At 38.2% G+C, this 111510-nt stretch overlaps 2 protein-coding genes and 1 pseudogene across 2 annotated transcripts; 2 read left to right on the top strand and 1 right to left on the bottom strand.

The window, feature by feature from the left end:
- The first annotated feature begins 31890 nt into the window (after positions 1 to 31890).
- LOC116898441 lies at positions 31891 to 36276 on the top strand (annotated as a pseudogene).
- A 13689-nt stretch (positions 36277 to 49965) lies between these two features.
- Positions 49966 to 74346, bottom strand: Crisp2 (cysteine rich secretory protein 2). The gene is made up of 10 exons (XM_032899476.1): positions 74257 to 74346; positions 73523 to 73605; positions 72316 to 72347; positions 70816 to 70893; positions 66671 to 66787; positions 65495 to 65582; positions 63356 to 63498; positions 62820 to 62917; positions 52405 to 52493; positions 49966 to 50562 (listed from the first exon to the last, which is right to left on the bottom strand). Exons 4-10 carry the CDS (start codon positions 70882 to 70884, stop codon positions 50435 to 50437), a joined length of 732 nt encoding a protein of 243 aa, XP_032755367.1. The 5' UTR covers positions 70885 to 70893; positions 72316 to 72347; positions 73523 to 73605; positions 74257 to 74346; the 3' UTR covers positions 49966 to 50434.
- Positions 74347 to 84500: 10154 nt separating this feature from the next.
- Positions 84501 to 110323, top strand: Rhag (Rh associated glycoprotein). The gene is made up of 10 exons (XM_032899475.1): positions 84501 to 84741; positions 98669 to 98852; positions 99057 to 99207; positions 101614 to 101761; positions 101998 to 102164; positions 103727 to 103864; positions 104731 to 104852; positions 106147 to 106220; positions 106531 to 106604; positions 109492 to 110323. Exons 1-10 carry the CDS (start codon positions 84522 to 84524, stop codon positions 109564 to 109566), a joined length of 1353 nt encoding a protein of 450 aa, XP_032755366.1. The 5' UTR covers positions 84501 to 84521; the 3' UTR covers positions 109567 to 110323.
- Positions 110324 to 111510: the final 1187 nt, after the last annotated feature.

The raw sequence follows: 111510 nt of genomic DNA, 5'->3' as shown, positions 1-111510 counted from the left end.
CTTTGGTGGTAAGACAGACCGCAGACATCAATATGGTGCTTGTTCATATCAGGACCACTAAGTCAATCTTGGCACACAGAGGCTGCACAGCCCAACAGACTCAACAGGGTCTCAGGTGGTTACATGTGCCACTAAATCAGCACAGCTCCACAAGACGGGAAAGCCTGAGACATCATTGCCATATCAGGCAGCTGGACAGACGGCAGACATCCTTATGAATCTCAGGACTCACTGAGGTCTAGGGAAGAAGCACGGGCCACTGACAAAAATGTGGACTCGAGGGATCTTGTCACACAGTGGTCCTTTGAGGTGGTGCAAACCAGAAAGAGAACTTTTCCTCTTTGTCCAGATCCAAGGGGAAACCCAAAGCTGAGTAGCAGGTTCAGGGACTGAGTTGTTGTCTACATGAGATCCACACTGCTCTACACCATCCTCCAGACCCGTTCCATGGACCGGTCCTTCTGACCCACCTAAGCAATGACAGGATGTAGATCTCAGTTTCTCTGTCACCTGTCACCAGATCACATGTTCAGGTCAAGCTCTCTCCCTAGCTCACTCTCTGCTCTGTCTTTCTATCTTTCCCACTTCTCCATCACAAGCTAGACCTTGGTGGCCTTCCAGTCAGCCCTCAACGGGAACTCTTAAGATATTATATATAAATAATTATCCATACTTTTTAAAATTTCTGCCCTCCTCATAAATGTTCCTTCCATTGAAACCCAATCAAAACCACATCTTTTTGTAATTTTTGTATACAAAGCAGGATACTATATAAGTTTGAAAATTAATACTACCTTCTCTTAGATACTTTTGAACTTTGAAAAAATTATCTTTCTCTTTAGAGTTTAACTATATACACAGAATTCTATGTATATGGCAACCTTGGCTTAAATAAGTTGCCTACCATGTGTATTCTTCCTAACATGAATTTGTAAGTTTCATGGTCTGTTTGTTCCCTATTACTAGAACATAAAACAAAAGACAAGCATACCCATGAAATAGTCAATTGTAATACATTATTTTGGGTTCTATGAGCACAAAATTAAAAATAAATAAATCATTGGATATTTCTATTTTTCTATTGGATACTTTTTATTTACGTTTAAAATGTAATTCCCTTTCCTGGTTTCAAATCCATAAGGCCCCTATACCATCCCCCTCCCCTTCATTTATAAGGGTGTTCACCTCACCAACCACCCCATTCCCAACCCCCACACCGACATTCCCCTATGCTGGGGGTGTCCAGTCTTGGCAGGATCAAGGGCTTCTCCTTCCATTGGTGCCCAACAAGGCCATCCTCTGCTACATATGCAGTTGGAGCCATGGGTCAGTCTATCTCAGGTTAGTTGACATTGTTCTTATGGGGTTGCAAGCTCCTTGAGCTCTGTCAATCCTTTCTCTAATTCCTCCAACAGGAATTCTATTCTCAGTTCAATGGTTTGCTGCTAGCATTCACCTATGAATTTGACAAGCTCTGGCTGTGCCCCTCAGGAGACAATTATATCTGGGTCCTGTCAGCATGCACTTCTTAGCTTCATCAATCTTATCTAATTTTGATGGATGGATATATATATATATATATATATATATATATATCCTGTATACCTTAGTGGGGCAGGCTCTGAATGGCCATTCCTTAAGTCTCTGCTCCAAACTTTTCCTCTACATCCCCTCCTATGAATATTTTTGCCCCCCTATTTAAGAAGTAAAGCATCCACACTTTGGGTCATTTTTCTTGAGCGTCATTTGGTCTGTGGATTGTATCTTGAGTAATTCAAGCTTTTGGGCTAATATCCACTTCTCAGTGAGTGCACACCATGTGTGTTTTTCTGGGATTGGGTTACGTCACTCAGGATGATATGTTCTGTTTCAATCCATTTGCCTATGAATTTCATAAAGTTTTTGTTTTTCATAGCTTAGTATAATCCATTGTGTAAATGTACCATATTTTCTGTATCCATTCCTCTGTTGAAGGGCAACTCAGTTCTTTCCACATTCTGGCTATTATAAATAAGACTGCTAAGAACATAGTGGAAGATTTGTCTTTGTTTTATGTTGGAGCATATTTGGTTATATGCCCAGGAGAGATATAGCTGGGTTGTCAGATAGTGCAACGTCAAATTTTCTGAGGAAACTCCAGACTGATTTCCAGAGCGGTTGTACCAGTTTGCAATCCCAGCAACAATGGAAGAGGGTTCTTGTTTCTCCACATCCTCACCAACATCTATTGTCACCTGAGTTTTTTATCTTAGCCATTCTGACTGGTGTGAGGTGGAATCTCACGTTGTTTTGATTTACATTTCCCTGATGGCTAAGGTTGTTGAACATTTCTTTAGGTACTTCTCAGCCATTCGATATTCCTCAGCTGAGAATTCTTTGTTTAGCTCTGTGCCCCATTTTAATAAAGTTATTTGGCTCTCTGGAGTCTAACTTCTTGAGTTCTTTGTATATTTTGGATATTAGCCCTCTATCAGATGTAGGATTCATAAAGATGTTTTCCCAATCTGTTGGTTGTCATTTTGTCCTAATGACAGTGTCCTTTTCCTTGGAAAAGCTTTGCAGCTTTATTAGGTGCCATTAGTCCATTAATGATCTTAGAGCATAAGCTATTGGTGTTTGGTTAAGGAAATTTTCCCCAGTGCTAATGTGTTCAAGATTCTTCCCCACTTTTTCTTCTATTAGTTTGAGTGTATCTGGTTTGGTGTGGAAATCCTGATCCACTTGGACTTAAGCTTTGTACAGGGTGATAAGCATGGATCGATCTGCATTCTTCTACATGCTGACTTCCAGTTGAACCAGCACCATTTGCTGAAAATGCTATCTTTTTTCCAGTGGATGGATTTGTCTCCTTTGTCAAAAATCAAGTGACTATAAGTGTGTGGGTTCATATCTGAGTCTGCACTTCTACTCCACTGATCTACCTGCCTGTCTCTGTACCAATACCATACAGTTTTTATCACTATTACTTTGTAATACTGCTTGAGGTCAGGGATGGTGATTCCCCCAGAAGTTTTTTTATTGTTGAGTATAGTTTTCGTTCTTCTGGTTTTTACTGTTTTATTCCAAATGAATTTCCAAATTGTTCTTTCTAACTCTATGAAGAATTGAGTTGGAATCCTGATGGGGATTGCATTGAATCTGTAGATCACTTTTGACAAAATGGCTATTTTTACTATATTAATCCTGCCAATTCATGAGCAGGTCTTTCCATCTTCTGAGATCTTCTTCAATTTCTTTCTTCAGAGACTTGAAATCCTTGTCATACGGATCTTTCACTTGCTTGTTTGGAGTCACACCAAGGTATTTTATGTTACTTGGTACTATTGTGAAAGGTGTCATTTCCCTAATTTCTTTCTCACCCTGTTTATCCTTTGAGAAAGCTACTGGTTTGTTTGAGTTAATTTTATACCCAGCTACTTTACTGAAGTTGTTTATCAGGGTTAGTAGTTCTCCAGTGGATCTTTTGGAGTCACTTAAGTATACTATCTTATCACCTCCAAATAGTGATATTTTGACTTCTTCCTTTCCAATTTGTATCCCTTTGACCTCCTTTTGTTGTCTGATTTCTCTGGCTAGGACTTCAAGTACTATATTGAATAAGTAGGGAGAGAGTGGGCAGCCTGTCTAGTCCCTGCTTTTATTCGGATTGCTTCAAGATTTTCTCCATTAATTGAATGTTGGCTACTGGTTTGCTGTTTATTGCTTTTACTATGTTTAGGTATGGGCCTTGAATTCCTGATCTTTCAAGGACTTTTATCATGAAGGGGTATTGAATTTTGTCAAATGCTTTCTCGGCAGCTCATGAAATGATCATGTTTATTTTTTCTCTGAGTTTGTTTATATAATGGATTATGTTGATGGATTTCCGTATATTAAGCCATCCCTCTATCCCTGAGATGAACTTAATCATCCCTACTTGATCTTGATGGATGATTGTTTTGATGTGTTCTTGGATTCAGTTTGTGAGAATTTTATTGAATATTTTTGTGTCAGTATTCATAAGGGAAATTGGTCTAAAGTTGTCTTTCTTTGTTTGTTTTAGGTATAAGCATAATTGTGGCTCCAGAGAAGGAATTGGGTAGTGCTCTGTCTGTTTCTATTTTGTGGAATAGTTTGGACAATATTGGTATGAGGTCTTCTAAGAAGGTCTGATAGAATTCTACACTAAACCCGTCTAGTCCTGAGCAATTTTTGGTTGAGAGACTTTTAAGATCTGCTTTTATTTGTTTAGGAGTTATGTGATTCTTTAGATGGTTTAACCTCCCTGATTTAACTTTGGCACCTGATATTTATCTAGAAAACTGTCCATTTAATCCAGATTTTCCAGTTTTGTTGAATATAGCCTTTTGCAGTAGGATCTGATGATTTTTTGAATTTCCTCAGGTTCTGCTGTTATGTCTCCCTTTTCATTTCTGATTTTATTAACTTGGATACTCTTTCTGTGCCCTCTGGTTAGGCTGGATATGAATGCTGCTGTAAAATTAAAAGAAATGCTGTCTTTTACCCCTCACTAGATCCAACACTGCAGTGCCCCAAAATACCTGCTAGATATCTTCATCTCAATCAGCAAAGCCTCTCATCTGCTTTGCTCTATCTCATATCACAGTGCTGATGGCTTCTCTCTGAGCTCTTGGCAACAATCTCTCTACCTATCTAGGTCCCAAGGCAGGATGTCACTATGCAGACATACACATGTTTCTAGCTACTACATACTCTCTTGAATTCAATTAATTCCCTACATGAAAGAATGCACAACACAATAACCTCTGATCCTATTTATAAGGTATAATTGTTCACCTAGACATACAAAGCCCTGTGCACATTCATTCCTTAAGAATATTCATAACAACCTGTAACTGTGCAAAAAGGAATCTTAACATCGACCTCCATGTTTTCTGCTGCTTCTCCCTCTAGTCTCTTCCTTTGCTCCACTTTCCTCCTTTTCTCTAAAACTTTTCTCCTGCCCATCCTTCCTTCTTGTCAGATGACCTGCCTCGTTTTATCCTAAACCTGCCTTCACCTGTATAAGGCATCATCTTATATAAGGCTTTATCAATCTCGTTGATTTTTTCAAAGAACCAGCTCCTGGTTTTGTTGATTCATTCTATAGTCCTTTTTGTTTCTATTTCATTGATTTCAGCCCTGAGTTTGATTATTTCCTGCCTTCTACTCCTCTTGGGTGTATTTACTTCTTTTTGTTCTAGAGCTTTCAGATATGCTGTCAAGCTGCTAATGTATGCTCTCTCCTGTTCCTTTTGGAGGCACTCAGAGTCTCTAGTTGGTTGATTTCAGCTCTGAGTTTGATTATTTCCTGTCTTCTACTCCTCCTGGGTCTATGCTTCTTTTTGTTCTAGGGCTTTTAGGTGTGCTGTCAAGCTGCTGACATATGCTCTTTCCTGTTTCTTTCTGCAGGTACTCAGTCAGAGCTATGAGTTTTCCTCTTAGCACAGCTTTCATTGTGTCCCATAAGTTTGGGTATGTTGTACCTTCATTTTCATTCTAAGAAGTCTTTAATTTCTTTCTTTATTTCTTTCTTGACCAGGTTATCATTGAGTAGGGCATTGTTCAACTTCCATGTATATGTGGGTGTTCTTCCCTTATTCTTATTGAAGACCAGCTTTAGGCCGTGGTGGTCTGATAGGACACATAGGATTATTTCTATCTTTCTGTATCTATTGAGGCCTGTTTTATGACCAATTATATGGTCAATTTTGGAGAACCATGAGGTGGTGAGAAGAAGGTATATCCTTTTGTTTTAGGATACAATGTTCTATAACTTTCTGTTAAGTCCATTTGGTTCATGACTTCTCTTAGTCTGTCTATGTCTCTGTTTAATTTCTGTTTCCATGATTTGTCCATTGATGAGAGTAGGGTGTTGAAATCTCCTACTATTATTGTGTGAGGTGCAATGTGTGCTTTGAGCTTTAGTAATGTTTCTTTTATTTATATAGGTGCCCTTGTATTTGGAGCATAGATGTTTAGGATTGAGAGTTCATCTTGGAGGATTTTTCCTTTGATGAATATGAAGTGTCCCTCCTAAACTTTTTTGATGACTTTTAGTTGAAAATTGATTTTATTTGATATTAGAATGGCTACTTCAGTGTGCTTCTTCAGACCATTTGCTTTGAAAGTTGCTTTCCAGCCTTTTACTCTGAGGTAGTGTCCGTCTTGGTCTCTGAGGTGTGTTTCATTTAGGCAGCAAAACACTGGGTCCTTATTGCGTATCCAGTTGGTTAATCTGTGTCTTTTTATTGGGGAATTAAGTCCATTGACGGTGAGAGATATTAAGGAAAAGTGATTGTTTCTTCCTGTTATCGTCGTATTTGGAGGTGAGATTATGTTTGTGAGCTTTTCTTCTCTTTGTTTTGTTGCAAAACGATTAGTTTCTTGCTTTTTCTAGGGTGTAGCTTACCTCCTTGTGTTGGACTTTACCATTTATTATCCTTTCTAGGGCTGGATTTGTAGAAAGATATTTTATAAATTTGGTTTTGTCATGGAATATCTTGGTTTCACCATCTATATTAATTGTGAGTTTTGCAGGATACAGTAACCTGGGATGGCATTTGTGTTCTCTTAGGGTCTGTATGACATCTGTCCAGGATCTTCTGGCTTTCATTGTCTCTGGTGAGAAGTCTGATGTAATTCTGATAGGTCTGATAGCCTTTATAGGTTACTTAACCTTTTCCCCTTACTGCTTTTAATATTCTTTCTTTGTTTTGTGCATTTGGTGTTTTGACTATTATGTGATGGGAAGAGTTTCTTTTCTGGTCCAATCTATTTGGAGTTCTGTAGGCTTCTTGTATGTTTATAGGCATCTCTTTCTTTAGGTTAGGGAAGTTTTCTTCTATGATTTTGTTGAAGTTATTTACTGGTCCTTCGAGTTGGGAGTCTTCACTCTTCTTCTATACCTATTATCCTTAGGTTTGATCTCCTCATTTTGTCCTGGATTTCCTGTATGTTTTGGACCAGTAGCTTTTTCCGTTTTATATTATCTTTGAGACTTGTGTTGATGATTTCTATATAATCTTCTCCTCCTGAGATTCTCTTTTCTATCCCTTGTATTCTGTTGGTGATGCTTGTATCTACAGCTCCTTGTCTCTTCCTTTGGTTTTCTATATCCAGGGTTGTCTCCCTTTGTGCTTTCTTTATTGTTTCTATTTCCATTTTCAATCCCTTCTCCAGTTTGATTGTCTTTTCCTGGAATGCTTTCAGAGATTTTTGTGTTTCCTCTCTAAGGGCTTCTGCTTGTTTATTTGTGCTTTCCTGCATTTCTCTAAGGGAGTTCTTTATGTTTTTTTTAAAATCCAACATCATCATGATCAAATGTAGTTTTGAATCTAGATCTTGCTTTCCTGGTGTGTTTGGATATTCAGCAATCGCTTTGGTGGAGAATTGGGCTCCGATGATGCCATGTAGTCGTGGTTTCTGTTGCTTGGGTTCCTGTGCTTGCCTCTCACCGTCAGGTCGTCTCTGGTGTTACATTGTTGTGCTATTTCTGACAGTGGCTTGACTATCCTATAGGCCTGTGTATCAGGAGTGCTAAAGACCTCTTTTCCTGTTTTCTTTCAGTCAGTTATGGGAACAGAGTGTTCTGCTTTCAGGCGTGTAGTCATTCCTATCTATTGTCTTTCAGATTTTCCTGTGGACATGTGTTCTGAGTCCACCAGGCAGGTCACTTAGAGCAGAAAAGTTGGTCTTACCTCTGGTCTCAGGCCTGAAGTCGCTCCTTGAGGGTGGATTCCAGCTCTCTGTGAGGGCAGTAACCAGAAGGGCCTGCCCCTCCTTCCCCGGAGTCCCTGTGCACAGGGGGCCAAGATGGCACTAGCTGTTTTCCTCTAGAGTCAGAAATGTGGGCAGAGAGTAGTCTCCTCTGGCTTCCCAAGCATGTCTGCCCCTTTGAAGGTCTAGCTCTCCCTCCCATGGGATTTGGGTGCAGGGAGCTGTTTGACGGGTCCCTTCAGATCCGGGTGCAGTCTGGACCGCAGGTCTCCTGTAGCTTGAGTGCCCCTATCTTCCTGTTCCTAGCGGCCCTATACAGTTTCCTCTTGGACCAGGGATATGGGCAAAGGTGGACAGTACTGGCAGTCTCTCCTGCCCTGCAGTCTCAAGAGTGCCCACAGGTCTGGGAAATCAGCTCTCTCTTCTGTGGTGTTTGGGAGCAGGGAGCTCACTATTTGTATTTCTAATAATTATACCATTTTCTTTCATAATTTACTTTTTAACTGTGCTTATTTGCTATTGATGTTTTGTTTCTTGAAGTCTTCCAATATTCTAGACACTAATCCTGTTAGTCAAAAAGCTAGAAAAGATTTTTGTCCTCATATCCCTGTGCTATTCATGTCTTATTCCAAGAGATCATACCTTTCTCAGTTGAAGAAAGCACTCTACTTCTTGTTTATAGCAATTTAAGGATATCAGATCTCAGTGGAAGTCAAATGATCAAAATAATTTGGGGTTGAGTTTTATACAAAGTGAATGATAAACACTTAGTTTCAGCCATTTGTAGTTGACGTCAATGAGAAATTTTTGCATCTTCTTATGCTTTATTCAAATTCCATTTTCAGTGAATACAAGGCGGAAAGAATTGCTATGTGATTTGTAGTGTCTTGTCCAGAAGCTAGGTTAGTAATTAACCTTAGAATAAAAAACTTCTGTTTCCCAGTGGCTGCATGTGCTGGCTACCCTTATGTCATCTTGCCACACAAACCAGAGTTATCGGAAAAGAGGGAACCCCAAAACTGTCTGGAGCACAACATCATTTGTTAAAAATGCTGTGTTCATTTGAATGCATACTTTTGATTATTGTGTTAAAACTCAGGTACCTGTAGTTGTGTGGAATTATATCCCAATACACAATTTAATTTTATTGATATATAAGTGTATTTTTGCAGCAGTACCATGCTATGGTTCTGTGGTATGCCTTACAATGTGGTATGGAGAGTTATACCTCCTGTTATGTGGATATTATTCATGGTTACTTTGGTTGTCCTTGGTCTTTTATGATTCCAGATAAATTCTGAGGCAGTTTTTTTTTTTTTTTTTTGGTCAGGTGAAGATTAGCTGGTATTTTGATTTCATTTGTAATGAATTTGTGTATTCCATTGGCTACAAAAAATAATTTTTCCATTCCTTAAGAATGAAAAATGAAAAGAAGATGTTCTTGTGCTTTCTTCAAATTCCATTTGAACTGTCTATAGGTTTTCCTATATTATATATATATACAGTAGTTGACTTTCATTTTCTTGGTTAGGTTTATTTCCTATTGTTTTGTGGATAGATGGAATGGGAATGTTTTCTTGATTATTTGCCTAAGTATATGGGATAGCTTCTTATTAGAGGTAGGGGGGTGGGGGGTGAGTGTTGTAGTCTACCAACTTGGTGAATATATTTCTCTGCTTTGAGAATCCCATGTAGAGTCTTTATGGTCTCTTTTCTAGAGAATCATATCTACAAATAAATATTTTATGATTTCTTCTCGTCTTATTTATATGCCCTTTATTTTTTTTTGCATTACACTTCTATGACTTCAATACCTATAAGGAACAGTAGAGAAGAAAGTGGATACCCTTGTCTTCTTTCTGACCTCATTAAAAATTCTTCAGTTTATCACGAGTTTAAATACAAAGAAAAAATTAAAATGAATACTGCCCTATACATGAACACAACAAATGCAAATGTTTTATATATAGCATAAAATAGATATATCGATATAGATTGATAGTATATGAAACTATTGAGTGAAACTAAGACTGAGAAATTATTATTGCACCAGACCAACCAGAGCAAGCACTGTTTAAAACCTTTCCTGTATCCTTTAAGGAAAGAACATGTTACACTCAAGTCCTTGGCCCCATCAATCTTGCTTCTTAATATCTAGTATATTCAAGATCACACCAACAGATAGAGAGCTTCCAGATATGCAAGGGAGTGCACTCTGTGTTTTGATACTCACTAGTGTTAATTCTGATTGTTTTGTTATTTTCCCAAGTACTTCCCTTTCTGCACAAATCCCAAGTCTCCTTACCACTGCTGCTAAGTCTTAGGCCTTGTCCCTGAAGCTGATGCAATCCTGAGGCCAGATTCAAGCTTTGTCCTTGTGACTTGGCTGTTCACTGGAACAGCTAAATTAAATAATACCTAATCTAAATATCACGGTGACACTATTTGTTACCTATGTTAAATGTCAGACATAGCTAGAGGCAACAGCTTCTTTGAACTTCTTATATCTTTAACCTTTTCGTAGCCATTGTCTAACCTACATATACAGTATTAATACAAGACAGAAAGAATTGCTGTGTGATTTTTAATATCTTGTCCAGAAGCTAAGTGATTAATTAAACTTTGAATAAAAGACTTCTGTTTGCCAGTGGATAGCTGTGCTGGCTAGAGTTATGTCAACTTGCCACACAAACCACTTATCTGAAAAGTGGGAACCGCAAAACTCTCAGGAGCCTTAGTGAGAAGCGAATACTCTGTAGGTGATCTTCCTGAGATGGGTCTGCTTTGGATTACAAATTTACAACAGAGCTTCATAGGTAGGCCCAGGAAAAATTGATGTTACGAAAGATTCCTTCTATTAATATGCTTCTCCTGTTATGATTAAACATATATAATGACACGAGATATTAGCCCCACCTTTTTAGCAGATCTCTGAAAAACTATGAAAATTTACTGTCTTATACTGGTACTATATAGACAAGTAGATGATTTCTTAATCCTTAATGATGATGCTATAAGAATTTCTGAATTTATATTAATTACTAAGCTCTTTTAACAACAATGGTATTAAATCCTATCTGATAGTCAAAACTGCAATGACATCTCTGCCAGTTTTTAGTGTCAGGACATAAGTGCTTCTGACATAGTAAGCAGGCATTCTATTACTCAAAGCAGATAGCCAAAGGTTGTAAAACTATTATCCAAAGGCCATAAAATGGAATGAATGACTTATTATAAGTGCTAGGACAGAAGATAAAATATTGACTGGGTTTATCTATAGAAAACTTCACTAATAACTTAGTTTTGTTTTTTAATGCTCCCTGACAGATGATATTTGGGCAGATAAATGCTCCTAAAAGGGTATGTATGTAGTCATTCTCTGTTTTAAATTTCTGATTCGATTTATGATTGGAATGTATGTGTAAAATTGTGATCAAGTTTTTGTCATGTGATCATGTATTTTGAAAGATATATGATTGTTGAGGACAAGGATAGGAGAGGATTCTTTTCCTCATCTCCCTCTTCCAAGGCACTTCTTATCCTCATTTTCTTAGATTTCATATATGCCCTTTTTTCTTGAACCCCATATCCGTTCTTTTTGAGAAGACTCTTTCCCCTTTTTCTTAGAGATCTTTCTATAGGAAAGGTTTTACAATTTAGAAACAAACACTAAAATCAGTTTTCAAAGTATTCATTTTTTGTTCCTGTGACTTCAACTAGCAGGCTAAAAGTTAAATCCCCAAGATTCCTGTGGAGAAAGAACAAAGGCTACATTACTTAATCCCCCACTGGTAAACTTCAGGTATAAATCTCCTAAGCCAGCAACCTTTAACCCTGAGAATTAGCAAGAAAGTATTTAAGACCTTTTAGTAGCTATCAACAAACATTTAATATAGATATACAGCTAAAACATGCAGAGATCATCAGCCCTTAAAGCTACAGGCGAGTCTGACTCTGTGTCTTCTTTACATTTGCTCCAGGTCTGGAGGGTCCTGGCACAAAATGCCTCCAAAAGATTCATCCCTAAATAGTGTTTGTCACTATTGTTTGATGAGAGAGGCCTCAGCCCAGATGGCTGGTTCTGTCCATTGTATGGTGAGCCTCAGTTCTATAAGAAAACAGCCTAAGCATACCAAGTTAAGGAAGCCAGTCAACACCATCCACGCACTGCCTCTGTATCAGGTCTTGCCACCAAGTTCCTACTTAGTTTGAGTTTCTGTCATGACTTCCTTCATTGATGCACAACAATATGAAAGTATAAGAAAAGAAACCCTTTCCAACCCAACTTACTTTTTGGTTCATTTTGTTTCGTTGAAGCAATAGAAAATCTAAGATACCACCTATGATTCCAATAGAAACTGCTTGGCATTGCGTGCCTTAGTAATTTGTTGATAAATAATATATTCTGATATTGTAGAAAGAGAAAAATGGATTTGGGGAGCATAATAAACCAATCAAAGTAAATGTTTCTTTCTCACGTAGAGACTAGAAGCAAATTATTCCTTAGTACTCACACACAAAGTATGCTTTACAAGGCCATTGGCTGACTTCATTAAGGAGTCATTAGCCCAATTGAGATTATTTATCACAAAATGTATTTATCAAAATCCATAATACATCCTTAATGCTTTAGTAGAAGGAAGAAAAGTAACAAAACACAAGACATGCTCATTCAAATAATTTCATAGTGGAAGCAAATAAACACAACATTTATTAGACATGCAAAGCATTTTACAATTATGAGATCATTATTCTTAATTGACTCTTAACAGTGTGTCTGAATAGAAACTAAAATTTGGAAGTGAGATTAGCATGCTAAGATAATAGCATGTATCTTATTGTAACCCCTAAACCAGCACAGAGTTCATACAGAATGTCCTTTCAAGAATGAGAACTTGGAAATTTGAGTGAGGAGTTATTTAACTGACCAATATGGAAATGTTTGAAACCATTCTGAAGAAACCATGCACTTGACTCATTTTCTACAAATTAAATTTTAAACCAAACGTCTTCCTTTACCTCAAACCTTATAGTAAAATTAAGATTCATAGGACATGGCACATTGTAGGTCACCATGCAGAGATATTTTACATATTACTTTATGGTAAACTCTCTGACTCAAAAGTAATAGGGATGAGTGGTAATTTGGTATACCCAATCATGCAGAAAGAAATCAAATTCACAAGTCTCAAACTGTGTATTAATGGCCGTCATCATCTTCTTCCTTGTTTATACAGCTGCACTGTTGTTTATAACAAGTCAAATGGAATAATTTCCCTCCTAAAGCTTGAAACCATTTGTGAATTGAATTACCTATGTCCTAGAATGGTTTCAAACCTTTCCATATTGGTCAGTTAAATAACTCCTCACTCAAATTTCCAAGTTCTCATTCTTGAAAGGACATTCTGTATGAACTCCGTGCTGGTTTAGGGGTTACAATAAGATACATGCTATTATCTTAGCATGCTAATCACACTAGTCCTGGAAAGTTGTCTAAGACATGATTTCCCACCTGTTAGGAGAGCCTTAAGTCCTAATAGACAGCTATTGGTCACCACCAACATTTGAGTGCCTGCCATTGAACCTTTTTGGACATTTTGTCCTGCTGATAATCGGTTGCAGCAATGGAGCACTACTGATTGCTTGATCCCTGTCAGAAGCTTGTATACTGTTTTCTGGTACCATGGAAGCAACACTGTTGGAAGGCTTTCAGGTTTGACACAACTCAAATTATCTGAACTCTGTGTCGTAAGTGTGGAGATGTCTTTAACAATATTGTCCCACATTCAACCTCAGAGAGACAACTGAGGTACACACCAACAGAGTATATTTCCTTATTTGGTATATTGAGAGTCATCTGGGATTACCAGATGGATACTGAAACTCTTGAGAATAAAAAAATCCGAGAAACATTCGCGGGAAACCAGAGACTAAGATGAGATACTAGATCTCATTGCAGAAGATAAAAAAAATGGCATGTGGAAAAAAATGAAGAAATAAAAATTAAATATAAAATACTTTGTATGCTGATGCTGGATTCTTATTCTTTACACATATGCCAAATTAAAGGTAATCATATAACTGAATAAGCTGAAAGAGTACTTGCTATAGTGACGTAAAATATTGGCTATTTCTCTGTAAACCTAAGAATTATGTAGAATGAAAATATGTTGAAATAAAAAATAATTTTTCTCAAACATTTCATTTTTTTAAAAAATATCTTGATATGGTGCAATGCTTTAAATGAATTATTGTTTTATTCTGTTATAATGATTATTATTTTATTTGGTTATATTTTGTTTTATTTTTCACGGACCTTTCATATTATGATAATAAACTGTGTGACATGTGGAACATGTGTATCAAGTATCAAGATTCTCCAATAATACCAAGAATATACAATTTCTCTTCAAAACATATTTGTTGCTGTGGAAAAACAGAGTTCATCCAGGAAATACTTTACTAAATGTTCACAAATCTGGAAAAAAATACAAAACAAAATATAAAATCCATCTTATCAAAAATGTGAGAAAAAAAGAAAAGCAAGGTAACATTGAAGTCAATAAGGAAGGCTGTGTAAAGCCAAATATTAGACTGAGCCCGGGGACTCCAATGGAAGTGTTAAGGGAAAGACTGAAGGAGCTGAAGGTGTTGATAACCAAATAGGAAGAACACTATCAATACAAAAAAAAAAAAAAAAAGAAAAAAAGAAAAAAAAAAAAAAAAAAAAAAACCAACAAAGCTCCCAGGGACTAAACCACTAACCAAAGAATGTACATAGATGAGTCCATGGCTTCCACTTTATATGTAGCAGAGGACTAACTTATCAGGCATCAATGGGTGCTTGGTCCTATAGAGGCTTGCTTCCCCAGCTAAGGGGGATGTTGGAGGGGTGAGCCAGGACTATTTGAGTGGGAAGGAAACACTCCCCTAGAGGCAAAGTTGAGGGAGTATTGGATGGGGGATTGTGGATGGGATACCAAGAAAGGGGATAACATATGAAATGCAAATAAGCAAAATAGTATAAAAATAAAGGATGTATAAAATACAGATATATTGATTAATACAGTAATAGTGAAAGCAACAAACCATGCCTCAAAGTATTAGACAAAAAGAGAGGGAAGGGGCATGAGTCTTCCCTCCCCATCTCTTGACTAGAAACCAAAGCAAAGGAAAATCCTTAGGTCCAAAGACAAACTAGTTGATTATTACTATTCCAAAAAGTATGCATGGACAGAACCATGACTCCAGCTGCATATGTAGCAGCGGATGGCCTTGTTGGGAACCAGTGGGAAGGGAAGTCCTTGGTCCTGCCAAGTCTGGACCCCAACAGTGTAGGGGAATGTCAGGGTGAGGCAGGAAAAGGTGGGTGGTTGAGTGGGGGAACACCCTCATAGAAGAAGGGGGGATGGGATAGGGAGTTTATGGATTGGGAAAGGGGATAACATTTGAAATGTAAATAAAAATGTCCAATAAGAACAAATAAAAAATAGTTGATTATTGACCCACCAAGCAGATGCTAGAAAATTACTTAGGGCTGCTGTCCCATGTCATTTTGTTAACTAATCTGATGATCAAGAATCAGAACTTAAGAGACACTGTGCAACCAATCCACTCTTCTAGGAACAGCAGCCAAAAAAGCACAAACACCTCTAGCTTCAAACACTAAAGATCCGCCCTCTCCCCAGTTAAAGGAGGAGTCACTGAGAACCAGAGAAGTACAGGATCCCGCAGCATAAGCTGACCTGAACGGAATATATGGAATAAGCAATTTCTACTAAGACTGAGGAGTGTGAAAGCAAGTTCCGTGGTAAGACAACAGTATTTACAAGGTTAGGAGGCTAGTGACATGTTAGAGACTCAGTCTTTCAAATATACAACTGGGAAATTTAAGGACTACTCAATTTTGAAAAAATGAAGAAAAGGTTCAGATGAGATGTAATGTACAACAACTTACCACTCTGAATTCGAAAAACTCAAATTGAATGCACTACCTCATCTGCCCATGAGTACAAGTGAGTCCAAATTTGGCCTAAAATTAAGCCACTAAACTCAGTGTCATGGGGGAAGAAAAAATACTTGTTATTTACTCTTCAATGAATAAAAATAATGGCCATTACTCTAGAATACATGGGCACTGAGTGTGAAAATCCATGGTGACCAGGAATGTTTTCTAGATCCTGGGCAATGAGGGAAGACAGAAAAAAATTTACAAATCTATGATAGATCATTTTGACTCAAATTTTAGATTTAAATTACAATGAAAATCAGGCAGTGCATTTGACAGAACTTTACAGAGTATGTGGCAGTACCTGAAGGGAAAAAATCAAGAGAAATGGCATTTGCTAAAACATGAATTAGATCTTTGCTGATCTTGACTCTACTGTCATCTGGACAGTTAAAAATTTTAAGCAATAATATGCTTATAAAAAAGGTTTTGAGGACTCTAAATGTTCACATGACATAGAAAATGAGACATACTACTCCTTGAGTTTGCAGCGTAATCATTTTATATGAGTTCCAGAAAGAAAGTAGTACATACCACACTAGGTGGCCATTATTAGCACCTAAAGAATTAGGACTTCATAACTCCTGAGGCAGGAAATTAATTGCATGCTATGAGCATGGGTTGATTAAAATTTAAAGAAAATATGAAATAGCCCATCTAACAAAAGATGGTTCCCGTGAGCTTAAATATGCTAGCTATGAAAATCATAATTGTATTTGTATTTATTGAAGAAAAAAGGAAATGATTTGATATAACTTGCAATTGCACTCCACAACATGCCACTTCTAAGGTGTTTGTACAATTATACCTGTATAATGACAACCCTGGCAGCTTAAAACATATCCAGTGTTCATTAAAGCTATAAACATGGAATAGCAAAATAATATATGGTACACACTAAAAAAGTAATAGTCACAACATTGAAACTGGTTCTGTATTTTTCCACATTTGTCCTTGAGGACAGAGGAATAAACCTGCATAAAAAGAAGGTAGGAATAATCTTATCTTTGCAGGTACATCAGTCAGCACTTTGGGTTACATATACTGCCAATTACAAGCATGGCTGGCACAATAAAACTACAGGAACTCCCACACTGCCACTTCTCCTTGTTTTTTTTAATGAACTTGTCAGCCAGAGTTGCTTTGGCTTATCTACTATCAATGTGTTACTTACCTCTGTGTCCTTTGTCCTGCTTAATTCAATCAAGGGTTTTTCTCTGTTTAATTTCAGTCATGATTTCTTTACCAGTGTTGTTATTTGTCATAATTCTTCTACTGGCATCCACGCTTATGGAAGGAATGGTGAGTGCTACTTAGCTACTTATCTAAGATATAATCGATTACTCTTTAAAGTGGTATAATAAATATAAATACAGAAACCCTAGTGATATGGTGAATATCAGCAGTCTCATTAGTTTCTCAGAGAACTTAACAGGGATAGGAAGATAGAGACTAAGGTTGAACTCTCCACTTCTGGCACCTATAGAACCCACTAGTGCAAGGTAGGAATGAGACACTTGAACAGGCAGATGTTCTACAAATATTTGACACTTAGCAGATGTCAAAGATGCACATTAAGGGGATTGAGATACCTGTCAGTAAAGAAAAGTAGTTGAGTTCAGATGTAAAGAATGCAGATTATACCACTGTGAAATATGAAATGGGGACAGAAGAACCGAGCAATGAACAAAGGACCTTGTCTCAAATATAATTGAATACATGGACCAACAGCCAAGGTCATCTGTTAGCCTGTTTAGAATGTGAAGTTGGTCTCAACCAAAACAGATTGAGATTACTCTGCAGCATGCACGTTGTTTCCAATCAAGATTGATGACATATTATTCATTTATAATGAACTATATTTTATGATCCTTTAATATTTTACTGATTGATTGATTGATCATCAATCATTTGGAAATCTCATATCATACAACCTTATCACGCTCAACTACCAGTCTGCCTACATATGAAACTCTTTTCTTGTGATCTATATACACACAAAAAAGAAAAAAAGAAAAGAAATATGAATATATATTCATTCACTGGAACAAGGTCAAAACCCCAGTGGCCACCCCACACTGAAAGATGAGTTTTTCTCTGGCTGTATCCCAGCAAAAGCCAACAATTAAGGAGAACTGTGAAGTGAGCAGAGTAGAGCCAGCCCTACCTCACCTGTGTCCCTGCCTGTACCTCAGTGCTCTGGGCTGATAATTGGTGCACCAACTCCCTCACAGACATTAAGTTACCTTCAGGCAGCAGCCCTGACCATAGGAATTTACATGGGCTTTGGTGGTAAGACAGACTGTAGACATTAATATGGTCCTTGGTGATTTCAGGACTACTGACCCAAACATGGCATCCAGCAGCTACGAAGACCACCATTATTAACTGAGTCTGGGCCACTAAATAACTTTGAAGGCAGCAAAGACTGAGACATCACTGACATATCAGGCAGCTGGACAAACAGCAACCATCCATATAAATCCCAGGCTTCAGTGAGGTCTAACGAAGAAGCACAGAACACTAATAACAATATGGACTCTCGTAGCATCTTTTGGTCCAAACCAAAAATCAGACCTTTCCTCTTTGCCTAGATCCAGGGGAAATTTCAAAACTGTACATCAGGCTCTGAGGCTGAGTGTGTGTCTACATAAACTCTAAGCTGTTTTATACCATTCTGCTGACCCATCATGATGTCTCTACTGAGCAATGACACCATGTAGACCTCAGTCTCTCCATCACCTGGATCCATACCCAGTTCCCCCTCTCTCTGTAGCTCACTCCTTGCTCTTTTTTTTTCTTTCTTTTACCTCTCCATCATATGTTTGTTTCTTGTATTGGCCCTTGGGGGGCTTCCAAACTGCCCTCAAAAAGAACACTATTATCAAAAGTATTGATAATAGTTTGATTTTATTAAGTTGTTACATGTTATAAATAATTATAAATATTTCTGAAAATTTCTATCCTTCTAATAAATACTCCACTGAAGTCAATCAAAAACACGTCTTTTAAGGAGAATTATTATATACAAAACAAGATGGTATATAAATAAAAATTACTATTATCTTCTTTCAGAAAGCTCATTTTTGGAGCTTCAAAATAACCTATATATTTTGTTTGAGTTTAACTGCATAGAAGGGATTGTAATTGTAAGTGTATGACCACCTTTGCTTAAATAAAATGTCTACCATGTGCATCCTTCCTACCATGAATTTATAATTTTCATTTGTTTGTTCAAACATGCAATAATGATTTTTATACCGGAACAAAAAAGAGAAGAAATGGAGTAAAAAAAAATTGATTTGCATTATTGTGAGGATCTATGAGTACAGAAGTCAAAAATAAAATGAAATAAGAATAATCCCTGAATAGGTTTTATATTTCTTGCTATAAACCTATTATTAACTACTATCTCTGCCTCAGGTTCTGACAAAAACTCAAAAACAACCCACCATATCTGCTGATCACAAGGCTGTCTTGGATGAGATTGACTCTCAAGAAGAACCAAACATCCAAGAGGCCTTTGAGATGATCAACTGTGCCTTTGATCAAGACCAAACCTTGCTTGAAGATCAGGCCAATTCTAATCAACACAACTTAAACCTGACTAAATTATTGACTGCCCTGAGCAAATGTGTTGCTCAGAAACATCAAGTGGACACAATAAGTTTCCAAAGCATGTCCCATAAGCTACCATGGACCACAGTTAGGCACCAACAAGGTAATTATTTAAGGCAAGTCTTCTACTTTGTGATAGAAACCTTGACCATATTGAAAAATAAGTAAATATTCTAATATAGTATCATACCTACTACGCTTCTTGCTAGGCTCTCTTTCAAGTCCTATTTCCTATTCATTTAACCTCTCAATACAAGGAGAATGTCTTAGGGATTTACTGCTGTGAACAGGCACTATGACTAAGACAATTCTTATAAGGACAACATTCAGTTGGGGCTGGATTACAGGTTCAGAGGTTAAGTCCTTTATCATCAAGGGGGGAACATGGCAGCATCTGGGTAGCATAGTGCAGGCAGAGATGAGAGTTCTACATCTTCATCTGAAGGCAGCTAGTGGAAGACTGACTTCCACGAAGCTAGAGTGAGGGTCTTAAGCCCAAACCCACAGTGACACACCTACTCCAACAAGGCTGCACCTCCTAATAGTGTTACTTGTCAGGAGTCATAATGGGACAAGCTAACAACTAGCAGGTGATCATCCTGAGATGGCCCGCCTCAGATTATTATATAATCTTCGACTATTTCACCCTTATTAAGCAAGGCTGTAAGGGCTTCATTTTAGGAAAGATTCCTGCTATTGAAATGCTTTTCCTGTTGTTATTATTAAACATATAAAACAATCATTAAGTAATAGCACACCCCTTTGGAACAGATCTCTGCAGATCCATGAAGATGAAGATGTAGTGATGCTATATAGACAGATAGATGACTTCTTAAGTCTTAATATGATCCTATAAGAATTCCTAAAATTATATCAGTGATTATTAAGCTCTTTTATAGTGGGACTGCTATTAAGTCTTTTTCTGATAGTCAAAACTGCAATGAGAACCCCACCAGTCTCCCAAATGTCACCAGTTAATTGTTCTTAGATACTAACCAGACTTTCTCCTACTCAGAGCACATTCCAAGAGGTTGTAAAACAACTAACCAAAGGCCATAAAAAGAGAACTAATGATTTCTTATAGGGGCTAAGACAGAAGATAAGATATTGACTTGGTTTATCTATACAAAACTTCACTAATAACTTAGTTATGATTTTAAACCTTTAGTGAACCGGTAGAGCTGAGACAGGTGATGGATGTTTAGGCAGATAATTACTCCTAATGGATATGCATGTAAACATTCTCTGTTGTAAACTTCTATTTCAATTTATGATTTGACTTTTTATGTGAACTTGTGGTGAACTTTGTATCGTGTGATCATGTATTCTGAATGATGTTTAAGTGCTGAGGGCAAAGAGAAGAGTCAGAAATGTGCTTAGAATTGAGCAGAAAAGAGCTAAGGAGAACTGAGCTGAGACGATCTGGACTGAGAAGAACTGAGCTGAGAGAGGGACTGAGCTGAGGAGAAGTTTTTAGACAGAACAACTTTTAGACAGAAATGAACTCAAGAAGAACTTAGAAGTATAGGCATAGCACTGGGAGAAAAGGCATTGAGAATAAGAGCATTATTGGGATATCAGAGCAAGAAGAGAGAGCAAGATCAGAAGGAGACTGTCGAGTGGAATAACTTAGAGACTATAGATAACTTAAAATACTAAAAGAGCAAAGTACAGAATGCAAAGGGAAAGAGGAAAAAAGAAGAAGCTGCAGAGAACAGAAGGACCAGGCAGGCTTCTCCTTATCATGGGACAGAACCAGTCCTTTCTTAATAATGAGACAGGCTTACCCTTATTAGAAGGAACAAGCTTTTTTTCTTACAAACTTGGGTTTAATTCATTTAGCACTAAAAGGGTAGAAGCTTTTTCTTTTCTCTATGCAATAAAGATTGAAGTTCATTTTTCACCCAGAATGAGTGAGGTCTTCCTGCACCAGTGCTTGGTCTTTTGCTCCATATGCATATGTAAGTATGAATGTGTATGTAAGTATATAATTGTAAGAATGTATGCATGTGTATGTATAAGAATGTAATTGTGGGACTGCATGGAAGCAGAGCCCAACTGGCATGAGTAGAAATGTATAAATACATATTCATGAATCTGTACATGAACTTATATAAGTTTATGCATATTTGCCTATGTGAAAATTTTTCCTTCTGCAAGCCCTATTCACTTCTATTGGTTCAATAGAAGTCTATTGCTCCAATAGTCTACTTCTCCCTAGCCTGACAAGCAAGAGGCATAGGGACAAAAGGAAAAGGCTCTAGAAAATAATCCTTTACTTTATTTCCTGCTGTTTTAGAATGAGGTGCTAAGTGCCAGAGACTGCAGTTTCTGGCCTCAGAGGAACACAAAAGGCAGGTCAGCTACAGGAATAGAGCATAGTGACTTAGACATAGATAAGTAAATCAGCTACAGTAACACAGTAACTTAGACTTAGATAAGTAAACTTATCATTACACAGCAACCCAAAATATCTCGTAAGACAATGTCTTACCCTCTGCTGACTGCTCTTCCCCCTGCCTCAAGAAGAAACCAACGAGAAAGAAGACTAATGCTAGGGCTGGCCCCTGACAGTCACTCTGTGAGCCAAGCGTATACAAACCATAACAAAGAATGTACTCTATAAATAAACACAATGAACTGATCTCTCTTCCTGCCAGTAAAATACTAAAAATGACCATAGGCAGCAAAGTAAACATTCTGAACCAGCTGTGAAAGTGGCGGGCAGCTAGGAATTTGCAATACCTCAGAACTAATGGCAAACTTTCCTTTCTTAAATGGATATAATTTCATGATAATATTCTCAGTAAATTCATTATGGGCACCTCACTCTTACTATAATCTGATCAAATGTGAATGGGAATATTTTATGCATCAAACTATGAAGTTTTATAGTCATAAAATATTTAGTACCAGTTTTTTCTCTTTATCTTCTTTTGGATAATTTCATACAAGAACATGATACATGTTAATCACATTCTCATCTCACACTCTTATTTTCCTCTATCTTCCATTAATTATAAACTCTTCCCAATAAGATACTCTCCTGCTACATGTATTCCATTGTTGTTGGTTTTTAAAGCTCACAGAGCATAACCTGGGATACATACATGGTTATATGTATGAAGTAATCTCTGGAGCCAAGTTAAATAATCAACAGCAAAGCCACTGAATGCAATGATTTCCTGCACCCCAGCTGGCCCCTGCCAATGCCTCCCTAGAGAAAGCCTCTGTCTTAGAACACCTATGGTCACTTGATTTTGATAAAGTACCTAAAACTATCCAGTGGGAAAAGACAGCATTTTCAACAAATGCCCAAAATATGATGATGAGCAATCATAACAAGGCATCAAGGGCAGGATGGCAGCACATTCCCTATCAACAGACGATAAATATTAGTTCCCATAGCTACATACGAAAGTAGTTTTCACTCTCTATTTTGGACACTTCTCTTTGCAAAGTCCACTTCAGAAAATCACAACCAATCAAATTGTACCATGGTGGAGCCCAGTCCCACCCTAAATCACAGAGAATATTATTCAGAGCAAAATGCCATGGGCAGTTGAAAATTAAAAGAATGTAATGAAATGGAATACACACATCAATGCAGAAACTCCAATTACTGCCCCACTAAATGCAGTGAATAACATACTACAACAGGAAAACTAATTCATTTAAGATGATATTGCAAAACATAACGCTATATAGAGATTCATTCAAGCAATTTCTAATAAAATTTCTAATTAAACTCGACAATGTCCAGTGAACATGAACAAGCAACTAGAGCTAAGACTGTGGAGCATGAAAGCAGGTTCCATGGTACAATGGCAGTATTTACAGTGATAAGATTACAGTGGCTAGCCGCACATCCAAGCCTTAGTCTTGGAAAAATATGGGGAATTTAGGAATTGCCAGCAATGCTGAAAAATAAAATTGGTCAGTTGAAAATATAGAACATCTCACCTTGCTACTGACTAAAAAACTCAAATGAAATGCATTTCCTCATCTGTCCATGATTAGGAAGAGTGAGGCTGCATATTGCCTAAACTTTAGGTCTAAAGCAAATGTAAAGGGAGGAGTAACATTACTTGCAAACTCACACTTTACTGGCCACCAAGCACAAGAATAAAGGTTGTCACCCTGGAAGGTACAGCCACTGAGAGAAGATGGAGGGTAATCTTAAATATTTTCTAAATCCTAGGTAGTGATGGATGTCTATGTGCAAAGAAGAAGGAAAAGACATTACAGATCTCTTGGGGGACATATGGACTCAAATATCAGTCATAAATTACAAGGACATAAACAGGCAGTAAGTTTGAAAGAGAATATTATAGCATACATGAAAGCACTAAAGAGAGGAAATGGGAAGGAAACACATATTTTAAAAAGTGTAAATTGTCCCTTCCAATCTTTGCTGATAATGGCTCTTCATTGTCATTATGCTAGGTAAAAACTTTAAGCAAAATTTATGTTTAAAAATGATTTTGAGAACTTTGAATATACATACAGTATACAAAATGCCACAGCATCAATAAAGAAGATAAACCATTCATAGGAGCAGGGCAGTTTATGCAGCCCATACTAACTGGTCTTTAGCAATATCTAAAGGATATAGGACTTGTCACCTTTGGGGATTTTTTTTTTAAAAAAAATATTTACATCTTCATAATCCTGACCCTGGAACCCTGATTCATGTTCGATATAGATGAAAGCTAAAAATAGGAAATAGCAAATAGGAGTTATTACACAGTAATTAAGAACCTTTCATAAAAATGAAACTACATATCTCTCTCTCTCTCTCACACACACACACACACACACACACACACACACACACACACACACACACATTTTCCTTTTCAAGTCAGAGGAGTAGACCCATGGAGAAATAAGCTTTCTAGCCTTTGGAGGTATACATCAGGAACACAAGTCAAGTATTTTAGTTTATATATCATCTGTACTACAGGCATGTTGGGCACAATGACAATGGAACTATGTTGACTCCACATGGCATCTCTTCCCTTATAGTGTTAAAGAATTTGTCATACAAAGTTGCTTCAACTCTCAATGTGTTTGACAGCTCTCAGGCCCAAGAACTGCCAACTACAACCAGATTTTTTTCTTTGATTATGTAACCCATGACATCTTTCTCTCTGCAGCTGTCATCTATGCTTAATAAAGAGTAAGTTTAAAAATGACTAATCATCTCATTTCTAAATGACAACTTTGTGAAACAGTAAAATAAATAAGAGTAGGGGAATCTAAAGGATGTGATCAGTAATAGCATTCTCATGAGGGATTAGAGCACTTAAGAGCCTACTCTGTTATTAGAGTAAGGTTGTACTCTCCACCACTGTCAGCTATGATAAATAGAATTAACAACTTATGCCCAGACATATGGAAAAGGACATCCACAGCAAAGATAGACACATGTCAGTCAGTAAAGATTAAAAGTTAAATTTAGATAGAAAGGTTCTCTTCAATGCAATGAATGCTCTGACTGTGAAAGGTGAGGCAGGGGCAGAAGAAACCTATAGCCATTAAGCAGCTGTTGCAACTTGATCAGAGAAAGAACCGACACGGCACTTCTAGGAAATCTGCAAACCCCTACTACCAGAGAAACAGGTAGGCTAACTGCAGAACCTCAGGTCTCCTTCTGCTCCTCCACATCCAATGCCCCAGTCTCAGTCCCAGCTCTGCAGAATACCTACTGCTCTCTTTTTCCCACCTTTTCAAAGTACCAAGGAATTTCCACTTCCACCCCTAACTTCTTGTTTTTACTAGCCCTCACCTCCAGCTTGCTCTCATTAAAAGCCCATAGACTCATGTGGCCAAGGAAAGAAGTAGGCTAACTCTATATCTTCAGCTTGCCCTCTGCTTCTCCAAATTTAGTCCCCATGTCTCACCCTTGCTCTGAAACAGAACACCTGCTGTAGCCTCCCTTCTTCCTTGCCCCCAGGCTCCAGTGGATCATAAAGATCTTCCCCTCTAAACTTCCTTCCACAACTAACTTCTTTGTCTTGAACCCCACACCCTCTTGAACCAAAGGTCAGTCTTTCCAGGAAAAGAAGAGGTTTAACTTCTAATATCCCTATACCCTCTATCCATCCAGGACTTCCCATCCCTGAGTCTCATTCCCATTTCTAGGTTGGACTTTCTCTTGTGTTCTTTTCTCCCTCTCACTCCCATTTCAAAAGAGCTAATTAAGAAGTTCTTAGTGGAGTATCATGTTTTCTTCCTGTTTTCTTGTGAACCCCATGAACACATTCCAGCCCATGTCCATTCCTAGGTATCAACTGGTAATACCTAGAAACATTATAACTTGAAACCCAGTGGTTATGTGTATCAGAATCCCAGAAGTATCTTCCTTTCACTGCACTGCCCTACTCTACCCTACTCTACTAAAAACCAGAGAGGAAGCAAAACCACCAACAAAATACCAACTCAAAAAGACAAGACTTAAGAGCAGAATGATTTACAATCTTCCCACACCCAGTTGCCTAGATGTCAATGTAAAAATAGAGTAAGAGCCAGGGCAATATGACTCTACTAGAGATCAGAAATCCTAGCACAGCAGGTCCTGATTAATTCGACATAGCTGAACAATAGGCAAACACACACACTCACACACAGAGAGAGAGAGAGAGAGAGAGAGAGAGAGAGAGAGAGAGAGAGAGACAGAGAGAGACAGAGACAGAGACAGAGAGAGAGACAGAGAGAGACAGAGAGAGACAGAGAGAGACAGAGACAGAGAGAGAGACAGAGACAGAGACAGAGACAGAGACAGAGACAGAGACAGAGACAGAGACAGAGACAGAGACAGAGACAGAGACAGAGAAAGGTCTTTTTAAACAACAGTTATCAATATGGTAGAGGTACTTAAGGAAGGTTTGAATAAATCCCTTTTTAAAATGGATCAAAATATAGTGTAAGAAAATTGTGGTAGTTTCAGTAGGAATGTTCCCCATACACTAGTATATTTAGTGACTTGGTAAATGGGGCATGGTGTTGCCCTGCAGGACTTAGAGGGTGTAGCCTTTTAGGAGACATTGTGTCACTCAGGTGGGCTTTGGACTTTCAAATGCTAAAGCCAGACCCAATGTCTCCTATCTCTTTCTCCTAAGAAGCTTGTAAATTATTATAAGCTCCAATCTAGTGTTGAGGACTTGTCTTTTAGTCTTCATCCTAATGCTCAGTTCTGGCCTCCAAGATTGGAGTCTGCTGGAATGCTGAAGGACCCTACCCTCAGTTAATTCAGATTGGTAAATAAAGTGCTATAGACAATAACTGGTGAGAAGAGACATAGGCAAGAATTAGGTTTCATGGATTTGGGAAAACAAGTAGGAAGTAAGAGGAGTAAAGGGGCCACCATTGGATAGTAAGAATGTGCAGAAGATAAGCAAAGAGAGCCTCCATGGGCTAGGGTAAAAGAAATAGCAGCCCAGAGGCCTGCCTAATTGGAGCTAAGAGCATCCAGATGACACATAGTAATAGCATGGGTTATGTAAAGGAAGTAGATTGGAACAGCATAGAGGTTATACAGCTGTCCAGCTATTATGCTGCATAAGGCACATTAAGATATACAGGCTGTGTGACTGTCTTTTATCCAGAAATATACATAGTCAAAGATGCAAAGAAACACCCATGCAGGAACTTTTGTAATAATCTTTTACAAGTTAGTGGTGAATCTTCACCATTAATAATTTCCTGGCCCATAATGGAATTTTGACTGGCTTAATCTTGTGCGGGTCTATAGAGTTTCACTAGCATTTCCCTGACAGGTGGAGAGGATGAATAATATTTGTATTTCTAATAATTATATCACTGTTTCATAACTTACTTTGTAATTGGACTGATTTGTTATTGATGGTTTGTTTCTAGAGGTCTTTGTATATTCTAGACACTAATCCTTTTAGAAAAATAGCTAGAAAAGATTTTTGGACTCATATCCTGTGTTCTTAGTGCTTTATTCCAAAAGATTTATTCCATTTTTCTAGGTCAAAGGAAACACTTTACTTATTTATAGCAATTTATAGATACCAGATGTCATGTTGAAGTCTTTGATCATTTGGTGCTGAGTTTTGTGCAGAGGGAATGATGAACACTCAGTTTCAATTGTTTGTAGTTGACATCCATTATGTCCAGCACCATTTGTTAAAGAAGCTGTCTTTTCTCTAATGCATACTTTTACTTTTAGTAATCGTGTCAAAACACAGGTACCTACAGTTGTGTGAAATTGTATCCCAGTACTCTTTATTTCATTGATTCATAAGTCTATTTGTAGCAGTACAATGCCGTAGTCCTATGGCATGCCTTGCAATGTAGTATAGAGAGTTATACCTCCTGTAATATGGATATTGTTCATGGGTGCTTTGGTTGTCCTTGGACTTTTTATGATTCCATGTAATTTTAAAGACTGTTTTTGTCACCTTGGGAAGATTCCCTATGGTGTTTTGATTTCATTTATATTGAAACTGTGTTAGGCACTTGATAAAATTATTATCTGCATAAAAATAATTTTTCCATTCCTCTATAATGAGGAATATTTGCATTTTCTAATGCTTTCTTCAAATGCCATTTTCTCTGACTGTAGATTTTCCCTGTAGTTGACTTTCATTTACTCCTCTCTGACTCAAAAGTAATAGGAGCTAGGTGGTAGTTTGGTGTTTCCAAACAAGCAGAAGAAATCAAATTCACAAGTCTCAAACTGTGTATTAATGGCAGTCATCATCTTCTTCCTTGTTTATACAGCTGCACTGTTGTGTTTAACAATCCAAATGGAATAATTTTCCTCCTAAAGACTAAAGCCATTTGTAAATTGAATTAACTATGTCCCAGTATGGTTTCAAACCTTTCTGTATTGGTCAGTTAAATAACTCCTCACTCCAAGTTCCATGTTCTCATTCTTGAAAACCATTCTGTATGAACTTTTCCCTGGTTCCTGGGGTTACAATAAGATACATGCTATCATCCTAGCATATCACTCACACTAGTCCTGGAAAGTTGTCTAAGTTGTTAGTACCAGGCATGATTTCTGTCCTGTTAAGAGAGTCTTAAATCCAAATAGGTAACTGTTGGTCACCACCAATATGTGACTGCCCACCATTGCTGGGTCCTTATTCTTTTTTTTTCTTTTCTTTTTTGTGACTGGATATTTTCTTTATCTACATTTCAAGTATTATCCCCCTTCTCAGTTTCCTCTTCAAAACCCCTCTATCCCATCCCCCGACCCCTGCCTCCATGAGAATGCTCACCTACCCAACCACCCACTCCCTCCTGCCTTCCTGCCCTGGCATTCCCCTACACTGGAGCATGGAACCTTCATAGGACCACGGTCCTCTTTTCACATTGATGCCTGACGAGGCCATCCTCTGCTACAACCATGAGCTAGAGCCATAGGTTGCTCGATGTATACTCTTTGGTTGGTGGTTTAGTCCCTGGGAGCTCTGGGGGGGTCTGGTTGGTTTATACTGCTATTCTTCCTATGGTGTTGCAAACCCCCTCATCTACCTCAGTTCTTTCTCTAACTCCTTTGGAGGCCCCGTTCTCATTTCAATGGTTGGCTGCGATCACCTGCCTCTATATTTTTCAGGCTCTGGCAGAGCCTCTCAGGAGATAGCTATATCAGGCTATTGTCAGCATGCACTTCTTGGCATCCCCAATTGTGACTGGGCTTGGTAACATCATGTGGGATGGATCCCCATGTGTGGCAGTCTCTGGATGGCCTTTCCTTCAGTCTCTACTCCACCTTTCCTTCCATATTTCCTCCTCTGAGTATTTTGTTCCCCCTTCTAAGAAGTACTGAAGCATCCACACTTTGGTCTTTTTTCTTCTTGTGGTCTGTAAATTGTATCTTGGGTATTCTGAGCTATCGTATAGTGGTATGTCCACTTATCAGTGAGAGCATATGTGATCACATAACCAAATAAGCTGACAGAGCATAACGTAATATGTTGGCAAATTCCCTATAAACCTCAGAATTGTGTAGAATAGAAATGGTATGTTGAAATAAATTTAAAAAAATCCTAATTTTCTCAAACATTTCATTTCTGTACAAAATATCATATGCTGCAAAGCTTCAACTGACTTATTGTTTTACTCTGTAATATCAATTATTATTTTATTTTGTTATATTTTCATTGTCGTGAAAATATAACAATATTATGATCATACACTGTCACCTGTGAAACATGTGCATAAAGTATCAAGATAACTCAGTAATGTCAAGGATAAACAATTTTTCTTCAAAAAATATTTGTAGGTGTGCAAAAACTGTGCTCAGCCAGTCAATACTCTACTATATACTCACAAATATAGAGAACACACAAACCAAAACATAAAATCCATGTCATCAAAAGTGTGAAAAACAAAGAAAAGCAAGGTAGCATTGAAGTTAATAAGAAAGGCTGTATAAAGTCAAACATTGGACTGAGTCCTGGGACCCCAGTAGAAGAGTTAGGAGAAGGACTGAAAGCGCTGAAAGGGATTGCTTATCCATAGGAAGAACAATATCAACTAACAAGTCCCCACAGACTTTCCAGGGACTAAAACACCATCCAATGGGTGGACCTATGGGTATCACTACATATGTAGCAGAGGACAGCCTAAACTGGTATCAATGAGAGGGAGGTACTTGGTCCTGTGGAAACTTGTTGCTGCAGCAACAAGTCAAGAGTAGGTGAGAGAGAAACACCCTCTTAGAGGCAAAGGTGAGGTGGTGTGGAAAGGGAGGTTTGTGGAGGAGAGATCAGGAAGGGGAACATTTGAAATGTAAATAAGCAAAGTAATTAATATAAAAAATAATGCATAAAATACAGAAATATTAATTAATACAGTAATAATGGAAACAACAAACCATGACACAAAGAGTTAGACAAAAAGAGAAGCAAGGGGCATGAGTCTCCCCTCCACATCTCTTGCCTGGAACAGCAGCCAATAAAGCAGAAACACCTCAGGCCTCAAAACACTAAAGACCCACACTCTACCCAATTAAAGGAGGAGTCACTGAGAACCACAGAATCACAGGAGCCTGCAGCAGAAGCTGACTCAAACTGAAAATATGGAACAAGCAATTCCAGCTAGACTGAGGAGTTTGAAAGCAAGTTCCATGGTAAGATTACAGTATTTACAAGGTTAAGACTACAGAGCCTAGTGACAAATTAAAGACTCAGTCTTTAAACTTCGAAGTTTAAGCCAGGGAAATTGAAGGACTTCTCAATCTCTAAAATGAAATGAGTCAGATGAGATATAATACAGAGTAACTCACCACTCAGAACACAAGAAAACTCAAATTGAATGCATTTCCTCATCTGCCAATGAGTCCGATTTTGTCTTATCTTAGGCCCAAAGTGTCATAGAGAAAGAAAAATTGTTTGTAATTTACTCTTTACTGAATAAGAATAACAGCTGTTAGTCTGAAAGGTATGGGCACTGAGTGTGAAAATCCCTGGTGACCAGGAGAGTTTTCTAGATCCTGAACAATGAAATTGTCCATGAGGGAAGACATGAAAAAAATTACAGATCTATTTGGGAACATTTCAACTCAAATTTAGTTTAAAATTGCAATGAAAACCAGGCAGTGAATTTTACAGAAACACTAAAGAATATATGGCAGTACTTGAAGAAAGAAAATGAAGGGGAAATGGTATCGAATATGTAAAATGTACTAGATCTTTGCTGACCATGAGTCTCCATTGTCATCCAACCAGTTAAAATTTGAAGCAATTATATGCTTATAAAAATAAAAGAATTTGAGGATTCTAAATGCTCACATGGTATAGAAAATGACGTCACAACTTTGCAATGTAATCCTTTTATATGAGTTCTAGAATGAAAGTGAGTGCTTACCACATTAGGTTGCCATTAGCAGCATCTAAAAAACATAGGATTTCATGACTCCTGAGACAGGAAATTTTATGCAATGAGCAGAGGTTGATTAAAACTTAAAGAAAATAAAAACAGCCCATTTAACTAAGATGGCTTGAGTGAGCTTAAATAGACTACATATCCAATTCATTGTGTTTGTATTTCTTATTGGAGAAAAAAAGAAATTGACTTGATATATCTTGCAATTGCTCTTGACAACATGCCACTTCTAAGGTGTTTGTACAAGTATAAGTGTGTAATGACAACCCTGGCAGCCTAATACATGTCCAGTATGTATCAATGCTATGAACAGGGAATAGCAAAATAAGAGATAGTACACACCAAAAATAATACTAATCAAAACATTGAAACTGGTTCTGAATTTTCCCCCACTTTCCTTTGAGGACAGAGAAATAGACCTGTGTAGAAAGTAGCTAGGAATTGTCAAACCTTTGCAGGTACACATTTAAGAACATCAGTCAGGTTACATATCCTGCCAATTACAAGCATGATTGGCACAATAAAACTACAGGAACTCCCACACTGCCTCTCCTCCTTATTTTGATAATGAATTTTTCAGCCAGAGTTGCTTTGGCTTATCTTCTTTCAATGTGTTGCTTACCTCTGTGTCCCCAGTATGGCTTAATTCAACCAAGGGTTTTTTCTGTTTAGTTTCAGTCATGCCTTCTTTACCAGTGATGTTATTTCTCATAATTCTGCTGCTGCCATCCATGCTCATGGAAGAAAGTGACTGTTACATGGATAAATACCTCAGATATAGCTGATTGTTCTTTAAAGTGGTATAAGAAATATGAATACAGAAACCCTAATGATATGGTGGGTGACAGAATTCCCATTGGATTCTAAGAGAACTTCGCAGATATATGAAGATAGATACTAAGTTTGTCCTCTCTACCTCTCACAGCTATAGTACCCACTACTGACATGTGGGAACTGGACACTTGAACAAGAAAATGTGCTACAAATATATGACACTAGATGTCAAAGAATCACTGAGCTACCTGTCAGTGAGTAAATCATTAAAAATTGTGTTACAATATAAAACTTGAAAATTATACCACTGTAAAATATGACAAGAGGGCAGAAGAATCCACCTTATCTAAAATAAAGTTAAATATATGGACCAACAGCCAAAGTTATCTGCTAGCCTCTATAGCATGGAAAGTTGGCCTCAATTTCAAGAGATAGTTCCTCTTTCCTTTGTAGCATGCACATGGTTCCCAATCAAGTTTTATGAAATATTGTTCAGTCTTTGATGTGTTTATAAAAAGATAAAAAAAAAGTGGAATACGTTTTGTGGACATCTAGTCAGGTATAGGGGAAGGAGTACCTTGGTGGGCCCATGCTGAGGTATCCCATCCCCCTGAGGGACCAGCCACATGGTGTTATAGCTTGGAATAGTTTATTCAAGGCATGCTGAGGGAACTGGAGAGGGCAGGAGAGGAAGAGAAAGGCAGGGAGAGAGTGATAGAAAAAGACAATAAAGAACTAGAGGCTGGCCATGAACATGGAGAAAGAGGGGAAGACAATGGGAAAGAGAGGGTAAGAGGCAAAGGGACAGATTTGGAGCGAAGGCAAGAGCAAGATAGTGATTTTATCATGAGTCAAGCATACCTGGCTGTTGCCAGGTAACTGTGGGACTGAGCTTAGACAAAATGCTAACATTCATAATGAACTATATTTTATGATCTTTTCAAGATTTAATGATTGATTATTAATCATTTGGGATGCTCACATCAGACATCCCATCAAACTTAACTACCAGTCTGCTGACCTATGAGACTCTTTTCTCATGATATATACCCACAAAAAAGAAAAAGAAAAAAATGTCCATTTGCTGTTGTATATACAATCAATGGAGAATGATCAAAATTGTAGTGGCAAGCACTCCCACTGGAGGATGAGTCTCACTCTGCCTGTATCCCAGCAAAAGCCATCAACTAAGGATAATTGTGAAGTGGCCTGAGGAGAGTGGGGCCATCTCTAGCTAACCTGCTTCCCTGCCTGTACTTCAGTACTCTTGGCTGTTATATAGTTGGCTGACTCTCTCACAAACATTAAGATGCCTTCAGACAGCAGCCCTGACCATGGGAATCCACATGGACTTTGATGGTAAGACAGGCTGCAGACATCAATATGGCCCTTGGCCATATCAGGACCACTGACCCAAACATGATACCCAGCGGCCACACAGAACACCAACCTCAACAGGTTTTGAAGTGTTTACATGTGCCAGTAAATCACCAGGGCTCTGCTAGGCAGCAAAGACTAAGAGATCACTGACATATCAGGCAGCTACACAGACAGCCAACATCCATATGAATCTCAGGCTTCATTGAGATCTAGGGAAGAAGCATGGAACAATGACAATGATGTGGACTCCAGTGACATCTCAACCAAGGTCCAATCCAAAAAGTGAACCTTTCCTCTTTGCCCAGATCCAGGGGGAATTCCAAAGCTGGGTGTCAGGTTCTGGGCCTGAGTATGTGTCTGCATAAGCTCCAAGATGCTTTATACCATCATGCAGACCCATCCTGCTGACCCATAGTTGATGTCCCTACTGAACAATGACAGCATGTAGACCTCAATCTTTCTGTCATGTCTCCACATCTCCAGTTCCTCTTCTCTGCTTAGCTCACTCTCTGTTCTGATTTTCTCTTTTTTACCTCTCTATCACATGTTTGTTCCTTGTAGTAGCCCTTGGGAGACTTTCAGCCTGCCCTCAAAAGGAACAATATTATCAAAAATACTGATAATAACTTATACTCATGGCAACTTAACAAGAACTTAACAACTTTCTTTAGTTGCTATGTACTATGTACTATTGTTGCCTGTAGTTTTAAAAAGAACCCAAGCTAAATCCAGCTATAGGCAGGCACTGATTGTTTTGCCCAACCCACTGGTTCCCTTAACTACCTTGCTGAGCTTTCCAAACCAGTTTGACCTGAAATTCATAGAGCATTTGCTCCAGATTCTCAGGTCATCCAGCTCCTGGGGCTGTCCAGCAGAACACCAACTACTGCTCACTCAGCTCTCCTTAGCCCCGTGAAATGAAAACACTAGAGACTTATACCAGCCAGATTTATAATAATAAATCTCCAACCCCAGAGTGCCCATGCAAAGAACATACAACTCAATACCATAATTATAAGCTGCACGCTTAGATTGGACAAATATACCACTACAGTACTCTCTTGCCCATCTATGAAATCCCTAGGTACTTGCAGCTCCTCCAGGCCATATGGGACTGCTCCATCTTTGACCTCTTTTTCCTCCATCTTCTTCTCACTCTGTCCTCCATCTCTCCCTTCTTCCTTTTAAAAACTTTCAGCTCTGCCTTTTCCCTCCACTGCCCAATCACAGGCTGTAGCCTGACATGACCAATTCAGATTTCACCTAATCTTACCTGAGTATATGATCTATTTCTTGTCAGGGCACCCCTGTTGAGGGAGCAGAAAATACAAAGAGCAATCCACAAAATATTTCAAATTTCAACCCTTCTAAAAGTGCTCCACTGAAACTCAGTTGACGGGGTGGGGAAAAGAACTCAAACCCTGACAGCCAGCAGAATGAATGGAAACAGGCAGCCTTGGGAGGGAAGAGGTTGGGAGTATCTTCCAGAATGTACCAGAGACCAGGGAGGTGAGAGGATATCAGGACTCAAAATGAGGGACCCTAGATGAAATGCACTACAGTGGGGAGCGGGAATTCATGGAGCCCACCTCCAACAGAAAGACGGGACATCAAGTGAGTGATGGGGCTATCCCACAGTCAAAACTCTGACCTATAATTATTCCTGTCTGAAAGAAATGCAGGGATGGAAATGGAGAGGAGCCTGAGGAGAATGATGTCCAGCAACAGGCCCAAAGTAGGATCCAGTTCAAGGGGAGGCCCCATGGCCTGTCACTATTACTGAGGCTATGGAGTGCTCACAAAAAGAAACCTATCTATCATGACTGCCCTCTGAAAGATCTAACAAGCATCTGAGTCACATGGAGATATGTGTACCCAACCAATGAACAACCCCTTTGGTTGAATTAGGGAAAAGCTGAAAGAAACAGTCTCAATTAACCTGGACCCCTGAGATCTCTCAGACAGTGGATTACCAACCAGGCAGCATGTACCAGCTGATCTGAGGCCCCCAACACATATATAGCAGAGGACTGCCAGATCTGGGTTCATTCACAGAAGGTATACCTAACACTGAAGAGACCAGAGGGAGTTTAGAGGACTGATGGGGTGGGTGGGGTGGGGACATCCTCGTGGAGATGGCAGTCAGAGGTGGGGGGTAGGTATGGGATGTGGACTGGGAGGGTAATAAAATCTGGAGTGTAAAAAAGAAGAAAAAAGAAAAAGAAACTCTAATGAAAACTCATGTTTTCAGAAGAATTTTTATATACAAGATAGTATATAAGTAAAAATTACTGTTGTCTTCTCTCAGAAAACTCATTTTTGAGCTTTGAAAAAATTATCTATTTGGTATAAGTTTAACTGCATAGAGGGAATTGTAAGTGTATGATAACCTTAGACAAAATGTCAACCATGTGCATTCTTCCTACCAGGAATTTGTAAGTTTCTTAGGTCTGTGTATTCAAACATACAATAATGGTTCTTATTTCTGGAATATAAAACAGAAGATAGGTATGGATATAGACTAGAGAATTTAAATACATTATTGTGGAGACTATGGGCACAGAACTAAAATTAAAATAAAATAAAAACAATCCTAAAATTGGTCTTTTATTTCTTACTATATACCTATTATAAACAGTTGCCCCTACCTCAGGTTCTGACAAAAAAAAAAAAAAACAAAAACACCATATCAACTGATCACAAGACAAACAACAAGGGTGACTTGGACATGATAGTCTCCCTATCATGGAGAACCAAACCCAAACATCCATGAGGATTTTGAGAAGATGATCATCTCTGCCTTTGATCAAGGACAAACGTTGCTTGTGGATTAGGCCAATTGTTATCAACACAACTTAAACCTCTCTAAATTATTGACTGCCCTGAGCAAATGTGGTGCTTAGAAACACTAAGTAGACACAGGAAATTTTCAAAGAATGCACCACAGACTTCAATGGATCAGAGCAGAGCTAGGTACAAACAAGGCAAGTATTTAAGAAAAAGCAACTATTCTGTGGAAGAAACCTTGAGCATGTTAACAAATGAATGGATTTACTGATACAGTTAACTAGGAGGCCCCTGGTGTTACACCTGATATGCCTCTTACTGGGCTCTCTTTCGAGTCCTATATCCTATTCATTTAACCACCCAAATACAAGCTAAATGCAGTCTGTAAATAAACACAATAAACTAATCTCTCCTTCCTCCAGTGAAATACTAAAACTGTTCAGAGGCAACAAAGTAAAGGTTCTAAACCAGCTATGAAAGGAGCAGGCACCTAGAAATTTGCAATGCTTCAGAACTAATGGCCTAACGTTTCTTTCGTTAAACAGACATGATTTCATGGCAATATTCCCAGTAAATTCATTATGGGCTCCTCACTCTTCCTCACTGTAGTCTAATTAAATGTGAATGGAAATGTTTTATACTTCAAACAATGAAGTTTTGTAGTTATAAAATATTTAGTATCATGTTTTTTCTCTTTATCTTCTTTTGGATAATTTCATACAAGTATATGATACATTTAAATTACACTCCCATTTCAGACTCTCTCTCTCTCTCTCTCTCTCTCTCTCTCTCTCTCTCTCTCTCTCTCTCTCTCCTCTATAAATTATAAACTCTCTTCCCAAAAAGACACTCTCCTGATTCATGTCTTTTGGTTTTATTTTTGGAAGCTCACTAAGTTTAACCAGGAATACCCACATGGTCATATGCATGATGCAATTTCTGAAGCCAAGAAAAATCACCAATGGCAAAGCCACTGAAGATAACTAATGACTCCCCCTGACCCAGCATCTGGCCCTTGCAGATGCCTCCCTAGAGAAAATTTCTGCCTTGGATGATCCTCCAACATCTGTGACTGAATGTTGATATGCCCAGTCTTGTGCAGGCTGTGTTCATGCAAACCTAGGTCCAGTACTGCACATAGAAAATAAGAATAAGGCTGAGTTGGGTGTTCACATTCATTCACGTCAGCTAAGCTCTTAGAAAACTCAGATAAAGGCTGCTGAAAGCTTGTTCATGAAGACAGGGCTTTGTATAGAACTGCCTCCATATTTAGATTTCAAATGCCTCTTCCTCTAACAACAACCATTCCTCCTGGAGGCCTTGTAGGATAATACTACACATAAGTCTTCAATGTGCATACTTGATAGAGGCCTTTAAAGAAGAAATAAATATATTTCTTGAGGAAACACAAGAAGATACATTAAAATAGGTAGAATACTTTAAATGGGAAACAAATAAATGCAAAAAAAACAAGAATATTCAGTCAAACAAGTGAAGGATATGAATAAAACTGTCCAGGAATTGAAAGTGGAAATAAAAGCAGTAAAGACAATATAAACTGAAGCAATCCTGGAGAAGGAAAAATGTAGGAAAAAGAACAGGAACTACAGACACAAGCATCACCAACAGAATACAAGAAATAGAAGAGATAATCTCAGACCTAGAAGATACAATAGAAGAATATGATACATCCATCAAAGAAAATACAAAATCTAAAAATTTTGTTGCACAAAACATCCAGGAAATCTGGATCACTACAAGAAGAACAAACCTAAGGAGAAGATTATTCCTAGCTCAAAGGCCCAGAAAATATGTTCAACAAAATCATAGAGAAAAACTTTCCTAACCTAAACAGATAGTATAAATATACAAAAAGCTTACAGAACACCAAATAGAGTGGACTAAAAGAAAGATGCTCCCACCACAAAATAATCAAAACATTAAATATACAGGAGAAAGAATATTAAAAGCTGCAAGTAAAAAGGGCCAAATCACATGTAAAGTCAGATCTATCAGATTTACACATGACATCTCAACAGAACTGTAGGGATCCATCCCCTACACAGACACCAAACCCAGACACTATTGCACATGCAAAGAAGTTTTTGCTGACAGGAACCTGTTATAGCTGTCTCCTGAGAGGCTCTGCCACAGCCTGACAAATACAAAGGCAGATACTCATAGCCAACTATTGGACTGAGCACGGGACCCCAGTGGAGGAGGTAGAGAAAAGACTGAAGAAACTGAAGGGATTTGCAATCCATAGGAAGACCAACAGTATCAACCAACCAGAACCCCCAGAGCTCCCAGGAACTAAACTAACAAACAAAGAAACCTATGGCTTCAGCTGCATATGTAACAAAGGATGGCATTGTCTGGCATCAATAGAAGAAGAGGCCCTTGGTCCTGTGAATTCTCATTTCCCCAGTGTAGGGGAATGCCAGGGAGGTGTGGTGGGAGGGGGTAGGAGGGGGAGCATCCTCATAGAAGCAAGGGGATGGCAAATGGGATAGGGGGATTCCAGAAGGGAACCCAAGGAAGGGGGTAATATTTGAAATGTAAATACATAAAATATCCAATAAAAAATAGTAACATAACATCATGAATTTTGCAGGCAAATGGATAGAACTAAAAAACAGAAAAAGAAACTACCAAAGTCTGGGCAGAAGTCTTGCAGACCCTAAGAAACCACAGATGTCATCCCAGAGTACTGTACATAGCAAAATTTCAATCACCATAAAGGAAGAAACCAAGATGCTAAATAACAAACCAAATGTAAACAATAACTTTCAACCAACCCAGCACTACAGAGAAAACAAGATAGAAAATTCTAACCCAATGAGGCAAACTATATTCAAGAAAACACATGAAATAGTTTCATATTATATAATAATACACTAAATCTCATAGAAGAGGAAATCAGAAATACCCTTGAATGCATTGGTACAGGAGACAATTTCCAGAATAGAACACCAATGGCTTCGGCTCTAAGTTCATCAACTGATAAAGTGGACGTCATGAAAACTACAAAGTTTCTGTAAAGCAAAGGACACTATCATTAGGACAAAACGGCCACCTACAGGTTAGGAAATGATCTTCACCAATTCTACATCTGACACACTTTATAAAGAACTGAAGAAGGTAGACACCAACAGCACAAATAACCCAAATAAAAAAATGGGGTGCAGAGCTAACACAGAATTCTCATCAGTAGAATTTCAAATGGCCAGGAAACACTTAAAGAAATCTTCAACGTCATTAGTCATCAGGGAAATGAAAATCAAAACAACTCTGTGGTTCTATCTTACACCCATTGTAAGGGTCCATGATTTGTGAATAATGATAGCCCATCCTCAAATAGTATGCAACAGCAAAGAGTGTCCACTCTGCAGAGAGCCTACCTGTAGGGCTCAACTATACTTCCGGATGGAAAACAGAGGTGTTGACTTTGCAGGATCAAATTGAAACCTGTTAGGATGGAAGTAGATGGCTTTTACTTTTCTATCTCTTGATTGATTGGCTCTATTTCCAGGGGTATAGGTACCTTTGGGAATGGTTTAAGTCTCTGGGAAGTTGGGAATGAATTTTGCTGATTAACTATATTTGGCTCAAGCTAGGTGGTCGGGCAACTTCTACAGCTTCTGATTGGCTGCTTGTGAGGTTGGATCAGGCTAGATGGTGGGGCACATTCCCAGCTGACTGCCTGTGAAGGGTGGTTTTTCCTGGAATTGACTTGTTTGGGACTTTTCTAGTTATGGGAAATAGAAACTTAAGGTTAGTCTCCCAAACTACCAGTTTGCAGCCTGTCATGGAGTCAGTCTGGTTTTCACTATGTCCTCTTACCATCAGAATGCCTAATATCAAATACTCAAGAGATAGTACATGCTGATGAGGATGTGGAGAAAGGGGAACACTGCTCCATTGATAGTGAGGGTGCAAACTTGTGCAACTACTTTGGAAATCAACTTGGCAGTTTCTCAGGAAACTGGGAATAGTTCTACCTTAAGACCCAGGGCAAAATCCAAAAGATGCTCCAACATCCCACAAAGGCATTTGCTCAACTAAGTTAATAGCAGTTTTATTTGTAAGTTCATAGTCAGAAACTGGAAACAACCTTGATTTCCCTCACCTGAAGGAATGGATAAACAAACTGTGGAACATCTACACAATGCAATATTATTCAGCTATGACAAAGGCATCATCAATGGATGAATCTTAAGAATATCATTCTGAATGAGGTAACCTGGTCCCAAAAGGATGTGCACGGCATGTACCTATTTATAGGTGATCATTGGCCATAGAGAAAACCTATGCTCCACTCCACAGATCCAAAGAAGCTAAACAAGAAGGAAGGCACAAGAGAGGATTTTGAATCTTAGAAGGCAGAGTAAAATAGTTATAATAGTTATACCATGCCACCTTGCTCTAGCCAAGTATAGTTAATCAGCAAAAGTCCCCCCCCCCACAATCATCCAGAGACATAACCATTCACAAAGGCACCTATACCCCTGGAGATAGAGCCAAGCTATCAAGGGAAAGAAAGGTAAAAGTCATCTACTCCTATCCTAACAGGTAGAGGAAGGGTAGGAGAGATGGTAGGGAGGGCACTGGAGGGAATTCAAGATTAGATGTGGGAAGGGACATGAGGAATAGTCAGATCTCCATGAAAAGGAATGGAAATCTGCAACTGATTGGTGTGGGGAGGTAGGGGGCATCTCCAGGAAGAAAGAGATAAGGGAGGTGCCCAAGAATCAACAGGGGTATCCTTGGCTGTGACTCACAGCAGTGGGGATATGAAACAGGAGGCCACTTCTATAGCAAGGCAGGAACCCAAATGAAGTGATATGGGCACCAACCCACCCAAAAAACATTTGACCTGAAATGTATTCTATCTACAAGAAATAAAGGCATAGAGGATAGAGTAGAGACTGAGGGAATGACCAAACAATAACAGGCCCGACTTGAGACCCATTCCATAGGCAAGCACCAATCCCTGACATTATTAATGATATTGTTATACTTGCAGGCAGGAGTCTGGCATGGCTGTCCTCTGAGAGGCCTCACTCATCAGCTGACTCAGACAGATACAGACACCCACTGTCAAAGAGTGGATGAGCTTGGGAACTCTTATGGAAGAATAGTAAGTAGTATTGTGGCCCTAGGGTTTGGGGAGGATAACAGCTCCACGGGAAAACCAACAGAGTCAACTAACCTGGACCCTTGAGGCTCTCAGAGACCGAACCACCAACCAAACAACATACACAGGCTGGAACTAGGCCTTCCTGCAGACATGAATCAGAGGTGTACCTAGGTATTCATGTGGGTTCTAAACAACAGAAGCAGGGATTGGGGTAGGGGGAGTTAATCCCAAAAGTTGTTGCCTGTCTATAGGATATGTTCTTCTAGCTGGCCTGCTTTGTCTGGCTTCAATGGGAAAGGATTTTTCTAGTCTTTCAGAGACTTGATGTGACAGGGTGGAAAGATACTCAGGGAGGCCCCTCCCACTTACAAGAGAAGGGGGGGCAGGAGGAGGGAGAACTGTGAAAGAGAGTTATAGGGAGAGGGCAGTGAGTGGGATGTAAAGTGAATAAGTAAAGAAAAGTCACAGAATAACATAAGTAACCTGGCGAACAAAGAGAAACTGCTTATTTTTAAAAAGAGCAATTATATTTGAGCCAGTAAAATGGTTCATGTAGTAAAGATGCTTTCAGACAAGTCTGGTGACCTTAGTTCAAACCTTAGGATCTACATGTGGAAGAAGACGTGTCTTAATTGGTATTTCTATTACTGTGAATAGATACCATGACCATGGCAATTCTAATAAGGAAACAATTAATTGGAAGTGGCTCACAGTTCAAAGGTTTAGTCCATTATTGTCATGGCCAGAAGCATGGCAGCATAGAGGCATATATGGTGTTAGAGATGTGTTGAGATTTCTATATCCTGATTGGTAGGTAGCAGGGAAAGAGTGAGACACTAGGTCTGACTTGAGCATCTGAAACTTCAAAGTCCATACCCCAGTGACATACTGCTTCCAGAAAGGTTACACCACCAAATCATGCTACTCCCTATGGGCCTATGGGGGTCTTTCTCATCCAAATTATCCACTATGGATAACCAGATTGTCCTTAGACATCTACATGTATAGTATGGAACACAGTAATCATACAAACACACATATCAATCAATAAATAATAAATATTGAAATAAAATTGGAAGATTAAATTGCACCACAGAAATTATTGTGTAAAATATACTGCAAAAGAGAAATTATATTCATCACATAATAAAATACATTAAGATTATTTAGAAATCCCAAGGTGTTCCTAAATGTCTTTGAAAAGAACTTTTTATCTAATTATATTTACACATACGTATGTATTCATACTAAGAGACCAGGTAGGAGATTTGTCTTAGGATAGCTCCTGGGGGCTAGGAGATAGGAAAGAGTTATGGTTGAAGGCATTTTGAAAGCGGAGAAAGTATCTTGGGTATATCACAAATTAAGGGTTTTTAATGCAATGTGGAGGTTAAGACCCCGTGACATGTGTTGTGTATTGAACTCTGATCCTTTGGAATCGCAGTAGATGCTCTCTTAACTGCTGAGCCTACTGTTGTGATGCCTAGATGTCATTTAAATAATGAAGCTGCATCTTTTTCTATATTACCAAAACAGATCACAATCCTAAGAAAATCGAATGGACATTCACAGAACTACATTTTAGGTGTGTTGAATATTGGCCTGAAAATTTTAAAAATCCTATCATTTTGGCCAACATTGTAATACCCATTTTAACTTTTCCTGTTTTAATTTTCATAACCACTGTACTCGCTCATTTAACTTTATAGTTATATTTGCATCTTATATAATCCAGTCTCTTTTATTTAAAAATCTTTTCTTTCCCTTTAACCATTTTAGCAAAGCTGTATCTTTATAGTTGCATCACTTTAACCATTCTCTCTGCCCAGCCTTCTGATCCCTTTTCCTTTTGCATTTCTTAATATGATGCCCTTTAATAGCATAAACATAGACCTTTATAAGCACACTAAAAGAGAAAAATATAACCCTACAGTTCTTTATCCATTAACCATACAATAAGAGTTTTACCTAGAAAGGAATCTGCTCTGCTAACACATTTAGAGATAGCAGAGTGACTTTCTCATATCATCATAGCAGAAGTAGACTGATTTACTAGAACATGTCTCATGGAACTGATACTTAGATAGGAGGCTATGTCTCCTTTTCTCACTATCAGAATTGTGAAATAAATTAGAAAACAATAGCCATAAACTGTAATCCAGAAAGACAAAGCCAAACAGGTGGGGGGGGTGTCTTGTATCTGAGGCCACTTGAGGAACAAGACAAGAGAAGCAGCCAGAACAGCTAAATGTATTAGACCAGAAACTGTAACTATGTTCTTGTGCGTTGTGTAAAGAATATCCTTGTGTTATTCATATGCTGATTTTCTGCCCTTATATCTTGCTTCAATCCAAACACAGCATTGTAAGACTTAGGTCAAGGATCTCCTGTCTCAAGTTCATGTAAACAATTCATATCCTTTATTCTCTGCCTTGTCAATAAATGCAGATCACCCAATGACTGGGCAGAAGAGAGAATAAGGGAGAGCTCTGCCAGGTAGGGAAAAAAAAGAGAGAGGGAGTTTTCAGATCAGCATGAGGTAGAGAGAGTCCAAGGAAACATCATGAGAAAAACATCTGAAGCCTATAGAGCCAGATTAATAATATCCAAGAATCATGTTGGGACTGGGAGGTAAACAGATACTATACAAGGTTATTATAGATCATTTAATTGTCCAGCATGGAGGTGCACCTTGAAATAAATCTTGGTTTCGTTGTGTTGTTATGGAGGATTAGCAAAGGTAAAGAAATACAGCCACTGGATTAATTCACTGGCTAACTTATACTTAAAATAATTAATTTTACAAGAAACCACAGGGCCCTCAACCCGAGAGGACAAATCAGAGCAGATCAGTACACTAGACTGCAGCTCAGATGGCCCGTCACCTAATTAATAAAGAACAGAGTAAAAAGTAATAAAGAACAGGAAAGATATAGTTTTAAACACAGGGTTGAGCAGAGGGACTCAATTTGTTGTGAGAAATGTACAGAAAGTGCTGAAACTGGGAAGGGGAAGGTCCCCAAATAAAATGATAAGGCACCACCTTGTTATATTTCTTGCTCTGGATCACAGGGTATTCCAGTCTTGTGAAGCCTTCATAATAAGGTATGCATGTGTATACATGTGATGAAATAATGCAGAGTATGAAGTGACCCCAGGAAAGCATGTAGAGAGAATATGAGAGGTCAGGGGCTTCAAGAGATTCCCAAACAACTGATAGTGATTGATACTTCCTGCTTAACACAGACCTAACATACATTTGGCAACATGTTTATCTGTACTTGTTATATTGAAAGTCTTCACCAAATTAAAAGACAAAGCATGCTATCTACATGACTCCCTCAGGCTCAAGGAAGAAGCATGGGGACATTTCTAAATATGATATGTGACAGCTAATCTAGGCTGTCAACGTGACTACATATGGAATCAACTAAACAGCTGAGCACATCTATGAAGGATCTTCTTAATCATTTGAGGTGAGAAGACTCCCCCTAAATCTGGATCATTTGAGTTCAGAAGAGCCACCACCCTAAAGCTGGGCTGCACCTTCTGGTGACAGCCTCCATGAAAGTATAGGAAAAAGGAATCCTTTGCTTTTGTCTGCTTGCCTTCATTCTCTTCCTGGTAAGTTCATCTAGGAATGATGCTGAGGGATTCCTTCAGTGATACTAGAATCTACTTAGATTTATACTCATGGATTGGCAGGATTAATATTGTAAAAATGGCCATCTTGCCAAAAGTAATCTACAGATTCAATGCAATCCCCATCAAAATTTCAACTCAATTTTTCATAGAATTAGAAAAAGCAATTTGCAAATTCATTTGGAATAACAAAAAGCCCTGGATAGTGAAAACTATTCTCAACAATAAAAACTTTTGCAGGAATCACCATCGCTGAACTCAAGCTGTGTTACAGAGAAATCATGATAAAAATTGCATAGTATTGATACAGAGACAGGAAGGTAGATCAATGGAATAGAATTGAAAACCCAGAAATGAACCCACACACCTATGGTTACTTGATCTTTGACAAAGGAGTGAAAACCATCCAATGGGGGGGAAAAAGCATTTTTAACAAATAGTGCTGATTTAACTCGTAGTCAGCAGGTAGAAGAAGGCAAATTGATCCATTCTTATCTCCTTGTACAAAGCTCAAATCCAAGTGAATCAAGGACCTCCACAAAAAACCAGATACACTCAAACTAATAGAAGACAATGTAGGTAAGAGCCTTGAACACATGGGCACAGGGGGAAATTTCCTGAATTGAACACCAATGGCTTACGCTCAAAGATCAAGACTTACAAAACTTCTGTAAGGCAAAGGACACTGTTGATAAGACAAAATGGCAACCAACAGATTGGGAAAATGTCTTTACCAATCCTACGTCTGATAGAGAGCTAATACCCAATATATACAAATAACTCAAGAAGTTAGACACAAGAGAGCCAAATAATCCTATTAAAAAATGGGGTACAGAGCTAAACAAAGAATGTTCAACTGAGGAATATCAAATTGCCTAGAAGAACCTAAAGAAAATATTCAACATCCTTAGTCGTCAGGGTAATGCAAATCAAAACAACCCTGAGATTCCACCTCACACCACTCAGAATGGCTAAGATCAAAAGCTCAGGTGACTTCAGATGTTGACAATGATATGGAGAAAGAGGAACACTCCTTCATTGTTGGTGGAATTGAAAGCTGGCACAACCACTCTGGAAATCATATTGGCTATTCCTCAAAAAATTGGGGGCTGGGGAGATGGCTCAGTGGTTAAGAGCACCAGACTACTCTTCCAGAGCTCCGGAGTTCAATTCCCAGCAACCATATGGTGGCTCACAGCCATCTGTAAAGAGATCCGATGCCCTCTTCTGGTGTATCTGAAGATAGCTACAGTGTACTTATATATAATAAGTGAATAAATAAATCTTTAAAAAAATTTGGACATAGTAATACTTGAAGACGCAGCTATATATTCCTGGGCATATACCCAACAGATGCTCCAAAATATAACAAGGACACATGCTCCACTCTGTTCATAGCAGCCTTATTTATAATAGCCAGAAGCTGGAGAGAACTCAGTTTTCCTTCAAAAAAAGAAGGGATACAGAAAATTTGATATTTACACAATGGATTACTACTCAGCTATTAAAAACAATGCCTTCATGAAATTCTTAGGCAAATAGATGGAACTAGAAGATACTACCCTGAATGAGGTAACCAAGTCATAGAAGAACATACATAGTATGTATTCACTGATAAGTGGATATTAACACAAAAGCTTGGAATATCCAAGATAAAATTCATTGAGCATATGAAACTCAAGAAGAAGGAATACCAAAATGTGGGTGCTTCATCCTTCTTAGAATGGGGAACAAAATATTCATGGGAGGTAGAGGGTGGGAGGGACTTGGGAAGAAGTGATGAGAGGAAGAGGAAAAGGGGGTACAGGATCAGGTATGAGAAAAGATGGAGATGATAATCAGAGGGTCAGAAATTTGAACAGAGGTGTGTAGCAATGGGAGATGGAGAACTGGAGGTAGCCACCACCAAGTCCTGGCTTCCAGGACTCAACAGAGATTAGACGAAATGCCCAACAAAGAGAGGGAGAACCTAGAGACCATAGCCAGAGGTTAGGCAAGGCACCTGGTAGGATGATGGGGCCACCCACCCTTCTCAAAATTTTAACCCAAAATTGCTCCTGTCTAAAGGAAATACAGGGACAAACTATGGAGCACAGACTGAAGGAAAGGCCATCCAGAGACTGCCCCACCTGGGGATCCATCCCATGTGCAGCCACCAAACCCAGTCACTATTGTGGATACCAAGAAGTGCTTGCTGGCAGGAGCCTGATAGGGATGTCTCCTAAGAGGCTGTGCCGGACCCTTACTGATACAGATGAGGATGCTTGCAACTGGCCATCAGACTGAGCACAGGGACCCCAATGGAGGAATTAGAGAAAGGACTGAAGGAGCTGAAGGGGTTTGCAACCCCATAGGAAAAAACAATATCAACCAACCAGACCCCTCAGAGCTCCCAGGACTAAACCACCTAACAAAGAGTATACATGGAAGTACCCATGGTTCCAGCTGCATTTGTAGCAGAGAATGGCATTGTCTGGTAACAATAGGAGGAGAAGCCCATATTCCGGTGAAGGCTGAATCTTCAGTTTAGGGGAATGCCAGGGAGGTGAGGTGGAAGTTGGTGGGTCAGAGGAGGATCATCTTCATAGGAGGAGGATTGGAAAGGTGGGGAACTGGGAAAGGGATAACATTTGAAATGTAAATACATATAGTATCCAATAAAAAGGAAAAAAGAAAGAAAATTAAAGCCTGGGGGGATGGGGAGTAATCCACGATTTAAAGGAGAAAAAAAGAGATTCCAATGCAGACTGAAGATTAGCTGAGAAACCCAGACTTGTGGACTGTACACTTACTAGATTATTGACCTTCCTTTCAGGAGACAGCCATTGCGGGATTAACTAGACTCAGTCTAGCTAATAATACTCATGTAATATATTTAATAATATATGTCCATTCTATCAGTTCCTCTAGAGAAATTTAACACATGACTTTTCATGAAGTAAAATTAAAACTATTCCTTTTTTAAGTACACTTGACACTGAATAAAATTATAAAAGGGATTGACAAAAACAGCTCATGGGACAATTGATGTCTCAAAGCTACAATGAAGAAACTTCCTTTCTTTAGAAGAAATCCATAGGCGGTCATGGGATCTCTGACAGGAGTGAGTGTGCTGGACAACAGCAATGAATGCTCTCCATATACAACATAAGTCCATTTATAACTTGTTCCAAATTCTAGGCAATGTTTACTTTACTTTTGCTACTGGGCATTTGCTAAGTGTTTTTCTACAATTTTTCCATATGTAGGATAAGTTATACATCTATTTTTTTCACCTTAAGTTTACTTCAGTATTAGGATGACAATCTCAAAGAATGAACTGGCAAGTATTTCCTTCACTTTGTTTTCTAGAACAGGTCATGCACAGCTATTCTAAATATTGTTCTATGTATTTGACAGAATTCTGTGGTAAAATTAGGTAGACCAAGAAATTTTAAGTTTTAGAATTATGAATACATTTTCCTGAGTGGTGCAGAAAAGTTCAGATATCTCATGTCATGGACATTGGGAACTCATGACAGGTAATGATTTATATGAACAGATCTATTTTTTTTTAACATTTCTGGTAAGCTTTTCAAAGTTTGAGAGGTTTAGCAAGCCTAGTCTTATGAACAAACAAGCTTATTTATATGTCATTGACAATGTTAAATGAAATGAACAGAATTATGAATGTTAGCTTCTCTAGGACATTTATTCATCATAACCATATTGTACCAACTTCTCACTAAAGCAGAAATGGCATAAATGTCTATAATAGCAAATTACCAGTATAGCAGGAATATGAGGTGTCTCATTACCAAGAGCTAAAACTATCACCCAATCATGGCTAAGTTTTGTGCTAGCATGATGTTAGATGATTGCAAATAAGTCTATTGGAAATGTCTGTTTTGGTTTCATTTTGAAGTGATTTGGGGTGTCGGTGGAATTCACCATGAAGCAAGCAATTAACTGAGCACTTTAACAGGTAATCTGGCGAGGTCAAGTCACTACTCAGTTCGGCAAGTGGTGGATATTTTACAGAATTAGGAGTCAAATGAGGAAGAGGGAGTGTAAGGATCACCTTTCTCTTTCTGATTCAAATGATGATTACATTGAGGATGCAGTGAGTGAAAGTGAAAGTGGTGATTCTGAAAATAAAAACAGTGTGGATTTTAAGGAGGTGTGTCCATGCCCCTCAACCAAGTGATATGGAAATGCTGGTGTGACCCTTAAGGGTCACACCACATAGGAACTTTATGGTGCCAGATGTCATTCTAAGTTTCAGTGAGGATGAAGAAGGGCCAATGAACATTCCAGGTCATATCACGCAAGTAAGCATGAGCCTAGATTTTCTCTGCTTGTTTATCAGGGAAAATTTCTGACATATTAGGGTAGAATATGACAGAAAAGACACATTTACATGCCAATCCAATGCATGCAGAAAAGCCAAACTACTATTATCCCAAGAACATCAAGGATGCTTCTCTTGATGGAATGAAAGCTTTTATTGGACTCAGGATATATATGGAGTACTTGTGTATAAAAACAAGCTATTGGGATTACTGGTCAAATGAAGGACCTGACTTTTTTGCATGTGATTGGCAAGCAGGAAGCAAACATTGACAAAATGGACACAAAAGCTGAATATTGGCATTAGAAGCAAGGAAGGCTTATTTTCTGGAATCTCTCCAAGTTTCATCTAAAAACTGTTATGCATGTTATTAACAGTTTTCTAAAATATGTACACTTTTTTTTCACAATTTTGCTCAGGAGGCCAGTCAGGAGCTTAATTATGCTCAGCAGTTCAGTTCTGTAGGGCTAATTGTTTTATCAAATGACTAGGCTTATATTATCTTGAGGTACATCCTCTATATGGTGATTTTTAGATATTCATAAAATAAAATCAAGATATAATTGACATATTTTGTTTCAATTCAACTTAAGGTATCCATTTCACAGGCTGTAATCTGTATAATTACTTGTCTGGGTTTAGTTCTTAGCAGTTGAAACAACATACCATTAAAAATTATTACATGAAAATCACATCTATGTGGTAGCTTGAATTCTTTATTGGAAAAGATGATCATTTGTGTTAAAGTAAGAAGACATAAGACAAATCTAGATGGTCAAGATTCATCCTGGTAGGCACTATGAAGTAGGTTGATGGTGATATAACTACAGCCCGTTCTTCCATTGCAGGTTGGTTTAGGACACAAACAGTTCTCTCCTTTTCAAAGTTCTAGAGGTGAATGACCAGTTATGGTACAACGTTCAAAATTCTCCACTTGATTCGATTCATTACATTTGAAGCAGCAAAGTTGGTCAAAATCCAGAGTTGTTATCCTAAATGACACCTTTTTTAATGGCTGTATGAAAGACATTTCTATATAAATCCAGGAAGGAAAGAAGCCTTGTCATTTGGGATGCACTGTTTCACTACTCTCCTATAGGTTTTCCCTGTCATGTCTCAACTAAGTCTGTACCCCTTCTCATGTAGTCTGTCATGTTGCACACTGGGCATGTTAATGAATTTTGTCTTCACACAGGCAAGTAGCCTCACACTTTGCCTTGAGCAATTCATGCGTACAGCCTGCCGAACTCTTCAAGGATTCACAGTTGCTAAGTAAATCTTCAAAATCACAGCTATTGGCTGAAATGAGAGCAGACACAGTTATCTTATTGCCTTTGTCTAAAGTAGCAGCAAAATATTCCACTCATCAAATGTCAACGGAGAAGTAGGAAGGAGAAACACACAAGCATCATTGCCACTGTGATTGGTTTTAAATGGCACAGGAGGGACCTTGGCTGACCTCACTGAGTCATCCATCCATATTCAATGAACTATTTCTTATAGATGAATTGACTCACTTATATCCATTAGCAGCCAAAGGGGGGGATGATATAAACATATCTCCATCTGCTAATAAGCCCACTTAGGCACTAGGCAAGTACAGCTATTTTAATGCATGGTAAATTAGCTTCTTAGCCTAACTAACCCATCCCAAGTCCCCATTGAGCAGGTGTCTATTAGTGGCTAAGCTTTAAAGGCATATGTTATAGGGACTTTTTCCCTTATCTTACATTGTGGATACAGAATTTTATGCTTTCAGGAGTAAATACCCTTTGTGAATGGATTGAACCAAGGACAGTATGCCATGTTTTTCTCAGAAGGCCTGAGACTCTCAAAATGTATTGTTCACAGGTATGATCAAATCAGAGCTCTCCTACAGTCTTGAGGACCTAAAATTCCAACAACTGCATTTATATCTCTAGCAGGAGTGGAACTGCACTCTGAACTCTCTTCTTCTAATGAGCATGCACCCAGCATTCAAACACTGGCTGTTCATTCAGCTTATGTTGCAGTAATACCCGTTGTATTTAAAGTACGTTTCTCCACTCCTCCTAAGCTGGCTGCAACCTATGATTTCTGTATACCAGTAGCAAGAAGATTTTATGAAACATGACTGAAACTCCCTTTTGTTGAAAATTCCCTATTGAATATTCATTGAAAATGGGTTCTATTCCAAACTTTGAGCAAATAGAACTCAGCAGAAACATAGTCATTCAACACACTTTCTAATTAGTTTGTAGTTTTGATACTAATATTTTAAATTATAGATACACAGTTGAATCAGCAATAATGCTAAATAAAAATGAACACACCTGAGAGGTAAAAATCTCAATAAGTGGTTCAATTCTATCATTGATAGTAATTTTAACAAAAGTATCTTGAATTCTGGAACCCAATAGTGATGCCTACTTCTATTCATGAAAAAAGTAAGACACGTGGTATTTATTTTGTTCTTTCATTTGCAGCTATGGCTTTTCTATAAGCCAATACTGTATGGAGATTAAATATTGTAATTAAATATTTGCAAAAACTATAACATAATTATCAGGAAAGTGATCATTTTGAAAGGTAAACACTATGTTTCTGAGTATACTATAGGAATGAGAAAATCAACAGTGAGCTCAAATACTATCATTATAGTAGTAAAGATAGGTAAAACATGGTCTCAACTCCTGTAGGTATACATAATTTAAATTTTTAATGTTTTTTAAAGAGGACACCAGATTTCCTGAAACTGGAGCCATCGTCAGTTGTGAACCATCAATGGTTAGTTCTTGGAGTGGAACATGGTTTAGATTAAAACCACTGAGCCATCTCTCCAGCCCTTGTCTTGATTTTAAATATACTTTGAGCCTACTGATATTGACTTTACAGAATGATTTATAAATGAAAGACACAGCGAATGGTCTCCACATGTCATAGTCAATGAGGGTAAGGTAAATGTTCCATATGTAACATACATAAAATTATTTTCATTACAAATAAAATGTAAATTACTAACCTGTATAAAAAATCTGACATTTTCTTGAGTAGGTTTGTTTCCTCTCCCAAGAATATATCATTTAGTCAATTTTGCAATTCATAGAATAAACTAAAATGCTACCTCTATGATAAACTACCAGTGAGTCACATCACACTTACTGCACAATCCATTATCACAGTTATTGGGACAACTAGCACAAGGTGTCCCTTGTTGATATGGGGTACTCTTTTTCATCACGTTGTTACCCCTGAAATTTCAAATATACAATTATGTTTACTATTGCTGCTTGTTTTAAGCACTGAAGCATGACTTAACATATACACATGTAACACAGTTTTCAGTTTTTGTAAACAAAACTAAAATTAAGATGTTCACAGTATAACTCAGACAACTATCCAAATGAAAGAAAAAAAAACAACTTCACACATTGACCCTTTTTTTTTTGTTGTTGTTTTGTTTTGTTTTTGATTTTTTTTTTTTTGGTTTGCTCTCTGTTGCTGAGATAAAACATGACTAAAAGCAACTTCGGGGAAGAAAGGGTTTAATTTGGCTCACAATTTACAGTCTATCATAGAGCAAAGCCAAGACTGGAGCCTGAAGGCAGGAATTGAAACAAGAGATTGGAGAAATGCTACATATTGAAGCTCCCAGGCTCAAATTCAGCTATTTTTTTCCTTCATAGTTGAGGTCTACCTGCCTAAAAGTAGCATGACAGACCCTCCTACATTAATTGCAATGAAGAAAATGCCTCACAGACATGGACACAGGTCAATCTGATATGGGAACATCCCCAACTTAAGGTTCCTTTCCCACCTGTGTTAAGGTGATAACCAAGATTAGCTATCATACCATCTCTCTGATCAGAAGTCACCAAACTAAATAAAAGAATTGAGGTAACTGGCATCTAGAATTTTTCCATTTTGTTGCCAGATGAATGAAATAATTACTAAGGTAAGACTCTACAAAGTGTAGGTTAAGGGAACACATCACTCTAGACAAAGAATATCTCCTAAATGGGAGTGATAATGGAAAACCATTCATTACTAAGCACTCTCTATTTGAAAAACTGGGTTATACTTCAGTTACTCTAGCATGGAAAAATGTTTCAGTCTTTGTTTCTTATTGCTGAGGGTGAGTTTGTATTGTTTGTGTACAGTTAGTAGTGTGAATGTAAGCAACTCTGGCTAGTCCTTAAAAAGATATCATAGGTGGGAATTTTTTATTTACTAAAAACAAATGAAAATTTACAAAGTTTCGACATGTGCCAATATCCAAGGCCTTATGAGAACTAATGTGGGACTACTCATGATGGTCCTAGCCCCATAGGCAAGTTAATAAACTTGAAGGTACATAGCAAACTAAATCTGCAATGTGCACATGAAGCAAGAGCCGAAGGCAATACCACTGTGTCTTGGTGTATTGGGCTAGCACTTTGAGAAAGCATGCAGTTCCTAGAAATGATCTGTACATCCATTCCCCAGCATCCTATTATCCATTCTACATATTGTGTTCTGTGCCTGCCATGTGATGCTTTTAGGATCATGCAATATATTATAGGATCATGCAAAATATCTATCTCCACGATCTTTGAATTCCATCTACTGAACACTAAAAGATGTGCTAAAGAACAAATTCTAAGTTCAAATCTCTTCTACTTCAGTTTTCTGTTACTGGAGAAACCATCTCTAAAGAAATCTGACAGGAAGTGTGCCCATTTACTCCTTTTAAAAAATAAATATACTTAAAATTGAAAGTTATGTGGTAGTCAAATATTTAGAAGAACAAGAATTTGTGGTACCAATCTGGTTTTTTTTTTCATCTTTTGTAGATAATGAGAAATTAAAACATTTGAATAGAAATTCAGAAATGGGGGATGGAGCAGAGACTGGGGGAATAGCCAACTAATAACCAGCCCAACTTGAGACCCATCCGATGAGTAATACCTGATACTATTAATGATACTCTGCTATTCCTGCAAACAGGAGTCTGGTATGGCTGTCCTCTGAGAGGCTCCACCAAGAAGCTGATCAGACAGATGGAAACACCAACTGCCAAAGAGTGGATAGAGCTTGGAGACTCTTACAGACTAACAGGAGGAAGGATTGCAGCCCCAGAGGTGATAGGAACTCCACAGGAGGACAAACAGAGTCAATTAACCTGGACCCTTGGGACTATCAGAGTCTGAATCACCAACCAAAGAGCATACAAGGTCTGGACCTAGGCCTCCCCTTGCATATATGTATCATTGGTCTTTATGTATGTTCAAACAACTGGAATGGGAACTAGCCCAAAAGCTGTTGCCTGTCTGTGGGATATATCTTTTTAGGTGGGCTACCTAGTCTAGCCTCAGTGGGAAAGGATGCACCTAGCCTCACAGAGACTTGATGTACAAAAGTGGAAGGATACCCAAGTGGAGGGCACTAGATCAGAGGAGAAGGGGAGAGATGGATGGAGGAACAGATTGGGGGAGGAGTGATGGGGAAGGGGAGAATGGGTGGGATATAAAATGAATAAGTAAAATAAACATTATTAAATTAATTAATTAAAAGCAATAAAATTACTTATGAGTCAAAAAATGCAAAGTGTAAAAAGTTCCTAAAACAAAACATCCAGAAAACTTTGGGACACAATGAAAAGACCAAACATGAGAATTATAGGAATGGAAGAGGGCGAAGATTCCTAATTCAAAGGTCCTGAAAAACATCTTCAACAAAATCATAGAAGAAAACTTCACTAATCTAAAAAAGGAGATGGCCATAAATGTATAAGAAGTATGCAGAACAGTAATAGACTGGACCAGAAAAGAAAATCCTACCACCACATAATGATCAAAACACTAAATGTATAGAACAGAGAAAAACTATTAAAAGCTGTAAAGAGAAAATGCCAAGTAATATATAAAAGCAGACCTGCCAGAATTAGACCAGACTTTTCAACAGAGAATCTAAAAGCCAGAAAATCCTGGGCAGATGTCATGCAAACCCTAAGACCCACTCATGCCATCCCAGGCTACAGTCTTGAGCAAAACTCTCAACACAGATGGAGAAACCAAAGTATTTCATAACGAAACCACATATAAACACTCTCTTTCTACTAGTCCAGTCCTACAAAGAATACAAGAATGAAAACTCCAACACAAGAAGAGTAACTACATCCAAGTAAACACAAGAATTTAATCATCTCACAACAAACCCAAAAGAAGAGAATCACAAAAATAATACCACCTCTAACAGCAAAAATAACAGGAACTAGCAATCACTTGCCTTTAATATCACTCAACCATCAATAGACTCAATCCCCCAATAAAAAGAAGAAGAGGCTAACAGACTGGATACATAAACAAGATCCATCATTCTGCTGCATACAAGAAACACACCTCATCAATAAAAACAGGTACTACCTCAGAGTAAAAAACGGAAAGTCTACAAAATGGTCCCAAGAAAGAAGTTGAGTAACCACTTTTAATATCCAATAAAAAATAAACTTCGCAATTCAAAAGTATTCAAAAGAGATGGAAAAAGACAGACTCATCGAAAATGCCATCAAGATGAAGTCACAATTCTGAACATCTGTGCTCCAAATGGAAGGGAGGGCACTCACATTCATAAAAGAAACCTTATCAAATTTCAAATCTCACATTGAAACTCACACAATAATAGTGAAATATTTGTACACTCCATTCTCACCAATGAACAATGCATTAATACAGAAACTAAACAGAGAGAGTGAAATTAACAAAATTTATAAACCAAATGGATTTAACAGATGTCTACAGAACATTTCACCCCGAAACAAAAAAAAAAAATAAACCTTCTATACAGCAACTCATGACACCTACTCCAAAATTAATTATATAATCAGACACAAAACAAGCCTAAACTGATACATGGAGACTGAAATGATCCCATGAATCCTATTGGATCCCCATGAACTAAGGCTGAACTTACATAACAACAAAAACAACAGAAAGCTCACATACTCATGAAAACTGAAAAACTCCCTACTTAGTCAGAAACAAAATTAAATCTCAAATTCAATGAAAACAAAGGCACAACATAACCAAATTTATGGTACACAATAAAAGCAGTGTAAAAGAAAATCCATAGCACCAAGTGCCTTCATAAAGAAATGGAGATATCTTATATTAGCAACTTAACAGCACACCTGAAAGCTCTAGAACAAAAAAGAAAACACGCCCAATAGAAGTAGGTTTAAGAAAATAGTCAAACTCAGGGATGAGATCAATTAATTAAAAATAAAAACAAAACAAAACAAAAAAACAAAGAGAACAGTACAAAAAATCAAAATAATCAAGAGCTGGTTCTTTAAGAAAACCAACAAGATAGATGAACCCTTAGCCAAGCTAATTAAAAAGCATCCAAATTAACAAAATCAGAAATGAAAAATGAGACAAAATAACAGGAAATTCAAAAAAAATCATCAGATCCTACAACAAAAGTCAATACTCTACAAAATTGGAAAAATCTAGATGAAATGCATGATTTTCTAGACAGACACCACATGCCAAAGTTAAATCAAGGTAAACTGAACATTCACAAAACACAAAAGGAAATAGAAGCAGTCATTAAACACCTTCCAACAACAACAACAAAGAGCCCAGGTCCAGACGGGTTTAGTGCAGAATTCTATCAGACCTTCATAGAAGACCTCATACCAATATTATCCAAACTATTCAACAAAATAGAAACAAAAGAAACACTACTTAAGTTTTTCTATGAAGCCACAGTTACTATGATATTTAAACCACACAAAGAACCAACAAAGAGAACTTTAGACCAATTTTGTATATTAATGCAAACATAATTAATAAAAATCTTACAAAATGCAAAAACACATCAAAAACATCATTCATCACAATCAATAGGCTTCATTGCCATGTACCACTTTTGATACAATAATATCCAATAGGTGCATCCTAGAACAGAATACTTCCAGTCTCCTTCTGTACCCAGCATTAGGGCTATCCCACAGCTCCTATACCCAAATCCTACCCAAAGAAAGCTGGTTCCCCAAGGAGTGATCTCACTCCTAAGATCACAGGCTTACAGACCCACAGGAAGGACAAGCTCCAGTCAGACACAGCAAGACCAACTAACACCAGAGATAGACAGATGATGAGAGACAAGTACAGAATTTAAACAGCAAAAGCCAAGGCTACTGGCATCATCAGAACCCAGTTCTCCCACCACAGAAAGTCCTAGATAACCCAACGAACTGAAAAAGCAAGATTTTGATTTAAAATCACACCTCATGATGATGACAGAGGACTTTAAGAAGGGCATAAATAACTAACTGTCTTAAAGAAAAACAGGAGAATACAAGAAAAGTAGAAGAAGCCCTTAAAGAGGAAACACAAAAATCCTTTAAAGAATTACAGCACAAAGGGAGACAACCCTGGATATAGAAAACCTAGGAAAGAGATCAGGAGTATAGATGGAAGCATCACCAACACAATACAAGAGATAGAAGAAACAATCTCAGGGATAAAAGATACCATAGAAAACATTGACACAATAGTCAAAGAAAATGCAAACTGCAAAAAGCTCCTAAACCAAAAATCCAGGAAATCCAGAACACAATGAAAAGACCAAACCTAAGGATTTGCAACTTAAAGAGTCAGTGAATATCTTCAAGAAAAATATAAAAGAAAACTTCCCAAAGCTAAAGAAAGAGATGCCCATTCCTCCCATTACATAATAGTGAAAACAACAAATGCACAAACCAAAGACAGAATATTAAAAGCAGTGAGGGGAAAAGGTTAAGTAATATGTAAAGGCAGACCTATAAGAATTACACCAGACTTCTCCATAGAGACTAAGAAAGCTAAAAGACAGGTGTCATATGGACCCTAAGAGAACACATATCCCAGCTAAGACTACTATATCTAGCAAAAGTCTCAATTACCAAAGATGGAGAAAACAAGATATTCCATGACAAAAACAGATTTACAAAATTTCTTCCCACAAATCCAGGCCTACAAAAGATAATAGATGGAAAACGCCAGCAGAGGGAAACTACATACTAGAAAAAGCAAGAAAGTAATCTTTCTTCAACAAACCCAAAATAAGATAGCAACACAAACATAATTCTACCTCTAACAACAAAAACATACCTTCTTCTCAGCACCTCATGGTACCTTCTCCATAACTGACCATACAATCGGTCACAAAACAGGCCTCAACAGATGAAAGATTGAAATAATCCCAAGCATCCAATCAGATCACCATGGACTAAGGCTGGTTTCAAAATCAACAGAAAGCCCACACACACATGGAAGCTGAACAATGCTTTACTCAATGATAACTTGGTCAAGAAAGAAAAAAAGAAATTAAAGACTTTGTAGAATTTGATGAAAATGAATGCACAACATACCCAAACTTATGGGATAAAATTAAAGCAGTGCTAAGCGGAAAACTCATAGCTCTGAGTGCCTTCAAAAAGAAACTGGAGAGAGCATACACTAATAGCCTGATAGTAGCCCGGAACGATCTACAGCAAAAAGAAGCAAATACACTCAAGAAGAGTAGACAGTAGGAAATAATCAAACTCAGGGTGAATTCAACCAAGTAGAAACAAAAAGAACTGGACAAAGAACCAACAAGATCAGGAGTTGGTTCCTGGAGAAAATCAACAAAATAGATAAGCCCTTAGCCATAATAACCAGAGGGCACAGACTCAGTATCCAAATTAACAAAGTCAGAAAGAAAAAGGGGGACATAATAACAGACACTGATGAAATTCAAAAAAATTATCAGATCCTCTGAAAGCCTATACAAAACAAACAAACAAACAAACAAAAAACAAACAAACAAAAAAACTGGAAATTCTGGAAGCAACACAAATTTTTAGGCAGATACCAGATTCCAAAGTTTAATCACGATAAGATAAACCATTTAAATAGTCCCATAACCACTAGAGAAATAGAAACAGTCATTAAAAGTCTCCTTCATGAATATCTGAATATCAATACAAAAATACCCAATAAAATTCTCCCAAATCAAATCAAAGAACATATCAAAACAATCATTCACCATGAACAAGTAGGCTTCATCCCAGGGATGTAGGGATTGTTCAGTATATGGAAATACAGCAACATAATCCACTATATAAATAAACCCAAAGGAAAAAAACCACATGATCATCGCATTAGATGCTGAGAAAGCATTTGACAAAATTTAACACCCCTTCATGATTAAAGTCTTGGAAACTTCAGAAACTCAAGTCCCATAACTAAAAATAGTAAAAGCAAAAACAGAAAACCAGTAGCCAACACAAAAATAAATGAAGCAATACAACTAAAATCAGGGACTAGACAAGGCTATCCACTCTCTCCCTACCTATTCAATATAGTAATTTAAGTCCTAGCCGGTGCAATTAGACACCCAAAAGGAGTCAAAGGGACACAAGTTGGAAAGGAAGAAGTAAAATATCAATATTTGCAGATGATATGATAGTATACTTAAATGACCCCAAAAGTTTCAGCAGAGAATTCCTAAACATGATAAACAACTTCAGCAAAGTGATTAAATGAAAGCATGGCATTAATACAGAGACAGACAGGACGATCAATGGAATAGAATTAAAGACCCAGAAATAAACCCACATACTTATGGACACTAGATCTTTGACTACAAAGCCAAAATTATACAGAGAAAAAAGAACACATCTTCAACAGATGGTGCTGCTCTACCTTGATGTCTACATGTAGAAGAATGCAAATTGATCACCTTGCACAAACCTCGAGTCCAAATGGATCAAAAACCTCAACATAAACCCGGATACACTGTTTCTCACAGATCAGAAAGTGGGAAATAGCCTAGTACACATTGGCACAGGGGAAAGTTTCTTGAATAGAAAACCAATGTCTAAGATTAATAATTGAATTTTAGGACCTTATGAAATGGAAAGGCATCTGTAAAGACACTGTCAATAGGACAAAACAGTAACCTACACATTAGCAAAAGATCTTCATTCTTCTGATAGGTCTTCATCTGATGGAGGACTAATAGTCAAGATATATATATAGAACTCAAGAAGTTAGACTACAAAAAATCCCAATAACCCAGTTTTAAAATGTAGTACAGGGCTAAACATAGAAATCGCAATAAAGAATCTCTTGAATGACTGAGAAGCACTTAAATAAATGTTCAAAGTCCTTTGTGAACAGGGAATTACAAATCAAAACAGCTCTGAGATTCCAGTGTATACCAATAAGAATGGCTAAGATCAAAAGCTCAAGTAGCAGCCCATGCTGACAAGGATGTGAATAAAGAGAAACACTCCTTCATTTCTGGTGAGATTGCAAACTGGTACAGCCACTCTGGAAATCAATCTAGTGCTTCCTGTGAAAACCGGATATAGTTCTACTTAAAGACCCAGCTATATTGCTTCTACACATATTCCCAAAAGGTGTTCCATCATACCACATGCTCCACTGTGTTCATAGCAGCCTTAGTCATAGTAGCCAGAAACTAGAAACAATTGAAATATCCTTCAACTGAAGAATGGATACAGAAAATGTGGTTCATTTACACAATGGAAAACTATTCAACTATTAAGAATGAGGACATCATGAATTTTGCAGATGAAGAGATTTAACTAGAAAATAACATCATATGTGAGATAACTAAGACCCAAAAGCACATGCACAGTATAAGTGTTATTAGCCAAAATGTACAGAACACTCATGATATAACCAACAGACCATAAAAATTTAATAAGAAGGAAGCCTCAAATAAGGATGCTTCAATTCCACTTAGATGACAGAACAAAATAATCACAAAAGGCAGATGGGAAGGAGGGATCTGGATGGGAAAGGGGAGGTGGGGGAGAATGGGGAGGGTAGGAACAGCTATGGGGGGAGACAGGAGAGAAGTCCAGTGTTCCAGGTGAATGAATGGAAATATGCAATTTCTGGTGGTGTGGGTGGGGGGGACCCTCTAGAAAATCCTAGAGACCTAGGATGTGAGAAATACCCAGGACTCGATGGGGGTGATCTTATCTGAAATGCCCAACAATCGGAAGATTGAACATGAAAAGACCACCTCTAGCAGATAGGGCTCCAGATGGGTTCACAGACCAACCTTCAAAATATTTGACCAAGAATTGTTCCTGTCTAAAAGAAATGCATTGTTGAGAGCTTTTGGTGCCACTTTTAGGAATTTGGCATTTGTCACTGGGCTTGGACAAGGAAGTAGGTTCAAATCAAAATACTTGATCAAAATATGGGGTTTTGTTTACTACTTTGCTGAATTACTACCTTATGTGATCTCTTTGCTTACTACTTTACTTAATTACTCTCTTGTGTGATCTCCTTGTTTACAACTTGACTTGATTATTTTATCTTTGATGTAATAACTGATCATGCTTTGGGGATGTACCGGATGTACCTAGGACAATATAAAAGGCCGGAGAGAAGCAAAGCTGCTTCAGACTCAGTAATGGCTGGAGACATGTTATAATTTTGTCTGTTTTTTATTTTTCAATCCTCACTCCCTTACTTGAGATCCTATTGACTGCCTGAGCTGGCCTGGTCAATACAGGAACAAAAATAGTGTAGAGATGGATGAAAAGGCAGTCTAGTGACCTGCCCAACTTGGGATCCATCCCATGAGTAGGCACTGAACACTGACACTATCACTAATGCTATCTTGCGATTGTAGACAGGACCCTAGCATAGCTGGCCTCTAAGAGGCCCTCCCGCTAGCTGACTGAAACAGATGCAGATACTTAGAGCTATCTATTGGACTGAGGTCCGGGAGCCCTAGGAAGGTGTTAGAAGAAGGATTGAAGGAGCTGAAAGGGATTGTAACCCCACAGAAACACCAACAGTGTCGACTAACCCAGAGCTCCCAGAGACAATGCCACCAACCACAGAGTAAACACAGATGGCTCAGAGGCCCCTGGCATGTATGTAGCAGAGACATGCCTTGTCTGGCCACAGTGGGAAAGGATGCCCCTTATCTTGTAGAGTCTTAATGCCCCAGGGAAGGGGGGCACAAGAGGAGGCAGGGGGTGAGCACCCTTTCACAGGTGAGGGCAAGGGGATGGGTAAAGAACTCTGGGAGGGGGCAACATTTTGAATGTAAATAAATGAAATCATTTTTTAAAGTAAACTGTCTTGAAAAAAAAAAGAAAACTAAAGAAATATTTGAATAGGAAAGAAAAGATGAAATCAAGGTTTGTCATCCCCATATGCAAGCCAATAGTTTAAACTATTTGAACCACCATCAATAGCAAAATAAGTAACGTGAAATCTTAGAGAAATAGACAGCACAAATGGTGTTTGAGTGAACCTGAGCATAGGAAAGGAAAATGGAAAGCAGCCTCATTTCCTAAATGTTGAAGGAGATCTTAGATCTTTACATTCAGAACTGTGGAACTTCTCTCTTCTCTGACAAATTAAAGTTGCCTAGATCTTAAAAATGAGAACCTTGACATTTGTCCTTCCCTTAGTAGAGCTACATTTGTGGCTGTAATTTGCTTTACATATATTTCGCATATTATATTGCAGGAAAAATTACAGGTATTTCATTCTGAAGTGCATACTTACATAGGACAGTAATGGCAAACATAGAAGTATTTCAGGGTATCTTGATTGGGACAGTAAGCAACTCCACATCCAACTTTGAAAGATGAATACCAAACAAGCTACATGTCCATGGGAGATAAATGCATGAACTTCCATGAGAAAATTGGTAAAATACTCAAAATTAACTATTAATATGTATAGCACATAAATGGGTGTGTGCTACAGTTTATAACACATATCTTACAAAATAATTAACTTTAGTATTCACAGTAGTAAACTTTCATTTTAGGATCTTTTAAAATACTAAATATGTAATCGAGTTCACCTTTTATGCACTTATAATGGTAGGCTATAATGCATGCTTTCCTAACAGTAATTCTTCAGATCCTAGGCATAAAGTAATGTATCGCTCCAATAACAGAACTGTGTAGTACCTACTCAGCCTGTCCCCTCATAGTGAAATTAGGAATGGGTCATAAGTTGTTACAATAATTGTTACTATACATAACCCATAGTTCGGTGTTTGCACCTATGGCATCTTCCTCTGCTTTACTCACCTGAGTGTAGTGTCCGACAGCGGAATTGGGTTTAGCTCCTACGCCGAAAACGAAGTTTTCGTTTTCTTCATACCAGCTTTGAATTACGGTGCTCCAGGGTGTAGGGTCAGTCGACATATAGAGATTCTCGCCACATTTTATATCTGGGAAGGAATGGATTCATGAGAAAAACTAAAACTTTCAGTGGCAAAATAAATTGACTATCCAAATGCAAAATGCTGCATTTCAGGCGTAGGACCTATGGTGGTTATCTGTTGGCTGAGGTTGGAGCCGGGTGCCCGCTACTTCAATTGATTGATTGATTGATTGATTGATTGATTGATTGATCAAATGAGAAGACAGCTACCTGATACAATCAAGAGGCCTAAACATGCAAAATATTTAAATAGATTGTGAAACCCCATTCTTTTTAAAGTCTGCTCTATTTGCATTGCCAAAACCACAGTCATCTAGGTACTAAATTCATGTGTGCATGCTTTGTTTGTTTTTAGCTTTATGATTCAGACTTAGTAAAAATAGTGACCAGAACTTGAAGAATTTTTCCTTTGGTCAAAAAAAAAAAAAACCTGAGGAAACGTTCATGTTTCTTTTTATATGATTAAGGCATGAAGGCATTTGAGACAGTATTTTAAAGAAACAACTGTAGGCAGAAACGAAGATGGTTTTGCAGACTTAATCCTTTTCCTTGCAGAACCAGATATGACCAGGACAAGTGTAATGATAGCCACTTCCTCATTTAATCTATGTAATCTTATATGACACGTCTATACTGCATACAATAAATTTCAAAAATGCTGTCTTGGTTAGGGTTTCCATTGCTTTGAGACACCATGATCAAGGCAATTCGTTTAAACAACAGCATTTAACTGCAGGTGGCTTACACTGTCATCATGATAGGAAGCATGGAAATATCCAGGTAGACATTTTGCTGGAGGAGCCAAGACTGCTATGTCTTAATCTACAAGCAGCAGAAGAGGACTGTCTACACACAGGTAGCCAGGAGAGACTGTCTCACACTGGCCAGAGTTATGAATGAGATCTCAAAGCCCCACCTCCACAAAGACACACTTCCTCTAACAAAACCACACCTCCTCCAAAAAGACCACACCTTATAAAATAATAAAATGATAAAATAATAAATCAACTGAAACAATGCAGGTATAACTAAACACTTCTTCATCTATTGTGCTTTTCTACATGCATTATGCTTCAAGATATACTAAGTAAGTATTCTGTGGAAGTCTGGGCATGCATCAGTTTCCACCCTCGTGGTTCTGTACTTTTCCATAAAAGATGTCCTGTTGTTCTTTAGATTCTACTCCACTAATCTATGCATCTGCCAAATCCCCAACATAGAAACAATACTTGACACTGCACACCAGAACTGAGCGTCCCAGACAAGAGGATCACAGCAAGCTAACAGCCAACCTGTTCTACATAGACAGTTCTAACACAGCCAGGCTTATAAAGTGACATCCTGCCTAACCAAAAACAAACAAGCAGACAAAAATAAAAACAAACAAAAAACTCACAAAAACAAAAAGAAAAAGAAAATGAAAAAAACTAACGTCAACTACATTTTTAAACTACATTTAAAAATAAAGATTCTCAAAATAATGAGTCTACATGGATTTTTAATGTGATTTCAATACATGAAGTACTTTGCAGCAAGAAGCAAACACAAATATATGTCATAAAATGAATATCAAAATGCTGAAAACTGTAGAATATTAAAATGAGGTGATAGAAGATTACATTTAATAAAGCTTGAAAAAAAATCTTCTTGCAGTATGACAGGACTTCAGTGTGTCGGTTGTTTTTCTTCCTAAGCGTTATTTTTGTTGACCTGAGAAATTTTTTAAAAAAGGATGACCCATGATCTGCTTTGCTTATGAGCTTGGAAAAAACAAATGATACATTGCATGGAACAAATGATACAATTGTGTAAAACCTTTATATAAGACATAAATGAACGTGAACCATACTGTTATTACAATTATACATTAATATGCATAAAGAAATGATTTTTGAAAGATAGTATGAATAGCATTTATGTGCAAAGTCTTAATGCAGTATCCCACAGAGGACTGTTAGTGTTGAATTTATTCATTTATTCAGCAGCCATATGTAAATACATACTGATTTTCCGGTCTTCTGTACTACTGTGTTCTATAATACAGTTATTAGCCCACTTTTGAGCATTTGCTGCTGCTTCTTTGTTCCATTCCTAAATATCAAGAGAAAAAGAAAGCCATAATGATCCCAAGCATAATGAAAGCATATAACAGTTGATTAGCAAAACTATAAACCTTCTGTAAAAGTATTTCATAATTATCATTGATATTATGATTAATTAATAAAAATCAATTGATTACCTAATTGATGATAAAAATTAAAAGCAAGTCTCTTTTGCTTGCTTTAATTCCAGTGTGTACCAGTTTCCACATGAAGAGAAATCTAATAGGGATTTGTGAAAGGGCGACGTATCTAACTGTAAAGTCACATGTAGAATGTGTGTGAATGATGCTAAATGTTGATGTGTGAAAGATTCTAAGGATATTCTAACATTGTCTGTTGATGCCTATTGCTTCCATGTGGGAGATAAATGTGCTTGAATAGGCTATTAACACTGCCCTGGGAAATGCCTTACATCAGGAAGGAGATAAGATTGGGAATGAAGGCATTTGTGGCTAAGAAAACCTACTGTTCTTTTGAAGAGGCCCCATATTCGCTTCCCAGCACCTGGTCAATTGACTCACAGCTGTCCATAACCAAGTCCAATGGGCAATCTGATGCCCCTGGTCTCTCCACTTATATACATATCTATGTGTCTCCTCCTCCCCCTACCTCTCTCCCTCTCTCTTTTCCTCTTCTCTCTCTGTGTGCATGTGAGATACAGAGAGAGAGATAGAGAGACAGAGACAGAGAGATAGAGAGACAGAGAGAGAGACAGAGAGAAAGAGAAAGAGAAAGGGAGAATAAAAATAAATCTTCAAGGAGTAAGATACTGCAAGACATTGGCTTGACACATGCTTAGGGAAGACAATGGAGGAAGTGCTTCACAAAACACCTTGTATGCACAGACTTGGCTTCTATCTAACTTATCAGAACCCAAACTTGACAAATAATCTAACCATGTTAAAAACAAAACAACAATCTTACCCAAATAAAACTTTAAATGGCAAAAAATCAAAAGAAGAACGTTTTATACCACAACATGAAGAAGCCATTATCACCTGCTCCTCCCTCCACATCTATCTCCTCAGCTAGCATTGACTCCTCCCTCCACAGCTGACTCCCACATTACAGTCTTACCATTTTTAGTATGTTGCTGCCAGGGGGGCTAACTTGTCTCCTCAGCTCATTGTGTTTAGCTATGATCTCTCTTTGAACTTGTACTTGGTTGGTTGTCAAAGTAGCGAAGTCTGGATCCTAAAGAAAAATCACTTTTTACAATTTCCTAATGACAGGCAGTTAAGAAATTACTAGAACAAAATCACTTTGTATTTTTTTCACATAATATCACACAGAAAAGGAATTAGCTGCTCAGCAATGCCTATGACTCTAAGTCAACACTTAATTTTAATAGGAAAGAGTAGGCAGAAGACTTAGAGATGTTAAGGAATTCAATGCAAAATAAAAATTCCTCTGAGGCCACAAATGCTTGATTTTGATTTTAATTCGACCATTTTTTAATTAATCCTATGCGAGGTGGTATTGGAAGGTATGTTGCATGTGACCCAAGAAGAAAGGTAATATCAGATAGATACAACCCTTTAGACTTAAAACAGTGATCTGCAGAACACAATACACTGGTGCATTATGACATCAATTTTAGGGAAGAAACAAACTACTTTTTATTGTATTTAAGGCCTACTCCATGAGGTGGAACCCATACTTAACACTGTTAAAGTGGTTAACAAAAATATTGCTAAACCCATAGATCAGTGCATCATTCAGACCTTGCCAAACAAGTTTCTTCTCGCAGTAGATAGGAATTAACATAGAGCCCTACAACTGGACAATATGTAGAGCGTGTCAGACTGTAGAGTACTCAGTCCTAAGTGAGACCTCATCAAAGCCCTGCCCTCAAGGTTCAGGGATCTATGCAGAAGAAGGAGCAAATGATGCTAAGAACCAAAGATGATACATGACTCCAACAAAACAATGTCTTCCAGATACCAGGAAATACACACATCAACTTACTAAGACAGGAACAGAAGACACTAGACCTGCACAGGTCATCAGATAAGAATCCCAGTACTGGGGTTGGGGATTTAGCTCAGTGGTAGAGTGCCTGCTAGCAAGCACAAGGCCCTGGGTTCGGTCCCCAGCTCCGAAAAAAGAAAAAAAAAAAAAAAAAAAAAAGAATCCTAGTACTGAAAAGGAAACTGGACATGGGGTCAAAGCACTAACTGACAAACTATTTGTTAATGATAACTGCTGGCAAAGAGAAAACCAGTCTTGTCCAATGGAGTGTCAGTGAGTATATTAATCACACTCTAGGGCAGGTTCTAAGCCCGTGGGTAGCTGGTCAACACAGATGCTATCGCTTTTTATTTAATTTAGTTTTGCTGTGTTGTGGACATTTTTGTTTTGGTTTGACATTTTTTTTGTCTCGTCATTTGCTTGTTTTGGTTTCTGTTTTGGGGGTTTTGTTGTTGGTTTTTTTGTTTTGGTTTTTGTTTTTGAGTCAAAGAGTATACAAATTGGGAGGGTAGGGAGGTAGGAATGATTTGGGAGTTGGTGGAGGGGAAAATTATAATCAATAGCTATTGTATGAAAAATAAATAAATAATAAAAGGTAATACTTTTCATAGACTATTCATAGTAGTCTGCCCAAGACAACTATTCACATTTGATCAAGCCACAGTAAGGTGTGGTGAGAAAAGCCAGTGACTCATCCTAGTCTTAACAGGGGACATTGCTATCTGCGACACCTGCATTTGAAGGCAGAACATTCAAATTCATGCCCCATCCAATACTCTAGCAAAACCATTAGGCAGCACATTTTACAAGGTTGCTTGGAAATCTTTTCCACACAATTTGAAGGCAACAAACTCATCTATCGAATGGAATATTCCTAACTTTGCTCAGTTTAGTAATAAAATTGGTATAGTGTTCATATTTTCAGCTTCTCTTAATGAGTAGGTGTGTATGACAGCTAATTCTGGCTTGAGTGTTAGACAAGTTCTGCAATGTGAGACAACGCTACAATGCCTCGTGTGTGTGAGCAAGATTCTGAAGATGTCTAATAGACACAGTATGTTTTCTTGTACTTTGGGGTAGTTACCTACCCCTCCCCTACAGTACCCAGGTCCCTGAAGACTCTCATGTCCCTGTCCTCATACTTCTGACCAAAAAGCATTGCCATTTTTGACTCTTTCTGTCTCTACCTCATGCTTTGTGTTCCCGAGAACAAAGACTATTAGGTAACAGATTTCGCACAGTTGCATATTCCTAAGTTATAATGGATGCACAAATCAAGCATCCGAAATGACCCACCCCTGAATTATCAGTCATTCCTATATTTCTCCTATTATCCTCAAAATGTCACTTTAAGTAATTTCAGAACACACACACACACACACACAAAATGGTGGTTTCGTAGGATAAGAAATTTTCTGATTTTTATGTCATTTTGTTTTGTACATGAAAATTTTACTTATTGGTATAATTATTTTATTTTTAGATGAGTATCAATAGAGCTTTGATTGGGATGTCAGGAAGTAAAATATGTATCAAATCTAAAGTTAAAGAAAAACAGGATCTATCTTTACAGAGTTCATATTGCATTGAAAAAATAAAGCTCCAATTGGTTGAGTCAATATGAGGAAAGATCAGTTTATTGAGGATAATGAAGAGTTCACAAAAGATGATTCTGGATTGGGATTTTAGAAGATGGACAATGTCCATTGGACTTCTGAGAAGCACATAGCGTTATGCTGAGTGAGGTAATCAGTAAGCATTTAATGATGCTCAAATCCAATAACATCTCACTTTATAATGATTTGATGAATGATGAACAGGAGTTAGGCCAGGAAGTGAAAAGAGAATTGTGAAGGTGTAGGAGGGAAAACAAATCAACCATGGGAGAAAAGATGGGAAATTGTTACAATAAACCCCTGGAAGTATAAGAAGCACATTCTCTGCAGAGTGTGAAAACAGACAACGAAGTCCATAGCATCATATTCACAGACTACCAGGTCATGAAGTGAAATCCATGTGAGTCCCATTCACACTGACAAGAGTGACCAACATTATTCTGGGATCCTTTAAGCATAAAGATATAGGCAAAGTACAAGGTCGGAAATCAAGATTTCCACACCTTAACAATAGTTTACATGCTAATTCCAAGATCATTGATGACACAGTAAAAAGACCTTAGAATCTGATTTTTTTTTCAATTTAGAAATCATCTCAATTGTTTCTATACAGTACCTACAAGAACTACAAGAGATAAATACAGTGCTAACGGTGAAGAAAATGCAAAGTTGAGATTATATAGTCTTACATTTCTGTAGCAATCACATGGAAATGTGATGAAATAACACAGAAAATACTTTGGGCAGAATATCCATAATTAATTAGCTCTTTAATCCCACATAACATGCTATTTTTTTTTAAATTGTAATTTTGGAGTAACTTGTGACTTTAGCTGGTGATGACTTTATTGAAATGTTTAAGAAGATAATTTCTGCAATGTATTTATTTGTAATGAGTTGCGTGATTTCCCTCTAGACATATTTCCATAGCCTGATTCTAAGGACCAGTAAATATGGTCTTATTGGGGAAGGAAATGGCTTTACAAGTAATCAACTGGAGGATCTTGACACAAAATTAGCCTAAAGTAACCACCTGGAGCCTGAACCTCAGGCCAAGAGATTCTAGGAGAAATAGAGAAGAGATTGTGTTAGCAGGCAGGAGGAAGTTGGAGTGACACAGCATCCCGGCAAAGGACAATTGGCAGAAGTCACCATAAAGAGGATGGACTGAGTCCCTTCCAAACCCCTCCAGAGAGATCTTGATTACAGAGTTCTAGCCTGCATATTTCCACTGTATGCAGCCAGCAAGTCTTTGGTAATTCTTACCAACAGTGCTCTGAACTTAATATATTATTTGACCAATTAAACAAAAATACTGTTATCTCACTGCTTAACAGAACACTTGTGAGATTTGCTGTTGAACTTCTGCTACATCTTTGGCGCCTATTAACCTTCTAGTAGAAATACATTTTGTCTTCTCAAGTGTTCAGTAGGTACATGTGTCTAGTAGCTATCAGAGCCATGAGTGGTGGAGCAAATATCCAGTCCCTATCTCTTCCCTGTGAAGTGCTCTGAACCACTCATGAAATTTTTTTCCACCCACCAGACACTCTGGATTCTTCTGTTCTCACAGTAGCCTGCCATTTTCAAACATCGGCAGGTTGCTATGAGAGGGTGTTTCCACTTTCAATTTACCTTTCCTTCTGTGGGTTGCAATGGAAGCAGCACAGCAAAGACAAACAGCATCACCTGGAACCAAGCCATGGCTGGAAGCTAGCAAAACAAACAAACAAACAAACATCCCCACTGAAGTCAGTTCAGGAACTCGGGGAGTGGGGAATTGGGTTGTCAAGGTTTGACAAGCACCTGTAACATCAGTTCACTAACAGTGTAGCAGTGAAAAGAACCACTATGTGGTGCAAATAGAATCAATCGTAATGGAGCCACCATATCTCTAAAAGGATCATCAACTGAAAAACTTGAAGCTTGCCCTTGACTTGCATGTGCAGACACTCAGGAATTCCTAGCACCTTCCTGCAAACATCTGTTACCATTTCTTTAACCAAAGGGAATATGAGAAAAATAGGCCATCCATCTTATTGTGGGAAAGAGGGTATGGTTCATTTTTCTCCATTTACCATCACTCGATCATCTTGTTACCCTTAATGAGAGCAAGAAATATTTATCTGCACTGGGATTTAGTCAAGATTTCAGAGTTAGGATAATGCAGACCCAAATTACCAAACATCTTAGAAGTGGTTATTTCTATAAGAGAGAAATTAGAAATTGTGGGATTTTTTTCCTCACCCCTGTATTATTGTCAAAAGTCCTGGAATAGACAAGAAAAACTATGTTTAATGAATTAAAGGCCTTCTCAACTCAGTTCTGGCCAGGCCATTACTTACTACCAACTCTGTTTAATAATATTATGTTTTAAGTAGCCTTAAGTTCTTCCCCATAAAACTTCTTTTAAGTTGGAAAACACCCTGTGTGTCCTTAGGATAATACTAAAAGTAGCTCAGTTGAAGAAATACTCATTTTCTCTGTCCTTATTCATCAATAATGACTTCAGATCCATTGTAAAAACATGTTAAAAACAACAAAAGTTTCACTATTGAAAGAGCAAGTCATGAATCCAGCTTCATGAAGCCCCTCTATTTTTATTTGAATACTTCTCATGTAATCTCATATATTAAATGATAAGCACCGTTAACATTTTTTGTTTTCCCAATAAACACAATTAATTCTATTGTAAACATAACAAAAACATGAGAATAAACTACACTATTTACCTATAGAAAAAGTTCATTTACATAGAATTGATACTATTGTTACTGAAATAGTATTCAAAAAGAGCTTTATTGGGCTGGAGAGATGGCTCAGCGGTTAAGAGCACCCGACTACTCTTCCAGAGGTCTTGAGTTCAATTCCCAGCAACCACATGGTGGCTCACAACCATCTGTAAAGAGATCCGATGCCCTCTTTTGTTGTGTCTGAAGACAGCTACAGTGTATTTATATGTAATAAAATGAACAAATCTTTAAACAAAAACAAAAAAGAGCTTTATTGATATTGATATTCTCAGAACAATTTAGCTTTGAAAGCACAGGTAGATGTACTAAGGGTAGTTTTTTACTCTTGGCAACACTAACATGATTGGCATGATAAAATACTCATATTAAAATGGTCACTTACTGTTGATTTGACAGTTGAAATATCTGCCTTATCTGTGTCAAGAAAGAAGGTGGAGAAAGATGACAGATTATACATCACAACTGTCTCTAGACATATTCTGCATCTTGAAGTCAATCCCAATCAAATCTGTCCTGAAATGGTATTTTTCATACCAACAGTCTCAAATTTCACTACAAGGTGTTTATTATTTGGTTCCTATCTAAACTATTAACATGAGTAAGTACAACAGGCCTTTCCTTCCATACCAGATAAGTTCTTCAGTGTTTTACAATATATATTCTAGACAATGTTTTTGGAACCTTGTGTTTCTCTAATGACTACCCAAGACTATTTAATTCCTCAGAAAATATGTAGGACACATCTTATAGCTGAATGTATTCCTCAATCAACCTTGTGGTTTTTACTTCTTTTTTTCTTTTCTTTTTTTTTTCAGAGCTGGGGACCGAACCCAGGGCCTACCACTGAGCTAAATCCCCAACCCTGGTTTTTACTTCTTATCTGTAATTTACTGTTGAGATACAGTCTTTGGAAACCATCAGACTTGGGAAAGCCACCAGAGCCTCAGTGTTCTCTTAGACAAAATGTGAATTTCTACAGTTTTACTTTGAAAAATCAAAGACAAAATTTTGTAAAACTCCTAATACATATGGTATGATGTACATAACCATACATGTTTAATATTGGTATTTTTTTTAGCAGTACTTTAATTTGGTTAGCCCTATCAGATATGTCTGTAAAAATGTGTGATTTGGTTGGAAGTTAATTTCCAAATCCTTTGAAACCTCTCTTGTATTCTTCATCATATCACAATGGGGAAAAAGACAGTATAGTCTATAAGGGAATCAAGTGTTGAAGGTATGGTCCTCCTTAACATAAGGAAAATGAATTAGCAACATTCTCACTCAAAGGCATAAACACGAGCCAAAGATTTTATACAGCTAAGTCATTCAGTGTGCCTATATCATATGATCCATAGTTCCAAAGTCCAGTAGACCAGGAGGTCACACATTTCACTCTCATACTGTTGACAATCCAAATGTTATCATCTTTGTTGAGTCTAAGGAAGGACACCTTTCCTGAAAATATGTTCAAGGAAGAATATTTTATATATTCCCTCATTTTCTAACTTATTCTTGATACTTACATTCATACTTAGGTGAAAAGTTGACCAACATTTTACCCATACTACATATAAATGGAACAGTACCTTGTCCTTTCTTTTGATGTTTTAAGATCAGGAGGACATGCTTCTTTTAAAGTGTGAGGGCCATGGTGTTTGTTTTCCTTATCCTGGAAGATGGAACCAATGTTTGAAACAACAATGTAAAGATAGCCTTATATCTTGTACACTTTATCACAGACTTAAAACCTGTTCATTAATGTCCTCTTAATTCTTCACTCTTTGATGTCACATTCAGCACCTCCTTCACACTAAACTAAAAGTCTGCTTCTTACCAAATTCAGTAATCTCTACTTAGCTGCCACACTAGCAAGCTGCAGAGTGTATTGAAGTGTCCCCTTTGATCTAGCCCTTCAATCTTCACACGTTTCGAAAGCTGTTGTATGTAACTCCAACAATGTTGACTACACACACGCATTGGTGTTTGGTGAATATAACTTCACGTTTTCTATTCTGGAAGTATAAGTACATAGTCACCCAATAAAAGACTGACATTTTTCGTTTGACTGCAGAAAAGTCAGACTTCGAAATGGCTTCAATCTTCCTCCGTGACTCGATAGAAATCATACACACAGGACAATTCCTTTTTTTTTTTTAAGGTCAAGGGAAATCTCAAGTGAATTCTTGCTAGGAAAAGTGGACTAACAGTTGTCCTGGGATCTGCTGATGGCCCTTAACCTCACGAATCTTTCTCTGCACTAGCTTCACCCATTTCCTCCAACCTGGTCACGTCCACTCTCCCGGCCCGCCCTAATATTTACCCTAGCTTCACAGCACAGGTCTTCATGGTGTCAGAAAGGAGCCAGAAAGGGCTCTTGCTGCCCCTCCCCTCTGCCGGGGATGATAACGGCCTCCTGCCGCCACGTGGGGGCGGTGTCACGAGGCTTTATTCTGTCAAAGTAATGTTCCTCTGCATAGAATCTCTCCACCCCGCCCTCAACCACCACTGTGTGGGATGCAAGGGCAAGTTCTTGTATATTTATCCCTGTAAAAATATGAAGTTATATTTTGTGATCACGATTTGTGAGGGTTGGGGGAGTCAACGTCTGTTTACACAATAGGGAACTAAAAAAAAAAAAAAACAAAAAACAAAAAACTGAGGAAAGGAAATATATCAGTCAGGAGTTTGAATCCAGGGAGTTGGCTAGAGAAGCGAGCACTTTCTTTCCAGAATGTCTGAATGAATGAGCTTCAGAATTGAAAAGGAAACTCAGGAAAGTCTTACTTAAAAGTTTACTTAAATTTTCAGAATCGTGGCACTGTAAAGCCAACAAAGAATTAGCGTTCTGTATTTTTGTTTATAAACTCTTCCTGGTTATCTTTGTTTCTCAGAAGTTTTGTGGTCAGAAAATTCAAGAAAGATAGCTGGACCATCTCTTTAATACCTGAATTTCCTAATCAAGAGTATTTACATGCAGGTCAAACAGCTAGCTTTCCTTCATTAGTGGACACTGTGTGGTCTTCAGAGCTGGATATAAATGATAGGTTTAGTGGATATAAAGGGTTAGCTCATTGCTTGAAGGAAGAGTTAGATTGAAAACCTCCAATCAATTAAGTTCCCTCACCCATAAATGACCTCCAGATCAATATAATAGTCATATAATATAATAGTGATAAAAGTCAAATCATAACACGAGATGAAGACAGCTGATTTCAAGCAGTATCATCATCCCCCAAACCACTTCATAAAGCCATAACCATCCCTATGCACAGTTAAGCAAGGAAATCATTCATATATACTTTATTGACCAGTGTTGTTGCTAAAACTGCTCAAAGTATTACATTTCCCTCTGACTTTTGATTACTAGAGGCGTTTTACTATGAGGGACCCAACACAAGGCTTCTTTAACACATACCCAAAGATTCTCAATCTGTGTGATCTGGTGATATAATAATTATGTAGGTATTGTGTTGTCTCCCAAGTTTGGTTCCATTTCCTTTTTTTGTACACTATGGCTTTAATGCTATCAAACTTCAGCTGAACTATACTACAAAGCAAATGCTGTGTTGTATTGGGAAGTCATGAGAACAAATAAAATATATCTGCCCTTAGGGCAGTGGTTTTCTTTTTTTTTTTTTTTTAATCTTTATTAACTTGAGTATTTCTTATTTACATTTTGATTGTTATTCCCCTTTCCGGTTTCCGGGCCAACATCCCCCTAACCCCTCCCCCTCCCCTTCTATATGGACTTCCCCTCCCCATCCTCCCCCCATTACCACCCTCCCCACAACAATCCCATTCACTGGGGGTTCAGTCTTAGCAGGACCCAGGGCTTCCCCTTCCACTGGTACTCTTACTAGGCTATTCATTGCTACCTATGAGGTTGGAGCCCAGGGTCAGTCCATGTATAGTCTTTGGGTAGTGGCTTAGTCCCTGGAAGCTCTGGTTGGTTGGCATTGTTGTTCATATGGGGTCTCGAGCCCCTTCAAGCTCTTCCAGTCCTTTCTCTGATTCCTTCAATGGGGGTCCCATTCTCAGTTCAGTGGTTTGCTGCTGGCATTCGCCTATGTATTTGCTGTATTCTGGCTGTGTCTCTCAAGAGAGATCTACATCCGGCTCCTGTCGGTCTGCACTTCTTTGCTTCATCCATCTTATCTAACTGGGTGGCTGTATATGTATGGGCCACATGTGGGGCAGGCTCTGAATGGGTGTTCCTTCTAGGGCAGTGGTTTTCTATACTATAGTTTTACTATAGTTTTTTATACTAGTGAATTTTCTATAATGTAGTTTTACTATATGATAGTATCACATATTGTAATGACCTCAACCATAAAATTGTCTCATTGCTACTTTGTAACTTTAATTTGGTACTGTTATGAATCATAATGTAAATATCTTATATGCAGGATATCTGATATGTGATCCCTGTCAAATGGTCATTCAAGAACCTCCAAGGAGTCATAACCAACAAGTTGAGAATTACTGCCTTAGAGTTTTGTGTACTCTAAGGTGTGGGCATGCTATTAACTACTGATAATATTATAACATATGTTTTAAAGAGAGGTGGTATACCTTAGAAACATATAAAGTACAGCTAATTGTCTATGAATTAAAAAGATGGGTTCCCAAGGGAAGTATAGAAAAGGACTCAAGTGTATTTAAGACACAAAGGTCTGTTACTGACTTAGAAAGTAAAGAGTGTTGCCTGAAAGAAAATCATAAGACAGGAATGTGACTGTCTGGACTTTAGAATATTAAGTCAGAAACCAAGTTTTAAGGGCTGTTAAAAGATATCCATGCCTTGCTGAAGGCCTTTACTACATTACGTACTTAGTAAGTAACAAATAAAAGACTTTCAAGATTGTATTTTTGTCTGTAGCTGGGCATCCCTTTACCTTACAGTCTTTTGACTGTATATTATGGCTTCCAAATTTGTGGGTTCTTATGGGATTTCTGTATGTGAAAATGTGTGTGTCTCTGCGTCTATGTGTTTCTTGCGTTTTTGTTTGGCTCTTTTTTCTGAATGTTTTGCTTGTTTTTCATATCCTGTTTTTCTTTTTCTTCTTCTTTCTTTTTCTTCCCCCTCTCTCCCTCATTCTCTCCTCTTTGCCTTTTTCCTTGTACTTGATATTAGGCCAATCGTTTCTCCACTAATCCCTGCTTCTCAAAGCTGCTTTTTGTCAGCTAGCCTTTGGCAAGAACAGTGAGTCATAGACCAATAACCCTGTGTTGAAACATTCAGCCGGTTTGCCTAATGCAGCCTATTATAGTGATTTTTTTTTTTTTTAGCAATTAACTGGTATGTTTAAATTAATCATCCAACTCATGCCAAAAAGTCAATGAAGTTGTGTCTATAACAATATATAATTTTAATAACTTGGAATGTGTTCATTAGCATGCTCCTTCCTGCCTGGGGGCACTGTACAAGGGTGTGGAGTCTCTCTTCTCAATTCCAGTCATTTCTAAATCAAAACACAAGAGTCTAAGGTGTTCATCAGAGGGCTCAAAGGGCCTAACTGGATGGATCAGTTAATCATAGTGGAATGTGTTATGTCCTGAGCAAGCCGATCCTTAAAGTGGGAAGTTAAAGTCAAAACAAGCAAAGTCAAATGGATTAGATCAGAACAAAATAAAGAGATGCATTTCATCAAACTTAAGCCATGGTGAATGAAGGACTTCTTTAGCCATAACAATAACCCACTGACAGTTTGAAAGGGTCTTCTTAGAAAAGCTAGCAGCTGCCTGTCAAGTTAATACACACCTGGCATCCCAGATCTGGGCAGGTGAAGACAGAAACATCATCTAGTGTTCAAAGCCTGGGCTGCCTAATGAGACCCAGGTGATCAAAAGGAAACACAGGCATATATAGGAATTGCCAAGCTGTTTATACTCAGAAACCCATTGCTTATCTTCTTTTCCCTATGCAAAGGTGTGCACAAAAAAGGACTTAATGGATTCAGAATAGTATTTAAGAACACAGATTGAGGGGTTGGGGATTTAGCTCAGTGGTAGAGCGCTTGCCTAGGAAGCGCAAGGCCTGGGTTCGGTCCCCAGCCCGAAAAAAAAAAAAAAAAAAAAAAAAAAAAAAAGAACACAGATTGAAAGGCATTTAGATTATTATTTACCATGAAGCAATTTATTTTTTGAGTTAATTCTTTGTAAGTTTCATGCACTTTATTTGGGTCATATTCACCCCTCTCCTTTATTTCTAGATTTCATTCCCAGTCTTCTGTGTCCTCCGAACTCGGGATATGCCCACTGGTGTAATAGTGGCACGAGCATCCATCGTGGAAATAACCAAATATTTTCTAATTGAATTTAAATTCTGTTCCACAAAATGAAACTCATACTTGACACCATTATAGAGCTAGAAGCCTATGTTTACACAGTCTTAAACTCTAGAGGGTGGAAAGAGTGTAAGAGCTAGAGAGGGTGAGCGATTGCAATTTCTTTTTTTTTTTTTTTACCCCAGAAATAATGTCTGTGTGGATGTAATCTCATGGTTCTGACTTATAAAAAGCAATCTGAGTATTGTCAGATCCTGTAATCCCTGGCAGTCCTCTCAGGGTAAATTAGAAGAGATGTATTGAGTATGGGCAGAGGGAGACAACGGCTTGTGTAGCTTCCGGTCAGTACATGGGAAGTTCTCAGGAATGCTGTGGGTAGATAGCAAGTCAAAGAATGATACAGAGAAGACGATCAGATTTTCTGGTAGGATACTTCAAAACTCACACAATCAACCAAAGTCCAAAGCAGGGAGAAAAGTTCCACTAAAAGCATTCCATGTTATGTCACTGCAACAGTTGCTTAGAGAGCCCTTAAATTCTGCAGACTGTGGGTTAAAGAATTCAACCGACCAAGACAGAATCCAAGTGAATGAAGAATAGGCAATGTGGATCACAACCTGAGAGCAAATGCTTTGTTTTAAAATTTCTTCAAAATAGTCTTGGCTGTGAATAGATAAATATGACAGATGTAAGACTAATAATTAAAGTGACTTTATCTCTAGCATATTTCTTGTAATTTGTCAAGACTTGAATTATACTAATATTGCTCTTATGGTGTTTGCCATAAATCATTTTGACTTTATAGAGCAATGTTATCTCCAACTTGTAGAGGAAAAGTCCATGGACAGAAACTAGGACTTATCCAAATTCACATAGCATATGAAGGCAAAGACTACCATTCGTTCTCAACCCTGTTCTATACTGAATAGTCTAAAGCAGCCTTTCCCTCAGATTTGAATGCATAATGTTTCAAAATGGAACTTTTATCCATTGACTCATAATCTTTCATTAAAAATCTACAGTGACATATAAGGTTGTTTGCTCTTTGTGTGTGTGTGTGTGTGTGTGTGTGTGTGTGTGTGCGCGCGCGCGCGCGTGTGTGTGTGTGTGTGTGTGCCATGAGAACTTGCACAAATTATTATGCCACAAATTTAACCATCCAAACTCTAGGAATTTCAAGAAATTTCAGTTAGCTATTCTGAAACTTTGCATTGGATTTTATACATTTACTATTCGATATATATTTTTATATACTTAAATTCCACCAAGAAAAGAATCCTCCATGACAATTAGAATGAGACAATTAGCTTTCTATCCTCCTTCATAATTCAAAGGTTCGTCATTTGCATTCAGTCTTCCCTCGTAAGCTAATAGTTGCCCTTTCTTCGCCTTTGCACACGTTACACTGTGCCCACATGCACATTCGTTTACATACATTGTTATAGTCTCAGACCTGCACAGGGAGACTATGCACAGCCTCACCTAGTAATATACACTCTATGCCTATTTTCCCCTGAAATTTTAGCTATTTCATGTTTACATACCATAGTTTCACTATCTATTCATCTGTTGAGAGGCTACTATATTGGATCTGTTTCCTTGCTATAGTGAATAAAACAGTAACATTTTTGGGTTTTCTTATTTGTCTGGGAAAGCCCATTGTGCACATCAGGCTGGTTTGAACTCAAAAAGTAGCTGAGGATGGCGATGAACCTCAGACCTTCCTGCCTCTACTTCCATGTGCTGCAATTACACAGTGGTGCTTTAGAGTAAGGCTTAGTGATTCTGGGCTCAAAGTCATGGCTTTGTGCATGCTAGACAAATCCTATATCTACTGATCCTATGTCCTCTTTCTATTTGGCAGCTTTTTACTAAAATATCAATATATAGTATTCAATCACATTAAGGTATAATTTTATCACCTTTCAAAACTCTATCACTAATTTATGAAGGTATACAGCCTTGCATGGGTGATATAGCACAATGGGAAAGTGACCACCTACCATGCCCTCTGGGTTTGATTCATACATACATGTGATGCCAGATGTCACAATATAGGCCTATGACCATAGTTACTGAAGAGGCTGAGGCAGGAGGGTCAGAGCTTATGAGTCAAGTTCAGAGTGGGAAAAATAATAAAATTAATGGATTTAGAACAATGCTGTAGATTTATATTTTCAAGCAAGGCATATGCATATGAAAACATATTTGTATGCAAATATACAGCAAGAGACCATAAATATGAAGATCAGACTAATTGCCACAGTTATTGGTTTTTCTGTGATATAATACCTGAAACATGCAACAAATTCAATTGTTCAGAAAGAACATGAACAGTTCTAAAGCAAGAACGATTTGCTTTTGAAGTTAGGTACTGGAATCGTCTAGCTGGCAACGCTTCAGCAACCCAATGCACAACTGCTTTAAGGATTAGCAAAAGTAAAGAGCCCGACAGGTATCAGCTGATATAGCTGTTATCAGTGTCATCAAATGCCTGAACCATTCCAAAGCCTTGGCTCTGGAAACTGAGACACATTGAGAAATGTAGTTAAAAATGAAACTAAATTTTAGAAGGAACAAAAGTAAAGACCTCTCGTTTTCCAGGAAGCCCTTCAGTTCCACCCTTATCTTTGAAAAGCAGCTTGGGCAAGGCCACCTCTGCAGTACATGGCTTCCCTTCCATGTAAACTGAGTACTCCCATGAGGCAACGGCCAGGTTTCTAATCAGATGGGTATCTCTGGAAACCAGAAGCAAGTGTCAGTGCCTGCCCTCTATCTCCACCACCTTCTCACTCTCTAGCAGTTCCTGCCCCTTTACCCTGTAGTTTAATTTAGGATAGTGAATATTCTTGGCATGTTACTATTCCGAGAAAGGTTGTAAAGGCAGACTATTTTTAAAACAAAATTTCTGCAAATGTAGCAGAGAATAGCCTTGTTGGGGCACCAGTGGAAGGGGAAGCCCTTGGTCCTTCCAAGGTTGGACCCCCAGTGCAGGGAAATATGGGGGGCAGTAAGGGGGATATATGGGAGGGAATATCCTTATGAGGGAGGGGAAGGGGAGGGAATGGGGGCTTATGGACAGGAAACCGGGAAGGGGGATAACATTTGAAATGTAAGTAAAGAAATATATCTAATAAAAAATTTAAAAAAAACAAAACTTCTTTCTACTTTAACAAAGTAATTTGAATAAATGTCAGCAAGACCGTGCAAATGTTAAGATGTTCCTTCTGATGTCACGTGACGAAGAAGGCACTCACTTCAGGGACACTCAAACCAAACACCCAGAAACCTACACTAATTGTGAGAAATGTAAGGTAAGCCCCAACTGTGGTGTGGGGTCACATCCTACAGAAGGTCTAGGATTTTCCTCTTTACATGTATATGCCCATAGTATATCAAAGGCAAGCAGAGACTGAAGAACTGTCTACATGAGAGGAGCCTCAGACACCTCTGTGAGTTTGTGGTTCTCAGGATCTGATCACGTACCACTGGACAACCCCACGCCCCGAAACACATGCAGAACATAAATCACAAGAAGAAGAAGAAGAAGAAGAAGAAGAAGAAGAAGAAGAAGAAGAAGAAGAAGAAGAAGAAGAAGAAGAAGAAGAAGAAGACGAAGAAGAAGAAGAAGAAGAAGAAGAGGAAGAGGAAGAGGAAGAGGAAGAAGAAGAAGAAGGAGAAGAAGAAGAAGAAGAAAAGAAGAAGAAAAGAAGAAGAAGAAGAAGAAGAAGAAGAAGAAGAAGAAGATGAAGGAGGAGGAGGGGGGCGGAGGGGAGGAGGGGGAGGAGGGGGGAGGAGGGGAGGAGGAGGAGGACACAAAGGTAGACAGGGTGAGGAAGTAAAAGAAGATCAAGGGGGAATTTAATTAGGGGTGGGAGGTGGGTTGGTTAAATACAATAAAATACAGTATATGAAATTCTCTAAGGATTGATAAAAAGTATCACCATAAGTAGGTTTGTGGAACTGTGGTTTGCATTCTGGAGCAGAAAAAATAAAATAACAAGGTGCTAGAAAGAAAATCTAGTTACTAAAAGTGTTATCTGAGTGTAATTCTGTTCTTATCCAATTGTACTATTGCAATTATAATGCCGTGTTAGAGATTAGAAGAAGATGAATGAAAGGTGGCATGAAATTCTTTGGTATCTTTGCAACTCTTCTATAAACCTACAATCAAAATGAAAACTGCAGTCACTGGGGGTGGAATAAGAGAGGGTGCTAAGGCTCCCGGGGCGCTAATTCCAACATAATTTGTTGATAGGAATATGCAAAAGAAAATTAAACTTCTAACTGTTTCCATGATTTGAAACAAAGTAATACTCTCACTTTCCTAAAGTCACATAACAGGCAAAGGCTACCCTTCACCTAGATGGGAACCTGGCTACTTAATTCATGATACTTGGCAGATTTTCCTCACTCATTAAAAAGAATCAGAAGAGAACTAGCCAGAGTTTCAGGACATCTGACATTGAAGAACACCCCAGTCCTCTGGCCTGCTCTCTTTACATCTTCAGGGAGAGATTTTTGGAAAAAACAGTCAGTGTTTCCACCCACACTGTCCTGCTTGCCTGCAGCCAGATCTCAGGTCCTTCCAAGCATCCTGATTTGAGTTTAGTGATCAGTTTTGCTCCAGGTATGGACATAGTAATGAGAAGCCATTGTTGTTGGAACAGTGACAGAACCTACAATAGTCAAGTTACTGCTAAGATGCTACAGTATTTTATTTATTTATGATATATTAGATTATGGGTCTTATAACAGTGTATGTACATACTGTAATCACGTATACGCATACACATGTATAGAAATGATGGATTAATTAAAGTCAGGCAACCCCTCCTCCCTCCCTCACACCATCAAGACTACTCTCTTCTTCAAATCCATACCAGTTCAGCTCTTCTTAATGATCATTTTTATACTGTTAAGTACAGTATTGATACTAGACACGCACCATGAAAGAGAAATAATCTTGTCCCCAGAATAGGTCAGTTTGAGGTTTGTTCATTTCCTTGGTTGCTCAATGTATCTCTCTCTGCCTTCAATTTAGGATGCAAAACTGTCAGCTACTGTCCCATGGCTGTTCCTGTCTGCTTCCCACAAGCTCCCAATTAAATGCTTCATTTTATAAGGTGTGCCTTGGTCATGATGTCTCTTCACAGCAGTAGAACAGTATCTAAGACACAGTGTAAGTGGTTAAAAAAAAATCATCTGGCAAAGCTGGTTCTTAATGAGCTATATATTCTTTGTAGCCAACGAAATAATAACCATCATCCTCAATGTTGTATGCATCACTCCTGCTTACACAGACAATCAATAATACATATTTATTTCCAGCCACCCATTCCTCCCTCCTAATCTTACTATCTTCCAGGTTTGCTTAACAAATTGCCATACCCTAAATATACTGTGTTTTTCTAAGGTGTATCCTGTTTCATCTAGGTTTTAGAGAAAAAGTCCATTAAATTGCAATAACAATTCAACTTTATAAGTTAGTGATCTTAGCTTAAGATAAAGTATATTAAAAGTAAAGTTATGCTTTGATAGAACGTATATTCTCTAAATACTTTAATAAACCATAGACATATTAATTACTATTAAATGTAACAGTAGCATTTACATTCCTTAATTTTTGATTTTATGTTTTATAGGGTACATTGTGATAACTCAATGCCTATACAGTTGTTAAATGTTATACATATCAATCTAATAGGAACCCTAAGTATTTCCAATTCTGTCCATCACTCACTTACTATGGTGAGAATTTGAACTCCTCTAATCATCTTAAATATGTCTTGTAAATATTCTTTCATCCCTCTGACTTTTCATACAACTACATCTTTATATTTCTACTTCCAAAAGTAAATTCCCAATCTCTTCAAGGAAACTAGTAAGTGCATTGTATATTTTGTTCAAATCTGCATTTTATATAGAGCCTAGTGGCCCAATGAGCTGTGAAGAAGTGTCTATTGAATCAGGTTAAATACAATACTAGACACACATGCAGCATATCTTTTGGTTTCCCACATTCTACATTGTATGGGACATGAGCTTCTGCCAATCTACATAGTATATTCTTCAACATATGAAATAATTACAGTACAGAATTTAACATCTCCAGTGGTGGAACATTTTAATGAGTCTTGCCTTTTTCTTCTTTTTTCTTTTAGTACAACTGTAGTGTCCCTGGGGTGCTCTGAGCTCTGAATGTGCAACCCAATTCCTGCACAGAGCAGTCTCCTGCTCTTATCAACACTGCACAGCCTGTGAAGCCCTCACTGCGACTCTGTCCTTTGCCACAGTCATGAGGTTCAAATTCTCTCTCATAGCCTTAAGCCTGGAAGTTGTTATGATTGTTTCATTTGCATTATTTGTTGAATATGAGACATCCCAGAATGGTTCCCAGAAGAGTGCTTCCCAGCAGAATGCTTCCCAACAGAATGCTGCTGCCCAGCAGAATGCGTCCCAACAGGGGAACACCTCAAGTCCAGCAAAAGAGGACCAATTTTTTCAGTTGTATCCTTGTGAGTAAGCAATTTACTTCTTATACTACTCTGCTTCTTTGTGGTCTTTCTGTAAATATTTAAATATGCTAATATTTGTTATTACATTTTTGAGGTGTTGATAGAATTGCGCGCTATTTATGAGTGTCGTGGGCATTATATATTCCCATTAGGACACTCTTGTCTTCTGTCTACAGTGAAAGTGTTTAAACAGAATCTGTGTTTGTTCAAATGGCAGCATAAAGAGCTCAAAATTAACGTAATTTATGTTTTTTTAAATTCATTGCATTCCTAACACTAAATAACCATCTTTGCTTTTTTGGTTTCTTTACTCACTCTGTAAGAAATAAAGATGTTGGTCACCATCCTCAAATGAAGGAGCCAAAGGCAAATTCTGTACAATAACGATAAAGGTAAAATGGAGTGAAGAAAGGAGAGCCAGAATTTGACTTTGGATCTTTAATAAATATAAGTAGCAAGAATGCAGTATAAAAATGTATTCAAAGATAGAACAATTGCAACCTCATTATAGTGAGACACCATTGTCTATTGCACATGGGAGCAAGAGGATGCAAGGCAGTATAATGAACAAGCTGTCAAAAATACTCTCTAACGTTAATGTTATTAAAATAAAATTATATAAAAAACCTTAAGAACCTAGCATTTTTATGATCCAATTAGATATAAACAAAGATATTTAGTCTGGGGATCTAGCCCATATATACACAGCCACCAAGCCCAGATAATATTGCTGAGGCCAAGATGTGCATGCTGACAAGAGCCTGATATAGCTGTCTTCTGAGAGGTTTTTGCCAGAGCATGGCAAATACAAAGGTGAATGCTCACAGCCAAACACTGAACTGAGAGTGGGGTCCCCCCTGGAGGAGTTAGGGAAAATATTGAAGGAGCTGAAGGGCTTTGCAACCCCACAAGAACAACAATACCAACCAATCAGAGCTCCCAGGGACTAAACCACCATCCAAAGAGTACACATGGAGAGACACATGGCTCCAGATGCATATGTAGCAGAGGATGGCCTTGATGGGCACCAATGTGGGGAGGAATCCTTGGTCCTGTCAAGGCCCCACCCCCCAGTGTAAAGGAAAGTCAGGGAGGGGAGGGGAGAAGAGGTGGGTGGTTGGGTGGGGGAACACCCTCATAGAAGAGGGAAGGGGGGATGAGATAAGGGGATTAAGGATGGGAAACCAAGAAAGAGATAACATTTGAAATGTAAATAAAAAATATCCAATAAAAAAAAGAAAAGAAAGTACATTTAGGCTGATGAGTAAAGTTACTGGAGTTTTAATTTATATATTCTGTGTCATGTAATATTATGAAAAAAGATAGTTTTTTATTGAAAATGGTGAACATTTGATTTAAAACATAGAATCCTTCATTGGGAATAGAGACTGATGGAAAAGAGCAATTGAGCTTCCAGTTCAGAAAATCAGACTATGATATTGTTAATATATGTTAAGGACCATTTACTAAAGGATTATCATGAGCCTGACGCCGACATTAGCTCACCTTCCAAGAGAGATACTAACTAGAAGACCATTATTTCTACATTTTTAAATGAAGCTCAATCAACTTTAAAACTTTAAGTCATTTGAAATGGTAATTGTAATTACTGTTTATGATACCTGTCTAAACATATTAAAACAGTGCTTTCATGTCTATGTTTTTCAGGAGTACATGTAGTGTAAGCTTTCTCATTGATGAGTTATGACCAACGATGACTTAGCAAAGTACAACATTCAAAATTAAGGGTAGAGTCAGGATCACAGGCCACATTCTGAACCCAGATACCTTTATTCTTCATAGACATTTAATACTATACTTGATTAAATTTAGAGACAAATAAAAGAAATAGAATTATTTCAAATTTTTATGCCAATGCATAATGTACGTTTTAGTCATTCACCCATTGAATAAATTCTTTAAGCAGCAAGAATGCAGTATAAAAATTTATTCAAAGATAAGACAATTTCAACCTCATTATAGTGAGACAACACTGTCTACTGAACATGGGAGCAAGAGGATGCAAGTCATATAAATATCAAGCTGCCAAAAATACTTTCTAACATTAATGTTATTAAAATAAAATTATATAAAGACTTTAAGAACCTAATAACTTCCATGATTGAAGCTGAAAGAAACATTAAGCCTGAGGTCTAAGCAAAATTTCAGTTTAAAATGAGGCAAAAGTAATGAAAAATGAAAAATGTTAATTATCCACTAGCTAAACAATAGTTGATTAATTTCTGGCTTTTAGTGTACAGGCTGCCAATGGGAGCTAATACTGACTGAACATATACTGGCAGTTTTCTAAGCCCATACATATTAAATCTCACTAAACACATTTACATAACTATAACTATGTAAATAAAGGTAATGGGTATGTATATTAATTTTTCTTGATCTTCATGAACATGGAACATTTATATGTAATATGTTTTATATATGGTGATTATATCACAGAATGCTATTTTTAAAAGATATACTCACAATTACAACATTCATGTCATTTGCTAAGAGCAGGGAATTTGTTAGTATTATAATATAGTAAGAAAATATTCATTATTCTGATTCTGTAAAGAATTTTCTATGCTTTATGAAATAGGCAGTAAATAGTACAAACAAAGTCGGCATAGTCTGTGTCTTCAAGAAGTCTTAATGGAAGAGGGTGTGTGTGTGTGTGTGTGTGTGTGTGTGTATGTATGTATGTATGTATGTATGTATGTATGTATGTATGTATATATGTGTTAGGCGATAATAAAATGCCACGCTTTGTTTCCGTATTTCCTCCCGTGAGTATTTCGTTCCCCCTTCTAAGAAGGATAGAAGCCCCATAGGAAGAACAACAATATCAACCACCCAGACCTAGGGACTAAACTACCAACTGAAGAGTAGCATGGGGGAACCATGGCTCCAGCTGCATATGTAGCAGAGGATGGCCTTGTAGGGACATCAGTGGGAGGAGAGGCCTTTGGTTCTGTGAAGGCTCAATGCCTGACTGTAGCGGAATGCCAGGGCGGGGTTGGGGGGACGGGTGGAATGGGTGGGTGGGAGAACACCCTCATAGAAGCAGTGGGTGTGGTAACGGGATAGGGGCCTTCTGAGGGGGAAACCAGAAAAGGGGGAATAACATTTGAAATGTAAATAAATAGAATATCCAATAAAAAATCAAAAAAAGAAAAACAACGGCCTTTGAGGATTGGTTACTTTATTAAGAGACTGAAAATATCAGGGCATTAGTGCCTAATTGACATTTAAACCACACCGGTGATATTTTACTACACTAAAATCTTTTACTTTCACTTTGAGCGGATCAAGGATCCATGGGTAATTTCGAACATTCTGCACTTTTTGTCTTTTTTTTTTTTTTTTCCTTGGAGCTGAGGACCCATCCCAGGGCCTTGCGCTTGCTAGGCAAGCTCTCTACCACTGAGCTAAATCCCCAACCCCCATTCTGCACTTTTAACACATTATTCTTTTGAAATCCGTAGTGACTCAATATGTCATATAAATGTTGAACATACCTCATTGTAAAGTATATACTTACTTACTTCTTATTTACATCACCACCAATTTTACTAAAAGGTCCCAGAGAAGTCACAGGCAATCAGTAAGTTTAAAGTAATGGAGACAAATCTTTAAGTTTGTATTTAGAATTCTAGCTTTTCAGGAAGCTTGGAAGGTTTCCTCACAAAACAACGTCAAAAGTCAGCTTTGTTACTTGAAATGGTAGCCATTATTTATTCGTTTATAGAAGATGCCTGCTAAGTACTCAAGGGAGAATTCTAAGTCACAGGACAGTCTCTTCCCATATAGCACTTAGCTCCCATTTCATTAGATGATAATTCAGATCAGAGCTCAACAAGCACAAAAAGAGCTGTTTCTTCTGTCACTACATTTCAGAAGCATGTTACACATATTTACATCACACCTATTAACATTAAACATTAAAACATTAAACTTAAAACATTAAACTGGCATGTAGGAGAGGGTCATTAATTTATGAAGTTAGTAACGTTTGCTACTTCATTACAGAATCCTTCATGAACAATCTGACACCTTTTAACTTTGCTTTCTTTCTGCTAAAGACACAGAGGCTTATATGACATCTTTACCATAGGTAGAAATATTGATGCAGTGAAAAAAATCATCTTAAATTGTCATGAGAATAGTTTTATCTTCTCAGATTGTCTGAGCATGTCTCCTAAGCACTCAGATGTCTATCTAGCATCTATCTGTCTGTCTGCCTGTCTGCCCATCCACCTACCTATCTATCTATCTATCTATCTATCTATCTATCTATCTATCTATCTATCTATCTATCTATCTATTTATCTATCTATCTATCTATCTATCTATCCATCTATCTGTCTGTCTGTCTAATCAAGTACAACCCACCTTTGTGAAACACTGGAGGTATAAAACTCCAAAGAATTTACACAGCACTCAAAATTATTCCGACTTTTCAGAATATCAAGATATATAAAACTGTGACTTATGTTTCAAATTGCCATCTCGTAATTTATTCCTACGTTTATTCAGAGAATATTCACTTTCTTTTGCAAGATCAGGACATAAGCAATGAGCAAGTAGTAGATAGCAGTGGAAACGGAAAGAGGATCAAATTAATAACTTGGAATTTTCTATAAAAGGAAGACAGAGAAGAAGGCAGAACATTAGCCCTACAGGAGAATTGTAACTAACTACAAAAAGTGACATGGGCAAGAAAGATGGCTCTACCAGGTAGCTTGCCTACCATAAAGTCTGACAACTGATTTCCATGCCCAGATGAAAAGAGAAAACTGACTCCTACACATTGTCTTCTAACGTGCATGCTTTGGTATGTACACACATACACACCACACACACCACATACAAACACACACATCACACCACACACACACACACACACCACACACCACACACACACACCACACACACCACACACCACACACACACAGACACACAGACATATACACCCCCACACACACCCCACACCACCCACACACACACACCATGCACACACACACACCACACCACACACATACACCACACACCACATATCGCACACACACACACCACACACACCACACCACACACAGAGAGAGAGAGAGAGAGAGAGAGAGAGAGAGAGAGAGAGAGAGAGAGAGAGAAAGGGAGAGGGTAAGTGACTGATAGATAGATAGATAGATAGATAGATAGATAGATAGATAGATAGATAGATAGATAAACAGAGAAAGAGATAGACAAAGAGAAAAGGAATATTAGATAAATGAAAGTATAATTTTAAAAGGCATTAATGGTAGATGTATAGAAAATTGCAATTTTGGCATTACTTATGTAATAATGTATGCCACCAAGCACATCAATGAATTGTGAAGCTACTGGATGAAGTTCAATGAAAAATATTCCGTTCAAATCATCTGCAGGATTCACTGCCCAGACACACTCCTAGTTATAGGACAAAGGAGCATTTATACCGGAGAGATCTGACAGTCTATGCTTAACCATGTGAGCTCACTCACCATTACAAACGCTGCATCTCGTGGATCCAATGGCCAGTGCACAATACCTCCTTACTGATAAAATGCTTAGTATGACTTAACTATGGTTAACAACCAAATCCTGCCAGGTTGTAAATTATGCTCCATGCACTGCAAAATAAAACCACCAATGAAAGGAATGTGGGATGACTTCCTGGTCAAAAGGTAAATAAAAGAGAAACAAATAACAAAAATGCATGTGAATCTTAAGTAAAATAAGATTCAGAAACTCAAATATAATTTCATAGGCTTCTTGTACCAGGCTTGCAGCTCTTGTAAGCAGATATGTTGATATTGTTGTCATTCACCATGACTCGGTGGATTCATGCTGAAATTACTAATCGCATATATTAACATATTACATTATCTACTTGGAACTATTGTTGAAGATTTTGAATATGGGTACATATACCCCTACTTGTAGAATGAGGAAAAAGCAAATCTTACCATCTTACCATTTGGAGATGGTTGATACATAGTTCCCTAAGAATGCTATTCACTCAGAAAAGATGTGTTCACTTGGGTGGTTCTCTGAGTCTTGTGCTCCCTTAGCTTCTTTTCCTTCTGTTGCTTTGTCTTGTCCAACTTTGATATGATAGTTTTTGCTTTATCTTATATTTTATTTTGTTATATTTTTTAAATAGGTAAGTGAATGAAACTCTAGACATTTGGGTAAAGGGGTTAACAATTAAACTGTCATTTATACCTGCTGAGAAAGAAGACTCGGTTTGCTCTAATGGAGTGACACTGGGCATATCAAGGACTCCAGGACACATATAGCTCATGTTCAGGGATAGTTGACCAACAAGTAATGGATGTCACAGTTTTGTGTGTGTGTGTGTGTGTGTGTGTGTGTGTGTGTGTGTATGTGTGTGTGTGTGTGTGTAATGAACTTAGAAGGTTGTGTTTATATATTTATCCATGTTTATATACATATCTGTACGTTTGAGTCATTTGTGTGTAGCAAAAATAATCAAAAACAAAGAGACTATCAATTTGATAGGGCATAGGAAAGGGACAAGTGATATAATTATATTTTACTTTATATTTAAAAAGGAAATAACAGAACATGTATAAAATAATAAAAATTAAAGTTTCCTCTTGGAAAACTTTGGATCAAGAACAAGCCAAATTTGAATTCTCTACATTGTTACCTTTGTCTCTCACAACCCATAACCTGTTTATTATGTGCGTCTGAAGTCTATCTGTCCTTGAAAGGAGCTTTGTTATGTATTTTTTAACCAGCACAGAAAGCATGGTATGAGAAAGGAATGAGACATTAATTTCTACAGAAATTTGTAACAGGTTTTTACAAGTATCTTTGTTAGTGTTCTATTGCTATGAAAAAAACACCATGACAAAGGCAATTTTCATAAAAGAAAACACTTAATTGGGGCTGGCTTACAGTTTCAGAGGTTTAGTCTATTATCACCACGGTGGGGAGCATGGCAGGAGGCAGGTAAGCATGGTGATGGAGAAATAGCTCAGAGCTACATTCTGACCCAAAGGTGACAGAGAAGGCGACTGGGGGAGCGGGGAGAACTGGTCCTTTTTAAAAGGTTTATTTATTTATTTTATGTATGTGAGTACACTTGTAGCTGTCTTCAGACTCATCAAACGAGGGCATCGTATTCTATTACAGATGATTGGCGTCACCATGTGGTTGCTGGGAGTTGAATTGAGGATCTCTGGAAGGGCACTCAGTGCTCTTAACCACTGAGGTCCAAAACCGGGCTTTTTAACTTCAAAGGCCACCCACTTGGATCCAAGCATTCAAGGATATGAACCTATAGGGGCCATTTTCATTCAAACCATTACAAAAAAAAAAAAAAAAAAAAAAAAAAAAAAAAAAAAAAAGTTACTTTAAGAGTCCCAACTAACCCAAAAAAGTACTCAAAACTTCAAACAGATTTATCAGCCTATATCTACATGTTGCTCCTATGGTTTATGAGGTATTTGTTTTATTTAAGGTTGATTTCAAATTGCTGTCACTTTCAGCAAATTACATAACACACACACACACACACGGGGAAAGAATGTGTGTGTGTGTGTGTGTGTGTGTGTGTGTGTGTGAGAGAGAGAGAGAGAGAGAGAGAGAGAGAGAGAGAGAGAGAGAGAGAGAGAGAATGAATATCTAGTTAGTGGCATGGAACAGTAAAACAGAACAAAATTTTTAAAAATTTTCAAAATTAGTACTAATGAAAGATATGCTGCTATTCTTGCTGCCGCTGTTGATAGGATGGGGATGGGAATGATGACGATAGTGATTATGATGGAAATAATGGTGATAATGGTGAATGTGGAGATGGGGATAGAAACGATGGTAATGAGGACGACAATGATATCCTGGTAGATTTGATATCCCCCTTAAAGCCAAGCCCTTTGTTTGAAGCAAAGTGTAGAATTCCAAAACTGAAATCATTAAAAAGTAATAAGTAGCTTTAGAGATATGGCCCTGTGGTTAAGAGCACGTTTTATTTTTGTTTATTCCCATCACCTACCTTTGAGCAATGCACAGCCTTCTCTAGCTCCAGTTCCAGTGTATCTTACATCCTCTCTGGCTTCCACAGACACTAGACATGCAAACGTACACAGACACAGTGCAGGCAAGCACTCATGGACATAAAATAAAAAATAAGTAAATTTCAAATAGTTATACCAGGACACAGTTGGCCAATGTGCAGGGATTACTTAGCACTTATTTTCTTTTCATCTTCAAAAAACCCTTAGTATACAAGGAAGTTACAAAGAAATATCTTTGATAAAATAGGGATTGAAGTTATTAAGTAGTTTTCCAAAAGCCAGGTGTTGTTAGAAAACAGCTTAATCCGAACTGAACTCTGGGTATTTATTTTGTTTTTCTGGTTTATTTGGGGAGCAGTATTTATTTATGTACTTATTTGCAGGGGTGGGAAGTTGTTTTGTTTAATTTTTGCCTTTAAAGCCTGTTACAGTCAAACCCCTCCATTATATTATGTGATATTGATTTATAATTTAGAATTCTGGATTTATCTAGCAACATAAACCTTCTGTCTCCAGCAATTTCATCATCAAAATATTTGGCCTCCTTTAGTGTCAGTTCTCCTCCTCCTTTTCTTATAGGAGAGAGACAGAGAGAGAGACAGAGAGAGACAGAGAGAGAGAGAGAGAGAGAGAGAGAGAGAGAGAGAGAGAGAGAGAAGACAGTCATTGACTGTCTCCTGTCTCTTCTCTTTCTCTATCTTATGTTCTGAGAGAAGTTCTCTTGAGGAATCATGGCTGAGGCTGGCTACCCAACGAAACCCAGGAATTCCTGTCTCCTCCTTGCCAGGGAATGGTTTACAGACAAATGCCTGAGTCCAGCTTTTTATATCAGCTCTGGAAAACCAAGGCCAACTCTCTGTGTACAGAAAGCACATTGCCAACTGTGCTGTCTTCCCCAGCCCAGTGTCAACTAACTTCTAAAGGGCAAAAATACATTCTTCATGGGATAAGAAGTTTACTCAGTGGAGATAAGATCAAATGTCTTGTTTCCCTTTGCTCTGAACAAATTGTAGAGCTTAAAGCAGTTGACACATGGACTAGAGTTATCTACAGAGAGGGAACCTTACTTGAGAAAACGCATCCATAAGATATAGGACATTTTCTTAATTAGTAATTGATGTGGGAGGGTCCAGTGTATTCTTGCAGCCCAGAATTCTGTCTGAAAGCAGGCTGAGGAAGCCACCGAAAGCAGGACAGTAAGCAGCACCCTCCATGGTCTCTGCATCAGTTCTAGGCTCTAGGTTCCAGCCCTGCTTGAGTCCCTGTGCTTCAGTGATGACTAGCAACATGGAAGTGTAAGCCCGATAAACCCTTTCATTCCCAACTTGCTTTTTGGTCACAGCATTATGCTGCACCAATAGAAACCATGGAAGAGCTCCCTTGGTGTTCTCAATTACTTTGATGCTTCACTAAGCTCTGAAGGGCACACTCTGACTCCAAGCAGGAGCATAGGAAGCTATGACAACACTAAGACTTTATTTAAAAATAAAAGGCAGAGCCTGTGCTTGGGTCTCAGGTTACAGGAAGCAACTGGAGAAGAGAGCAAGGAAAAACTCGCATCCTCTTCTAAACCAGTGTGAGCGAGGCAGAAGGGAAACAGTTGGAGGGGAGGGTACTGGGGTGAACATGAATCAAAGTACAGTGGTGTGTGTGTGTGTGTGTGTGTGTGTGTGTGTGTGTGTGTGTGTGTGTGTTTGTGTGTGTGTGTGTTCACTTCTACAAGCGTGCCTGCGTGCATGCACTTATGAGGAATTTGAAACTTGGTCCGTTGCTCAGTGCCCCTACACACAGCCCTGCCCTGCCACCACCGCCACTCGGTTAAAATAAGAAAGTTTTACTGCACCTCTCTGCATCCTTATAAAAGCATGAATTGACTCATACGAGGGTTTTGACTCATACGAGGGTTTCTCAAAAGTGGCACTGTTAACATTTTGAAATAGAGAATTCCTTGTGGAGGGTTGCACCCCATCAGATCGTAACAACCCAAATCCTGTCAAATGCATTTTCCGTACAAAATCAGATCTCTGCAGAGAGCCATTGATGGAAAAACACCTTGGAAACTCTTTATAAACTTGTAGAATACTAATCTCTTCTGAAAGAATAACGATTTTTAAACTATCCCCCACTGACCCTGCTGTGAGGGCAAGTGTACCTCACAAAAAAATAACACCATAAAAGAATAACATCACATGTTATGGAGAAGTAGTTCAGCCATAGACCACCTGGCCTGGATAAAGCCCGACTCAACAGTCCTGAGAAAAACAAGAGTTAGGGTCAGCTCGCCCCAGATGCAGGGTGGCCTAGAGTTGAACTGAGCCCAAATTAGATCATGTGCGCCAATGTAAACAAACCAGGGAAATTGCTTTACTTTGTATAACTGTTGCCAACTACCTATGTAATTTTCCCTATAAATACCTTCCCCAAATTGCGCTCAGGGTGGACTCCTCTGTCTCCTGTGTGAGATATGTGTCGTCCCCAGAGCTCTGGTTCCTCAAATACACCTCTTGTTTATTACATCACGACCGGTTTCTAGTGAGTTCTTGGGGGTTGCGTCGTCTCGAGATTTGAGTAGGGGTCTTCCCCACCCCGGTGGTCTTTCACTCAACCCTACTGGCAAACCCATGAGTAAGTTCGGCTTTTCCTCAAAACGAGTTCACTTCATTATTTTAAAGCAGAGCCTTGTTGCACAAAACCAAGTGGGTATTTGCCGGGTTTCCATTCCCCAGCTTAGTGCAATCAACTATCAACCAGGTACTGCCTTCAGATCGCATAAGCAACTTGAATACCAAATAAGGCGCTTATGCCCTCTTGTGGCGGGAATCAGTAAAACAAATTGGAGGCAAAACCAAATTAAAAAAAAATATAAGTTGCTTCCCATATGATACATGAATTCTTCTGCCATATATAAATATCTAGCCTTCCATTAAAAGGAATGCAAATAGAACCTGAAGAATAATTCTCACCAATGAGAGATATTACAAAAGTTGGACAAGATGTTTCAATGGCTTAGGTACTTAATAGTTTAAAGCTAGTAGATTACAGAAGGAAACAAAAGAACTCTAAGAAAAAACATAAAAGATATTGAGAACAATAGGACTTTGAATACTGAATTAAAGCCAAGGTAAAGGGTCCAAATAGAACTTCTGGATCACATGCCCTCCTTTCCAAGGCTGAGGGAACACCACCTAAGAGGGGATGGGAAAAAAAAAAAAACATTGTAAAAGCCAGAGGTGAGAGAAGTTTGCTGCCAAATAACATCCTCAGAACACGACATTTTCAGTTCTGAACTCGCAGCAACTGTGACTTCCTGCACTGGCCACATAAGCCAGTCAACACTACAGAACAGAATGAGAGGGACCCAGGGGCTCCCACATCCAGCTGAGGTTGAGTCCGTTTTCTTTAGGGTTTTAACCCATAGTAAGTTGCCCATGCTCCAGTAGGTGGCGCCCTATACCCATGCTGCACAATGAATTATTTTAAAAGTAGAGGGAAGAAAAAAACTGAATGAAGAAGGGAGTTCTGGTATGACATAAATACACTTTACTCACATACGCAGCTACGGAGGGAAAAACATTAAATACCAAAACGGAGAAGTAAATAAAACTGGATCTATTCTACCATTATGATTACAAACAAGAACAGGGCACCTAACTGGGTTTTGGGCCCCAGATCACACATTAAAATAAAGTAAATAAAACAAGGTGCAGAGCTAGATGACCATTTGAACAATATCTAATCCAAATCATCCTTTTAAAGGGAGATAATGTAGTTCCAGAAAGATTTGGCAAAGTCATGGTTAGGAAGCATAAAGCAAGTTTCTTGTTGTTAATTTGTTTTCATTGCACTCCAGTGGAATCTCCCATCAAGTATAAACACAGAAAAGTTAAATGGTGGTAAGGCAACTTTAAAATAATACACACACTTGGTCAACTATATTTCAAATATTTAACGGATTGATACTACTTGGCGGCTATTTAGCAGTAAGTATCTTCCAGGTTCTGGGATTTCTGAGAGAAGTACAGGATGAGGTCAGTACTCATATGGGATACATGTTTGGGGGAAAAAGGGCCTTGGCTAATCCCACAGCAGGCTCTGAAACATGGCTCATCCAGAATCAGGGCGTCCTCTCCCTCCCAAGAAGAAAAAATGCCCTCCTGCATCAGTCTTTGGTGAACTCTGTTCTGGAACAGAGATGACTTCAAATAAGATAAGAGCATTGTTCAGAGTGACTGAATAATGTGGGGCTGCCATGAGAGGAGCCAGGGGAAACAGTAGATAAAAGCTTTTCTGAAAGGTGGGTCTGAACAGCACTTAGCAACTTTAACCACAGTAAGCACGTCTGAATGGAGACCCACTCCAGTCTCTGGGCTTGGTTGTAGAATGGAGGGAAAGAGGAGCTACACAGGTTAGTCTCTGAGGGCCAAAGTAAAAACCAAAAAAGTGTTTTGCTTTGGGCATCTTGGCATGCCTACCTTGTTCAAATAACAAAGGACTGGGAAAATTCAAACGTGACGCAGACAAATGTCAGTTCCAACATTTGTGTAGACTAGTTGACCTCTAAGGCTGGCTTCTAAGGAACATGATTTCTAGGCACATCTTCTCTGTGCCTGTTTCTGTCTAATTCTGTCTGTAAATTCTGTGAATTGTTTAAATACCCATCCACCACTTATTTCTTATTTCACTTCCTTTCTCTGCTCTCTCTCTCTCTTTCTCTCTCTCTCTAAAATAGACTAGCAGGCAAGTAATTAATTGATTGATTGATACATAGATAAATAAAAAAATCTCCACAAAAAACACACACAAAGCCTACAAAAACACAAAATTGGAAACCATAATATATAAGCAGGAAAAGATCAGAAAAAAAACTCAAAAAAGCAATATTTATAAAAAAAAACAAGCTATATAAGTGTGGATTTCATTGCTAAAATTTTATGTTATATGGTTCATTCAAACATTATGCTTTCCAGCTATGAGCTTCTTGAAGCCGACGTCTGGGTGCTGGCTACCTTATGCTTGATCATGACTTAGTTGAATTGCAAGTCCATCCCACTGGAAATAAGTCTGTAAAGTAGGTTCTACTGGAGTTGCCAGACGTTAAGTGACCTGCCCAACGTCACACAGACACACAGTAGAATTGGGACAGCTAAACTGAGAACTCCAGACAAGTCTTATATTTATTCCTCAAGGGGAAACATCCTATATGCTGATTTAGGGCTTCAGGTTGACTTTTTAAAAAATGCTACAAAGATATTTTTTTGTTTAGCTAAAATTTCCAGAATTAATACTCTGTATACATCTGAAAAGTGGAGACTAGTCCATTCCAATATTTGTTTGTCCATCAGACTGTTACTATTTTGTCTCTGATATGTGGAACCATCCATCTAAGTTCAGGGGAGCAAAGAATGAATGTGCCCTAGCCCCTTCAATCAATCCGGAGTAGGAAAGGGTTAATTTCATTTCTAAAGTCATCACTGAGAAAAGTCACAGCAGGAACTTATGATAGGAAACTGAAGCCATCAGAGGACCCCTACTAATTGGCTTACTCCCTGTGGTTTGCTCAGCCCAATCTTTTTTATACCATCCAGGACTGCCTACCCAGAGATAGCATCATCCACAGTGAACTGGCCCTCCCACATCAACAATTAATCAAAAAAATGTCCCACACAGTTACCTACAGGCAATGTGATGGAGATTTTTCTCAACCCAGCTTACTCTTCTCAGATAATGTAAGCTTGTGTCAAGTTGTCATGACAGTTAATGATCTCTTGCAGTTTTATGCAAAGGTAAAAGCATATACTAAATATTATAACACAACCTTTGGGGTTCTTCTTACACAAGACTTTTCTTCCTCTTCTCTTTTTCAGTATTCCAACACGTGCATGTCATGATATTTGTTGGGTTCGGCTTCCTCATGACCTTCCTGAAGAAATATGGTTTCAGTGGTGTAGGTTTTAACCTCTTTCTTGCTGCTCTGGGTCTCCAATGGGGTACCATTGTACAGGGCCTTCTTCACAGCCACGGACTAAAATTTCCCTTCAGAATCAAAAAGTGAGTATACTTGAATGTGAATACATGTGCCCTCACCTTCAAGTTCACATGTTAAAATCCTATCTCCTAACTCAGGGCATAATTAAATAATGAAAGCTCACGAGTTTGAACTGGGATTAGTGCCCAGTTCAAACCTACAACTTAGTGTGTTGTTTTGGTGTGCTATTTACTCTTTATTCAATCCATTCTTTCTTTCACCCTCAGTATGATAAACGCAGACTTCAGTACAGCCACAGTTCTAATTTCCTTTGGTGCTGTCCTGGGGAAAACAAGCCCCATCCAAATGATAATCATGACAATTCTGGAAATTGCTGTATTTGCTGGCAATGAACATCTTGTTACTGAAATATTTAAGGTAAGGGTAAGAAAATATATATATTTATTATGGTCTGATTATGAGTTCTGGATACTACAAGCCATGGGTACCCACTCTACATAAGGGCAAGAGTGCCACCAGACCAAATAGTAAGAAATAGTCACTCTCTAGGGAACATTTATTGCAAGATAGGGCAAGGGAACTTGCACATTATATCATTTCATCTTTATAAAACCATGAAAGGTAAATATCATTGTTATTACTATTTGTCCACAGTAAAATGATTGCAGATGCTAAATTATTCACCTGAGTCTCAGTCTGATTTAAACCACATTTTTCTAACTCTATCAACTCATTTGATTAGACCATGTTGCCTATCAATAACTGAGTCCCACTTACATTTAAGCAACTGTGTAAATGGTCCTATTTTATATAATAGAGACTTATATGGACTCAATTTTTTCTTCTCTATGAAATGTCACTGATTCCTTTGAAAATAATATGTAGGCTATTTCTCACCGCTCTGATGTACATTTTCCACTTATTTATGCTTATATTGAACAATTGGTTCAAGAGCTAATATTTTCACTTTCTTTGAAGTATTGGTGGTTTGCCAACAAACAGAATTAGTTAAGGTTTCTATCTCTACAAAACCAATCAAAAACTTGCATATCCTCTCTATGTTAAATTTCTCCTTAGGACAAATTATCTGAGAGGACTGGGGGGGGGATGAATTTTGATTCATGTCTTCAGAGCTTTTATTTAGCCTACAGGTCCTTGACTCTATTGTTTCTGTGCCCAAAGAGAGGCAGACCTTCACATTGATGGCATTCATTACAGTAAAGCAGCTATGCTCCTGGTAGACAGGAAGCAAAGGGACTGGGGACAAAAATTATTCTTCTAATGGCATACTTCCTACAGTTTCCATCAAGTTCTAGTTGTCTACTCAATTACGGAAGCTTTAGTCAAGGCATCCATTGAAGGTATCAAATCCCTCATGATACGACCAGATTCCCAAAATCACATCTCTGGACACTGCTGCACTGAGGACCACGTTTCCAACACACATGAGTGTTTGGATATCCACAACACATATATAAACTGTAGCATGCACACCCAGCCAAAGATATGGAAACATAGAGGGAAGTGGGATACTCAGAAAGACTGTCGAATGTAGATTCAAAAGCAAGGATAGAGTTTCTCTGGGAAAGTGAAAACCAAGCTAATACACTGGAATTTCACCAGTCACTAAGGAGGAGACATGCACTTAATGGCAAAGGAATCTCAAGTACAGAGGTTCACTGTAGTGGTGCACTAAAGGAGGAAAAGAGTTGCAGTGCACGAGAGTAGTTGGCTAGAAACTGCTGGTGCTACCATTGTAAGAAGATGAGATCAGCCAAAGTCCCTATAGGCTCAATGTACTGCTTATGCAAAGACTAACTTGGTGGATTCTGAGGAAGAAATGGGAGGGGCTCTTTTGCTACAAATCAGTGAGCATTTATAGAGTGATGCAGACTTATATGGCATCTGTAAAGTCCAAATAAAATTAATGGTCAGCTATCTCTCCCCTGAAACAGTAAGCTAAAGAGAAGCAAGGTTCCTGTATGGAACTGTTCAGAAAAGTTTAAAGTTGAGAATATATATGTGCTAGAGCGGTAACTGAACTCCATTCAGTGACGTTTCTCTTCAAGGGCACTGGATCTTTGTCCAAAGATGGAACGAACTAGACATTTCTTCTGCTACACCACTCTGAAGATCTTAACTAAATTTGTGATGGTTTTCATACCGTAGTTTGCATACAGAACTGCTCCTGGCTCAACATTCTAGATTTTCTCTCTAGAAACACAAAATGGAGAATGCTTAATTAAAGCCATACCAGACCCTAAAACAGGAACTTAATTCTCTTCAAATTAGTATTGGAACTCAGGAGGGCTTCATGTGTTAAACAAAAATAATGTGGGAAACTGACCTTTGTCAGGTTCAAGTCTTTGAGGTATAGTTATTTAAAGGCATAGGTAAATGAGCTCTAACTACAAAGCCAAATAAACGTAAATCATTTTTTGTTTTGCATCAAGCATAATGCCTCATTCTTCCCTGAGCACTTCTTCAACCTGAAATAGCCTAGTGACTTTTGGGTGCTCAGTAAGAGCCTGGCTCTTAAGGAATATGGGCTCAACCTAAAAACCAACACAACTCTATTAGGAAGATAATATATCCCAGATTTATACATTCTAAATTTTGGGGACATTTAGTAATTTTTGGTAGTCACATCACAAGAAGTACCTCACCACTGCATGCCTCAAGAATTTGTAGTGTCTTTTCTCATTTAACTGCCTCGTTTTATCTTTTCTTTAACATCTCCTACACAATTCTCTCATTGTCTTTTTGACTGTATCGAGAACCAGTTTCACCTCTGTTTCTGCAAATGCATTTTTGTCGTGGCAGGCCTCTGACACTGGGGCGTCAATGACAATCCATGCCTTTGGAGCCTACTTTGGCTTAGCGGTAGCAGGTGTCTTATATCGGTCTGGCCTCAAACATGGACACCCAAATGAAGAATCTGTGTACCACTCTGACTTGTTTGCCATGATCGGTGAGTAAAAGGAACCTGATACTTGTCTATTTGGTGATACCTACACTTGAACATGTGTCTGAAGATGCTCCGAAGGTCTCTTTTGGAGATTACTGTTTTATGGTGGGTCAGTAGTCCCTCTTCTGGCTGGCTTTTTGGTGATCAAGCCTTCTACAATGACAGACATCAATTCCCAGAGCAAGCTACCCTTTAAAATGATTTTTCCTATAATAACTAACACCATTTATGATTTACAGGAACACTTTTCCTGTGGATGTTTTGGCCCAGCTTTAATTCAGCCATTGCTCAACCTGAAAATAATCAGTATAGGGCCATTGTCAACACATACATGTCCCTTGCTGCCTGTGTGATCACAGCCTATGCCTTGTCCAGCCTTGTTGAGCGCCGAGGCAGGCTGGATATGGTAAGTGTCTACATTCAACCAATGGGAACTTCCTTAATGTCAACAGTTGCATTTTGGAGAATGGTTTGAAAATAATATTCATTCATTCACTATCTACTTTGCTAGGATGAAGTCAAGGAATTCACAGTTTTGTAAGTTATGCTGTCGTGTAAAAATCAGACAAAATGGATTTTTTTTTCATAATAAAACTAAGTGCTTTTAACTCTATAGAAATTCCCCACTAATTCTTGGCTTGTCAAAGAGTAAGACTAGTAAGTCAGACTGGATGTTGGCTCTATTTTCCCACTTATAGGTGTTCTCAAAATAAGAGCAATCTTGTGCAGTCCCTGGTATAATTTCCTTCCTCAGTGGATGGCCCAGCACCCTTGCATGTCTGAGCAGCACCAACTGAGCTCAGTAGGGTCTCAAAAATTGTGTCGATAGGAGGGGGCATGTTATAATACGTATATATCATGCAGGGAAATTTGGAGGAAAAAAGTAGGAGGTAATTGTGATTATACTTCATTGCGTGTGTGTGTGTGTGTGTGTGTGTGTGTGTGTGTGTGTGTGTGTGTGTGTGTTAAGGAAAAAAAATAAGCAGAAACAATAATCCTAAATAAGGCTCTAGGAAAGGGAAATGACAAGTTGGAGGTGCTAGCTAAATCCAAACCAGAACTTTAATAAGATTGAAGTAATGGTAGGTTTTTGGTTTTTTTTTTATGTTTATGTAAGATGTTGATGCTGGAGGAATGTAGACATATAGGAATTCTCTGAAGTGATTTTTGCAACTTCTGTGTGCCCAAAAAGTAACATTACATCTGTTTTTCAAGTTTCTTGCCTCAAGCTTCTTGCCTGTGAGTTAGAAAAATAGTTATTCGAGATAAAACCTCAGATCAAGCACTCTTCGTTTTCAACCTAGAATAGGAAGTGAATGCTGACTTGCATATATTTTTAAAGTATTTTTATGTTTATGGTTGTTTTGCCTGCAAGCATATCAGTGGACCACATACACACAGTGCCCATGGCAGCAAAAAATGGATATTGGATCCCTGGTAACTGGAATCACAGAGGAGTTGTTAGCCACTGTGTGGGCTCTGGGTACTGAACCTAGGGTCCTCTGGTAAAGCAGAAAGTATCCATAAATACTGAGCCATCTTCGAAATGGCATACATAAAGCAAGGATAAGAATATATATTTCAACTCTTTACAATTTGTGTCATAAGAAACAACTGTCAGCCTTTTTTTTTTTTTTTAATTTTACTGAACAGGTACTCTTTTTAAAATGACAGATACCCAACTCTTTGGGTATAGCACCCAGACTGTAGCCTCTGAGAATTCTGGTGAGCTAAAATTGGTTCTTTCCCCAATCACAGACATTTCGGGCCATAATATGTCTCGAGGAAAGAAAAAAAAGTGTGTTTGTGCATGCGCGCACGTGCGTACGTGCGTGCGTGCGTGCGTGTGTGTGTGCGCGCGCGCATGTGCGAACAAACAACTAACCCAGGGTTCACTGGACCCTGCTTTCCTCCAGTCTTTCTGACATGGCCTCATCCCACTCTCATTCATGGTTTTCCCTCATGCAGGTACACATTCAGAATGCTACTCTAGCAGGAGGTGTGGCTGTAGGCACATGTGCAGACATGGAAATCCCGCTATATTTTGCTATGACCATTGGAAGCATTGCAGGGATCATCTCAGTGCTTGGATACAAGTTCCTTAGTGTATGTACGACAACTCTATTGAACCAAACCTTAAATCTGCCTCACTATCTTCTCATGCCCAACCAGTGGGATTCGTGGAATGAGTGGAAAAGACATATATTGTTCCCTTCCCTATGTGCCTTTCCCTGAAGGCCAGTTATTTTCCTTTCAGAAATACCACGCATGCTGCAGACACGCAGTGACTCTTGGCTGACCTCTGTGTGGAGAAGGGAAACTGGTACTAGTTATCAGTAACTAAGCATGAAGTTAATGTTATGGGTTTATGCTAATTTCTTTTTAAAAAGTTCCAGAGACTCTTTGAATTATGTTTTTTGTGAACTTTGTGTTCCAATGAGGCAAAGGAGATGTTCCTAGAGGATGGGAAAGTGAAGCCATTCCCTTCCAATCCAGACACTAAGGACCATATTATTACCAATCGTATGTTTGGCATGGGTGCATTTCAATTTCACAAGAAAATCAAAGTCCTGGATAAAATGTCCTCTTCTGAGAAGAGAAAGAAATGGAGAGATGAGGGGAGAGAATACAAAATAGCAGACAGCAGATGCGTTGGATAAAGAAAGGAGTGCTACAGACTTTTTAAAATATAACATGTGTGGACATTATGCTAATGAGTAGCTTTTGGCTGTTTTTATCAGAAATTCAAAGTTTTAAAAAAAGAAGTAAACATGAACATGATGGGGTATTAATTTGGTTTAATATCATAACATTGTAACTATCCATTTATATTGAGTAATGATAGCACAGCGTGTGTCTTATATATGTGGGATAAGATTTTATAAATATATTCTTCTACACAGTGGTTTGCTCCAGTATGGAGTTCTGTCTGCCTTACAAAATAATGACCTTCCTCTCTTTCACAACCTTAGCCACTCTTAGCTCATAAACTGATGATACACGATACATGTGGGGTTCATAACTTGCACGGCTTACCCGGTGTGTTTGGAGGCCTTGCCAGCATTGTGGCCATAAGCTGGGGGAAGTCTACAGTGTGAGTACAAACCAATGTGTGTTTCTCCCTGGTCCTGGGCTTTGTCATTGTGTTGGTTGAAATACATCCTGATGTGGGTGGGCCCCTGTTATTCCTCTTGTTGTCTTCGTTAACATTCTAGGCTCAAGGAGACTTAGGGGAGAGGATACCACTAATGAATCTTTTCAAGTTACCTCCTTCCCCAGACTTCCCTTGTTTACTCTTTCATCAACTCTGTTACCTGCCTGCTTTGAGAGAAATACCATGCTAGCGATGCCTCCACATTCAAAGTTCAACAGCCGTTCCTTCAGTACCCATACACATTCCACAGCCATTTATCACATCCTTCTGTCCCCAACTTATAATGGCTTTTTAAAGTTTTACATTTATTTACTTGGGGTGTGTGTGTGTGTGTGTGTGTGTGTGTGTGTGTGTGTGTGTGTGTGTGTAGACAGAAGTCATGTACATGTCATATGTATATGTGGAAGTCTGAAGGTAGCTTGCAGAGTTGATATTCTTCCTTCCACGTGGATCCAGGTATCCAACTCAGGTAGTAGGACATGACAGCAATCTTTCTCATGCACTGAGCCACCTCCTGGCCCTCTATTTTATTATCTTTATTTTAAGGCCATAGTTCTCAAACTGTAGGTAGAGACCCCTTTGGGAGTTGAATAAATCTTTCACAGGGGTTGCATATCAGATATCCTGCAGATTAATAATAGCAGCAAAATTATAGTTATAAAGAGGAACAAAAATAATTTTATGGTTGGGGGTCACCATGACATAAAGAACTACATCAAAAAGCTGCAACATTACAAAAGTTAAGAACCACTATTTTAAGATAATTGCCTTTGGTATTACCAATATATTCCTCACTGTCTTCATTGCCTTCCCCTAACATGTAGGCTACACTTTAGCTTTTCTGATGTTATTAGTGAGCCTTCTAATTTCACTAAAATTGCTTATGTGCAGTGGTAAGGAAATGGCAGCTATGTGGTTTTAGACATTATTCCACTTACCCTGTCTAGAAGAGGAGTTTAGGAACTGATAGTCGGTAGATTTTTATTGTATGAATGAAATCAAGGATCAATCTTTTTAAGGTCTGTAACTCCTTCTGATGAACGCTTTACTAACCATGGCTAGTGAATGACAAAGAAAATAAAAATAGAAAACCACAAGTGACCACACGTTTCCTTGTAGGTAAAACAATCCGTTGTCTTCAAGACAGCAAACACACACACTTTCAGTAGACAAGGCTTGTTTGTTGCCATTCATTCTTAGGAAAACATCTAATTCTTTGACTTTGATTACTTAGGTCCACTATGGCTATGCAGGGAGCAGCACTGGGATCTTCCATTGGATCAGCAATTGTTGGAGGTTTGGTTACAGGTCTGTATCAAAAGGGAATATTTAGCTGGGTTCCATGGTATATGCTTATAACCATGGCTACTTGAGAGGTTAATATGAAAGGACTGGGACTTCTGGACCACTTTAAAAGTATCTCAAAACAATAGGAATAAGAACCATATGAACTCTTGCAAGTACCCTATTACTCCATTACTTAGCAGAAGATTCAAGTTCACTGGTAAATCGTGCTAACTAATTATGTCAGCTAAAAGAGGTGTCTTCATAACAGTCTTCTAATTAATTAGAATGAAGCCTCCTCTTCATGTGCTTTGTTCTCCCTCTGCCCACACAGGTCTCATTCTAAAGCTACCTGTCTGGAACCAGCCACCTGACGAGTACTGCTTTGATGATTCTGTTTCTTGGAAGGTAATGCACAGAATTCAAAACGAGAATGTAAATGACAGTTCTGTCACCATTCGGGTGGCCAAGGACCCTTTTGTTCTTCCTGAATCAAAATGATGAGTAGGCAAGGAGGACTTTCCGAATACTGGTCTCTAGCATCTTCTGCTCTTTCCTGCTTGGTAGTGTCTGCAGGGACAGCAGCTAGGTAGAAACAATGGCAACTGGTTCTCTGTAGAGTTATAGTTCTTATGTAGGATTAGAATATCAGGACCTTTACTGCAATTAATCATCCACCCTCAGCAGCAGCCATGCTATTATTCCCATCCTTGGCCTAGACCCTTGATATAGGAGACTTCATTGTGCTTTTGAACTCTGATGGTGACAAGGCTTTTAGGTCCCCTTTTCTCTCCTGTAGTCTTAGCTGGCCCTTCTCTCTCTCTCTCTCTCTCTCTCTCTCTCTCTCTCTCTCTCTCTCTCTCTCTCTCTCTCTAGCCTTCTGCTGGACACCTTCTTCCACCTTGGCTGCTTTTGAACTGTCCACCTGATTCTTCATCTAAGACACTCAACAACTTAGCTGCCGCTAGGATGAGTAGCCAGAGTGTCATCGTCTGCTCTTTTGTTTCTGATGAATGCTAGGGCCTTTCGGGAATCACAGCCACTTTGGGAAGCAGACTCCAGGCAAAAATTAGGCCTCTTGGAAGATGGGTGCTGAGAAGCAGTCACTGAATGTACACCAGGCTTCTCTGGGGGCTTAGACCAGCCTGGAAGCAGGCACTGCCCATCCCACACTTCTACCAAGTCCGCTGCTGAATTCTCTGCTGTGTCTGCTGCTTGGTCCAGTGCTGCATCTCCAGCCTTACAGCAGCTATCTACATTGCTGCTTATCCACTTGGCCTGTCAGCTTTTAAATTCTTCATACCACTACCACAGTCAGCTGTGGTGGTGCACCTTTTCAATGCTAACGCTCTGGCGGCAGAGGCAGGTGGAGCTCTTGTGAGATGGAGGCAAGCCTAGTCTACACAGCAAGTTTCAGGCCAGTGGGCTATTGGGAGAAAGAGGGGGAGAGAGAGAGAGAGAGAGAGAGAGAGAGAGAGAGAGAGAGAGAGAGAGAGAGAGAGAAGAGAACTAGAAATGAAGACAAAAGAAAGAAGGAAAGAAGAAAGGAGGGAAGGAAGGAAAGAAAGGAAGGAAGGAAGGAAGGAAGACAGGCAGAGAGAAAGAAAGGAAGGAAGAAAGAAAGAAAGAAAGAAAGAGAGAGAGAGAGAAAGGCGAAAAACAAGCTCCTCATGCCACTTGCCATTGCCACTCTACTGTCGCTGCTGCTGTTTTCATATTACCAGCTCAGCTTGTAACTACTCAAAGATAAGATTACTCAAGAGTAGCCATGCATTAGTCTGATACACAGCATCTGCAGAGTCAATGCTGCAGGGTCTCCCGGCAGACTCACTGGATGGAGCTGAGCAGCATGCCCTTATAGTGAGATAACGGATAATTGGAAGATCTACAGCTGTGTTGTTGTTGATGCTCAGCCTTATCCTAGCAACAGTCACACCCACCGAGGCTTGAGTTTGGAATAAATTGTAGCCTTGCCTCTCAGCATCCGTCATACATTTTTTTTTTTTTTTGCCAGCACTAGAGAAAATGCCCTCCCTCTGGCCAGCATGGAGACAAGCTGTAATAGCTCCAACTGGGGTCACTGTGCAATTTTTCTGTGATTTTCTTAGGGCATCTGTAGAATGCATGAGACAGCTAGTGCTAGCTTTAAGAGTAAAGCAGTAAGAAAAAAAAAAAGTAAAGCAGTTGCCTGTTAGATTGATAGCTTTTTTGATCAAGATCTATCCAGGAAGACTGAGCCTAACAGCTGCTAATTCAGACTCAGAATCATTACCCCCAATGTGCTTGTTTACTCACAGGAAAACAAACACCAGGGATTCTTTTGAAATAACTTAAAGAACTTAGAATTAACAGAAATTTTAACAGCTTTTTGTACCATGCACTACAGTGCTTGGCTGCCTAAGAAGTGAGTTCTACTTAACTGTCTCAATCCCACTGAGGAAAACTTTGCTTAAGTCCTATGCTTGTGTAGCATGTATGTAATAAAACTGCCTGAACTTCCTAGTCGCAGAAAGAAATAGGCAGTTCATCTCTCCAGAAAAAATCAAAAGTTAAGGGCTGGAGATATGGCTCAGCGGTGAAAGGAGGTTATTTCTCTTGCAGAGGAACTGTGTTCCCCAGCATCCACCAGCTCACAACCACCTCCATTTCCCAGGCGTCTAAAACCCATTTCTGGCCTTCAAGGCTACCTACATGTACATAGTGCACATAGATGCAATGCAGGCACACACGTACACATGAATTAAAATAAATAAATGAAAAATTAGAAAAAGTTAAATTACTTTCTGAAGCAGAAGATAAGTAAACACGGAACTTAACCAACAAGTGTCATTTCTGTTCTTTCATACCAATTCTTTAAAAAGGTGCTCATAGAAGAAGGTGGTCAACAGTTTGATGTGTTGTATTCAAGGTAAAAGTAGGATGAAAAACCAGATGTACTGTCTGAGGCTGAAGGCTTTTAGAAAGCACACATCAAAAGTAGCGAACTTAAGGTTCTTTTCATCCCTCACATTATGACTGCTGACCCTAGGGTCGTTTTCTCACAAAGCATTTTCTTCACATCTTGAGTGACATAGAAACTTCAACAGATTAGTTGGAAAACTGGGTTTGGGAAGAGGAAATGAAATCAAAATCGGTGAAATAAGCGATTTGTTTTTATATTTATATTTCCTTTAACTCAAATAATTTGACATCAAAGTTTTTCTAAGCAAAGAAAACACCTTTGCTTCAGTATTAACTTATGACAGTGCCAGCAACAGAACCATTAAGAGCCACATTACTGTTTTTGTTTTTCAAGGTTCCCAAATACAGAGAACTGGATAATTACTTCTTTCAACACGTGACTCACAACCATGTGGAACACGAAGTCTAAATACCATTCCTAAACTCAGCATCCTCAGACTTACCAAGAAGAGTCAAGTTTAAAGAAACCAACGCTTGGTATACAGAGAGATAGGCATGGCAATATAAAATATAAATACATAAAATGCCTTTAGTTTTGGTATTATTCCTTGGTGTTCAAATGATTTCTCAGTCGACAGAAAATTGCTCACAAAGCAGTCTATCCTAGGCCCTAAGGATGACTGCAAACAAAGAGGTTCCTAATGAATGTTTGATTGTTTTCTTGATAAATTGCAAAAGAGATGAATCATAGAAATCAATATTTCTTGATCATATCAGACTTTATCCACTTTTTAGGTGAGTTTTCATTGTGGCATCTTTGTGCACGTGTGTCATAGCCCTACCCCTACCCACTGCAGTCCCTCAAGATTCTTCGCCCCCTCCAGCTAGGTCCCTTTCTTCCCCGACTTATGTTGTTCTATAACATGCATTTTATCTGCAACCCTTTAGCTTTTTAATGTACATGTCTTCGGTTCCAAAGAGTATAAAATATGTCAAAGGACATATTAAGGAATCTATTCTAGAAAAATGAAATAAATCTATGTAAATAAAAGGTAATATTAATGTTCTAGTTAGCACCATTTTAAATCTTAAAAACAGCCGCAGTAATGTTACACTGTTGTTTGCATATTCTTATCCTTGATACCTTTTTATGGTTATTATTTGTAATAGGAGTTTAAAGGCCACCTGTATAAATTTTCAAATGATTAAATGTTATCATAAAATAAGCTATTTGTCTTTATCTCTTCTTTATATGATTGAATCCATTTTACGAGCACATATACTCACACCTCATACTTAATGCATATTAAAAATGTGTGTTCCCTATAAAAATCAAATGACCTTTTTGAAGTATAACTTTTAAAGGACTGCATTTGGAAATGTTGACTGGCACAGTCTCACTAAACCATTTTTATAAAACTCAAGTAACTTTTTTTATATTTAGAGTTTTTGATATTTTTTTCCATCCTCCAGTCCTGAAATCTTAACAGACACTAACTAGGTACCAAAAAACATATGAGCGCTGGCATGATCACTGGGGTGTTCCTTCCTGAAGACTAGAACTGAAAACTATACCCAAAGGTGAATTATTTAAATGTGTCATATAGGCAAAATCTGCTGTCCCCTCCCTTCATCACCTTTACAAAGAAACTTCTCCCTTGCCAAAGTTACCAAGGTTCCAATTAAACCTTGGACTTAGAGCATCCAAATTTTGTCTTTTCACTCAGGGTTACAATTCTCTTATCCACAGTAGTGCATTGCCATTCTTTTAATTAACAGGATGTTTTTATTGGAAACAAATAAGAAAGCATACTCCTGAGCAAATTTGTTCAGAGTTACTGTAGTGAAGCCCAATAATTGCCAATGTATTTGTATATGCTTAGTTTTTATTATTATGAAATTCACAGAAAAAAGTTGAAATTTTAAAAAGGCATGTCCATTAAAAACCTACGATTTCTGTCTTTATTGGGATTGCCCAAGGTAATTCATAAAAATCAATGGTTGTTTTCTGGTGGGGAAAAATAACCTTTACTATATTTATGAATGCCATCAAAGGCATAGTACATGTCTATTAAATCTATTTTCTATGAACGATGGTAAATTATTTTCACATGAAGATTTATGTTTCCTACTCAAATAAATTCTGTTTTCTTGTTTGGTAAATCTGCTCTGAGTTTATCATAATATTCTCATGGAAAGGGTAGTACCCGTCTTCTACCTTCCCCATTTTCATTATATTTAGTCACTTCATCTACCCCATTTCTATTGTTTGTTTACATCCAGTTCACTTTTGCAAATTCTACAAAAATTGCATGTGTATGCATTCTGACTCTGCAAAAAAGTGTTTATATGAGAAACTGAAGACTTAATTACTTTAGTCATGTTTATTTGCAGGAGTGGTTTTTTGTTTTTA

The sequence above is a fragment of the Rattus rattus genome, chromosome 4 (assembly GCF_011064425.1).
Source record: "Rattus rattus isolate New Zealand chromosome 4, Rrattus_CSIRO_v1, whole genome shotgun sequence".
Taxonomy (NCBI): Eukaryota; Metazoa; Chordata; class Mammalia; order Rodentia; family Muridae; genus Rattus; species Rattus rattus.
Note: the sequence above shows the minus strand (reverse complement) of the source record. Positions and strands in the feature narration are given on the sequence as shown.

Excerpts from the sequence above, each read along its gene's own strand:
- Crisp2 (XM_032899476.1), bottom strand. The coding sequence starts at position 70,884 with ATGGCTTGGTTCCAGGTGATGCTGTTTGTCTTTGCTGTGCTGCTTCCA. Across the intron at positions 66,788-70,815 it reads TGCAACCCACAGAAGGAAAG|GATCCAGACTTCGCTACTTT; the intron begins GTAAATTGAAAG and ends ATTTTTCTTTAG. Across the intron at positions 50,563-52,404 it reads CTGTGATAATGGATTGTGCA|CCAATAGCTGTGATTTTGAA; the intron begins GTAAGTGTGATG and ends CTCTCATTTCAG.
- Rhag (XM_032899475.1), top strand. The coding sequence starts at position 84,522 with ATGAGGTTCAAATTCTCTCTCATAGCCTTAAGCCTGGAAGTTGTTATG. Across the intron at positions 98,853-99,056 it reads TTTCCCTTCAGAATCAAAAA|TATGATAAACGCAGACTTCA; the intron begins GTGAGTATACTT and ends TTTCACCCTCAG. Across the intron at positions 101,762-101,997 it reads TGACTTGTTTGCCATGATCG|GAACACTTTTCCTGTGGATG; the intron begins GTGAGTAAAAGG and ends TATGATTTACAG.